The sequence below is a fragment of the Dermacentor albipictus genome, chromosome 9, assembly GCF_038994185.2.
Source record: "Dermacentor albipictus isolate Rhodes 1998 colony chromosome 9, USDA_Dalb.pri_finalv2, whole genome shotgun sequence".
Classification (NCBI taxonomy): Eukaryota; Metazoa; Arthropoda; class Arachnida; order Ixodida; family Ixodidae; genus Dermacentor; species Dermacentor albipictus.
In genome coordinates, this window is record NC_091829.1 from 58,919,425 (window position 1) to 59,041,320 (window position 121,896).

Sequence of the window (121,896 nt, forward strand, 5' to 3'; positions counted from 1 at the left end):
CGGATGAGATTAAGAAATTTGCAGGGACTACATGGCCAAACACGCTTACGCCGTTTATAACAAACACGCTTACGCCGTTTGGGTGCGGGGTGTAAGTTAGAGATTGATTTACATCTGCGCTCATTTTTAAGTATGGAAGGCATTTTACGGTGCAGGTTCGTTAGTTCATTGAGATAGCGTATCGTTAATTATTTTCCATTCATATGTTTTATGTATTCTCGTTCATATTTCTGCTAAATCCCTTTCTTTTTTACTTCCTGGGAGCTCAGATTCCGCTATGTCTGTTGCTGACAACGGGTTAACGCGAAGAAGGCAGACAAATTGATAAACAGCGGCCGAACAAGGGAAGCCTCCGCTCGGAGTCAATGCTGCATGTATTTCGCCTATTTATAGTTTAATTGAAAAATGTGTACGATAATTATGCCGCATCACTGTGTGTCTCGTGGTCACGAGTACCTGTATGCGTTTATCTCTTAACCGCTGACTATCCAGCAGACCACCCGAGACGTTGAAGTCTGTCAGGAGGCACCCAACGCTAGCCCAATTTTGTCACATCTCGTGGGCACGTTATACGCATGTATGAATAAAAATGTGATTAAAGAAATTTCAATTGCATATCAGGTGGCCCAAGTCATACCAGTTTTTTACATACAGTGCACCACTTTTTTTACTTTTGTGGTAGACAGCGCAATTCTAACCCTTGATATAAATTACTCGATGAGGCAGACATCATTTCTGCGAGACATAGGCTAGCCTTATTGAATATTTAACATTGTTCCACTAGCTAACTGTTCAATTAACGAGTTTTCAGCACTTATTGCAATCAAAGAATTGCAGCCGGCGAGCTTTCATTCACTTGTAGCGAATTCTCGGGATGACACCAGTTTCTAGATAATTATTTTCCAGTTATGCCACGAAATACAATGGCGTTCCAGCTATTTTTGTGCTTCAATGCGTCAAGCAGTGTCTTTTTTTTGCGTGACACAGCAGTGCATTTCCACCGCGAGTTCGAGTGTTCATAGCTCGAAACTGGTGCCATCCTCAGAAGTCCCATATGACGTAGAAGTGACGAAGAAGTAATGTTCTGATGCCTTTTTCCTTGTGCTTCTCTTGTTTTGCAGTGAGCACCACTGGAACATCCTGTGAGTTTCGCACAGTGGTTTGATCACATACTCTTTTCATAGAGGCACAAACCACAACGGTGTGACGAGAAGTAGGACGAACAAGGGAAGCCTCGGCTCGGAGCCAACGTTTTGACAGGAAGACTTTGTTAGGCTAGGCCAGCTTCTTTCCTACGGCAGGGTTTGTTAACACATATAACAACATAACAAACATAACTTGTTAGGCGAGAACAATGTGATGGACGGGAAATGGCGTTGGGTATGTTGAAAAGGAAACATTAGCGTCGATAGTTTAATAGAACAAGGAAGCGAGGTCAGCGGTAAATACAGTTTTACTAGTACACCTAGGCAGGCAATTCTTTAACCTTCTACAAACTGTGGGGGCACAAAATCGATATGGAGAGAATCAAAATAATAATAAGCAGTAAATACATGGTCTCGAACGTTTAGTCAAAAAGCACGACGTGTACAAAAATGGGATTTCTGTGGATGAAAAACGGATGTTGGGAGTAGGGTGTGTGAATGGGTAACAAAAGAAATTAAAGCATGCACACGTGTTGTCGAAACTAAGGAAGGAAAGCTGCGTAAATATATTTACAGAATAGACAAGTGAGCTTCTTTGTAAGTGGTCCTCACGAAAAAAAAATGCAATGTGAACAGTCAACAACAACAACAAAAAAACCTCCCAAGGACGGAGCGACCACTACCAACTGCCAGGTTTATTGCACTAAAAGCAATATATTCAAGACCTACCGCGGTAGCGTAGTGGCTATGAAATCGCGCTGCTGAGTACGAGGTCGCGGGATCGAATCCCGGCTTCGACGACCGCATTTCGATGGGGGCGAAATGCAAATACCATGCCTCGTGCATTAGAGGCACATTAAAAGGAAGTTTTAGCTCGGGCCCAGCTCCGACATGGCCTATTGAAATACATGTAAAACGCAAAAACGCTTTTCTGAGATAAATCCTGGACCGATTTTAATGAAATTTGTTGCATTTGTGAGAAAAAATTAAACTCCAGTGACTGCTACAAGTGGAATAGCGAGTTAGCGCCTGAATTTTGTTACAATCATTTTCAACTATTCGAAAGTTTAAACAAATATAGAAGCACGAAGTTTACTGCTTAATAACTCTGAAACAAGAACAGATGTCACGGTTCTGTAAACGGTATCTATTAGAACATTCAGAGCGGACAATTTCGATATGTCAATTTGTGCCTTAGGTGAATTTATTACGTTGTGCACGAATGTTCTGCAAAACCTGAATTCCCATATTACAAAATTTTTTGAGGTTCATGTGTAACATATCAATTTTGTCCGCTTTAGATGTACTATTAGATGCAATTCACAGAATTGTGGTATCGTTTTTGATGGTAGAGTTATAGAGTTGCAAACTTATTAGTTTCGTTTGCCTAAAATTTTCGACTTTTGCCTATTTTTAACAAAAAATTTGACGCTATAAATAAAAATTAAATAGATTTTAAGTTTTTTTTTAATGCAACAAACCTCGTCAAGTTTAGTGCAGTGGTTGCCGAGAAAAACGAATTCTCCTTTTGCATGTATTTAGATACACTCTTAGAAAAATTTACACCCTTTGAGGCGTATCTTGTCCCACAACAATAATCGTCATCATAATCAATAATCATATTCATATTCAATCATCATCATCATCAGCCTGGTTACGCCCACTGCAGGGCAAAGGCCTCTCCCATACTTCTCCACTTAAGCCGGTCTTGTACTAATTGTGGCCATGCCTTCCCTGCAAACTTCTTAATCTCATCCGCCCACCTAACTTTCTGCCACCCCCTGCTACGCTTCCATTCCCTTGGGATCCAGTCCGTAACCCTTAATGACCATTGGTTATCCTCCCTCCTCATTACATGTCCTGCCCATGCCCATTTCTTTTTCTTGATTTCTACTAAGATGTCATTAACTCGCGTTTGTTCCCTCACCCAATCTGCTATTTTCTTATCCTTTAACGTTACACCTATCATTCTTCTTTCCATAGCTCGTTGCGTCTTCCTCAATTTGAATAGAACCCTTTCGTAAGCCGCCAGGTTTCTGCCCCGTAGGTGAGTACTGGTAAGACGCAGCTATTATACACCTTCCTCTTGAGGAATAATGGCAACCTGCAGTTCATGATCTGAGAATGCCTGCCAAACGCACCCCAGCCCATTCTTATTCTTCTGATTATTTCTGTGGTAGAGTGTACAAGCGCGACTTGGACGAGGACGAAGAAAGAAACAGATACACAGACACAGCGCTTCACTTTCAACTATATATTTTATTTTCGCACGCATCGATAAATATATACCATGCGAGCGGAAACAAACGTGACAGCAAAAAAGAACATTGAGTGCTACATTTCGTTGAACCGGACACGTGTGCAAGGCAAGGGAAAAAAAACATCTACTACAATTGTCCCGAAGACAAGCCAAGGAATCGTATCTCCTTTTCCGAAAGTGATACCGAAGGTTTGCTTACGCACTTTTGCTGTAATTTTGCTATCTCGTGTGCCTCTACAATCTCCCTCGTCATCCTGCTATGAGCCTTATACAGAACGGAAGTACTTTCAAACATGGGCTTGCAGGAACAATCTCGGCAGTGAATGCCCAAGTCGACGACCCATTTTTGGTCACTAAGTCAGAACAAGTAGTAGATTTCTTTAAAGACTGTCAAAACAGAGATATGGTCGCTTTTTCTATTGACTTAAAAGATCTGTACTATTCCCTCCCACAGAATGACGTGATGCAATGTGTGTCTGATAGCATTGACAAGTTTGGGGCGGTTCGTTTTCAGAACGCTTGTGGTTTAACTAGCGACAGATTTTTAGAACTTCTTCGTTTTTATGTTAACTCGACTTACGCGACTTGGGAAGGAAATGTTGTCAAACAAAAAGATGGCATATGCATTGGGTCATGTATTGCTCCCTGCTTAAGTGACTTGTTTCTAGCTAACCGTGACCAGGTTCTTGATGAACGTCTAAAAAATGACACCGATGTCGCGAAAGTGTTCAGATTCGTTGACGATTTTCTAATCATTCTAAATAACAAATCACACAATTTTGACTCGCTGGTTTCAAAAACCATAACCTCATTCACTAAAGTGTTGTCCCCTTTGTCTTTGACACATGAAGTCCCCATAGGCAATTTCATAAGGTTTTTAGACTTGGGTTTATACTTTTATCCACAAATGACATGCTGGAGTTATCAGCCGAGAGGCAATAAGCCTGTCCTACCATTTCATTCTGCTCATTCAAAACTTGTAAAACGCGCAGTAGTGACATCGTGTTTCAACAATTCTTTGACGAAGTCATGTGACCACAAAATGGAAGCCAGTCTCAAAGAGCAGGCCAAGCGCCTGGCAGATTCTGGTTACCCGATGCGCATGCTAACTTCTGTCGCGGAGGGCTTAAGCAAAAAATGCAAAAACGCGTCGAATGCAAGTAGTACCAATGCTAGAGCAAAGAAAGTTGCTGTGGTGCCATACATTCATTGCATTTCTCATAATCTCAGAAGAATAGCGGCGAAATCGGGAGTAGACGTAGTTTTCTCTGCCCCTGAGCGTCTACAGAAGCTATGCAAACAGGTTAACACAGAAAATAACACAAGGCCCTCATGTTCTACCCAACATCGCCAACAATTTGTAACCTGTACTCATAACGTTGTCTATGCCATCCCACTTTCATGCGGAAATACGTATATTGGTCAAACCGGCAGATGCATCAACGATAGATTAAGGGAGCATCAATACAAAGTAAATAAGGTAATCTCGGGTCACTTGGGCATTCACTGCCGAGATTGTTCCTGCAAGCCCATGTTTGAAAGTACTTCCGTTCTGTATAAGGCTCATAGCAGGATGACTAGGGAGATTGTAGAGGCACACGAGATAGCAAAATTACAGCAAAAGTGCGTAAGCAAACCTTCGGTATCACTTTCGGAAAAGGAGATACGATTCCTTGGCTTGTCTTCGGGACAATTGTAGTAGATGTTTTTTTTCCCTTGCCTTGCACACGTGTCCGGTTCAACGAAATGTACCACTCAATGTTCTTTTTTGCTGTCACGTTTGTTTCCGCTCGCATGGTATATATTTATCGATGCGTGCGAAAATAAAATATATAGTTGAAAGTGAAGCGCTGTGTCTGTGTATCTGTTTCTTTCTTCGTCCTCGTCCAAGTCGCGCTTGTACACTCTACCATGGATTCTGCCGTCACTACCTGCCCTAAGTAGATGTATTCGCTTACTACTTCCAGTGCCTCGCTGCCTATTGTAAATTGCTGTTCTCTTCCGAGACTGTTAAACATTACTTTAGTTTTCTGCAGATTAATTTTTAAACCCACTCTTCTGCTTTGCCTCTCCAGGTCAGTGAGCATGCATTGCAATTGGTCCCCTGAGTTACTAAGCAAGGCAATATCATCAGCGAATCGCAAGTTACTAAGGTATTCTCCATCAACTTTTATCCCCAATTCTTCCTAATCCAGGTCTCTGAATACCTCCTGTAAACACGCTGTGAATAGCATTGGAGAGGTCGTATCTCCCTGTCTGACGCCTTTCTTTATTGGGATTTTGTTGCTTTCTTTATGGAGGACTACGGTGGCTGTGGAGCCGCTATAGATATCTTTCAGTATTTTTACATACGGCTCGTCTACACCCTGATTCCGTAATGCCTCCATGACTGCTGAAATTTCGACAGAATCAAACGCTTTCTCGTAATCAATGAAAGCTATATATAAGGGTTGGTTATATTCCGCACATTTCTCTATGACCTGATTGATAGTGTGAATATGATCTATTGTTGAGTAGCCTTTACGGAATCCTGCCTGGTCCTTTGCTTGACAGAAGTCTAAGGTGTTCCTGAGTCTATTTGCGATTACCTTAGTGAATAGTTTGTAGGCAACGGACAGTAAGCTGATCGTTCTATAATTTTTCAAGTCTTTGGCGTCCCCTTTCTTATGGATTAGGATTATGTTAGCGTTCTTCCAAGATTCCGGTACGCTCGAGGTCATGAGGCATTGCGTATACAGGGTGGCCAGTTTCTCTAGAACAATCTGCCCACCATCCTTCAACAAATATACTGTTACCTGATCCTCCCCAGCTGCCTTCCCCCTTTGCATATCTCCTAAGGCATTCTTTACTTCTTCCGGCGTTACCTTTGGGATTTCGAATTCCTATAGACTATTTTCGCTTCCATTATCGTCGTGGGTGCCACTGGTACTGTATAAATCTCTATAGAACTCCTCAGCCACTTGAACTATCTCATCCATATTAGTTATGATATTGCCGGCTTTGTCTCTTAAAGCATACATCTGATTCTTGCCAATTCCTAGTTTCTTCTTCACTGTTTTTAGGCTTCCTCCGTTCCTGAGAGCATGTTCAATTCTATCCATATTATACTTCCTGATGTCAGCTGCCTTACGCTTGTTGATTAACTTCCAAAGTTCTGCCAGTTCTATTCTAGCTGTAGGGTTAGAGGCTTTCATACATTGGCGTTTCTTGATCAGATCTTTCGTCTCCTGCGATAGTTTACTGGTATCCTGCCTAACGGAGTTACCACCGACTTCCATTGCACACTCCTTAATGATGCCCACAAGATTGTCGTTCATTGCTTCAACACTAAGGCCCTCTTCCAGAGTTAAAGCCGAGTACCTGTTCTGTAGCTTGATCTGGAATTTCTCTATTTTCTCTCTTACCGCTAACTCATTGATCGGCTTCTTACGTACCAGTTTCTTCCGTTCCCTTCTCAGGTCTACGCTAATTCGAGTTCTTACCACCCTGTGGTCACTACAGCGCAGCTTGCCGAGCACATCCACATCTTGTATGATGACAGGGCCAGGGTCATCAATAATCATAATCGTCATCGCCTTATCAGTGTGACGCAGCATTCTCGACAGGAAAGTAGCGAGAGCCGAGTTTTCAGGAAAGGAAACGCAAGCAAGGCAGATGACGATTGTTGTTGTGGGACAAATATACAACCCAAAGGGTGCAACCGTTTTAAGAGTGTAGGTCAAATTAATCACGAGTTCTCCACCACGACGTGCCTGCTATTCAAATTGTAGTTTATGCACGCAAAACCCAGGAATTTAATTCAGTTCGATATATCCAACAGGCAAGCCGCAAAACTTAAGAAAAGCATGACTGCAAAAAAAAGGGAAAGGTACAGATAAAAGGCACATATTGCTAGCTATTTAAAGTCACTCTTTCGGGAACGGCTTTAATGCTATCAAACATAACGACAACTTTGTTTACTTTCATGCTGTGGCACGCCTAATGTCATGCAGTGTTTATGTCTACGGGGAGTACAGGTCTGAAGATTAATCTCATGCAATTCTACGCTCACTCACTATACCCCTTTCGCAAGCTATGCCGAAATACAAGCGCGAAATTGGGCAGATGCTCCCTGTTAGATGTTGACGCTGCGATGTCAAGACGACGTAGGCGATGCATGATGCTTGTAGTTGTCGTCGCACAAGGCATATGTACATACATAAGGGGTTTCTTCAAGGTTCAGCACGCAGGACCCGACGCAGAATATGCAGGAAAGCGGAGACGAAACTGCTAGAAGTAAGGCGTGTTTACTCACCGTTTTCGTCTGGTGGAGCAGTCTTCGTTTTTAGTTTTTTTACGTTTTTTTAGTTACGAGTGCAGTGACAGCATACAGTACAGTACAGTACAGAGTACAGCGCTGTAGTCCGACGAAGGCTGGTCCAATGGCCGAAAACATTACGTAAACATATATATATATATATATATATATATATATATATATATATATATATATATATATATATATATATATATATATATATATATATTGTTACGGGGTTAAAAACGGTCAGACGTATATTTACAGAATCTTTACAATCATCGTCAATCCTCGTAGCGGCTGACAAGATGGTAGACGGCGCGCGAAGTCCAGAGCGTCGTCGAGATGATGTATGGTGCAGCGTCGGTGTCGGTCGCGGAGGATCTTCGGCGCATCGATGAACAGCCGCACCTCCATCGGTTTCTGCTTTGAGTTTTCCGGGTAGGGGTTAAAAAAACGGACACAGGTTGGGCCAGAGTACTGTGGGCTATCAGGGACAGGCAGCGGCCTGGCGACGATATTGATATTGCTATTGATATTGCTCTCATTGTCTCGGATAAGTAGACGGTACAAATTACATAGACCGCGCACTTCGGCGAAGCCATCTAGTGATCATATTGCCTGGTGCGCATTTCTAGCGTATTTTCGATGGCCGTGGCTTCCCACGAAAATTCCGCAATGTCTTGGTTTTATTGCTTATTAGTCCGGCGAACAGCGCTTGGTTCACAGCCCTGATCAGGAAACGAGGCTTCATCTGGCATGTCAGACAGCCTGACGAAGCAGGGGGTAATCTCTTCAGTGAAGGTAGCTACCTTTTCGCTGCTCAGCCGTTTCGACTTTCTAGCAGAATTTCAGCCATTTCTCTCCATACGGCCCTCGTAAAGGTTTGAAGGAAGCTGCTGCGAATTAGGTCTCATGAGGTTACGCATGACTCACAGTTCTCGAATAATGTCCGAGTAGCGTCTTCCAAAAAGAAATAGGCATGCCGTCACTTGTCATCGCAGTTCCAGTTGTTGAACGTCGCGGCCCTTTCCTATGTATCGAGCCAAATTTTTGAGTTTTCAGTCGATGATCAGCGGAACGTCAATGATTCCCTTGGTTGCTATTGCATGACTAGTGCAGACGACGGTGCGCCGATCATTGCACCTGTTTACTTGGCCATGAGCTTCCTAGTATCAGGTAATACTCCGAACTTCAGCGGCAATTGTTGCAGCCTTTGGCTAGCTCGCCGCTCCTTGGTGATGTGGACGATGTCTTCAGGGCCTGGGATTGCAGGGGGGTCCGTTACAGAACGAAGAAGCGCCTCTACCAGATGTCACGTTATAGCGATGGTGCAGAGCCAGAGTGGCACTACGAACATCACCAAACTATAGAGCGAACCTGAGCCCAGAAAAAGAAGTAACACTCGCCACAATGATAGCGGTGAGCCTCCTGGAAAGCCGATGAAATCTGATCTGGGGCTGAAGCACGCTGACCTGTGGACATGACTCGTAGAAGGTTTAAGTTTATTCGTTAATGAACGCGTGCCTTCCAAAAATTACTAAAAAATTACTCTTGCTCACAGAATCTCATAACAGAGGATTTGGGGACAATGGATAGAACCAGCGATAAAATTTGACAAGCTTCGGATTCAAGAAAGCGCATCTTGTACTCAGCAACAATTTTTGCCATTTATTAGCCGGGGAAACGCGGTCGCCGGTAAAAGACAAACAAGTACTATGGTCAAAACAGTCTGTCTAGGTCCCTGCAATCTGTGCCATCACCAGCTCGCCGGTGAACGGCTAAATCAGGATGCGATGGATCACCTCCATGATGGCGCACCACGATAAAGCTCCAGATGACGCCTGCACTTCCGCCGCAATATTATGAACGAGTACATCTGGTTGGCTCGTACATTTACTAGAGCACTGCCATCAGGCACATCACTTTGTTATTACAAAGCTTATGGCTCTAGAAAAACATGTTGCAGGACGGTTCAGAAAATGCTCAATGCCGTGGCGGCGCAACTTGAATCTTGATGCGAAATCTTCGACGTCAGTGGCAGCAGAATCGGTGAGCCGCCTCTATCACATCATCAGGAGTAACCGCAACGCTCAGTCATGTAGTCATATGCCTAAGCTCCGATAAGGAGATGCACGACTGACACCGGAGATCCGCATCAGCCCCTATGGTTGGATATGACCGAGAGCGCATCGTACCTCCAGAATATCGGGACTTCATCTTAGTTTCCTGGGAAACCAAACCCCCGATGCCAGCGAAAGGCGAGCCATACAGCTTCGTAGAATGCGCATAAGTTCGATTTCATACACATAGCATCTACATGCACCAGCTATGGCGCTTGTGTTTTCCAAAGTGACGCTTGAAAACCAACACGCGCATTGACTCCGACAAGCAGGGGCAATCCGCCCGATGCGAGGTACGGAGCTCCGTCCAGCCCTGCATAATCCGTGACGCAAGCTGGCATGGCGCTGTCCTGAACTCGTCGAGCGAATGTGGCACAGTGAAGGCGCGACAACCTCTAACAAATTGTGCCGACACACATCCCCACACTTGCTCTTTCCAAAGGGGTGCTACGTGCTTGCCTGAAGAGTTGGGTGACACACACGCACACACATGCTCGCAGGCATAAGTCTAGACATCTGCTTTAAGGTACTAATCCTGAGGAAGACGTTTTATACAAAGCACAAGGTTAAGTACTGACTGATTCTCAAGTATATCAAAAGAAAAGCACACACACGCATTACTACTTATGCAATATGCGCATTACATTAGCAGAGAGCTAAGCTGCGTCACTAGGAAACATTGCAGGGGTAACCATCTAATGAACATGCCTTGTAGGCTCATACAAAAAGTTTAAAAATACTAAACCTTCTAAACTATCACATGGCAGCTGGCGGCAGTAGACCATTCCCACATGAAAGTTTGGAAACTGTGGAGGCCGCTTCAGATGCAGCACGTCAAGAACGTATTGGGACTGGATGCATGAGCCTACCAGGAGGCCCGGACAAGAGCCTGAGTTTCTTTGCGGCTATAAAGTGTTATTTTTTTTCTCTCTCTAAACTACATAATGTAGTGTGTGATTTCAGGGTAAGAGGGAGAGCTCAGTTTTTTCAAGCACGGTTCAGGCGCTGAATGGTCGCAAAGTGAGAACAAGGAGCAAGCCAGATAAAGCTTACATAGAGAATAGCAGTGCTTAAAATTAGTGTTTTAAATTCAATTGCGCAATTCAGTATTCAAAGCAACACAGTGAATAACGGCTACAGGATGAATCGTGAGCGTTCTCAGGGTGCAGCCTTGTTCTCCTAATGCATTTAGGATTGTGACATTATTTGGTGTAAAGAATATTCACAATACGTCAGTTAGGGCTAAGATTGCAATACCCGTACTTGTAATCGCGTTATGTAATTAAGTTCCCTCCAAATATTATTTGCGCTTAAATACTCACTCAGTACGCATTCAATATACGTGACTTCAGTACGATTCATGCAATAATAAACCAAACTTATATAATATTTAATTTGGGATTGCGCTACTGTCTACTGTATCTGTTAATGAGAATTTAAAATTGACTTATTTACTCATGGTTTTCATAATTGTTCTTTCCAGCTGCTGACACGTAAGTCAATGTATATAGTTTAGGACTTGTAGAGTCCAAACGTTTCCTTTTTCTATGAATGGAGCTGCAGAGCACGAATACAAGCATGCAGTGTTTCGAACGCTGTCGTACTACTCATAGTCTGACACAATAGTCATTCTAAATTAAACACAAAGCCTTATTTTTACATAAGTCCTAATCTTACCACACATTGCTCGAACAACCAAATTTCCTTTAAAACCATCCCGTGAAAACATTTTGAATACACTTGAGAGAATATGCTGGCGCCAGCAGGTACTGAACATTAGCTACTATGCTAAGAAACAACTGCACTGCGAAAATAATTTCAGTTCTTTCAATGCTGGCGTAATTTGTTCCTTTGGGACGGATTGTCTAGATGAATGCCGACAGCTTTCTTCCGGTTGTATTATTAGAGAAGGGTGGTATGGCAGTTTTCATACAAGAACACCTTATGTGTAAGAGTAGAATAAGATGTGCCTCCTAGTGCGCGTGCCTGAATAATTCATTTGCACTTGAATGAATAAACTTACGATACTCATCTCAGGGTAATTTTGGTCTAATCAAAAATACATTGCTGGGCTGGTTATTTATCTCCTAGTTTAAGCCAATTTATCTCCTCTACCGTAGTCCTCCATAAAGAAAGCAACAAAATCCAAATAAAGAAAGGCGTCAGGCAGAGAGATACCATCTCTCCAATGCTATTCACAGCGTGTTTACAGGACGTATTCAGAGACCTGGATTGGGAAGAAATGGGGATAAAAGTTAATGGAGAATACCTTAGTAACTTGCGATTCGCTGATGATATTGCCTTGCTTAGTAACTCAGGGGACCAACTGCAATGCATGCTCACTGACCTGGAGAGGCAAAGCACAAGAGTGGGTCTAAAAATGAATCTGCAGAAAACTAAAGTAATGTTTAACAGTCTCGGAAGAGAACAGCAGTTTACAATAGGCAGCGAGGCACTGGAAGTCGTAAGGGAATACATATACTTAGGGCAGGTAGTGACTGCGGATCCGGATCATGAGACAGAAATAATCAGAAGAATAAGAATGGGCTGGGGTGCGTTTGGCAGGCATTCTGAGATCATGAACAGCAGGTTGCCATTATCCCTCAAAAGAAAAGTGTATAATAGCTGTGTCTTACCAGTACTCACCTACGGGGCAGAAACCTGGAGGCTTACGAAAAGGGTTCTACTCAAATTGAGGACGACGCAACGAGCTATGGAAAGAAGAATGATAGGTGTAACGTTAAGGGATAAGAAAAGAGCAGATTGGGTGAGGGAACAAACGCGAGTTAATGACATCTTAGTTGAAATCAAGAAAATGAAATGGGCATGGGCAGGACATTTAATGAGGAGGGAAGATAACCGATGGTCATTAAGGGTTACGGACTGGATTCCAAGGGAAGGGAAGCGTAGCAGGGGACGGCAGAAAGTTAGGTGGGCGGATGAGATTAAGAAATTTGCAGGGACGGCATGGCCACGATTAGTACATGACCGGGGTTGCTGGAGAAATATGGGAGAGGCCTTTGCCCTGCAGTGGGCGTAACCAGGCTGATGATGATGATGATGATCTCCTCTGCAGGATGAAGTCCTCCCCCAGAGATATACATTTACGCTTGTCTTGTCCCATCGGACGCAATCTCATGTCTGCAAATCTCCTAATTTCATCACATCACGCCACTTCGGTCCTTGTCGTCTCCCACTAAGCTTCTCTTTCCATAACACACATTCTCTAATTGTAATAAAGCATCGCTTACCTTGCCCTACTCATGTGTTGCAAAATTATACGTGCCCCTAATGTCAAATCTAATATCGGCTACCCCCCTTTCCCCTCTAATCCACACTGTTGCCTTCTCGCCTCTTAGCAACAAACCTATTACGTTTTGTTCCATAGCAATTCGCGCGGTCTCCTAAGTTCTCGTGTTTTTTTGTTAACCTCCCGCCTTCTTCTCTCATGTAACCAATGGTAGAAAGCAAGGATTGCAGAAATTTCTTTTCAAGCACAATGTAAGATTGTGGTCATTACTGAGCAATACCTACCGTATGTGCTGCAACCCATTTTTATCCTTCTAGAAGCTTCTTTCTCAAGATCAGCTGTCATGCTCGAGCAATGATCATGTCCTCATAACCAGAGCCTGCCGGTTCATGACAGCGAGAAAAAGAAAACGATTTGGCTAGTAGCACCCGCGTTGACGCACGCTCTAAGAAAGGCATGTGAGCCTGCGCCTCCTCTCTAGCCCGGCCGTGGCTACGCCAAGCTGAACGCGCGGTGACCCAGAGCGTAAACCACCCTAGCCCTATCTTGGAGGTCCTCTTCGGTGGGTGCAAAGCCTTGGCGAGCCAAGATCGCAGTGACAGCATATGCGTACTCTAGAACACGTAAAGCTAGAGATCGCGTTTTCTCAAATTGCACAGGCGTGTTGAGGAGAGACGGAGCACAAGCGTTCCACCCCGCTCTGTATTCGCTTATCACGCCTGCACTGTGACAGCGAGTGTTCGTGCTCATCGAGCAAGCTCTGTTCATGTTTGCCTGTGCTCACGTGACACCATGCGTGGTAATTGAATCAGCGAATCTTTACCGCAATTTCTGCGAGGTGTAACGAATAAAACTGCGAACCTCACTATGTGTGGTTGTCGAATGCTGAGCTATTACCATCTATGCTGTGCTTTTAGAGCCAAAGTGCAACTTCTTTTTTTTTTTGGAGGTTAACAGGATTTGTCGAAATCGCCTATACCATATAGCAGATATCTATTCATTGAGCTTGATCATACAGGGAGTTGGAGATTCTACTGAAAACGAAATTCATACCTGACAAATAAACAAAAATTTCACTTATTAATTCTTTAAGTAACCGACAAATTGAAGCCAGTCATTTCAAGGCAGATTCACTTGGTTTCGAATTTTGGAACTAGCACCAGTCTTCAGATAAGAGCAGTCAATTTCACTATCAAAATTCACTCCTTCTCCTTTTACTTTTCAATAAAACGCCTTTATGCAAAAAGTACTGGAACAAAAATGCATTTCATCCCACACTTTTGGAGCACACACATAGAAAATGTCATGCCCATAATTTGTCCTTAGCAGATATGACGTTTGAAGTCACCGGCTACAATTCATCATTTGCAGTATTTGCTGCGATGAAATAATTTAAATGTGAACGAGCGAAACAGGGTTATAAGCTATTGATTTCGATTTCCCAGGAAGACATTGTCCTCCTCTAAGTGACCAACATGAAGAAGTAGAATTTTGCTACATGCCAAGTTTGGTTTCGAAAACTTCATTTATTATTTACAAAAATGAGAACAAAGCCAGCGACGGCGAAGCTTTCTAGATCATTTTCCGTTTCACTGAGGTAACCACAGCTGGCGCGTCAGTTTGAGCCCAACCTACCCTTTCTTCTGGTGATCCGGTTCACACAAGTATCTTATTATTTACTATAATTATGGTTCACTTCATATCTTTCTTTAATTTTTAATGCGTGATCGCAACAGTTCGCTGACACAGTTCCTCTTTTACGGTTATACTTTGATTCGAAGCCCGGCACGGTTTATTCAATCAGTTTAGGAAGAAAATATTGAAGTATTTCCGCTCATTGTACATGCGGCTCAGTTATATGTAATCAAAAAGTTACGATAATAAATCAAGATTATTAGCAAGATTTCTTCTTTTGTAACTGTGTCGGGCAGCTGACTAATAACCTTGCAATGTACATCCACAGAATTTTTTTTGCTGCCGTTGACCCGTGGGGCTATAACACGTAGGATAACAAAACTTCGTGACACATAGGCGATGAAAAAGCGGATGTTCTTATGGAAATTTCAGAGGATATTGAGGGAGGAGTTGACGTCTAGGAGAATAAAAATTAATAACGAGGGAGAGTGGACAATCAAAGGGAAGGCGGGAGGAGAGTTCACATTCAGGACAACAAACGCGGGCAGACGATAACGGTTTTTCCTGCTGAGCTAAAGGAGAACCAATGAAACGCTGCGCAAATTGCTCAATCTGTCGAACAGATCAGCTGTGTTTGAATAGAGAAACCGTAAGGAAGGGAAGCGCTGCGGTGAATAGCAGAGAATTGCGCGGTGTGATAAGTTTACAGGCACAAGACAGCCTCGACTGACACAAGACGCAGGCTTAAGAAAGGGTAACTGTGAGTGGCCTTCATCCTACAGTGTACACGAAATATCGCTATGCGATCGCCCTTTCGGCCACGGTTATGTTTACCGCCTGAAGCGTCTTAGTGGCATTGTTTTTCGTGCACTGCTGATTGTGAATGCCGAAACTACCATCCAAACTTCCAGCGAGGATTCCCAACAAACGTCGATCATCGTTGGTGGCATCGGTCTATGCTGCTTCATCCTTCTTATCGTCTTCGTCGGCTACCTGTTGATGGGATCAGCGGAAGGTAAGTGAACCGCAAATTTTTACACGCAATCACAGTGGAATGGCAGGCAGCTATGGATGTTCTTCAGAATCACTGCTCATTGCGAATGCCTCGAATGATTGCCATTGAAAGGAATATATGTGTGAGTGGCTGCTTCAGTGACGTTCTCAACGAAATATCTATATTATCTAAATCAAGGCGTAGAACGTATACCGAAGAATGTGAGACTAGTCCTCTCAGCAAAATTTTTTCCCGTGCCCATCCCTCTCACGTAGAGCACTATATATGTGCGACGCCTCTTACACCACTGGCGTAGCTAATCATCATGCCAACGTTCTGTGAGACGTTTCGTTTCGTAGCTGCCAAGGCGCCGTTACTCCTATCCAGCAGCAGCTGAACAAAGTGCCGCGCCGGGCCGAGATGGCGCACCAGCGTATGAAATGAAAACCGTCCGGGCAGTCCAAGCAATAGGGCTCAGCTTTGTCATTATTGTGAAGCAATTACATGGACACTCCGGGCGCATTTTTGTCGTCACCGTCGATGTCGCCGCGATGTTTTCCCTATGCAAACCAAGGGCGATAACACCGTCGACGCGCGTCGTATGCTGTGCGTGCGAGTGAAAGCACGCCGGGGAAAGCCGACTATCGTGGCTCAATCTGGCGCGCGCGAAGGAAGAAAGCGTGCAGACGACGCGCTGTCTTCCGTCGCGCGGAAGGAAGTCGCGGAAGGACTTCCGTCGCGGAAGGACGAAGACTGGGAGCGGGGGCGGCGTTGTGCTCCGGAAGCAAATGACGATCGAGGTTCAATCTCGCGCGCGATATGGAGCAAAGTAGGGAGACAGCGCGGAAGGCACGGGAGGGGTTCGACTCCGCCGGGAAGTTCGCACTATGCACCGACGCGTGCGCCGAATCTAGAAAGGGATCTGCAGGCGGCTCATACCTTTGAGCGCGCTAGCTCTTGCGCTGCAGTGATACACCGCAAGAAGGTCAGTGCACTCGCTACAGCTGCCACTTTTCCTCACAGCAGCGTTTTCATGGCGAGTGTCCGCGCCCATCGAGTGCGAGGTGTCCATGTTTGCTTGCGCGTGATGACGCCATGCTTGTTAGATCAGTTAGCAAGCGAATGTTTCCAAGATTACACGGTCAATAAAGCTAATGTCCTTGCTTCATATAGCTCCCTACTAATTCGCGATCGCAATCGATTATTCGCCTTTCGGGTGAAACTGCGCCTTCTTTCTTTCAATACTTCGCCCTCCGAGCCGAACTGCGAGCTTCAAAAAAATATTTAATCAAATTGCCCGACGATCGGATTTCAAAAGCAGACCTGCAGCCTAGAAGCCCCACATTGATGTCATCACCCAACGGACGCTCTTCTCCTACAACGGAGTGCATCATATTGCAGTCCCTGTTTTCTTAAGCAGATCTCCGGAAATAATTTAAAATATTTGACACATCGTCACACGTCCAACTTAGGGACCATCCCTAAGATACTGCTGCAAAAAAAAAAAATATGCGCCGTCCGAAACTCCTCCTACTCTCCTCAGTCTAGCGGTGACGTGACAAGAGTGCCGTGAGCAGTGACTCCGCCCCTATTTCACCCGGAACTCGCTCACGAAGGCAGTCTTTCATGAACACCAGCTGGAGGTTGAATCGCCTCCCAACTTCTTGTTTAGGCTGTCGCTTGTTTAGGAAACATTATTGAAAATTTCTCAATTTAAGACAACTCAATTACGATGACTACAATTCCAGATCAGATAGAAAAAAACTCGCATCACACTTGCGCAAATTCTCTCGCAGGTTACACTTAGAACTTACAAATTTATTATATTTTGCACCGCTCTGAACTGTGCCCATAATTCGTGATCAGGACTTTAGAAATACCCTCGTTAACATTGTAACAATCTCACGTAAGCTGTGTATTCAGTTATTTTGTTTGAGCCACATATAACAGGTACAGTCTACACAAACGCAGTACTTGTTTCTGGTCCAGAATTGCGCGCATGACGAGCAGCCATAATTTTTCTCTCTCTCTCCAAATTGCATCAAATTTGATTAAAATCGATCTAGTGGTTCTCTAATAAAACAATTTATTAGTTTTTTTTCGGTGCGAGCGAAAAAAGTAAGAATTGGTGTTTGCTACGAGCTGAAGCTCCTTTTTAATGAACGACGGACATGATGGCCACAAAATAACGTAAATACGTGTATCATTTGCAATCATATTTCAAGCAGCACACATAGGCCTCAAAGATGTGGAAAAAGAAAGCGTATATGGGACAAGCGATTATACCGCCTACGTGTGCCGTGTCTTTCGAGGACAAGAAATTGTCCCGTGCACCTGTCCCGCGTCTTTTGAGGACAAGCAATTTACCCGTGTACTTGTCCCGTCACTTACCAGGACAAGCAATTGTTGCTTATACTTCTTCCCGTGTTTTTATTACCGTGTGCGCTCTTTCAACTAACAGCATAACACAACTCACCCAAGCATCCACTTTGCTGCTACTCTTCCCATCTGCCTTAGGCGAAGCGAAAACTGAAAGGTCTTGGGTGGTCTTTTTTTTAGTACAGGTCGTAGCGTTACACTAAGTGCGGACCCGACAAAGATGGGGTTCAAAGATAGGGTTCCATACCGTTCGTTGACTTCACATTCTCCCTCTGTGTGCAGTTGAAGAGCCGGAACAAGCGGACATTTTTGGTGGCGGCGGCGGTGGAGGTGGTGGAGGTGGTGGAAGTGGAGGAGGAGGTGGAGGGGACTCGCTGCCACCGGCTGTGCCCTTGCCACCACGTACAGCTCGGACGCCCGGTGAGTGTTCGTCACCTTGCGCTTTAAATTTATTCTTCCTATTTAATGAAGGAAAGAAAAACAAGCAAAAGTACTTAGACGCATATAAATAGAATGTTAGTTGGTCTAAATACTCGTAACTTGCATTAGTAAAGGGAAAAACAGTCACTGACAAAACAAATTCGCGAAGAAATGAAACTGTCAGGTAATGTCATTATGAGATATTTAGCACAGCTAGATTAAAAAAGAAAGATCATTTTACCTGTAGGAGTTACCCCTACCGCGACCGAAATATTATACGCGAAAGATATAAATGAGTGATTTTACCCTACAAAGATGTCGACATATACTTTGGCATTTTTTGTAACAACGCGATGCAGTATAAACTGGCACAAGTCTTTCAGAAAGCAGTTGTCCAAAAAAACCGTAAGAAGAAGGCAGCTTAACTGCTCGCGTCAACGATGGTCAATGCAGATGTTTAACCTGAACATGAAAGAGCACTTAAAATGTCTTTAAACAAACATGGCTAAGTAGCGTTGTCCCTAGTTAAAACAGCCGGTCCTGGGGCAGGTAGAACAATGTTCTGAATACTTCCTTTGCCAGTTATTAACCACCATACAACGGTAGAGGGAGCCGAGACAAAAGCCTCTTGAATATGTACAGTACACGCCTGCTCGTTTATCCGGTGACCGCCTCTGTGCCGGTTTCCGCTTCTACAGCTTCACGCTCATCTGGTATGGAGTTTATATCAGCAATACTTCATCTTTGGCGTTTCAAATGAATGCCGGCATTCATTCGGCTAACTGCCAGATAGAAAATATTTACAAATTGAATACACAAACCTCATAAATACATACACCTCAGCACTGTGGTGTCAATTACGCTTCGATTCTTGTACTGGGGAGCTGTCCTGCTGCGATGTAAAAAAATAATGCTACTGCCCAAACGTTGGACAGGGATGAGGGTCACCGAAGCAGTCTCTACAATATCTTTAAAGTGTGTGTGAGCGTGAATTATTGCACCTTTCGCCACAAAGACAAGAGGAATGTGGCCAGCTGTTCAACTCAGCTCAAACCATGACAGTTACCGCATGACAGTTCTAAAATCTGCTCATCTGACTGCATCTGCGAGCTCTGACGTCGGAACAAGCACACGGGTGTTATGAATGTCGCTACGGCCTTCTAACCTGAAAGTTTTCTCATCGATGAAAACAGCTACCAAGTGTTCCCCATTCGCGGCCCGTGCCAACAGCCCCCAATATTTTCCCCATCTACACTTTCTTTGCACCTCTGTCAGTCCATGTCTTCTCTGGAGCTTAAAGTAGGAAAATTCAGATCCTTAGGCAGCGCTTATCTCATTATTGCAACACACGCTGAGCTCCAAGACCAGAGTTTGATGATTCTCCGCTGTTCGTATTCGATTGTCTTCGTGACAATTGTATTCTTCTAAGCAGTGGAGACATGATGACCATTGCGGGTTATGTCGTTATGAGTGCCACGTTTGAGAGCGCACCTTGCGGTGAATTGCTAGAATCTTTTTTCGACCTCAGAAGGAGTGCCCGGCCTCATTCAATGACGACATTGCGGATGGGAGTAAAGGAAGGCGTTGCATTCTCCGAAAAATAAATAACGTATCACAAAAATGGGCTCAAATCCATTCTGTGGAGGTCGCTCGCCAGCGAAGCTGCGGTATCACCTGATCCAATAGGCCAATGTGACGTAGCCTTGGTAGTAGTCCTGACGAGCCTGAGCAAAACGCCGTTGTGCATGTTGACATTGCTGTTGCTGTTGTCGCTCTTCGTTTTCGCACCGCTCTTCTGGATTCCTAACTATGCGTGGCCTCCCCATAGCGCTATGAGAACACAAATTAAACCATTTGCTAGGCGGGTTCCTTTATAGATATGAAAGTGTAGAGCCATCAATACCTGCTTCGTGTGCTACAGCTATAGCTTCCTAGCAAAGGCAGCTTATGTGAGCGTAGTTTTTACCGGGAAGCGCTTGCGGAGAACGCTATGCACGGAGGCGAGCGCCATCTCGTGGTGCTGCAGATAACTCAGCGCAACATGCGCAGCGCGCCTTCTGCTGTGACTGGTTGAGTTTTGTCTCGACGAATTCGAAGAAATGCCTAGACGCTAGTCATATGCAGCTTCGATATGAAACACTATCGAAATATGGCAGATTTAAAAAAATGGTTCATGAAACGATGTGAAGATATGTTTAAAATTAAATGCAAAATTATCGAGCAAGATGTGTGTCAGTAATTATGGGGCACCCTGTATACCGTAGAAACACTACAATTGAAAGAACTAGCCGGTGCAACTTGTTTCATTCGGTGAAGAGGATAAGGTTTGATTACGTCTACTGATACTCGCTTATTATTGCTGTAGAGTTCGTCAATGTTGCCCGCTATATCCTGATGGATTAGGAATCGTACTCCGTTCTACTTCTTACCTGGAAGTCCTCTATAGAAGAGGACGCGGCTATTACCAGTTCTTCAAACCTCACCAGTTCTTCTAACCTCACGAAGACCGATGAAATCCCCAAGAGTGTGTGATAGTTCCCCAGAGACCTCGTAAGTTAGCTCCACTCCAGAAAGTTCGGGTGTTAGGTCCTGCCAGGGTTAGTTTCCATTAGCGGCCTGTCCGAGTCTAGAGAGCCTTAGCACCTTTGGTTGCGTTACAGGTCTGACCACCGCCTTGGTGAGGTGCTCTACAGCGGGTGGGGACTGAGGGCCATTGGTTGATCGAATGAGTAATTTGGGAGGGAGTGGCGGAATACTGCACCAGGGAGGCCAATTCCTGCTCTGGTGAGGGAGTAAAAAAATACCTTAATGAAGTGTGCCTTGATCAACTTCGCCCTAATTAATGTCAAAGGAAGTGGATTTACTCTCACCAAACGAGAAGCATCGGACTCTCATCAAAGGCCGTGGGTTCCAGGGCCCTAATGAAGCCTATATTTACTAACTGTGTCTGAATTGTATTGGCCTTATCACCAAAGGTCGCGGGTTCGACTTCCACATAAGCTTCAGGGTTCGACTCCCACGGAAGGTCGTTGGTTTGAGTGCCTGAACTAACTCTATCTTCATACACTTTGCCTTCGTTGTTCACGTGATAAGCGGCATCCGAGCCAGCTGTGGAAGAAAACGACGAACGCGCGAGCAGTAGCACGAGCGCGTATGCGCAATGCGACCTCACATGACTTTCTGCACCACACGCCGCGTTTTCAAGACCATCGGTGTATCAGCCTCTTAAGGCTTTCGCCTTAAGAAAAAACTTCCGATAAGACCTTTCGATACAAGTTTCTCGTCATGCACTGACGCATGACATGGCATGATAATGCCTTTGTGTATAAGCACCGCGTGGGAAACGTGTATGGATGGTATGAAAATCGGCCTAGATAAAAAATCTACATAGTGTATGCCTAATTCAAAGTGTTGCGTGTATGCAGGATACCCTAAAACTAATGAATGGTTAGCCAAAGTGATTTCAGCAACTTGTCAGTTTGGTGTCTCATGACCTCTATGAAGTTGTTGACATTAGTAGTCTAGCGAGACGATTTATGAAATTTTTCAGCAGTGAATTCTCTTTGCACGTATGCACGTATTTTTCCGAACAAGGTAAGAAAGGAAAAAGCGAGCGTCGTCCAATGGTTAGTGCACCGGGGTTCTGCTAGAGGAACGAGCAGGTTGCCAAGAACCTAACTAGCAACCACGTACCTGCCGCAAAGTGCCAAGAATTAGGCAAGGAATGGTACGCAGTATACAATCGCTCGAGCTAACTTGTTTGCTGCTTCACGCTTGTTATCGCTTTGCCGTGACCATGTTCGTGCGTGCGTGTTATTTTACGACGACAAGAAATCGGCGCACGCCACGTAATATAAAACAATCCCAAACGCGATGCGATGTGATGGGTGATGCTCTAGATGCAGCAGGTTAACTTTCGTACTCAGCTCATTAAATAGCATTCTCGTCCCTGCGCGCCGGCGTTTTGTAACGTGATACATGTTATTATTTCGCAGGCTTTCTTTAAAGCGCGGAAAGAAGAGCCGCTCAATAAGAGCGCGTCGAAAGCAATTGAAAGTGATATTTTCGAAGGCGATCAAGCACCTAAACTATTGTCAAGTTTGCGTAAATGTAATAATAATAACGAAGGACACAAAAACGATGCAGTTATTTCCATCGTCATCAAAAGCTTTCATTTCTTTTTAAGCTCGGTGCAAGACAGCGGAAACACAGTATTTACCAGTTTTTTTTCTAAATTACTGATTTATATCTTGCCACCTATGTTAAGTACTGCAACTCGGTGAGTTGAGGTACATTATCTAAAGCAGCAGTTGTTGCTTGAATCCCCATATCCCCAGGCTCCTCGCTAAAATTACTGATTACCTTTAACTAATAAGCTCTATGGTCGCACGCAGCAAATGTGAAATTTAACCCTAATGTACCTAAGCCCGTGAAATTCCTCCCTTCTTTGCTGACCGAAAGGTTTCGAATAAAACGTAATTTCTTCAGGAACAGCGCCTGCTGGTCCAGGAACACCTGAGGACACAACTGGATCCGCTCCAACGCCTACGGACACTACGAAACCATGTAAGAACTGGCATCGTAAACTTTAACCGATTCTACGCAGTCCGGTGCTCCATTCGGCACCAATCAAAGGAGTCTTCGTACCAACACGTGCTCAAATGCTTTTACCATGGCGTAAGCGTTCGCGAGAAGACTCCCGTTTAAATATATATTGCTACTGCACTACTATTTGATGCTATGCTCATGTTAGCCAAAAACACTGCAAACGTTGAAAGCGGCTACACAGCTATGAACTGAAAAAAAAAAGCAAATTTACTAGGCAATTCAACATTCAGATGACGTAGATAGAAAATATCCTCCTTGGGGAGTTAGGGGTGAAGATGGGGCGGTGTCACTGTGCACGGCACTGTATCGCGTTCGACCTCTCTTGGAAGAAGTAGAATGATCGTACGTCTGCTTAAAATTTTCCACTACGAAATCTTCGGTATCTTCCAACATCATTAGATTGAGCATAACCCACGCTAAAAGCGAACATTTTTAAGCTGCACTACCTTAGAGATGGGGGGACCATTTTTAGACAGTGCATACCCACAGAAGCGGCCCACATAATTTGCACGGCACAACCTTCGGGATCGGCCCACTTCTTCAGACTTCACTATGTCCAGTATACCGGTAAGCTATCGCACGAGACGAAAGATCTGACTAAGAAACGCCCAAATATGAAAGCCTCTAATGCTACAGCTAGAATAGAACTGGCAGAACTTTCCAGGTTATAGAACAAGTCTAAGATAGTTGACATAAGGAAGCCTAATATCGATAGAATTGAGCATGCCCTTAGGAACGGAGGAAGCCTAAAAGCAGTGAAGAAGAAACTAGGAATAGTCAAGAATCACATGTCTGCGTCAAGAGACAATGCCGGCACTATCATTACTAATGTGTATAAGATAGTTCAAGTGGCTGAGGAGTTCTATAGAGATTTATACTGTACCAGTGTCACCCACGACGGTAATGGAAGATGGAATAGTCTCGAGGAATTTGACATCCCACAAGTATCGCCGGAAGAAGTAAAAAAAAGCCTTGGGAGCTTAGGTAACAGCATATTTGTTGATGGATGGTGGGCAGATTGTTCTAGAATAACTGGCCACCCTGTATACGCAATGCCTCGTGACCTCGAGCGTACCGAAATCTTGGAAGAACGCCAACATAATCTATAAGAAAGGGTTCCGTAAAGGCTACTCAACATTAAACCATATACACGCTATAACACGGCTGATTCTTAGGCTAAAGGCCTTGTCACTATGCGTGAACACACTATCAATCAGGTGATAGACAAATGTGCGGAATATAACCAACCCATATATATAACTTTCATTGATTACGAGAAAGCGTTTGATTCAGTCGAAACCTCAGCAGTCATGGAGGCATTACGGAATCAGGGTGTAGACGAGCCGTATGTAAATAATCTGAAAGATATCTACAGCGGCTCCACAGCCACAGTAGTCCTCCATGAAGAAAGCAACAAAATCCCAATAATGAACGGCATCGATACGATATCTCCAATGCTATTCACAGCGTGTTTACAGGAAGTATTCAGAGACCTGGATTGGGAAGAATTGGGGATGAGAGGTAATAGAGAATACCTTAATAATTTACGATTCGCTGATGATATTGCATTGCTTAGTAACTCAAGGGACCTATTGCAGTACATGCTCACTGACCTGGAGAGGAAAAGCAGTAGGGTGGGTCTAAAAATTATTCTGCAGAAAACTAATGTTTAACAGTCTCGGAAGAGAAGAGCAGTTTATGATAGGTAGCGAGGTACCTGAAGGGGCAAGGGAATACATCTACTTAGGGCAGGTAGTGACCGCGGATCCGGATCATGAGACTGAAATATTCATAAGAATAAGAATGAGCTGGGGTCCGTTTGGCCGGCATTCCATGCACAGCAGGTTGCCATTATCCCTCAAGAGAAAAGTGTATAAAAGCTGTGCCTTACCAGTACTCACCTGAGGGGCAGTGATCTTCTACGTATTACTCGTAACATATTACTGGTACGCAAGCAGTTAGCATAGAGCCTTGCAATAGCGTTCTGTAGTTAGCTAACTTACTTACACTTACTTGCAGTAGCCTGCGGAAGAACGATAATTGTAATCAGGATTAGCGGAAAGCAATAAATGTGCAGGTATAACGTACACGTGTAAATCAATCTGAAGCGAAGCTTATTTAAACATCCACCTAAATTTTGTGTACAACTAAGTACGGTGGGAGCAGCTGCGTTTATTTTCACTCTGCGTAACGTGTAACGGTATGTAAAGTTAACGTCTATGCACTCCACAAATGAGAAAATTAATGTCAGGCTATGTGTGCGTTAATGAGCTACATAGTTCGCCACGGACGAATATGCACAGTTGAAACTTCGTCGCAGTCACGTCAAGGGAACCAAAGTGATGGTCGTAATTTGTCGAGTGGAGCATGGTGGCGCAAGTTGTGTTAACACAGATTTATGATATATACGCAAATATGTTTAGGACTTCTCTACATCCGCGTTAGAGAACACGTGATCTGCTGCTTTTCAATTTCGTGGCACAATATAGATCGCCCCTCTTTCAATAAAATTGGTCGCACGTGGGGGCAGACAATTCCTCATGCGCGTCAGGGCTTCCACGCAAAAGCCTCATTAACCGTTCGACCTATAGGTTGTCAGGATTGGGGGCTCAATCCCATCGTCCGTGGTCCTTTGCCAAGATTGGAGTACGGCATGAATTCGAAGGTAGCTGGCCCATGCCGTCGTCCAACTTATTTACGCTGAGATCGTTGATGAAGTGAAGAACTGCTTCTCATCGAGAACGAGGAAAAGGGTTTATTTACAGAAATTAAATCAGTCTAACATGACTGCTTGAGAAAAAGAGTAACAGTTCAACATGACTGCATGAGAGAAGTGATTCAGTCTAACATGACTGCTCAAGAGAAGTGTGTCCAACATTCGCACAACCACAGTTTTTATACACTCGATCCGCCGGTCCTACGACGCGGCGACTGTTCGTTTACACATCACCAACTCGCAGCTGCTCTCCAGACCAGTTTACGTACACAAAGGCAACCGCGCTCTGTACACAGAGGCAACCGCGCGGGGTGCCGTTCCGGGAACTATCGGAGTCGATCGAGTGTCGCTCGTTGTTCTGCGCCACTCCGAAGCGTGAGACGCACGAAAAAACGTCGTCCCCACGGCAGCTTGTCCAGCGTTTCAAATCAGCTCCGCGTTGGGGAACTCCGGAATCATTGTTCACGCACCGAACTAGTCCCGTCACAATGTCGAAGGGGCTGGAGGAAGGCGGCGGATTCCAACGCAAAGGCCGCTTCTTTGAACGCCTCCCAGCTGCAGCGACGGAGAGGGAGAGGTGCGCGTCTTGCACCCCTTGTCGTAATCGGGTGGCAAGGTGGCAATCTTGTTGCGCAACTCGCCATTCTTGACAGCGCCTCCATGGGCCGGAAAGTCTCGACTGTCTAGCGCTGACAACCGCTAGGCAGGAAGAGAACGGCTGCTGGTCAGGGGGGGACTGATGTCTTGGCTCGCAGCGACCACTTGTGCATTGATGTCACCGCCCCAAAACATCCAACAAGGACAGGCAACTGCAAAATGAACCCCACAACACGGCTCTGCGCCGAGATGACGTGCATTGGCTCTCACTTTAGACTCGCTAGGCTTCAAAAAAACAACAACAACATAAGTGCAGAAACAAAAAAAATGCTGCATTTCACTATGCCAATTTCTGAAGCAAATTCCTGCTGACAAATTCAGCAATTAATGGAGGGAATTCTGCTAAATGAGAGGGGATTTTCTTCGCCTAAAGAAAAGCTAACACTAGTAACCCCAAAATTTAGGCGGGACCCTCAAACGCAGAATTCAAATTAGCCTGCTCAAACCATTCGCATTGCTATGCAACTTTCCCTTCTTATATCTAACGGAGAAGTTGTACTCTTGGAGAGTGAGGCTCCATCGGAGCAAGCGGCCGTTTTTGTGTGACATTTGATTGAGCCACGTCAGAGGACAGTGGTCGGTCTCGAAGATGAACTTCGCTCCGTACAAGTAACACGACAACTTCTGGGCGGCCCAAACCAAACAAGCGCATTCCTTCTCTGAAGCGCTGTAGGCTTCCTCTCTTACATTTAGTTTACGGCTGGCGTAGAGGATAGGATGCTCCTCGTTATCGTCGCCGACCTGACTAAGTACCACGCCCATACCTCTGTCGCTTGCGTCGCATTGAACTATGAATTCCTTTGTGTAGTCTGGCGCGCGAAGCACAGGGCGAGAAACCAATAGCGTTTTCAAGCTTTGGAAAGCGTTCTCTTTGGCCTTATCCCAGTGTACGTTACTCGGTGCTCCCTTTCGGAGGATGTCTGTTAATGGACTTGCCAATAGCGAGTAATTCGGAATGTACCGTTGATAGTACCCCACAAGTCCCAAAAATGAACGAAGGTCCGTTTTCGGGCGCGGCTGAGAAAATTCTCCAATCGTAGCTATTTTAAGCTCAGCCGGCCATCTCATGTCCTGACCGACAACATGGCCCAGATAAGTAACCTGTGAACAACCGAACCTACACTTTTCCGCTTTCATCGTTAAGCCGGCTTCAAACGTACGAAGCCTCGCATTCTTGTCGTAATAGACTTTGGCGTTCTTTTGAGCTATTGCCATGTTCTTTCCGACTAGTTCTTGGTTTGCGCTTAGCCGTTCCAGTAAATTTAGCACGTATTCAACCACTGTCGGAATCTCCCCTCTTTCTTCCCACATCTCTCTTAACATTCTCAGTGGAGACCGGAGTGTCCTCCCATACACTAGTTCTGCTGGTGAGAACCCTGTCGCCTCATGTGGAACCGTTCGCAAAGCAAACAAAGTTGCCGGCAGACAGTTCTCCCAGTCCTCCTTGTGCTCGTAACATAGCGCACGCAAAACTCGCTTAAGCACCGAATGCCACCTCTCTACACTGTTTGACTGAGGGTGATAGACAGAACTGTGTATTAACTTTACCCCGCACTTTTGCAAGAATGTGGAAGTCAGTGCGCTCGTGAATACTGACCCTTGATCTGCCTGAATTTCGGCTGGAAACCCAACTCGTGCAAACACTGTCAAAAGCGCGTCTACTACTTCGGTGGAGCTGAGCTCTTTCAAAGGGATTGCTTCTGGAAACTTGGTAGCCGGACACAGCATGGTAAACAAGTACCTGTAGCCTGATTTTGTTTTTGGAAGAGGCCCTACCGTGTCTATTACAAGTCGTCTGAAAGGCTCTGTTATTAAGGGCACTACCTTCAGTGGAGCTTTCCAAGTCTCTCCTGGTTTACCAGAACGCTGGCAGGCGTCGCATGATCTTACAAAGTTTTCTACATCTTTGAAACAGCCAGGCCAGTAGTATTCCATAAGCAATCTTTCCTTTGATTTGTTTATGCCTAGGTGGCCGGACCACCCATTTCCATGACAAAGACTCAAAAGGTCCTCCCTATACTTAGTAGGTATGACTAACTGATCTAAAATCTTACCCTTTCGATCTCTGTAATGCCGATACAACAATCCTCCTTTCTCATGTATCGTTACGTTGCGCCTAGCAATGCCTTCTTTAGCTGTGTCACGTAATTTAGCTAAGCTCTCATCATTCTTTTGCTCAGCTGCCAGTGACTCTCTATCCACGCGTAAGAGTTGATCGAAGTTCTTTGAGGCCGGTGATAATAACGACCCTGTCTCGCTTGTGAGCGCGTCTGCTTGCTCTTCCTGCAGGCTAGAACTCTGACACTCTAGTGCTACGCTCTCATTGAGCTGGTCAGCTGGCAGGCTCTCCTCAACTGTTCTTTTGTCCCTCGGGCCTAGCTCGGATTCGGGTATTGAAGTTATGCCCTTTTCTGCTTCCGCTGGAGGAGCTTGAGCATTTTCAGCCGAAAGCGCCGCGATCTTACGAGCTTGGCCTCGGGTCAATGCCTGTACTATGCCCTCTCCCAGTTTGAGCCCTCTGTCACGCAGTAACTGATTCGAACGATTCGAAAAGATGTAGGGCTACTGCAGTGACAAAAATTTGGAAACTGCAGCCTCAGTCTCTAGTTCCCCGAATGGTCCACTGATTTTGACTTTGGCCATGGGCAGACACACGCTGTGTTCTTCTACAACCTGTTTTATCCACGCTACTTCTCCGGTGAAGTCATCTACCATCACGTAAGACGGATGGACAATGTCCAGCGTGGCGGCACTGTCTCTTAGCACTCGGCATGGTTTTCCATTAACTTGCAGGTCGTGGAGATATGGACTTAAAAGTTCCATATTCTCATCCTTTTCCTCCACGTAGGAAAAAACTACGCTAGACTCCTCGCAGTTTACAGCTATATGTCCCAGTTTGTGGCATTTGTAACAGCGAATTGGTCTAACAGATTCGAATTTTCTTTTCTGTTCTTTTTGTGCGGTTTCTCCGTTAAGTTTCTCCTCGCTCTTTTCTGCGGGCTTTTCCGCCATGTCTACAGGCTCGGATCGTCTAGTTTGCGCACCCTTTTTGAACGGAAATGGTTTCCGCGGTCCATTTCGACCGTCCCAGTTTCCCTCCTCGGCGTTCAATTTTCTACGGGTTGCGTACTCTTCGGCTAATTCAGCCGCCCTTTCCACAGTGTTTACATTACCTCTGTCTTGCACCCACAGTTTCACAGCTTGAGGGATGGTTTTGCAAAACTGCTCTAGACACATGCATTCAATGATCATGTCTCTGCTGTCGTACGCTTCCGCGCTTTTAAGCCACTCAACTAGGTTGGCCTTTAAGCTATATGCAAACTCCGGATAGCCCTCGCTATCTTTCTTGCCTGTGCTCCTAAACCTTTGCCGAAAAGCTTCGGCTGAAAGGCGGTATTTCTTCAGGAGACTAGCCTTAACTTTCGCATAATCATATGCATCCTGCACACTCAATCTGGCGATTACTTCCGCCGCCTCACACGGCAACATAGACAGCAACCGCTGTGGCCATGTACTCGGACCGAAGTTCATCTTCTCGCAAGTCCTTTCAAAATTGCACAGGAACAAGCCTATGTCGGTCCCGACCTCAAATGGCTTTAATAGCCTGTCCATGCGGTACGATTCTGCCTCACTTGATCGTCCCAGAGCGCCTTCACTTCCTTGAGACAACTCCAAACGTCTGTTTTCAAGTTCAAGTTGCATTTTTCTTAACTCGCGATCTTTATCGCGTTCCTCTCTCTCTTGTTTTTCTCTGTCTCGTTCTTCTCTTTGTTTTTCCCGTTTCTCTCTCTTTTTGAGAAGTTCCAATCCCATTTCAATATCTTGCTCACTGGCCTGATTGGAAATTAGCTCCAATAATTCCGATTTGAGCATTTCCTTACGTACATCTAGGCCCAGTTCCTCACCAACAATCAACAACTCGTCTCTCAGCAGTGTCCTTAACTCCATGACTGCTGCTTTACTGCCTTGATTCTGCTCTCTAAATCTAGCTAGGAAAACACAACCTAGCTAACACACAACAATCTAGCTTCCCTACTGTTCTAAACAGAACAACCACAAAATGAAGCCTAGAGAGTCAAAGCAAAAACCAAGCACTCACCGCAGATACAGCACCATGTCGCAAAGTCCATCCCACCGCTGTCAGCCAGTTGTCAGGATTGGGGGCTCAATCCCATCGTCCGTGGTCCTTTGCCAAGATTGGAGTACGGCATGAATTCGGAGGTAGCTGGCCCATGCCGTCGTCCAACTTATTTACGCTGAGATCGTTGATGAAGTGAAGAACTGCTTCTCATCGAGAACGATGAAAAGGGTTTATTTACAGAAATTAAATCAGTCTAACATGACTGCTTGAGAAAAAGAGTAACAGTTCAACATGACTGCATGAGAGAAGTGACTCAGTCTAACATGACTGCTCAAGAGAAGTGTGTCCAACATTCGCACAACCACAGTTTTTATACACTCGATCCGCCGGTCCTACGACGCGGCGACTGTTCGTTTACACATCACCAACTCGCAGCTGCTCTCCAGACCAGTTTACGTACACAAAGGCAACCGCGCTCTGTACACAGAGGCAACCGCGCGGGGTGCCGTTCCGGGAACTATCGGAGTCGATCGAGGGTCGCTCGTTGTTCTGCGCCACTCCGAAGCGTGAGACGCACGAAAAAACGTCGTCCCCACGGCAGCTTGTCCAGCGTTTCAAATCAGCTCCGCGTTGGGGAACTCCGGAATCATTGTTCACGCACCGAACTAGTCCCGTCACAATGTCGAAGGGGCTGGAGGAAGGCGGCGGATTCCAACGCAAAGGCCGCTTCTTTGAACGCCTCCCAGCTGCAGCGACGGAGAGGGAAAGGTGCGCGTCTTGCACCCCTTGTCGTAATCGGGTGGCAAGGTGGCAATCTTGTTGCGCAACTCGCCATTCTTGACAAGGTACAAACTTGAAGTGCACAATTCTATCGCACTAAAAAAAAGAAAAGAACACTTCAGGGATACTCTAAGTATGCCTAAGCATCGTGCAACTTCCTCATATCTATGGCGCCCGGTGCATTATCGATGTTAGGAAACTTGATGCGACCAGTACAAAGATTATCAACCCATAGCAGTCGTTATCAACCTTATTGGACTAGCTCCTACGCTTAGCCACCTTTATAGGTTACCTTTGCAGACTCCATCCGATCTTTATGAAACCTCATTTGTCCTTATCAGCGGTATCAGACATACTAGACATGATCAAACCTTTCTCAACTCTTACTGGTCCTTATCCACTTGATCGAGCCTGATTCAACCCTTATCAACCATAATCAGGATTAACTGACAATTCCTATTGCCTTGCTAAAATTATCACAATTGATCCTACCATTTTAAGCCCTTATCCTTCTTTAGAACGTTATCCATCCGCGTCGAACCATTATCAATGTAATGAGACCCCTTTAACCCCTCACCACTCTTTAAAGCCCTTATCAAGTCATTGACTGCTGTCTGTGTTGCGCGACGTGAAGCCCATGAGCCCTCAGAGATTCGTGGCATTTCGGTTCGTGAAGGAACGCCCCAGCGGGAGGCGCATCCTGCGACCACGGAAACGCAACGGGTACGCGATGGTTTGGCATTAAATTTTCACGAAACTGGAATTTTTCCGATGTGTTCAACACACCAAGTCAGTTCTGCATGTGGTTGTAAAGACGGCTTTTATTCCACGAAATTATATCTTTCAACAAAGCCTTGGTAGAAACTGGTCTTTTATACATTATTTTCTTTATAACAATTCGTCTTATGTGACGAACAAGTTCCCTCGGTGGGTAGACATTAAAATGTTTACGCATATAAAACGCGCTCAAGACCGAGAAATTAGAGTTTAAATGCGTAAGCATTTCTGTGCTTACTCGGCAAAATAACCGCCCGCCCGTCCATCCGTTTATCCATCATGTAAGGCGAACGCTTTCACGATAGAACTCGCCGCAGCTAAGGACTCTACCTTCGTGCTGTGTGTCGCTTAAACGCGACCGACGCGCCGAGAACACACCGCTCACGGAGCTCTCAGTACAGGCCGCCCTCTGCCCGTTTCGCAGATCGCTTTCAAGATACGCGCCCGTGCGTCTCTCTTCAACGCCAAGCAAGCGCTGAGAATACGGCGCGCCAAGCTATCAGCATTCAGCACTCTCTGTCGGCATCGCACATCGCTTTCAAGATACGACCTGCGCCACCGTGCCCGACGTAGCCGCGGCTGGAGCACGGTTGATGACGGTTCATATTGGTTCGACGCGGATAGATAAGGCGCTAAAGAGGGGTGACGACTTATAAGGATTGGAACGTCATCAGCACACCTGGCGCCACCACCCGCAGTGCTTTGCTTGCGTCATCAGATCACGTTGCGCCACCTTGCGCAACACTTAGTGTCACAGCACCAGTGTCGCATTTACCGTCATGGCGCCAAAACGACTTCCGCCGCTTACTGAAGAATAACGGACACGCAAAATTGCAGGGTATTGGTGTCAATACAGATTACGAGAGAAATAACTCAACGACGCTGCAGAGAGCGGGGGAACTACAGCAACACGCAACACGAGTGAACATTGCTTCTACTCGCCTCTTCTACACGTCGCCTCGTACAGGTCTTCATTATCTCGGTGTTGAAACCGCGCTTCTCCGTTTCAGAATTCTTTCGCGGTCGTTCTCGCAATTATTTCGAAGCACACCACGTTGCGACCACGAAACATCATGTCTTTAATATATTGGAAATGCTTACGCATCGTTTAGCTAACTCCCAGAAGAAATGCTGAGCGGATCTTTTTCTTTGTTCTTCCACAATATTTCGTTTATTTTTTCAGCCTTGGCTATTTTTTTTTCCAGTTCTTGCTCTGCGGATTCGATTCGATGTCACATTCGTAAATCCAAGTTTAGTTGCCGACGACGACCGTTTGCGAGAATTTATCCCTGCCGTCTGATGTTTTCAAATTAACACAACATTATTTTCGTCGCGCATTTCGCTCAAGTGTTAGCTGTTTCGGAAAAAACCTCTGTCACTTCCAGTCGCAATCCGACGAACGGACGACTTCGCAAAACCAAGTGTTTCTGCTATCCTCCTAACACTCGCTGGGCGGCTCACAGTCAGTTCGTCCTTCTCAATTTGAAGACAGACTCCAAAGGTGTTGCTCCAAAGGCGCACGCATAAGTTTCGACCTTGCCACACACCAGCGCAGATCATACTAGACACAAACCGGGTCACTTGCAGTGCAGAGCTTTAAGACTGAAAGGTGCTGTCGATTATCACTGTTTCTGCAATAAAATTTATTACTTTTACGTACTCTGGGCGGCAGAGGGGGGGGGGGGGGGTCGTATAATGTAAGGGCTGACATATAATTAATAGTTTATACACAAATAACCGTGAATCATGTTTAGTGTTGCAGAAATACTGGCAACAAAAAGGTTTGCTTATTCATAATATGTACAATGTAGTTCCTACTTGCTTTACACTTTTCAATATGCTCCACGAAACGCTATAGAGCTTAGGATGTGACGGCAATATTCCTGAACATCTAAGGGACACCGCGAAACGAGGAAGCACATTTCGTTCGAAGCAACAATCTGCATTGAGAGGTTCACGCGGTGTCCCAGCATTTAAACTTTTTTTAACTAGATCTACATCGACCGAGAAATTCGGATGAAGCCGCTTAGGCACTTCTCTTTCCCGCCCGAACCCCTTCTTCTTCACGCCCTGTTTGCAGTCTCTGTAGACGAGCTCGTCTGCACGGTGGGCGGAAAGGCCATCTTCCCCGAAATGATCCCGCCTGACGGGCTGTGCGACTCCATCTACTACACCAACGTCGCGGTGGTTCACGGGTACATGCGCGGCATCGAAACCGAAGAAAGCTGGTCAATGTTCAAGCTGGTAATGAAGAACCGCACAAAGACTTCCGGTGGCATCGGATTCGATATCCGGTTAGTGATTTTTAGTTATCTCATTATGTCAAACAAAGCAGTGCAGCTGATAAGAACTGCTGCATCTTGTGAATTGGAAAACGGGAAACACCTGGCGCCGAGAAATATCCAATTTGAGGCGTGCTGTGCGCATCGGTAGTTTAGTGGCTGTAGCCTGCCTTCAGGTTTAGAGGAAACTTTTATCACTTTATCACTTATTGATAAGGCTTCTCTTTCTAGCCACTACAGAAGCTACCAGAAAATTCCAATCTCCTTCAAAGAAAAAATTGCTGAAGGGAAGAAAAACTCCACGCAAAAGCATTAAAATGTAAAATAGGCGGTCTCGTAAGAAAGAGCAGGAGGTGAAATGACGACGACATGGTGGTGGCTTCGAATTCACCACATGCGCTTCTTCACCGGGCGCCCGACCGGACATCGTCTTGGTCCAGCGACCATGGGCATGGTCGCTGGACCAAGCCTTGGACTCTTAGGCCATGGTCTTGCGACCACAGCAAAAACGTCGGACCGAATCTTAGCCGTGGATTCTATACTCTGCAAATTGAAAGACACGACGACCAAGTTGTATACCTGTATTTACTCCAGTATGTTCACCAACTGTTCACAACGCTGAACAAGGAAATGCAGGCAGAAAGAGCGAGAATACACATGCCGAGTGACCGCATTTCTACTGTCTTTAAAAAATTGTTGAAGCATATCGCAACCCCGATACCTCCGTGAGACGCTGCTCAATTGATTGCGTTACAAATGCCGAACTAACTTCGTCGCACTCGAGGAAGTCTACTTTGGTGGCATGGTAACGTCAGAGTTATATAAACAACTTTACGCAGGCCCTGCAGCTGTGCACAACTTCCGCCTGAAATATTTGGAATTTTACATTGAAGGCAAGTCAAATGATCAAAAGATTTCCGCTAGTCAATTTATAGATGACGCGGCTACAGGCAAACGATCCCCGCTCTGTGGTAGATACGTGTTGCGTCGACTGCTCCTCTTGTTTCTTCGTTCCCCTGATTGTTTACGCCAGAGAACATGAACAAGCTCGACAGCTAATTGAGGCATCCTCGAAAACACTGACCCAGGTTTGGCTGCAGATGTGAGTGTGGAACATTTTCGGAAGTGCGTGCCACAAACCACTCAAGGTTACGTGCGCCTATGTTTCCAACACTCAGTGACTTCTTGAGAAAACTCTTCGGGCCCCCTCACTGCAGCGCTACTGTGCACAGAGTTTCCTTTCAAATGAACCTTGTCAAGGCAAAGACAAACAACAAACTGGAAGCAGATACCTTGCAGGCGACCCTTGATGCCAAGCAAGATTTGTTAGGAGCACACGGTTACGATTTTTCTATGCAACAACGGCACATGGATCTCATGCGAAAAGACATGTACAACTTGGATGAACAATCTATCAACCATTGAAACATTTTTTAGCAACATCTTACGCGATACACGTGTGGGAACGTTTGTTTTTCCTTGATGTATGCATGTGTTTTACCATTTGAATAATATTGCTCCTACGTTTGACAATGTCGAGGCTGTGCGCGAATAAATTGCCGTTGCCAGCAGTGCAACTAGCACTGGTTACATCATTTTCGCTTAAGCACATTGACTTGAACAAATCCTTTCAAACGAATACATAAATAAGTATTAAAACGAAAATCTGCAATGTATACGCACAGCACGAACTCAGCTTATCCTACAGAGAACCCATTAAACAGCCGCATTTTACTTATATCTGGAAAAATATTTGCAACTTTTTCTATCCGAATTAGCGAGAAATTTGCTTTGGAGGTTGGCAACTTTGAGTGTAAGCCATTTGACAAGACAGCAGCAGCAGCACCCAGCCAACAGACACAGTGAAGAAAGTTCGGAAGGGTTCGCAAAAAAGGCTGCGCCTACCGAACCTACTCAGGCGTCTAAAGTGGACATAATTATTGTTACATTCCGCCGTGGAAACCACCGCTATGTTTTAGGATTTCTGCAAAACGCTCCACGAAAAGTGTATAACATTCCACTACGTTCATTCGTTCTCAGGTACTCAGCCCCGGAGAGTATGAACGGAACGACCGAAGAGAACCTGCAAGTACATTCGATGAACAACATCAAGAACTACGGCGTGTTGAACGTGTTGCACACATCAAAGAAAGTAAAGGGTCTATACGACAAGGCGAAAGCGCTTCTTGCCGTAAGTACATCGTTACTCCTGGTGTGCGTGTCACAACGCATTGTAAAGTTTTTTGACAGTGCGGTTGCTCTGTTCCCTAAAATAAGCGTTTTGGCATGCGTTGGTCGGATGAGAATTTTAGTTTACCAGCCATACCGCTTTATCAAGTCCGCCTCACGGACAGAATAAAAGACACGTGCAGTGGATGGCCACATAATACCTGTACGTGTGAATGTTCCCGCAGGAACATCACCCTTTGGACTACTTGGTACAACTAAAGCTCCGCTCTTACGCACCCTCGTTTGTAACGCGGCACCCGGTTTCAACACACAAATTTAAAGAAAAAACTATATTCCACGATTGTAACACGTTTCTGAACTTTCGTACTTCGAGAAATCGTAAATTTTAGACCTTTGCTGTTTCACTGACCAGTTTTCCACAGTATGAGCGCCAGTAAGTGCGATTTCGTGTGACGTGGACAAACAAAAGACTACTGTGCGCTATCTCCACTGGACCAGTATCACTAGCCGTCGCGTTATTGCGTCACCACGGTGTCTTGAGGTGGGGAGTGCTTCGCTCGCCCGAGGCGTCAGCTGCTCATGTCAGACTACGGTACCAGTGCATGTGACTGGTATCGCTGCCCCTGAAAGGTGCGATGGCGAGCGGCTACGGGCAAGGCTCGATGCGACGCTCCCTTAGGTGTTGTCGCCGCTGTCACCGGCGGCACGATTCCGCCGCGACCGAGGGCCCGCTCCCTTCGTTTGTGGAACGAAACCGTGAGAATGAAAGCACAGTGCCGCGCAAGACGGGCTGTTCGGCAACGATGGCTACGATATGGCGCCAGAGTACCGTGCTTCGTCAGTATGGAAACAATGCGTGCTACTCACAGCGTTTTCTTATTATTATAAACCGCCTACCTAGATATTCTTAATACAAAGTATTGACAACAAGAAATGGAAACCCGTACAGAGCTTCGCTCAAGCTTCGCAATAGGGAGCATCGTAATTGTCGGTGTTTGTTGTTGTTGTTGTTGTTGTTGCTAACAGTTTCCGTAACGAAGCCGAGCGAGAGAAGTCAAGGATCGGGAACGAAGCACGGCATAGGTTACGCAAACAGACAACCAAGAAAATGAACGGCAGGTAGTCTAGCTGTCGGAATAAAGCAGGAGTGAATATACGCAAAGGCAGAAAACAGCAATCCCGATATGCACTTCCCATGCGATATGAGGATGCGACTTAAACAGGTGGTAAATGCGTTCTGCGCCCCTTCAGGATACTTTTAGAAATGAAATTTTAAGCCACCACCACCACCCACACACACACAAACAAAAGAGTGTTTATATTTGCGCGATATCAGGCTCGGGCACACTAAACGCTGTGAATTTGTTCATATACCTTAGGCTGCCGTTGAGAACTTCAAGATATTGCCAAATCTGTCCGCATCATCAAGGGTTCATTTTAAAACATTATCTTTAACGAGGTCTAACATTACTACTTATGGCACATCCAAATATTCGCAAACCACAACACAAACAATACAGCAACCCAAAAACCAAAAGGCGAGTGTAGAGTTTTCGAATGTAGAGGTTTCGCTATCTATAGTAACTGTTTTTTGTAGACATCGTGCAAGGCTGCGTGCTGCCAGGAAATCTGACATTTCAACTAGCTTCCCGAAGAAAGCCAAGTGTCCTCGTATGGTTAAAAAAAAGAACAGAAGATCACCAATCTGCACGAAAGCGAAGTATTCATGACTATATAGATGGATTAGGCAACAATGCAAAGAATAGCTTGGTTTTTCAACCGCATATACTGGAGCAAACACTTCGCCTAATATTTAAATTAACAAATATGGTTTCACGCCGGCACAGGCGAACTCACTCGATGACCGCGAACGCAGGCTGTATCGACACTGGCGGGATGAGCGCAAACAGAAAGAAGCAAACGCTTCCGCTGCCTCTCGCTTCAGCGCATCTCCAAAACCTGAGATTGCGCGACCAGCAGCACTAGGCGCATGGGTTCACAACGCACATGCAGCCATCAGCCATCTCGGCTCGCTTGACCTTTGCACCCGCCACAGATAACGCTTACGGGCAGCATACGCGCACAGCTACGTGTGCATGCATGCACAGCCGCGGCCGGGCTAGAGGAGATGCGTGTCCACCTGCCCTCCTCCCTGCCCCCAAACTCGCCTTCGAACATGGCACCTCATGATCAAATGCCACTGATTTCTTTATGTCAACCAAAAACGCAAACAGAAGAAATAAACACACCTGAAAAAGAAACTATCATTACAAATTGTATATTTGTATTGCCATTTTCGCTTTTTACGTTTGCCATTGACCCACACAGTCATTTCGTCTCTTTTTCAATTTTATTTTGATTTTCCAGCATTTGAAGGCTCTACAAGGGTCAACAAACGTCAACCCGAAAACGTTAATTGCTCTCGGCATATTCAATTACCGCGGCGATAACGCGATGGGCGTACTCAGCGATATGTTCTACGATGCTGTCACGTAAGTATAGAATATCTGAACATATCATTTTCCATTGTGTATTACAGCAAAGCTTTTAATGAAACTAGAAGCACTTACAAACTTTATATCCATGTTTTTTACAATATTCTAAGAAAAAAATCAAATCACTCACCAAATTTATACTGTGAGAAAATGTGGAAAAGCTGAAGGGCAGTGCACAGGAAAATTTTCATTTAGAGGGTAAATAATAATTGCTAAGCCCTCATACACACACTTACTGAGTTTCCCCGCTTCTTCGGGAGAACCAGAAATTTTAGAAATTTCATATTAGCAGGAAAGGAGGACCACTCTCTTCCTAATGGCTATCGAAAGCTTGAAATGCCTATGCGAATCATGCGTTCTAAAATAATCAGTCCAGCCCCAAATTAATACGCCGTATAAAAAAAATTACCTTTTCGCGTTCTTCTCAGTGAATTACGCGAGGCACCTCATTCTATTTCGTTGAAGCAGCAAATATGTTGTGATCAACGAACAATAAATTATGCAGTGTAAGTGTAAGTCAATAACAAATGTTTGCAGATGATACAAGTTTTACAGGGCGTCACACTGCAGTTATCTGCAAAGCTTCTCGCAGCCATAAAATGACTGTGAAAGGCATAACTTCTGATCCAGAGAAAATAAATGGAACGTTATGAGCCATGTGTGGCGAAACCATCACAACCTTGGCCTAAATAACAGCGTTGCCAATAATTTGTAAACCACCGCCTTTCCCATATTTCATGCCTCAAACATGGTTCGTAGTTTCTCTTTGCGCCGTGCCAGCTCAACTAAACAAGGACCCTTGTTTTTATTTAGCGGAATTAGCGCCATGGCACGTTCCGCTCGCAGTTGCGCACGTCATGGTACTTAACGATAACAGTCGGACAGATGACAAAATGTATACTTAAAATGTCTCTCATACCTCGTGAGCCACTTCACATTGGATTTCCGCTGCAAATATCAATATTATGTGCTTGGTGTTTTAGTAATAAGAGAGGGAGAACAGAAGGCTCAAGGTTTGCTCTTAGCGTCCCTATGACGTCACGTAGTATCGCGCTGAGTACGAGCTGCAGCTACATGCAAGCAAGTGACAAAGCGGTCGGGCGTTCTCGCTCATACTGAGCACGATATTACCTAGTTGTCTTGGTTCGTTGTACTTTCAGAATATTTTACGTTAGACATCATTTTCATGTGGCTGGATTAATGCTTTGGGGATGCAGTGAAGAAAAAATACATGATGCTGCCATGTTTGATTTTCCCGTTGAGATACCTCGCATTTCGTCTGCATTTTGTAAACCTGACAAAGCGAACCGAAGAAACAAAAAATCTTAATGAGTTCTGAAACTAAGCGTTTGTGTTTTTAATGATAAAAAAATCTGAAGTTTCACCTGCCAAAATCACGATTTCATTATAAGGTGCACCGTAGTGGGGAACTCCGGAATAATTTCGACCACCTGGGCTTCTTTAACGGGCACACAAATCCAAGTACACGGGTGTTTTCGTATTTTGTCCCATATCGAAACGGGGCCGCAATGACTGGGATTTGATCCCACGATCTCGTGCTTGGCAGCTCAACGAGGATTTGAAGATGGAAGGAATCTCGTGCAATTAAATTTTCGACGAGCCAGATTAGCGCCTAGAGGTGTAAGCTGCACGCTATAGGTAATGTGAAGGCAAACTTCAATCTGTATGGGTGAGTTGTGCTTTCTGTATTAAATGTAGAAAATGCAGTAAATGCCTGCGCAAATCTTATCTCCCTGCCCTGTCATATAACTGAAAACAACACGGAGTCAAGCTTAAATAACATGAAAAGAACAATATGGAAGATAGGTGTATACGCTCAAATGCATGAGCAAAAGATGTGGCGTTTGCAAAATATTCACTAGGGAGATTTAGAATTGTGTTTCTCGCCTTACGTACGTTAAACACGAACATATGTGCGAGTCATTACGGCTCGCGCCCTTTCAAGACATTTAGTTTGCCGTACGGGAAACGCAGACGCACGGAAGACGTTCTCAAACAGCAAGCCGTATGGTACCTACTGCCAAACTTATCCAAGCCAAGACGCTCCATTAGCAACCACTCGGTTACTGCGTCGCGGTGCACGCGTCTCTTTGCTATTACGGGAGCAGTAAACGCAAGACGATCTCAGAAATCGGATAGGTTATGCACTCATAACTAACGTTTCAGGTTAGTTTAAAGAAAGCGAAAGCTCATTTCAATAGTTATTGAGGGAGTCAGAGCGCAGCCATCACGAGAGAATTCCCTCTGAAGCGGGAGCCATGGGTGCCGCCATGTTCGACAACGCTACTTCATAGCGTCCGTCGAAATTCAGCTTTGGTGGAACATTTCGAAAGCGAGTGTCACACGTCCGTTATCAGCTATGTTTCGGTCTCCCGAGGAATCCTTGGGCCACACCAAGCTCATACTTAACAGCAATGGGCAGCATTTTAAGCCTTTTGTATCGCGCAGTTTTAACGCCTCGTCCCGAATTAGCCGCGTTACAAATCATTATTATACCAATTCGTCGGTACCTCCATGCGTTGTACAAGGCTTATCTGGTCACTAAAGTGAACTAATTAAGGCGGCTTGTTCATGTTTGGTGAATGTAAGAGCTGGATCATAGGTAACGTTTAGGCAGAGGTGATCGCAGGTGCTTTTCTCACGTTATGTCCATTAAATTATGCTTGCGAGCATTCCGGATATTTAAGGGCATCCTAAAAACCGTTTAATTTTACCCTATTTCTCTGCCAGCACTCTAAATCCTACCGATATCAAATTTATCCAAAATGGCGCGAAAGCTACGTCACACCTGTGAGCAAAGGTACTTGCACGTTGATCAAGTATAGCCTTTCGGAACAATTTCTTGGCCAAGTACGCGTTGGCGTTGCATATGACCCGTTTACGCTCATTTACCAGCGTCGAGGAGGCAGAAGTGCGTGCCACAAAATGTATATTAAGCGAGAGTAATGGGTAGGGTGTGGGTTACGTGTAGGAAAAATTTAAGTGTTTTCGTTAATTAGGAGCTGCGCATGTAGTTGCATAATCATGCACTTCAACGCATGCATGACTGAATTTCCTGAGCGCCAAAAAAATTCGCGAGAAGTTTTATGGGAACTATAGTGATATACAGAAAACCTTTTATAATTCCGCGGTATAGTAATTACTCAAGAGAAGTTCTCAAAATAGCTCGAAGGAAATAGCTTCAATCGAAATTGTGCTGCGATTCTGCGAGGTCGTACAAGTGACCTGCCATACTTTGGAGCATTAAAAAAACGACTACATTATTATTCATCTTTGTAGTTGTTTGAGAATGTCAGTTTTGTATAATAAAATTTAGAAAAAGGGGGAACGACTATACAGAGGGTTGCAGTGAGGCCGATCTCATACTTGCAGTATAAGGTGACCTCTACATGTGCTTGACCAATCTGACAGCTCTGTTAGCTGCTCTGACATTTTGACACTGACCCGTGCAATAACGGGCGAGGCTGTATACATTTTATAGGATACGCCCTAAATTCTGTCAGAAGATTTACGCCAAGCATTTAGCTAGCCTGAGAATAAAAGAAATATCAGGAAATGCTTCGCGGCAAATTCACCCGACATATAAGCAATGCAATACAAAACATTTTATTGAAACTATCCACTCTGAGCCTTTATCCTAGTTTTTATCCTAGCCTTTAAGTTTACTGGATACGCTTCCATCACGGCCCGCAAGGCATCCCCAGAAGAATTTTGTTCAACGATCCCGTCAGGGATGCTTTCAGGGCCGGCACGCTAATCTGATGCCTCGCTTTCAAGAATAGCCAACACAGAAGTCCACTGGATTTAGTTAAGTGCAGTCCTCCGGCCACTCTTCAGCTGGAATGAAGTCGGTCGCGAGAGCGCGACATCGGCGACATGGTGCAGATTCGTTCGTGGATTGTTTTGCTGGGGCGCCGTCCTACTGCGAACTCCAAGAAGTGGGAAAGGGATGGGGGCAGAAAAAGGAGCTCCAGAACGTCTTAAAGATATACGTGCGAGTGTCGATGTTTGCGCAGTTTGTCACAACACGAGGAGGAATGTAGGACATGGGTGGTTACCCAAGCTCCAACCTTGACCGACATCGTGCGGGAGTTTCGGAAAGCTCTCAGCAAGCCCTAACGAATTTTGTGATGGGCCACTAACGTGAAAATACTATCATCGGTGAAGACAATTGCCCACTTCTTCCCTTTATCTACCCGCACCATGTGCAGAAGGCATTTTCCTCATTATTTGGTCTGCGCTTCCGTCAGGTCACATCTGCTCTGGAACTGGTAGTGGTACAGGTTGAGATCCTGTGCCTAACGAAGCAGTTGCTGCCTAATGAAACCACTGGAGCCCTTGCGAGCCTCCAGCTTAGTGCGGGACGTCTCCTGAACATTGTTCGTACAATATATATATATATATATATATATATATATATATATATATATATATATATATATATATATATATATATATATATGGAAGTGTGTGTTTATGTGTGTGTGCGTGTGTGTGTGCGTGTGCGTGTGTGTGTGTGTGTTTGTAACAAAGCTTGCATGCCTGTGTTGGCTGAACAAGGGGCATCGTGCATCACTCGCTGCAGCAACCACGTTGCGGACACGGTCATCGTGTACTCCTCTGTGGGCTGGATCGAGAGAGAGAGCGAGTGCTACAGCCACCCGCCATCTGTATTTGAAAGAAGCGACCTGACAGGGGCGGCGCACTCAAATGCCGACCGGGCACCTGATATCGTGAGTAAACCTGCGTAGTTCAGAAAGGGGGGGGGGGGCAGCAACGCTCTTGCATTACAACTTCGGCACATGGCGTTGCACTACGGATATCCCTTGAGACGCGCACTTCACTAAAATAACAATAAAATAAGAAACTAAGGCTTAGAACTGCTACATTTGCGTAAACCAAAGGCGAGAGCGTCGTGTCAAAAAACATGAGGTTACTTAAGCACTTCTTACGAGTTGTGAATGCGAAAGCATTATTGTCCAATTGAATGCCGCTGAGCTGTCCTTGGGGTAATAAACTTCTCGCAGGCAAGCGACCGCATTAAAACGCTTGGCACGTTTTAATTTGACCTTGCCGAGGCGCAATTAGAATGCAGGCGTGCACTAGCGCTGCCAAGGAACGCACTGATAACACAAGCTTGCAAGTAATTGGGCGTCGCGGCAATGTCCTCTCTCCTCACACAACACCTGGTGTGCTACTGCGGCAGCAAGTGTCCGCTTTCCCGCGCTCCGCTCCACTGAGGCGCGTTCGTGCCATCGCATCTCAGCTAATGGAAACTCCATCGAGTCGTCCTCGTCACGTGGCGTGGCAGCCAACGGGATTTTAGCTGCAGTTTCGCTGCTACAGACGCCGGCTTAATGAGGCACTTGATGCGAACCAGCTGTTTGCAACAGCTCAATTTCACGCCCCTTAACAGATGGACGACGTTTCACTGCACTGTCCTTGTACTTGCCGTGTCCCAATACCGATTTCGATGCCGGCGCGAAAGAGCCCTGTTGTCGTAGTGGACCCACTCAAATCGCATCGCTTGCTGATCCGACGCGTATGAGTTTCCAAGCGCGTAGCAAATGGGTCGGGTTCGGTGAACCTACACCGTGCAGTTGGCGGGCTCAGCCTGACTCGACGCTATGGCTACGCAACCCGATCGGGCTTACATGAGATTGAACGCCCGATTCCAGCCTGACCAGCAGATTCGATCCGTTTCTGACGGGTTCATATTGTTACGCGAAGCACGGGTCAGTAAGACGACCAACGCCATGTGTATACTGCATTGCTGCGATGGGGCGACAGACATTATGAAAGTATGAGGAGTCCGTAGGCCAGAACGAAACGCGAGAACTATACAAAAGAGAAAAAAAAGAACTCTATGATGGCTGCTATGTTATTGTTCAGTGCGAGACACGCCTAGTGTACATGAAGATGGTGTTAGACTAAGGCCTCAGTATCGGTTACAGACCACGTGACCTTTGCACGGCGATAAGGAGTCGGTCGGAACAGTGTACACAAAGTAGGTCACAACCGGCGACATTATTAGAAAGCGTGCCATCGAAAGTCCGGCTGAAGTGTTCTGCGATACCTTTGGTCTGCGGGTGATGTGCCGCAGTGGAACGGGGCAGGGTGAGGCGTTCGTTTACAAGCGCGGTAAGAACTTCCGGAAGCAAGACAGGTTCGCCGTCAGGTTCACACTGGCGAATCCGGCTTCTAGGCGAACGGAATTTTCCTGCCGCCAAATTTCGCGTCGTTCGCACTGCTTGCATACCGAGTCGCACGAACGCGATATAGGCGACATCTGCCTCGTAAAGCACTAACCTCCATGCGAGTGCCAGACATGGCCGGGTTGGCGTTTTTAAAATTGCTCGCAGGTACGGCAGGGCGTGCCACTTTTGACAGAGCTCGACGTTTCTGCGCAGGCGCGAGTAAGAGCGGGCGCGAGAGAGAAAATCTGGGCGCCTTTGCTCGTTGAATGTATGACTCGGTCTAGGCACTACGGAGGAGGTTTCATAGCGCACGCTGTTTTCGTTTGTCCCCTAGACATGCCGACATTGCGGAGTGCGGCCGAGTTTGTTTACACGCTCCGCCGCTGGCTGCCCGCACGGTGAGGCAGTGGGTGCGGACGTGAACGCTGTGTCTGAAGAGACAATGTTCTGACTGGTGTTGTTTAAGTCGCGGGTCGCTTTTCTCGTAGCGGCGATAGATAGGATTTTTTACGAGCACTCCTCCAGGAGGGCACATGTAGCCGGCAAACGGAGGCCTCAAGGGAGCACCTGAGGTTATATTAAAACAGGTGGCGCAGGATTTCCGCGGCACCCAAGCAGTAGAGGGGAGGATCAAAGCTAGAAGCAGGGCAGCCCATGGGTTGGGGCCGCAGAGGCTGAAGCGTGCCAGCCGGTGTTCGCATAAAAAATTGGCTGTCCACGATACCGGGCCGCCGATCCGTGCTTGTACTGCGACAGGAGACGTGACGGCAGGTGCGCACCTATATCACACTATATCTTCTGACAGTGGCCGCTTTCCACTCTTGGTACAGTACGCCGCAATACACTACGTATGCTTGATTGCGCGATAGTTGCAGCTTGCAGCGAAGTTGACTTCAGGCAAACGGCATTATGCAATGTTTGAGCCGTCTTGTCTGTCACTACGGATAGAAAACGCATGCACGTTCAAGCTATTTGAGCTGCATCATTTTGTCGATGTTTACCCCTCTATACTAAAAGAAGAGGATAACATACGCCTGTGTGGGTGATTTAGATGATTGATAAAAGGCCTGGTTACCTTTGTGGAGTCAGTCAAAGAACAGTATTTATGCAGGTGGCCACGCTCCTGTAAAAAAAAATGCAATTCAGTGATGACCCTCTGGAGGCGTATCTGCACCTATGTGTAAGCACACCCGGCTAAGCAGTCACAAAGGAGGAGCTGAAGAGAACTTTTTAATGATCATTATAGGACATTGATAGCGATTATTTGTGGTCAGCCAGTGACAAACGCATTGCAATAAACAGTGAGACTTCGTCTTAATCCGCAATGCTTATGTAGCGAACAGGCGAGCAAAAGGTGGAAACAATCTTTTCATACAAGGCAAGTCATCCATATAATGGAATTGCGTTTATCGTTGGTGTAATAATGACACACGTACTTTCTGAAGTCCAACTTTTACTGCAACTTAGTTTACGTAAGTGCAGGTGCTTCTACTGGAAATATCCAAACTATGATTTATCAAATCAGGTTGCATTCTTGTAGTTTTAGAAATTTTCCTCTGGTCTTAAGTCTTGTCAGAATATGGAAGAGCTGGCTGATTGCACAAACCACGAAGCCAATATCAGTCTTACTGTACAGCTTTCACAAGGCTCTACTGCTATGAAATTCCATCACAACCATTTTTCTTTAGCACACATTTCTTCCTCATTCATCCGCAGGGCGCAGTGTTTTTCCAGTGTGGCTGTACAGCTCTCACAACGATCTACGGCTCAGATAGCATGGCGACGCAACTTTTAGTAGTTTCACATACAGAGTACAAATTGTTCCATTCCCACGAATGCCCAAGTTTGTTGTTTGCTCAGTTACATCAAGAACTAATGCATCAGCACGGCACTCGAATTCATAAACTGTTTCCGTTCCCGCGATTCGCCTGAAGTGTGCGGTATGCTCAACGACACTAATGGACAATGCATCGGCACGACGTAATGCTTTGCCATTAAAGTCATCCGAGAAAGCGGCTCACGTCCAAACGTATCCCCCTGCGACTATCAGAATCTAATATGCTACGACCGCAAAAAAGAAAAAGAAACAAGAAAGTCGCATCGGCAGGGCAGTCAAATTCATAAACTATTTTCGTTCCCGAGAATGTCCTGAAGTGTGTGGTATGCTGACCTTGCTCAACGACACTAGTGAACAAATGCATCGGCACGATGTAATGCTTTGCCACTAAAGCCATCCGAGAAGACACCTCACTTCCAAACGTATTCCTCTGCGACTATAAAAATTTAATATGCTACCATCGCAACAACATGCCAACAAACTCACCACGGACACGGCTTTATCGCCTTGCCGGCCACGCCACAGAACACCTGCCACGCATTCTGTCCATTGTGCTGCGAGCTCGGCCATGGACGAACGGAGCTAACAACTTTCTTCCCCGTAGTACCTAGGCGAAGAGAAATCCCAAGGACCGAAATGGCTAATTCACACCGGGGACTTTCTCTCTCACGCCCGCTCTCACTCGCGCCTGCGCTCAAACAGCTGGCGATCCCTCAAATGAACGCCTCGTGGCCGGCTCTGCATCACGGTTGCTCCCGCGGCTCGAATCTGCGCAGTTATCTCCGCTCGTGTAGCGTTCGCGTGTTTTCACTTTGAGTCTCATCATCACATCTCGCAACGACAATAATAAATCCTGAGCAAGAAGAGGTACTACTGCTAGAGCCTGCTGGCGAGCACCTTTCTGAAGATGACGCGCAGAAGAAGCGTTCACCGAAGAGACGTTGCCAGCGGCGTGTTCGCGACCGACCTTAATCCCCAGGCCCTTCTTAGCACATTGTCCTTGTACTTTACGTTGCGCTTGTCGAAAAGAACGAGGTGTTTGCGCACAAGCTAGATTAGCATTTCCGTTGTCGCAGCTCACTGCGACAGAGCTAGCGCATCGGACTTGGGCTCCATCTTTGAAATTCTTTACTCGCGCCTGATTGGTACGCGGTGAGATAATCCGGCGCCAACTAAATATCGGTCCGGGACCGATCGGCGCGGAAAGGGATATACCCGCGGGTATCGCCGCCGCCGAAATTTGTTCCACGCCGCTGCAGACGGCAAATATCGCAGTGTGAACACGGCTTCGCTCAGTTTTCAAGGCGCAGCGCGGCAAAAAAAAAATCAATTGTTATAAAATAAAGGGAGCAACACAGATCACTGTCTGCGACGGCTGACAAGGCGGTGGATTTCGCATAGCGTGACCGGTGGTTGACTGCCGCAGTAAACGATCTCCTCCCGGAAGCAGCCCCGCCACCAAATTAAATCCCCGTGGTGTTAGCTGCAGACAGAAAATTTCGTAGGCTTGGCTGAAAGAGGCGTCCATATTTGAGTTAGGCATTGTACATGTTTCAGAGAAAAAAAAAGTAGCCGTTTACAATTAAAAAAAGACCGTTTTACGAATTTTGCTACGATGACGGCTGTCCTCACGTTAACTTTCTTGGTTGTTATTGCATGCGTATCTCTGGGTGCGCTAGCCAGCGGAACTGATGGCCATCGTGAAGTCACATGGCCATCGTGACGTCACATGGCCATCATGGGGCATGCAGAACATACCTTTGTGATGTCTGCTGATCATGCACTTAACGTATCGTGTCGCATCATCGGCCAAAATGTCAGACGTGTGACGTCAACAGACAGTTAAAACTACGAAAGCATAGAGTAAATTAACTACTCATCGCAGGCCTAGATTTAGAACACGCGTAATACTAAACACGAGTGGATGCGAAAACGGCGCTGCGGTAGCTCAGTTACGCACGGGAAATCCGGAGATTGTGGTTCCGGCTGCCACCGCCGACAAGTTACCTTATCGCCCACTTTCATTTCCCTTTCCCTATGTCCTACATTGCAGCTTCAACCACGGTTATCTTGCCCGATGCTTTCCTTGGCTTCATTGTCTCTTGGCACTATATGGACAAGACAAAATCGAGCCTCTCGATGTCCGATCTCTATCTCAAATATATATATGCACATACAGGGCACATACAGACCTGGCAATAGATATATTGCCAGGTTTGTATGTGTCATTTAAAGAAACGCCTCCAGTATTACTTGCGTACTGATTTTTATTTTATTTCTGCATTCTGCGCGCAGAAAAGCATTACAACGCTCATGACGAGAGACCAGCAATTCCCCTCCAACACCAAGGTGGGGCTGTCCTTCGAGCTGGGCACCCTCGTCTACACCGTAAAGTCCGCACAAAAAGGTGTCCACACAGATTTGGTCAACATTGCGTGCAAGAACCTCTACGTCACCAACTTCGACGTCGTGGTAAGCTTTTCTTATTCTTTTTCGCGACCCCAAGCTTATTTTGCGAAAACATTACTTGGCAATCCGAAAGCTATTTGCAATTGCCTCAGGCGGGGATTTGGTTGCACCTGAGCAACAGGTAGGCAATACATGTGGGCAACACTAGTCGTGCAATTGTGCGATCTAAATTGGTTTTCACGTCAAGAGAGGGGAAAGAAAGATGTGGGGGACCACCACAACGTCGCCGACTTCGCGTGCTTACAGACGCGAAATTCTTACACCGAGTAGTAATACTACACGGTAAAACTGTACACAAGCTCAAATGTGAATAAGGGCATATATTGGTTTAAAAATCGCACCTTCGCACCAAAAAAAGGGTGTTCTTGCACCGATGCTCGAGCCCGTGAGAACAAATCGGGCGACGTGAATAAATAAAGATGCGAGTAATAGAACAGTTTTACACAGCCATTCATCTTTAAGGGCGTAAATAATCTTAAAGTATGTGTCCGAGACGTCACGTGTCATACGAGGTGCTTTGTTGCAAGATATTTCAAATCTTTAGCATGTGCACGTAAACGACTTACAGTTTACTGTAATTTGGAACATACAGTTACGAATACAGTTGTATTCTTTTATTCCAGAGTTGAAGTGTGATGCGCATGACGCCGGAAAGATTAGTAGGTCCGCCTGGCACTACGCAAATATATACATAAATTCATAAATATAGCATGGAGCAGCTAAAAGGTTTAGCGTTTAGAGGAAATAACCGATCACCCTATCGGTTCTACGTATGAGGGTATGAAGGATCTACGCATACAACAACAAATCGTAAAAGCCAGCAAGTGCCCCTGTGCCGGGCCGCGTCTATTTCCTGCAGTGATACGCTTTAACCGCTCGCCTCCTACAACTCTCTGTAGGGGTACGAAGAACGAGCGCTCGTCCTTCATGCGGTCTCAGAAAATCGTGTTTTTTTTCTCTTGCGCTAGCTCTTGTTACAAAGATATGCTATTCCACTCTTCTTATTTTCTAGCCTTGCCTAACAAACACCCAGACCAACCGAGCCAAAAGATTTGAAGGCGTCGAGGTGGCCCAATCACAAACCATTATATCGCAGGTCATACTTTTCGAGAGCAACAACACTCTCTTCTACAAGGTGAGTTCCCTGCACACCTAAAGCGCGAACCCCGAATATATTTCTGCACGCATGCGCCCCGTGTTGAGCGCCTCAATTCAAACGCCACGCGATGTATTTGCACTGCGGAACACGTGTTGTCGAGTGCGAAAGGTGCTAGCAGATCACGTGACGTGTGTGCGACCTCCAAATGCAGGCGGACACGTGCTATTTGTGAAGAACAGCGAAGTGTGAGCCGCGCACACATTGTGCGTCTCGGCTCATGGGGCATTTGCAGGACAAGGCCTGCTGTGCATTGGCAAGGCACGATACTTCACCATCCTGTTATCTCCTCTCCCAAACCAGCAGTCGATGAAATTGACTGGGACAATTCGTCGTGCCTTTAGTTTGCTTGATGCGCCATGTTCATTTCCCAATGTTAAGGAAGCCAGCAATATGGGTCGAGAGGCAGTCGGGCAGATATACTTTATCCGTTATTTTATGTATTTGCAATGTTCACCAAGTAATTCGTCACTACAGCTTCATGGGGAACTACAAGACGATTGACAGGTTTATTAGACAGCTATACCAATGCTGGGAATATAGCTCCACATCCTAATAAAATGTGTTGCATTGTTTCCCTAGCTTTACCGCAGCAAGCACGTGGCTAGGCTGAAAGGCAATAACATTGCACGCAGCAGAGTGTACCAAGAATCTCTGGATCCGGACAGGCCGCCAATGAAAACTGACCCTGTCATCTTTTAACACCTGAACTCTGTCGAGTAAGCATAGCTTAGCAGGACTCTTTGAGGAACTATCAGACATTGTTTTGGATATCATCGGCTTTAGTGATATTAGAAGAACAGGTGAGGCTTGTACATTGCTGAATAATGGCCACGTCCTCTGCTATAGAGGTCACCCAGATAAAAAACAATACAAGGTAGGATTCCTAATCCATAAGGACATAGCGGGCAACATTGACGAATTCCACAGCATTTTGGAGAGTGTAGCAGTAGTCGCAGTCAGACTTAATAAGAGGTATAGATTAAAGGTGCTACAATCTTACCTACGCTCCAACATCCACTCTCGATGATGATGAAGATCAGTTTTATGGAGATGATGAATTAGGGATGAGAGAAGTGCAAACTCTGTATGCTGCAGTAATGGGCCACTTGAATGCAACAGTGGCGAAAAAACAGGCTGGTGAACAAGCAAGTGGCAACAACGGCGTCGATTCTAGGAACCCTAGAACAGAGACGCTGGTAGAGTTCGCAGAAAAGAATAAGCTGCGAACGATGAACACCTGCTTCATTAAGAGAAGCAACACAAAGCGTATTTGGAAAATCCCTAATGATGAAACAAAACATGAAATTGATTTCGTACTTTCTGCCCATCCCAGCATAGGGCATGAAAGAGAAGTGATAGGTAGGGAAAATTTCAGTGATCATAAGTTAGCGAGGGCTAGGATTCACCTCAATTTGAACAGAGAAAGAGCAAAATTAGTGAAGAAACAGGTCAACTTAGAGGCAGCAAGGGTAAAAGCAGACAAATTTAGACTGGCACTTGCAAACGAATATGCAGCCTTAGAAAAGAGAGATGATGATGACATAGAGGTAATGAATGAAACCGTAACGAGGCTGGCTTCAGAGGCAATAATGGAAGTGGGAGGCTAGGCACCAAGGCAACCAGTAAACAAGCTCTGCCAAGCAACAAAGGACGTAATAAGGAAACGACAAAGCACGAAAGTGTCCAACTAAAGAGATAAGACAGAATTCGTGGAACTGTCAAAATTAATCAACAAGGCGAAAATAAGTGATATCCTAAACTATAAAATACTGAAGAACCCGTAACCAATGGACACAGCCTGAAATTAGTCAGAAGGAAATTTCACACAGGACAAACCAAGAGGTGTTAACTGAAAGATAAGCAGGGTAATATCATGAGTAATGTCGAAGGTATAGTAAAAGCAGCGGAAGAATTCTATACAGACCTCTGCAGCACCCAGAGGAGCCATGTTACCTCCATTCGAAGCAGTAATGAACAGGTTGCACACCCTCCTCCTATAACTAACGATGAAGTCAGAGGGGCCTTGCAAAACATGAAACGAGGAAAAGCGGCAGGAGATGATGTCATAACAGTCGATTTAATCAAAGATGGGGGAAATATAATGATTGAAAAACTGGTGACTCTCTACACGAAGTGTCTATCGAAATCAAGGGTTCTAGAAAACTGGAAGAATGCAAGCATAATACTGATCCAGACAAAGGGAGACGTTATATAATTGAAACATTAGAGGCCCATTAGCTTACTCCGACGATTATATAAAATATTCATCAAGATAACTTGCAATAGAATAACGGCAACACTGGACTTAGTCAAGCAATGGAAAACGCTGGCTTCAGGAAGGGATACTCTGCAATCGATCACATCCATGTCATCAGGTCATCGAGAAATCCGCAGACTACAATCAGCTTCACTATATGGCTTTCATACATTACGAAAAGGCACTTGATTAAGTTGAGATAGCAGCAGTCATAGAGGCATTAAGCAACTAATGGTACAGGCCGATTGCATACATTTCTTGAAAAATATTTACAGAGTTTGCACAGCTACCTCAATTCAACAAAACAAAAGTAGGAAGATGCCTATAAAGAGAGGGTTAAGGCAAAGAGACACTGTCTCCAGTTCTATTCACTGCGTGTTTGGAAGAAGTATTCAAGCAAACAAACTGAGAAGGCTTAGGTGCAAGGATCGACGGCGAATATCCTGAAGCCTTCGGTTTCAAGATGACATTGATCTGTTCAGTAACACCAGAGACGAGTTAAACAAATGATTGAGGACCTTAACAGAGAGAGCGTAAAAGTAGGGTTGAAGATTAATATGCAGAAGACAAAGATAATCATGAATAGCAGGGCAAGGGAACAAGAGTTCAAGATCGCCAGTAAGCCTCTAGAGTCTCTGAAAAAGTACGTTTACCTAGGTCTATCAATCACGTGAAACCCGTACCATGAGAAGGAAATTCACAGAAGAATATAATGAGTTGCATCGCACACGGCAGACATTGTCAGCTCCTGACTGGAAGCTAGCCATTAACTGAAAAGGAAGGTGTACAATCAGTGCCCTTCAGTTGTGCTGACATACAAGGCAGAAACTTGGAGACTGACAAAGAAGCTCGAGCACAAGTTAAAGCCCGCGCAAACTTCGATAGAACGAAGAATGCTAAGTATAACGGCAAGAGAGAGAAAGAAAGCGCTTCGAAACAGAGAGCAAACGGGTATAATCAATATTCTAATTGTGATAAAGAGAAAAAAATGGAGATGTGCAGGTCATGTAATGCGCAGATTAGGGTTACAGAATGGGCGCCAACGGAAGGGAAGCGCCGTGGAGGACGGCAAAATACTAGGCGAGGCGATCAAATTAGGAAATTCCCGGGCGCTAGTTGGAATCGGTTCGCGCAGGACCGGGGTAATTGGAGATCGCAGGGAGAGGCCTTGGTCGTGCAGTGGACGTAAAATATGATAATGATAATGATGGCGATGTCAATGTACCTTGGTATGCAATATACCTGGTAGGGAAGTTTCATATAAGTCCCACCGTTCAGAACATGGCGGTTCATTCGCAGATGGAATGGTTGATGGATGGATGCTATGAGCACCCCTTTCAAACAGGGTGGTGGGTTGCGCCACCAAGCTCTTCTTCTTATTTGGCCTAATCTACTACCAATCTATTTGAAGCACACACAGACACGAAGGATTCCCAGCATCAAACTTTCTGAACCACTACATGGAATTGTGTGTTTTTACACCTCCTTTATTTTACGTCTCTCTGCTTTTTGGCCACCGAACATCCAAGCGCTTCTTACAAATCTCTTTTGCGGAAATGTTTACCCCTGCTATCTCGGAACCCGAAGGCTTCAAGGAGGCCACAGGAGCCTAAACCGACAGCTGGGTAGATAATTTCACACTCGAATAAAATGTGTTTCATTGCTTCCCGAGCTTAACCGCAGCAAGCACATGACTATGCTGAAGGGAACTACTGAAACAGTATTTATTAACATCTTGGGTGACTCCTCAGCTTCGCATTCGCGTATGGAACGCGATCACGCCGGCTGAGTCTCTCTCGTGCTCGTTTCTGCTCCTCGGATCGGCGTCTCAGTTGCTTGGCTTGGGCCTCCTTTGCTCGATACTCCGGATTCCCGGCCCGCTTATTCCGCATTGCCTCCGCCTCTCTCGCCCTATATTGCGAATCCTACAGGAAACTATTCTGGCGCATCGCGTCACCGTGCACAGCCTTCATCTCAGCCTTCCCCGCTTTAGTCTGACGTGGCCGACCTCCCCGCCGAGCAGGAGTACGCGTTCCATCAGTACCCACTGAAGAAGACGAGTCAAAAGAGCACCACGCACTCGTAGACGCCACCGCACCCATCGCACACGTGTTTTCTCTCGGCGGCCGAGCGGGCCCAGCCTGCACTAGATCGGTATATCCATTCCCCACAGACGAACTGTAATTTCAGGATGGCAACGCCGCTTGGCAGACTCCTGGGCCGACGAATGGAAAGTTTCCATCGGTCCACTACTCCGGACCGACGAGTCCTATAGTGTCAAATTATCGCGTCGCCACGCGGAGACTAACTCGGCGGCCCCTTGGCTGGTTTATACTGCTCCCTGTTCCTGCTTTACACAGGTGGCCATGCATTTGCGTAAACATCACCGGTCGCGTTCCCTAGAACGAATCCACGCGACTCGCTTTCACGACCCTATCGATCAATCAGGATTTTCACGTCATAACGCCACCAACGCCGGCATTCATGCGACACGAGCTCCTTAAGGCTGTCCGCTTGAAGAATCGAAGATTCGAACGATCTTCCCTTCGGGTGACAAACTTAAATGATATCGGAAGCACTATTGTGGTGCACGTGCCAGCGATGTAATGCAGCTTCCATTGTAGCCTTCAGGTCCCGACGCGGCAGTTTTATATTAATTAGGCGTCGAGTGACGCGCCTGCGAGGCACATACATGACCGAGTACAGGAACGGCTGGATCCAAGGACTGACCTGAACATCGGTAAAATTCCTGCACAAACCCACATTTCGCCATGCGTGCGAAGGTCTCTGTCCCTCTGACGGCGTCCCCTGTCGTGGTTTTGTATAATTGAGGTGTATCTGTGCCACTACCATTCGACGTCATCTTTTATGAGGCCATCAACTTTATTTCTTATTTACCTGCCTCTGGTTTCTCGCCTAACAGGACACCTTTACTCACAATAGCAAGTTCTATTTTGGTATTGTAAGTGCTGGAAACGATTTGTGCAACCTTTGTTGTCACGTGCGCCTCCGAGACCAACGTCGGAGGCGAAAGTAGTCGTTTCCTCGACTGTCTGCCAGATGGCGCCACATGCGGGTTCACCAACTCTCACCTGAATTGTCGACGAGCAAGACGACACAATTTGATGACACCGTTTGCAAGGCAGACCTGAAGATGCGCGTGAAATTAAATGCGTGTGAATTCTGCTTGGAACATAAGATCGTTGGCAGTGCAATATTGAAAAGCGCAGTTTCTATTCCAGCACTAAGAATGCTAGCGTTTTAACTCAACCTGCATTTACGTAGGCGGGAGTACTTCAGCTTATTAGCAGAAAGGCCAGAAGGTTAAAATCTGTTCCTCATGTTTGTGACGAAATAACGGCCGCATAAACGTCGCGATGTCTCGTTTCTCTTGCCGCTGAACCGTTCTCAGTTTATTGAACGCGGCAATTGTTTATATTTATTTGCATTACATCGGGCGCAGCTACTTTGCAACCTTAATTGGATGACGAATTTTCAGAGCGCTTTTTCCAGGCGTCACGTCGCGCACGAAAGGCCGGAGTCTGTACACACGAGAGGGAAACTTGAGGTTTGTTAAACCTGCCTGATCACTTCTGCATTATTATGGGAGCGAATTTTATAAAATGGGACAACTGTATTCGACCCGAGTATAACGCGATGTAACAAAGGACATGCGTGTGGGTGTCACAATGAAAAAAAAAATATCGCACGCTTTATTTCTGAGGAACTCAGGGCCGTGTCTTATTTGTGGGTTCGGGCTATATTTAAGGTACCGAATATTTCACCATAATAAATGGTTGTCGCGCACAAGCTGAATGACGAAGGCCAGGGATTTCGCGAACACAAGCGCAACTGTCAACTGTTCGCTTGTGTTCGTCAAAAACCCTGTCCTTCGTCATTCAGTTAGCGCGCAGCAAATATTATGGACTGCTACCTGCTCGCCCGAACATTGCACTTCTTAAAAAAGTGACCGGCAGTCAGCTGAGGTGCTGCGTAGATAGAACTCAGGGCAACCTACACAGAAAGGCCTTGTTTGCGGGTTCCATCCCTTTATCAGGGCAAATTCTTCTTCCGCAGAAATGAATTTTTTGTTTCTGAAAAATACGAGGTACTTTTCGGCCCTTTGCGGACCTGTGCTCAATTAGTTTCCTTTTCTTTGTTCTTCTTTTGTGTAGAAACGTTGCAGAAAGCCTTTTGTCGGTACACTGTGAAAACCTGTCCGCCGCATCTTCCAAATTGACTGAGACGCGCGCAAGCTGTGCTCCAGAAGTGAGCTCGATCCGTAAATAAAAGAAAAAAACGCCTTTCTGCTTGCACGTGCAGATCAAAAAGTTGGCCGAGAATTCCACCTTCCTGCGGCCGGGCATGTCGCTGCTGCTCCTCAACGCCCACCTCGGGGACTTCAGGAACCGCAAGACGAGCCCGTGTGCCCAGTACAACGAAAGAGACCGAGACGACCCGTTCTACCGAATAAGAGTAATTAAGGCATGGCTCGGGGTGCCCTAAAGCCGAACCGAGGCAGCTTGGGGAAGAGTGGTCGTCGAACTGTGGAGTGGTGTGTGTGGCGCTAGTGACAAGCTTGTGCCCTGGCGTTCGCCTCATGTTGTGCTGTCATAAAGTGCGACACCCGACAGGATGACTGCGTTTCCTCATTAGTCGTGCCTTTGCGTAGTTCAACAATAGTAGCGTACCTCTTACTCGTGTGTTTTGCGTTGCTCTAAGCGAGAGTTACAGACCCACTGTTTGATTACGAGAAGCCGCGGTTATTCAAAGGAAGTTAGCCTAATGAGCCGGCGAAGAAAAAACGGCAGAGCGGCACGAATTTTGTCATACTCGATTCATTACGAGTGAACTACAGGGCACCCGCCCTGTTTGCTCAGTGGCTATGGTGTTGGGCTACTGAGCACGAGGTCGCGGAATCTAATCCCGACCACGGCGGCCGCATTTCGTTGGAATGCGAAAACACCCGTGCACTTAAATTTAGGCGCACGTTAAAGAACCCCTGGTGCTCAATATTTCCGGAGACCTCCACTACGGCGTGCCTCATAATCATATATTGGTTTTGGCAGGTAAAGCCCCACAATTTCATTTAAATTTAACTACAGGGCATCTTGGCTAACCTGAGCCGGAGCTTTAAAAGTATGCGAATGCCGCGTAGCTGCACAGAAGCGAGTCAGTATTGTTTTCCGTCACTGGGAGATACTCAGATTATTAGTGTTTATTTTCATTCCGTCTCATTACTTAATGAGTCTTCATTAATTAATCATCTACTCAAACATTATATTTTAATGAAAGTGTAAGTGAGAAAACTCTAGAGCAGCGTGGAAAACTCCCGATACAGCTCAATGAGATTGTTACATGCTATGTAAGATTGGTTTTCCGAGTATGAAACAAGCTTGCGAATACACGCAAAGCGCCTCGAGCGGTCTGTCGGGCGGCTATTTCGCGAGTTCACTAACTCCTTAGGAAATATGTAGTGGTTACTACACGGAGTGTCATGATATTCCTATCATTCAACTTAAGCAATATGCCGCAATACACTTTTCCTCCAATTGTAATAATTCAGAAGTTGGTTAGTTAATTAAGACTAATTAGGCGGAATGCAAGAAATAATCTGAGTATCCCCAAGCGACGGCAACCATTACCTTGGTTCTGTACAGCTACGTAGCATTTGCATGTTTGTACTTATTATACAATGCACATTAATGTACACGGTATATGAGGATATATTGACAATAACAGTATAATTTGGAAGATGGAAGATGCTGCAGGGTAGGCAACGTTTACAAAGCTCCGCTTTCCCTTAAAAGCAAAAGAAGTGGAGCTCATAACAACAACCTGCAATGGGAGACGTGTCACGAATAGCATGGACAAATCACTTTCAGTGTCTTTTGTGCATTTGAGAATTCCATTATGGTTTTGGCATTTAAGGCGATGCGTTCCTGTGGTACATACGGTGGCACATATTCATTCGGTACGATTGGTGAGAAAAACGGCACAGTGGCTTGATGGACACAGAGAAACGCGGGAGAACTGCACATGTTGGAAATTCTCATGTGATTATGCTGCTTTCTTTGTGGAAGGCTGATTTAGGCAGAATTTTCTTCACCTCGATGAGGACACACTCATCGTAACCGGCCAAAGAAACTATCGAACCTCTGTGCCATCCTCTGTGCCCTCGAGCGCGTTCGAGATGCCGCACTTCTTGAATGCGCGACGCACAAGGTCCTATGGTATGCAGACCCATCCGTCCACAATCCACTTGTATAGCATGGCTGGCGAATCCCGCTTCAACCGCCAGCTCGGCGTCACTGCAGGCTCACCTGAGCGCATCCAGTCTGCAAAACACCGCTTGAGCACGTCCTTGAACGGTTTGTTCACGCAAACACCTGAAGGATACAGCTGAGACCTCATCGCACCCGGGATAACGTGGATTTCATCGCCAAATTCACGCTACAGCCTCTTCACTGAGTCGGCCAAGCGGCAACGAAATATGTAAAGCACGAGGACGAATGGAAACGACAACCGCGCGCCGGTCCGCCTACCCCGGACGGACTTTATCCAGTCGAGCACAAGATTCTCGTTCATCCATCTCAGGACCATATTTTTTGGCGACAGCTCACCTTTAGGCACTCTCTTGCGCTTGCGGACGACATAGGGAGGGAGCTTAAGTCCGTCTGCAGTGTTCGACAACATGGCGGTGACTCGCGTTTTCTGGTTGCCAGTGGACAGGACATGAACTTGTTTGGAGCCCTTTTCGACCACTATTAGAGGCGATATCATGCCCAGATAATCCGGCGTTTGGTCGGCATTTCCGATTTGCCCTACCTGGAAGTTCTTGGACTGGGGCAGCGAGATAACGTAGCCCTTTAAAGCCACACGCAGCTCGTCGAACGATGGGGGCACCTTTTGCGAACTCAAAGTTCGACGGCGTAAGAAAACTCCAGCACGGCACACGTAGCGATAAATCCAGTGCTTGTTCTATTTAAAGGCGGAGCTCGGTAGCACTTTTTTTTTTCTTGCAAGCTCCTTAGCTTTTGCCTGCATAGGCTCTACGCTCACACCTTAACTCACATTATTCCTCACCGATTACCCATAATTGCTCATAATTTACGTTCTATTTACTACTTTTTGGTATCACTACTGACGTCATACAAGACGGTGATGACGTCACATTTTATTCATTTATTTATTATACATGTTTTCAAGGCCTAGTAGGCACAACAGAAAGACGTGATGAAAATATACAATACTTGCAGTGCAGGGCAAGAATAGAAAAGGTGTAAGACACTTTGAACGGCGAGCTTGAATTATTGGGGTCACAAATTGAGATTGTGGAGGCGGAAAGGCGGTTCCATTCAGAGGCTGTTCTTGGCAAAACGGAAGACTGGCACGTCAATTTTCTGTTGATGGTCGACGCGAGACGAGAATTTGGTGTGGTGAAAAGATTTTCTTTAAGAGAAGGGTTAAAGTAGCATATTCTATGAAAAAGACAGACGAAAGTACTTGCGACCAAACCAAAGGTCAGGTTTCGTGGACGTAACGCTAGAGTGACGTGAATAATTCGAGAGAATAAAACGATCGGCGCGGTTCTGAATACTTGTGGAATGCTTTCAAAGGAAATGGCAATATCGGCATGAGCAGGGTCCCATATGGATTGTTGTTGCGAAGAACGCCAGCGTTTCTACCTGAAAGGGCGAAATGCTTCCGCATTTAAAATGCAATACATTCCTCAATGCGTTCCTCAATGCACGGACGTGTACACGTTACACAGATTTAGGTATCAATGCGTTCAACACCCTTTAGTCTTCGATTTAACACCCTTCTTCGAGCAAAGCAACATCTTATGTGTTGTGTACACCCTTATTATAGGGTGTTTTGGCAGAAAACGGTACGGATAGGGTGTACACATGGGTGTAAATTCAGGAAACACCTGTTTAACACCCGTAAGGGTATTAATATGTCTGGTGTGCAAGTAGCAAAGGACCTAATAAAGAAAGGACAAAGAATGAAAGTGTCCAACCTAAGATATCAGATAGAATAGAATAATAATAATAATATATGGGGTTGTACGTGCCAAAACGACTTTCTGATTATGAGGCACGCCGTAGTGGGGGACTCCGGAAATTTTGACCACCTGGGGTTCTTTAACGTGCACCTAAATCTAAGTACACGGGTGTTTTCGCATTTCGAAGAATAGAATAAGATAAGGGATATTCGAAATTATAACGTGAGAATGACTGAGGAAGCAGTGTGTCATACATATTCCTCGACTTCAGCATTCGTCATTCCACATTTAGCGTCTTTGTCATTCTACATTTTCTACCGTGGCAAAACTGCTTGCAAGCCTGTGTGCTTTGCGTTTCATACCATCAGAAAAACATTCGCAAAAATGTGCTATCCTTAGAGATTCGCAAGCCGCTCTCCCATTACTACAGAGCAATAAGAAAAATTCTTTGAACACTTTGCTATTGTATGAGACACTCGGAGGACATACAGAATGAAGCTCAATGAACCACGTAATTGCAGTTCAGTGGATACCTGGGCACTGCAATATTCCTGGTAATACTGCAATGGATGCAGCTGCGAATCGGGCGCACAATAACGGAGAGACAACCAATCATCCCCTATTGCATAGTGACGTCCGTGTGCTCCTGAGACTGATTCTTTGTCGCCTCAGCAAAACTACCTGATTTTATCAGCAAACTAAAAACTCGGAGTTATACTTCATAGACACACGTATAAACTTATCAATGCCGGAAAATCTAAGAAACAACAGAAAATTTTAAACATTGGTACACCACCTGCGTCTTGGTACTGCATTTACGAAACACTTCTTGTACAGGATAAAGCGTGTCTCTAGTCCGCAGTGTTCTTGTGGCCATCCAGACGAAGATGTGCATCATCTTCTCCTCGAGTGCACGAAATACGATCCACAAAGAAGGGTACTGCAAGCAAATTGGTTGATATTAGACAAAAGACCATTCACTCTAAAAAAGATACTTGGCCTATGGCCAACTGCGGGCCTTCAAGAGAGCGCTTCTTGCTCTGAAAAACTTTTTCGAAGACACCAACATTTCTGGAATATATTAAGTATCAGATGATCCGCATACGCTAAATGAGGAACAGAAACGTTGTTCGTTGTTCATAATCGGTTTATGAGGTGATCGCAACTTTTACGCAATATGTATAATCCTGTTCTGTACTTGCAGTGTATTAAATGTGGTGTGTGTTTTGGCTGTTCAGAATATCTGACTTTATATATGCGTACGTGGACTGAACTAATGCACATAACTTTGCGACTCACGTACTGTCGGACTGTATACTTTTTTATTCATAAAGTGATCTAGTGAGTGCCGTATATTGTGTCGCTATTCTCCCTTTTTATGCAAATTTGTTTCCTTTGCGAAGTGACAAGGAGTAGCCGGTGCCAATATTAGGAGAGTTTGGCGGCTTTAGAGCCGCCAAACTTTCTAATATTCATTTCAATATAATAGCAGGGTAACGCCATCAGCAAATTCAAAGACATAGTTAAATCAGCAGAATAATTCTATACTGACCTGTGCAGTACCCTGAGAAGCCACGATACTTAATTCAAAGTAAAAATTAACTGTTTATAGAGGCTCCTTCTGTAAATAGCGATGAAGTTAGTAGGGCCTTAAAACATGAAATGGGAAAAAGCGGCAGGAGAAGGTGGAGTAACCGTCGACTTAATCAAAGATGGAGGAAATATAATGCTTGAAAAGCTGCCGGCTCTTTATACGAACTGTTCCACGACTTCAAGGAACCCAGAGAACTGGAAGAATGTCGACACTATACTTATCTACAAAAAGGGAGACGTTAAAGAATTCAAAAATTATAGGCCCATTAGCTTACTTACAGTACTGTGTAAAATATTCACCAAGGTAATTTCCAACAGAATAAAGGCAACACTGGACTTCAGTCAACCAAGACAATATACTGGCGTCAGGAAGGGATACTCTACAATGGATCACATCCGTCATCAATCAGGTAATAGAGAAATTAGCAGACTACAACCAGTCTCTCTATATGGCTTTTATAGACTACGAAAAGGCATTTGAGTCAGTAGAGATGCCAACAGTGAAACAGACATTAGGTAATCATCAAGTACAAGAGGCTTACCTTAATACCTTAGAAAATATCTACAGAGAATCCACAGCAACCTTAATTCTCCATAAGTAGGAAAATACCTATAAAGAAAGGGTTCATACAAGGAGACACAATCTATCCGATGCTGTTCACTGCATGCTTGGAAGGAGTATTCAAGCTGTTAAACTGGGAAGACTTAGGAGCAAGGATCAATGGCAAGTGTGATGACATTTTCCTGTTCATGAACACCGGGGACGAATTGCAACAAATCATTTAGGACGTTGAGGGAAAGAGTGTAAAACTGAGGTTCGAGATTATAATGCAGAAGACAAAGATAATTATTAATATCCTGGAAAGGGATCGAGAGTTCAAGATCGTCAGTCAGCATTTAGAGTCTGTGAAGGAGTATGGTTACCTAGCTCAATTACTCACATATCATAAGAAGGAAACTGACAGAATAATAAAAATGGGCTGGTGCATAAAAATTGCGGTTATCCATTGAACAACGCCTATAGCTTTTTATCCACCTTCCGTACCTCCTTTGCTTCTCTTAGAATTCTCTCACGAGTCATTGTACATTGTCACCCGTACTGTTGTACCATGCGTGCATATTGTATTTGCTGGTGCTACTCAAACATTTTTTTCCTCCTGGGCTAGGGTTATTCTGCAATTATTGTATATTTATTAAAATATGTGTCTAAATTACCACAATCGTTTCCAGCGAATGGTCCATTACGCGCATTAAAGCACTTATAATCCAATATACTGCCCAATTCAAGAGCAGATTTCGAAATTTAGGCTTCCGGTTAGTTTTCATTGCACTCCATGAAGCTACCCCTCAAGAAACAAAAACGTGAGTCCACAGGCCTGTCACATTTGTCTCTGACATGTTTCAACGCCTTTAACTTAGTGGTTTCGTAGGCGCGCGTGCGAGAATTCGCCGCCGTCTCTCCTTCCTCTCTCAATCTATCTCTCCATTCTATCTTTCTATTCTGTTTTTCCCGTCCTCCAGCGTAGCGCAGCCAACCAGACGCTCTTCTGGTTGACATCTCTGCCTTCCCCGTTTCTTTTCTGATCCTCCTAAACCCACCGACTTAACAGAATTGAATCGGGAGTCTTCGTTCATTCAAGCCTTCCGTCTACCTCGGCGGGAGCAGTGCGATCAAAAAATATCTGATGACTGGAGAGTCACGGGGTACGAGTCGTCCGAGCGAGCGAGCGTTTGAAATTCAGAATTCTAAAGCGTACTAATGTGTGCCGCGAGGAGATGGCGCCACCAAATGAGTTATGCGCGTTCGAAACTCAACGTCCCGAACGCGCATGTGCAAGGATTTTCCTCGCTGTCTTCTTTGCAAAAAGAGGTTGGTTAGCCTTGCCTTCAGCACCCAATTTCACTGAGAGTCGTACAGTAGGGTGTAGAAAATTGTTTGCTTTCTATAGCTGCACTGGGACAGACGTATAATTTATCTGGTAAAAAAGGATCACTCAGTGGCGTCAAGAAAAGTTGTCAATACAACCCTAGCTCTTTGAATTTCACGCTCACTCCGCCGTTAAGACACATTCGCCGATGTGACCATAGCTCGCGTCACCACTGTAGGAAAAATTCCACTGCTTGAAAGAATGAAAACTAACGATCACTGCTCTCTACCGTAGGGGGCAAAACGTGATAACGCTGACAATGATTCTTCGCCGATCTCCCACAGTGGGTACGGGCCACAGTTTCCGAGGCCGTCTTTTAACGGCTGCCACCGCGCGTGAATTTCACGCGACCGTTGCGTGCCACCGACCGTTGGGACTCGTTCCTTCGGTGACGTGCGCAGCCGAGCGGACGTGTACGCTCTTCGGGAAGCGCCGACCTCTCACCGTGAGCGTCACCGCCTCTTAAGGCCGCCTTTTTCTCCTTACACGTCTGGAATCTTCCAGCGCTTCGAAAGTAGGCCTCCGCCTCTGCACCGAGCGCGGTGTTCCATACGATTTCCACACGACAGGGTTCCAGACGACACGTCGCGCTGTAAAAGGCACCGCGTGCTGCCGCAGCTCGTAAGCTATGCTATAGTAACTTCGGGAAATGCGAACGGTGCTGGGCAAGGGGAAATGTCACTTATAGAAAAACGTAGCCCGTTTACCTTAGGCAGTCCCGTTTGAGCGTTAGAGCGGTTGCAGGACTTCCAGGCGTCGTCCCGACCTTGCTCCTCTTATATGCCGGCTACCAGTTCCTTGCAAGTGCGTTCGGCCAACGCAATTTACTCCGCGTACTTCCGCTTACTCCCTGTTTTAGCTTCCAAGCCCTAAAATCTTCATTAGCGACGATCATCGCAATACTATATAAAGAATTCTCGTGAATGACGATGTATGTGAGTTTGTGTGCGTGTGTGTGCGACCGCGTGTGTGCGCGCCGCTGGACACATAATTTAACCACTTCTGTGCAGAAGGATAGCGGTGTTGTTCCTCGTGCGTCTTGATCTTGATCGTATACGCTTTGCTTTAACTCTTCGCAGTCCACACCTTCTGAAGACATTCTGTCTGTGTTCCTCGACCGTTCTCCGACTTCGAGCGAATAATCCGCTCCAGCCATGAGTAAGTCCCGGCAGCCACTACCAGTTCCGGAATCAATTCGCCCGTAACGAGCTCGAACGTGCTTAACACGCGATTCTCTTTTTTCTGCAGCTGAGATGTCTGAGATGTCGTCATTCGGAGGCGGTGAGTACGCTCGTCGAGCGCATGGCTCTTTTCAGAGTCACTTTTGTTTTCGTCCTCCATTTTGGCTCCGTGTGTCGGCGTGCCTATTCGCGCAGCGCAGCTCCGAATTGACTTACGGGAACCAGTTTTCATTTACGTGCACGCTTTCACATTGAAGGCTAGCATGCGTCTTTGAGAAGTCATGCTGGGTCTCAGTTTCATCATTTTTTTAATGTCTTAACGTAACATGAACTGGCAACAAATGTTCAATGATAATGTAATAGTACTTGCAGTTTCTGTGTTAGACGTCAAATTGCGACGTTTTTTTTAAACTGCCCCCGATGTTCCAGGTTTCGCTGTTACTTTTACTTGGATCAGTGCTGTTTCGATCACCTACTAACTACTACCGACACCGAATAGTGGCGGTGATGCCAGACCAGAGATGGCAAAGCGAAAATTGAGAAATAGCGTAGCATTACAACCAATCAATTTCCCTTGATGCTGGTATCTTTTTTTTTTCGCATTTCCAGACGGGCTCTCCGGAATTGAGTCGTCGGGTAAGAACTGCTGTTAAAAGTGACATATTTTTCTTTTTCTGCTTCTTCAACTCAATCACGAATATTACACCGCGATTGATAAACAAGGGTGTTATGTGATGGAATGCGTAGAAACTACCGGCACACAAGGGTAACTGGCTACGTTTCAACACATGTGCAAGCTGCATCCTTTTCTTCCGCCTGTACCGCCGATATTGTGTCGTACCGATGCGCCTGTCCTGTACTTAAAAGCTAATTCTCATCGATGAAGTACCCTTCGCGACAGCTTTCGTGCATACACGGACGCAGATGAGTGTGTTACTGTACGATCCCTCTCCATTGCATCATGGCCAAAGAAGCCTCCTACGCTGATATTCCTTTTAACGCGAGACCGTTAAGGAGCTCGTGTCACAGAAAAGCCAGTGTTGGCGACGTTGGCCGTGAGCGAAAAATCCGGGAAGGTAATTGATAAATAAAAAACAACTTGCAAGATGGGCTGGGTGCGAATCGAGCCAAGGCCTCCGGAGTGTGAAGCAGACTCTACCACACAGCCATGAGTTCGAGGGTCCAATGCGGGACAAAAGCGCCTCTAGTGAATGCGGTGTTTCCTTAGAAACGTGCCGTAGAATGTTATACTGCGGTGTATATCGGTAATTATCAGCATGTAAATTACTGAAGACGCAGTTAAACGAGAGGCGAAGTACGTTTCCGCTGCATTTCCTCTGTGCTTGGCGCACACGCAGAGCCATCTTGCGGCAAACACAGAAGGCCCCCTCCTCGCAATGCACGGCGCTGCCCCGACAGGTGGCGCGCCACTCGCCCGCTTCTCCCCTTCGTCTCGTCAAGGGCATGGCGAGCGAATGAGTAGGCGGTGCGAACGGGGTGCGATAACGCTATGGCGTTCCACTCTTGAAGGCGAAGCTTAAGCGTCCTCCAATTTTTTTGACGCCCGATGTACCAGCGTAGTCGAGAAGTTGGGCGAGCTGTTGCGCTGCTCTCCCACGTGACATAAACCTATGCGTCATGACCTCAAAACACAGAAACCATTTACAAAGAAACAAAACAAGACTGGTTGTAGAGAAGACGGTTATGTTAAATTAGTTAAGGCACTAATAGGCTTGCCGGTATCTTCTTTTTCGATGGCTTCGAGGTCTCAGAACAATTCGCCGTTCCATCCCAAAGGCGAAGGACCAACTGCGATAGCAAATTAAATAACTGTACGAAGTAAGGATAATACTTTACCAGCCGTATACTCTTGTAAACATTCGCTTACTAACTAAATTAACAATTATAGAATATGAAAGCTTCACCCAACGAGGACATAGAAAGAGACAGACACACAGAGACAGCGCTGTATATGCGCGTCTGCTTCTTTCTACGTCCTTGTTCAGTCGCGCTTACACATTGTATCATGGATTCAAACCAGCTCGACCGTCAACGTGTTTTAACTAAATTAACCAGCACAGTGCCACGCGCGGACCGGTAAACATGAACACCCCTCACTCGATGACAGCGGAAGCTGTCTGTGAGAACGCTGGATTCAGGAATAGTGGCAGCAGCCGCAAGCCCATTGACCTCCGTGCATATGTCGCTTCAACGCGAACGAAACGTATGAATCACAGCGCATACCGAGCTACGGGCTACAGGCACACTCTGCAAACATCGCAGATCGCTTTGAAGATTAGGCCCGCGCGGGCGAGCACTTTGCCCAGTCGCAGATCGCTTTCAAAACACACGAGCGCCGGCAACACGTCCCTACCGCGTCCCCCAAAGCCGTCCATTCCGGTGTCCGCGAGTCGCGTGGCCAACGCAGTAGTAGACGCCGCGGTTGTCTCCACTCAGTGCGGAACGGCGGGCGATGAGGACATCGAGGCACCGTAGCAGCCGCCGGAGAAGAACGCACCTCATCCCTCGCCTTAACCCCCTGCCATAGAGTTTCTCACTATAACACCTAGAGGGTAATCTGGCGCCTCCGTCTGTGGGAGTTTCTTAAGGGGGCACCGTGCCGTCATGGGAATGACGGTATATGTGTCTGCGAGGCTCGTGTTGGCTGGTGTTGTAAGAGGCTTCGTCTAAAACGTGGACATGGCTACGCAAATAGCGCGTTCTCAAAGTAAAATCTTCATAAAATGTTTCCATTCACGCATATTACATCTTTATTCACCCACGATGCATGACCAAGCGAAGAAAAGCAAGAACAGACGACGAACTGTTGCAAAGCGAGCGCGAACCTTGTCGTCTGTCCTCCAACTTTAGCGGCCCGCTGATACTTTTTACGTAACATGTAGTCGTACACACAATAACAAGTTCTCACAGTTAAACAAAACATGTTTTCGCGTAATAAAAAAGCTAAACCAGCTTTTCACGTGCTGTTCTAGTAGAAAATGAATCATTGTGACAGACGGAACAATGATTCCAAGCGCGTCTTCAAGGTGTCCTGTGTCTACGAGAACGATGCCAATCCGAATCCACAACATACCGGCATTCCCATGCATACCACAGCGCAGCAGCGCCAGATTTCCCTCTAGGTAATGTAGTGAGAAACTCTATGCCCCCTGCCTCACGCGCTACAGCAGAGGGCGCGCATCTGGGTGGCGTTTGTCGCTTGCGCACGCGAGATTGAACCGCGTTTGCGGACTCAACCTCACACGCTTTCACTCATACGGAACCTCACGGCGACGGCGACGGCAGAAATGCGCCCGGAGTGGCCATATAGTTGCTATCGCAATAAGATATGTCAGCACTCTGTCAAACGGAAATTGTTGCGCTGTAATTAAGCGCACACCGCAGCCAGCGTTGCTCGCTCGCGCGCTTATCGTGCTAAATGCGCGTGGTCTGTGGTGGTTCCTGAAAGCGAGGGCGCCAATTTACCGATCCGATATGACGCGCGTCGCCGGCGACATCTGTTGGGTGAGCGAGGAACGCGCTCGTATGCAAAAAAGGTGTGTGTTCACACCGGAAATGTTTCGTCGTCGTTTGTTCGTGTAAGCGTTCTCCTTCTCTTTGCCGCAAACGAAAATATGCCGAGAGCAATTAAGCGTGCGTTAGAGGCCCTGTTGCGCCGTTATCACCGTCGCCGCCGTCGTCGTGCGTTCCCGTCCGACGGCTGCGTCACGCCAACGTCTGTCACCTGCGCCCTGTGAGCGCACCCTCGAGGAGATTAAGCGCAACAGATAGCCAGACCTTGTTATCGGTGTCGAAGCTTGAGGACTTTTATGCGAAGCATATTACGAGGGCTCAACCCAGCTCCTCAGGCGCGGCGGTGACCATGAAATCACGTGACACCGTGACGTCACGACAGAGGAGAAGTGGCTTTGGCTCAACTCTTGCAAGACGGGCTGGGTGGGAATCGAACCAGGGTCTCCGGAGTGTGGGACGGAGACGCTACCACTGAGCCACGAGTACAACGCTTCAAAGCGGTACAAAAGCGCCTCTAGTGAATGCGGTGTTGCCTTAGAAACGCGCTGTTTCTAAGGCGTGCGTCTCTTGCTCAGGCGCACATTTCGTTGCCGCGCCGAACGCTGCTTTGCTCGACGCTCACCGCGTCCAATGCGGGGCGCGTAGTCGCTGCCCTGTAGCCCATTGTCTTACACCCCTTGGCGGGTCGACGGGAACGCTGTCGCGTTCCACTCTTGAAGGCGAAGAAGTAATGCATGAGTTGTTTCTTCGTCTAGCCGAACCAAATATAGCCAAGCAACAGCAGTTCACCAGGCTAAACAGTGGTTCAACAACTAAAATAAAGGCTAGTATGCTTCGCATCCTGGGCTTAACCTTACCTAAGCCACAGCCATTTTTTTGGAAACTTGGGAACCAGGAACGTTTTTGTTGCAATCTACATATGTAAAGCTATTTACAACGTTATAAAATTAATAAATGTGTAAATCCGTCTACAAATAAGCTTACACCTTTTGGGTGTAAGGGTGTAGGCTGCGTTTATCTTTAGGGATGTAAGTCATTTTACGGTGTAGTCCTGTTGTTTCATTCAAATGGCGCATCGTTCACTATTTTATATTCGTAATACTCTTATGTTTTGTGTATTTCCGTTCATTTTCTGCTAAATCTTCTTTTCTTACTTCGTCAGAGTTCATATTCCGCTATGTTTGTTTCTGACAACGGGGTAACGGGAAGACGGAAAACAAATCGATAAACAGCGGGCGAACGAGGCAAGCCTCCGCTTGCCGGCAACACTATGTTTTTCACATATTTATTTATTATTTCACTGAAACAGTGTCCCACTCATCATGCCCCATCAGTGCGTGTCGCATAAACTTGCGTGCGTTTATCCCTGAACCGCTGCATATCCAGTGAGCACGTTGTACACACGTATGAATAAAAATTGTTACTAAAAAATTTCAGTTGCATATCAGGTGGCACGAGGCGTACCAGTCTTTTCTTTTTTTTTATGCAGTGCACCATTTTTCTTTTAATTTTGTGGTAGACAGCGCCCTTCCAACCCTTGATATATATCACCCGATGAGGCAGACATCGTTTCTGCGGTAAATAGATTAGCCTTACTGAATATTTAGCATAGTTACACCGGCTAACTGCGTAATTAATGACCTTACGGCAGATATTGCAATTTAAGAATTGTAGCAGGCGAGCTTGCAAGACGCATTCGCTTCTAGCGAATTCTCGGGATCACACCAGTTTCGAGATAATCATTTTCCAGTTATGCCACGAAATACAATGCCGTTCCAGCAATATTGTGCTGCAATGTGTCAAGCAGCGTCCTTACTTTTTTGTTAAGTAAGACAGCAGTGCATTTTTACCGCGAGTTCGACTGTGCATACACTCTTAGAAATATTTACACCCTTTGGGGCGTATCTTGTCCCACAACAATAATCGTCGTCTGTCTTGCCCGAGTTTCCTCTCTTGAAAGCTCGGCGCTCGCTACTTTCCTTTCGAGAAGCTGCGTCACACTGATAACGCGCATGCGGTTCGTGACTGGGAAGTACCGGGCTCGCAGCGTCAAAGAAAGGAAACGCGGACAAGACAGATGACAATTATTGTCGTGGGACAAGATACGCCCCAAAGGGTGTAACTATTTCTAAGAGTGTATCTGGAAACTGGTGCCATCCCCAGAAGTCGCACATGCGGAAGAAGTGACCGAGAAGTAATGTTCTGATGCCTCGTTCCTTGTGTTTCTTTTGCTTTGCAGCCATGAGCGGCAGTGGAATATCCTGTGAGTTTGGCACAGTGTTGCTATCAAATACACCTTCCATACAGGCACACAACACAACGGGATGACAAGGAGTGGACGGAAAAGGCAGCCTCGGCTCCGAGCAAACGTTTCGACAGGAAGACTTTGTTAGGCTAGGCCAGTTTCTTTCCCATGGCAGGGTTTGTAAACGCTCTCTGTACCGAGAGCGAGGAGGAACACAAGTTGTTAGGCGAGAACAATGTGAGGGACGGGAAATGGCGTTGCCTATGTTGATAAGTATGGATTACATTTGATAGTTACAGAGAACAAGGAAGCGAAGTCATCCGTGTATATATATATATATATATATATATATATATATATATATATATATATATATATATATATATATATATATAGACAATTCTTTAACCTCCTAGGAACTGTAGCGGCAGAAAAAGATGAAGAGAATGAAAAGAAGTAATAACCAGTAAATGCATGGTCTCGAACGTTTAGTCATAAAGCGCGACGCGAACAAAAATGGGATTTCTCTGAATGAAAAACGGATATTAGAAGGGTGTGTCTATGGGTAATGAAAGAAATGAGAACAAGCACACATCCTGTCAAAATTAAGGAAGGAAAACTGCCAAAATATGTTTACAGGATGCACAAGTGAGCTTGTTTGTGAGTGGTCATCACGGAAAAAAAAGCAACGTGAACCGTCTACAAACAAAAAACTTCCATAGGTGCAGCGATCACTACCAACTGCCATTATTATTACACTAAGGGACTAAGTACTAAGACTAGCCGCGTTGGCGTAGTGGCTATGAAATGGCGCTGCTGAGCACGAGGTCGCGGCATCGAATCCCGGCCGCGGCAACGCATATCGATGGGGGCGAAATTTAAACAGCGTGTCTCGTGCATTCGAGGCAGGGTAAAGATTCCTTGACGGTCAAGATTAATCAGCAGTCCTCCACCACGACGTCCCTCCTAATCAAATCTTGGTGTATGCACGCAAAACCCAGGAATTCAATTCTTTAACATATCCAAGTGGAAAGCAGCAATACTTTGCAAAAGCATGACGACAAAAAAGGAAAAGGAAAGGTACCGATAAAAGGCACATATTGATAGCGATTTAAAGTCAGCATTTCGGGAAGGGGTTAAATTCCATACAACATAATGACAACTTTGTTTATTTTAGTGCTGTGGAACGCCCAATGTCATGCAGTGTTTGTGTTTTATGGGGAGTACAGGACTGAAGATTAATCTCACGCAATTGTGCGCTCATTCACCATGCGCCTTTCGCAAGCTGTGCCGAAATGTAAACGTGAAATTGGGCACATGCGCACTATTAGACGTTGACGCGGCTGAATGCTTTTTTTTTTAACTTTCCTTTTCCTCCCCCGACCACCGTTTTATAATATAGTACCTACTCAGGATTTCTAAGTTTGGCGAAGCCAGGAGTTATACAAGGTGTTTCGTTTTGCACCATACATAATTATTTTGTTAAATTTCTGTGGCAGATAGCGTAATTGTAGTCCTTGAGCAAGATTACGGAAGGAGGCCGACATTACTCGCACAAGCCACTGAAATGCGTAAATTACTCACTAAAAATCAGTAATTACCTTTTTTTTGGTGCCGTCAAGCCACATGTAATTTAAGAATGGTAGCCGGTGAGTTAGCGAGGTATGTCAATGTCAGTTAGCGAGGTTTGCCAAGTGGAAAAAATGGCGTACCCACTGGAAGCGTGAGCAGTTAACGCCTAACGTGCCGTTTCATTTAATTATTCTGTGAATGAGTGGGCCAGAAACATGTAGGATGATCTGCGTAGCAATATGATGGCTTAGTGCCTTCATCACTGAGGCACTTACCAAGAGTACTTAGCGGTACTTTTCAGAACTACTATTAGCAGCGCTTGATAGTCGGTATACTGTCTGCAACTGCGCGATGCTGCAGAGCCTCCCCACTTCGAAGCCACATATAGAGGGCGATCTCTGTGCGATTATGGAATAGCTACTCGTCGTCGAATCAAGTGCAATGCTAAGCCCTGCTTGTGTAACAATTTCTTTCTCTAAAGGCTATTTGTCGTCGAATCAAGTGCAATGCTAAGCCCTGCTTCTGTGACAATTTGTTTCTCTAAAGAATTGCTTGAGTTTATTATCTCTCTACTTACGAGGCTTTTGGGTGGTTTCATGAGCTCACTCTTTTCGTCATCGCACTTTCCAGCTGACAAAGAGTAAGTCGACATGCAGCCAATGTTTTTATTACTGCGCGCACATTTTCTTCATGTTTTCCTTTTTCCAATGAGAGCACGAAAAAAACATAGTGCAATGCCTCCATAAAGAGAATATATAGTAGTGTAGTAGTACTTGAGGGTAAATCGTGGCACAAATTTTTCGCTCCACAAATCTGCCAGAAATTCATTTTCTGAAATTGTTTAGAAATTTATTTTGAAGAATTGCTTAAAAGAAGGTGTCCCAGCTAACTTTAGCCAGAGTTTCAAAATATGCGAATGCCACGTAGCTGGACAGAACCAAGGCAATGTTGATTGCCGTCGCTTGTAGACACTCAAATTATTTTTTTTTCATTCCGTCTAATTAGGTAATTAGCGTATATTCATTATTCAGCTTCTCAAATGTTGTAATTAGATGAAAAGAGTCAACGAGAAAGTTGTAGAGTGACATGAAAAACTGCCGATGCGGCTTTCTGTTATTCCATATGGGCTACATAAAAGTGTTTTTCCGAGCGTGCAAATACCACGCAAATGCACGCAAAATTGCCGCGCGACTGGCCGCTCCAAGCACTGCAGCATTCCGAATAGCTTAATTTTCCATCACAATAAATACAGAAAAAAAACAGTTGGACAATTCCTAGAATGCACAGAGGTCCTGTAATTGGGTGCGCTACTACGAGTGCTATTGATCAGGCTTCTCGATGGTTTTTCAAAAATTTCGAGGCCCAGCATGGTGTGTACCGAAAGTAGACAGCGGCAACAGTAGATTACTGGGAGAGGCCTTTGGTCAGCTCTTTTCGTAAAAGTATGGTTAAACTAATCAGCCTACTGATATGTGCATCAGTTAAGAACCCTGTACTCACATTGTACTGCATGGGCCCCTGCCCTTAATGTCCACTTTATTATTCGACTTTCCAGAGATGATGCCAGCCCACAGAGAATCATGTTCGCCGTCATCATGCTTTGCCTGTTTATCGGTCTTGCTGGATTTGTCGCCTACCTGTTGCTGGGAACAGTGAGCGGTGAGCAAAAAAAAAATGAATTTCCTCACGTTATTCAATGTTTATCGGCTCGCAGCTTATGTGCATTTCCCTGAGGCACGAATTGGAGCTCGCACTTTGAGTTGACTTTACACTCATTTCTTGTTCAGGGTGAGCAGACAAATAGTTTGAGGAACGAACAACAGATATATATCACGTAGCACACAAAAAATATGACCACAAAAACATTGCACTGACTTAGAGGTCTACAAAACGTCGCGTTTTACAAAGGTCCTTTGTGGTGCTCGCTGACATGATAGCAAGTTATTAGAGCGCAGCTCCTAGGTCCCTGTTCCTGCGGCAATAAGCTGATTCCTCGGTGTAACAGAGCGAACGAGCAAGTCGAAGGACGAGAGAGCGAACACGGAGCGCAGCGGGCGAAGAAAGACGGCGATAGCAAACAGAGAGCGAGGAGGAAAGCGAAGGTGGAGGGTGCAGCGGAGCAATGAGGCGGAAAGCGGAGGTTATGGCGAAAGCGTGTGAACAAAAGCGTAGTGCTGCGCAAGTGCTGCGACACGGCGACAGGGCAGCGCACGTCATAAAACCCCTTAAACTTTGCAAAGTAGCGACACTCTCTTACTCGGCCTCCCCTCCCCCTCGTTTCTCTTCTCTTTCACACTCCCTCCTCGACCGTGGCGCCACCTACACTGCTCAAGCGTAGCAACGGCGCCAACATGCGCTCCTCGCCACACCGTAGACTCTTCTCGGAATAAAAGTGGCGCTGAAGCAAGGTGCGAGGGCCCACGTGATGCTATCAGGCCAATAGCGACGCGGCGTCGGCCTCGGCCAGAGCACGCGAGGAGGAGGCAGCGTTCTTCAAGGCGTGCGGCTATGTTTCGAACTTTAAGGGGCTTTAGCGCGTCGTCTGTTCACCGATGACGTCACTGATACCATACATGGTAACAAAGCGCTCCATGAGCGGATGTCTGGCTGCGGACGCGAGAGCGAATTATTAGGATTTCTAAGTTTGGCGAAGCCAGGAGTTATACAAGGTGTTTCGTTTTGCACCATACATAATTATTTTGTTAAATTTCCTGTGGCACATAGCGTAATTGTAGTCCTTGAGCAAGTCCTTCTTCAAGCTGTGAATCAGTCCTTCTTCAAGTCCTTCTTCAAGCTGTGAATCACGCCCACGCGTCAGACATGCACTTCCTCTCGCGATCTCCCGAGAATTGAGATAGTGACGTCACACTTCGCTCCCTCGGCAACGCGCCGCACTGGGAGATAATCCGCGCCGGCCAATATATCGCGAAATGAAAAAAAGAACCGTACAGGGCTGCGGTCAAATTTCGCGTTACGCAATGTCGTAATGGTCGGTGAATTATTGTCTTCTTTTTATTGAAGGCGACCTTGTGCAGTGGTCGATTCGGATACGATCGGAACGCGATAATGACCGCGTGCTCGTAGCGTGAAGGTCAAAATATTTTCCGCACATTTTAGCCAGTCTGTGCTGCAAAAGGCCAACTGGAAACTTCGAAAAGTATAACTTCCATGAAACATTTATTTATGCTGTCTTGCAGCTGCCACTTCTCTTTTTCCAAAGAAACGCTGTGCACCATGGTTTTCATGCATGTATGCACTATCTGCCGGAAAAGTTGTACAGTTGCGGGGCCACAAAACAATTTTTTGCAACACATCTTCCATTTAGTTTGAGCCGTGTGTTATCCATTCCTAAGCGATAATTAGGGTGTCTTCTATAGCACATGAACTAAGGTCCCCTAGAACAAGCAACCTTAGAAGCCCTGCGATATGAAGCAGGCGACGTTTCTAAGGCAAAATACTGTTAATCGCAAACAATTTACCAAAGAGAACAGCCATTAAATATTGTGCAGAAGTAGGTTCTAGATGCCAGTGATTCCACATTATAAACGATAGGTACGTTCTTTTTTCGTGTCTCAAAATCTTTCCTAGTTGCTTGCAAGCTTTGTGTATGGTAGACTGTGAAAACCACGTCGACAATCGGAGGCTATCTTTCGTAGTCAAAAGCAAATTACCCAAAAGAAGGCCGCCGTGTTAATTGGGATGTTACAAACTCCAAAGCCGGGCTTTCAGCTCCCCTTCACCGCGCGCCTCATGGAGACAAACAAAAAATGTCAATTTTGCTCGAAAGGCGAACCATTGACGGCGAATAAGGCTCGTAGTTGTATTACCCGTTTAAATTGAAGGAAATATTAGCTTACTAATTGAATGAACTAGCATACACTCTAAAAATACGTGCACAACACGTAGCCTCTATGTTGTCCCGAAACGATACCACCCTCCTTTAAGGCTGTACCCAGGATACTTCGAGCACACAATATCCATGCGGCTTATTCGGATGTTATTAAATAAAATGCTGGAAAATGACGCAATTTAAACAAATGGATAAATCGAATCGAGGAGAAGTAGCGCGATCGTAAAAGGGCTGTAACAGTCGGACCGTATAAACACCATCTTTTAGTTCGCTCCATATTTGCTAGAATAAAGTGTTCTCAAGACATAAAACAATTGTAGCGCTTTTTACAAGAAAACAGACCAAAAGACAATTAAAACGTTTTCTTTTTTTTTTCGAGAGTAACTAATCCCGAGATTTTCTTGTCACTTGAGCTTCGCATCGAATGGCTCGAATATTATGCAGAGCGCTCACGGGCGCTCGAAGACTAAGCTGGGCGCATCAGCAAATGGGCCGGTGCCGCTTCTTCAAGCCCTAGCGGGGCCCAAGGGCCCGAGACAGGGCAATACTGCCTTAATCCTAGCGGGCCGGAGACAGGCGGGGCCCGTTGAGTGCACCAATGTGTGGAGCAACCCGAACCGCCATGAGCCGGTCGGGCTGCTGAGGGAGAGACGCGGTCTCTCCTCGAACCACAAATACATAAACTAGCCGCAGACCCGCGCACGTGGTGACAAAAATAAAACAACACATCTTGAACGACATCTTGAACGAGTTAGGACGAAGGATGCGTTCCGTGTCCGCCCTGACTTCACGTTTTGTTTTGTGTGCGCAGTTGAAGAAGCAGACGAAGCGGACATCTTTGGAGGAGACACTGGCGGTGGCGGTGGCGGTGGCGGTGGTGGTGGTGGTGGTGGTGGAGGCAGCCCTTCACCTAGAGTGCCACCTACTACGCCAAGGGCAGCTGGTGAGTTTTTCCCGTCTTGCAAGAACCGCTAGAACTATGGGTGTCTGAAGAACTGGAGGTTGACCACTTCCTTAAGAGAAAACTGGTTAAATCGATACGACCTTACCTTCACTTCTGCTGTCATTTCAACGCTTGAATCATAGTTTCGCGATCTCGCTTTTCCGCCTTGTAGCGAAGGAAATGCGCGGCGCTGAAAAGTAAGCAGCTTCCAATTTAATCGTTGCAGAACCTCCAAGACGCAACCTGTTTGCAACCAACGACACTGCGGGTGTCAGCAGTGCGGTTTCGAAGTTACTGTGCTTCACAACCACACTACATCCTCTACTCTCCTATTCTAATCCGCTGCGGTTATAGCAGAGGGCAAATGCATTGGTCGCGACAAGAATTTCTGTAAAACACATCTGGACGAATGTCGGCGTTACTGCGATTAGCATTGAAGCCATGCAGCGACACACCGCGTCGCCATTGCTGAAACGCGTAACATGCTGCAAACGGCTGCTCGCTCGCGCTTCCAATATGCGAATGCTGTGACCTCTCGCGTGCCGCCACGAAATTCCCGCGCGACACCTGTCTGAATATAGATGCACATAACATTGTACGAAAATATATGACGTGGGTTTCGTTCTGTTCACGGCAGGCGCCATCTTTAAAGTACTGTTTTTCGTCATTGAACAGCAACGCCAACCCAAGGGCACACACATAGGCACCCAAGTTGACGGCAGAGGTTTATCGAAGTGCAGCAGTCATACCTAGTGGCACATAACCAGAAACCCAACATGCCTTTAAACAGGTTCATTGAACAGCCGCACATACCCGGTGACGCAAACCTGGTCCCCCAGTTGATGTTAAAAAGGCACACTGAATAGCGCCGCATAACCAGTGTGACATGGCCAGTGATCCATGTTTGTCGGAGAGTTAGTTTCGAACTCGCTTTCGCCAGCCCGGCTGCCCGATGCTGTGTGCATTTTCACGGACCACGCAGGGACCCAAGTTGGTGTAAAAAAGGTTAGCCGAGGACAACCACACATACCGCAGACTTGGTGAGGTTACCGAATAATGCTAATCACATTATTGGCAGCTAGTACTGGTGTAAATGAATGCTCGCGCCTTTGGGCTGACTCTAATTGCTGTCGCTCTTGGACGACTCCGCTAACTTTTGCTGCGCGTTAACTAAGGTGGACGGCGTCGGCCGTGCACGCAGGAGCCTCGAAGGAAGGAACTTCACTCGTTGGGATCCATTTCGAGACTCCTGCGTGCACGGCCGACGCCGTCGACCTTAGTGAACGCGCAGCAAAAGTTAGCGGAGTCGTCCAAGAGCGACAGCAGTTAGAGTCAGCCCAAAGGCGCGAGCATTCATTTACATTTTTTTGGTGCCGAAACCCTTCGTTTGCAATCGAGTGCAGGAAATTCAAACGCTAACAGACCCAACTGTATGGCAACATTGTCCTGGCAAAGAGACCCCGGCGGACTTGCTTACCCGTGGCATATTGCCTGCGGAGCTGGTCGGACGCAAGGACTGGTGGACAGGCCCGGAGTGGCTTAAAAGAGAAGACCGAGTCATTGCGGTTCCAGATATCCGGGAGGGTGAGCTTTGCATGGCAGAACAGCGAGCGGTCCATATTCTTCACACCATCACAGAGAGCACACCGGAACCACTAATGAACCTGGAAGACTATAGCTCACTAACGAGAGTGCTCCGCGTAACAGCGTGGGTGAGGCGTTTCATTCTAAACTGCCGAGGCCGGTCGAAACTTACGGGCGAGGTGACGGCTGAAGAGGTAGCCGACGCGGAAAAGCTTTGGCAAAGAACCTGTCAATTAGATGCGTTCGGCAACGATGTTTGCGCGCTGCGTGCCGCCAGACCGCTCGACCGGGCATCGTCGGTAATAGCGTTTAACCCATCCTTGGACGCCGACGGTATTATGAGAGTTGGCGGGCGGCTTCAGTACAGCACAGAAGAAGAAAGCGCAAGGCATCCCGTAATATTATCACCGTCTCATCCGTTCACACGCTTGCTCATTTCTTGGGAGCATAGACGCCTACTGCACGCCGGAGTACGGGACACGTTATCCCAACTTCGAGAACGCTACTGGATTATTCGAGGCAGACAGACCATCAAATCGGTCATTCGACGCTGTCTTCCGTGCCAGAGGCAGAGTTGCCGAGCTGCACAAGAGCCCACTGCACCGCTTCCCCCCTACAGAGTGACCCAGGCTGAGCCATTTGAGACGACGGGTATCGACTTTGCGGGGCCCATATTCTACAATGATAGCGGGTCCGAACACAAAGCTTATGTTGCTTTGTTTACTTGTGCGACAACACCAGCCGTTCACCTGGAGCTTGTTAGAGACCTCTCGGCGAAGTCATTTCTGATGGCGTTTAAGAGATTTGTGTCAAGGAGGGGAATCTGCAAGACGGTCCTGTCCGACAACGCATTGACATTTAAACGGGCATCTAAAGATCTGAACCAGATGTTCCACGCCATAAAGGGAAGCGAGGTCCAGTCCTTTTTTAGTGCACAAAATATCAGTTGGAAATTTATTATTGAGAGAGCGGCGCGGTGGGGTGGCTTTTGGGAGAGAATAGTGAGAACCCTGAAGGCCACCCTTCGCAGAGTGCTCGGAAGGAGCTGCCTTGACCATGACAGCCTCTCCACGGTTCTAACCCAAGTCGAGGCGACCGTAAATTCTCGTCCGTTGACTTTCGTCTCTTCGGACGCGGGGGAGCTTATGCCCTTGACTCCAGCACATTTCCTAGTCGGTCGCAGGCTAACGAGCTTGCCTCCCTTCCGAGAGACCACCGAAGTCAAATCGTCAGCACAGACACTAACACGTCTATGGAAAAGACGCACCAGGCTTGTTGACTCATTCTGGAAACGGTGGAGACGCGAATACCTACTGCAGCTTCGCTCAGCGCATGTTACAAAGCCAGGCAGAGGAAGAGGCATCGGTGAGGGAGACATAGTTCTCCTCGGAGATGATCGGGCTCCACGCCAGATGTGGAAAATGTGTCGTGTTTTGCAGACTTTTCCAGGAAGAGATGGCCGAATACGTGCTTGCAAGATCCTTCTCCCAAACCAAAGCGAACTGCGACGACCCGTACAAGCCTTGTACCCACTCGAGCTCAGTGAGGCGCCAGCCTGTGCTAACAATGGTGGCCGGGAATGAGCCGGCGCTCATTGCGGGGGAGGATGTTGAAAGTCGCAAACGAGCAGCTAACATTGTTGCACCTGTGGTTGGGAGACCGACGACACAAGAGAAAGAGGGAGCCGGCGAACAGACGAGAGGCGCCCCACTGCAGCACGTGCCGGCCGGCGCATCTACCAACAACCTGATCCGTTCCACCGCCTTTTCGGCGAACCGCCCACTCAGTGCGTGGAGCGGGCGCCCCCGACAAGGACGAAGGCCTCGGTGCGGCCAAAAGAGAACGTGGACTTTGCGTTTCTTCTCCCTTTCCCTTCTCCTTTCTTCAATATCTTTTGTAAATAAACCAGTCTCGAAACGGATCCCAACGAGTGAAGTTCCTTCCTTCGAGGCTCCTGCGTGCATGGCCGACGCCGTCCACATTAGTTAACACGAAGCAAAAGTTAGCAGAGTCGTTCAAGAGCGACAGCAATTAGAGTCAGCCCCAAGGCGCGAGCATTCATTTACAACTGGTGAGAATAAGCTCAATTAAACCAGTGAAATCTGATGGAAGATCGATGTATTCTGGGAAACTTTGTAAACATAAGGCTTGTCCTTGTAGCGACCACGTCTCAACTGCCACAGAATCGTCTCGTGCCCGATATCACCCTGAGCGATTATGCGGGCGAAGTTCAGCAAGTTTGCGTACGAACGTTAACAAATTCCTCATTAATATAAGCCCTTCGTATACGTCGACCTAAACTGTCTCTGAGTTTTTAGTGAGCTAAAAACCAAAGCGAAAAACCAACATGCCCAAGCTGACGTTCTTTCAAATGAAAATATTGCGCCAGTTAACGTCGAAGGGGTTCCTCATCATGAGAAGGATGCTTGGAGAGTTATGGGAAAAATGAGTTGTGGGCATAGTCTAGGTATTACAAATCAAGACAAACAGCTTGCCGCGATATACCTGAAAACTACAACTATTGCATTCTACCATTACTAATATATGGGTCAGAGACTTCGCGGTTAACAAAGAAATTTTAGAATAGTTAGGGACTGTGTGATACAACGAAAAATGCTGGCGCAGCCTTAAAAGACAGAGAAGCAACGGTCTTTACCAGAGAACAACGGGGGTGCAGTGCAAACCAGAATATGGGTCTGTCCGGAATATGCGACCCCTGACCTTGACTTGGCCAGACGGCGACTCACAATGTGCTAAATACCGCTAAATAAGACCAGTGGCGAATTTAACGCCTTTTTTGGGGGAGGGAAGAAATCTGGTTTATACGGTAGTCGAATTTCTCTTTGACATTGACAAGACGAAGTGCAGTTCGGCAGGCGTAGTGCGCAACGTCGAAACGGCATGCGCGGGACATGGGTAATTGGAGATGGTAGGGAGAGGCCTAAGTCTTGCAGGGACAATAGAGAGGATGAGGCTGGTGGTCGCCTAAAATAACGATCTGGCGTAGGCACTCTCCTGGCCTGGTACGTACAGGAGAGGTCAGCTGGAAAAAGCGAAGCAGGTTGCCAAGGGATATTGCAGGGGCGCTATAACGTAAAACTATTTCAAACTTTTCAATTTCAATTCTGCAATCAGCCCTCCGCCATTGGTAGAAAACTTTTTTGGACCACACCCCTTTCACCTGTCTGTCACGCGACGTCACGAAAACCGCGATATGAGCCCTTCTAATATGACATGTACACGCTGATTATGCATGATTTGACCCAACAAAAGAAAAATAGTTATTTCTGATTCGACGCCTTTTAGCCATTAGCCCTCGGTTATTGGTCAAACGTTTTCGGGCTGCACCCACTTCACTGCCTGTCACGAAACGTCACAAAACCGCAAAAACTAACGCGTCAAAGTGACGTGTTCGCGTTAAAGATGCATTAATATGCCGAACAAAACTGAATTTTCTTCTGAATAGCCGCAGGCTGCCCCGCTCCGAAAGGAATAAAAAATGGCTGCCGTCGATCGCTCAGGCACTGGCTACTCGCACCTGCCGGAGAGCATGGGTTTATTTGCGTATAATAAAGCCTTTTGCGTGGCCGTGTAACGTTTTCGAGCACTTTTGGCCCGTTTACGACCTCGTACTGCCAGCTCGTTTTCGCTGATGATCCGTTTTAGCGTCATTCTCATGTTTCCGTGGTATGCCGCCGTAATTTTCGACCTGCCACCACAAGCTAAGCAAGGGAAAGTGGAACAATCACAGACGCCAGCACCACCTTATACATCCGGTTATCGATTCTCAGTGCAGTGGCTCGGCCCCATCGAATCCCTCTCCACTTGAGCGTGCTCCTTGCCTCTTGTCAGCCAATTAGATAAGACAATCAGCTCAGTGTAGGCAATGGTATTCGTTTTTCAAGCAAACAAAAGTGACCTCCTATGAACGAGGAGAGCGTTTGATTGGTCTATTCAGACAACCCTGCAGGTCACCGCTCAATGCTTGCGTCGGTGGTTACGGAAATTTGATGTCAGGAGATTGGAATAAAAACATAGTGGCATAGTTTTACGTTATAGGGCCCCAGGTGTCCACCCCGAGCGTTTAAATGAAATGCTCGCTGCAAATACCCCTCTTCTTGACCAACTAAACTCTATTATACGCAATTAAATGCCTCACTAGTTATTGCTTAACGCGCTTGTATACTGTGTCGATTTACAATATGACACATCCGCCTACTGCTGTCTCACCGGTAGGCCGTGCACCAGACGGCACACCACCAGATGTCCCGACACCCGAACTCCCTCCTCCAGATGTCCCTCCGCGAGCCGCCCCTCCTCCAGGAGTCCCTCCGCGACCTGCACCTCATCCAGCTGTGCCACCACGACCTGCACCTCATCCAGCTGTGCCACCACGACCTGCACCTCCTCCAGCTGTGCCACCGCGACCTGCACCTCCTCCAGCTAGGCCGCCGCCCGCACCAATGCCTCCACCTACGAAGCCATGTAAGTCATAGTTAGCACTTCAAACGGTTTGCAGGCTGCGAGATGCTCCGATATACGCCTATCGCTATGACACTATTAGGCGACACTGTGCTCATGCTATTCAATAGCACTGTCTCCCTTGCCAGCATAAGATTACTATCTGGTAAGTGTTGATATGTATATCTATACAAATATAGCATGCTCGCAAAATAACTGCACATTCATAAAATAAACAAAAATATTGTTACGCCCTATTCCCTCGCACTGAAGCACGCATCCTGCATAGCATGAAAGAATGCGCCAGAAAGACGGTGAAGACGACGATCCGAGTAGCGCTCGTGTTGTTGTTCTTCCATCTAGCCGGCAGCCATCGCTCTCTCTCTCTCTCTCTCTCTCTCTCTCTCTCTCTCTCTATATATATATATATATATATATATATATATATATATATATATATATATATATATATATATATATATATATTGTAAATGCAATTTCCTTCCCCTTTTGGCTACTCTCATCGTCGTGGCATTTTGGTGGGAGGTGCGGGGTACCCACAGGGTGCACCGGAGCTCGGCAGCGGCCGACGCTTGGCTTTCTACACGATGGTCGAATAGGGGTCGACGCTCACCGAGGCGACTGGAACGACAACGGTCGTCCTGGCTCAGCTAAAAGACCCAGGCACATTCTGCGGGAATGACAATGTCGAGATCGAGGAGTGGCTACACCTGTACGAGCGTGCAAGTAAGAACAATCACTGGGATGAGACGATCATGTTGGCAAACATATTGTTTTGCCTCAAAGGAACAGCGAACATGTGGTTTGAAATTAGCGAAGACGAAATTGGGAGCTGGGATGCATGCAAGGAAAAGATGCGCTCCCTGTTCGGCAAGTCTGCAGGTAGAAAGGCAGCAGCAAAGACGGAGCTGGCATCTCGTGCGCAGAAAGCGACAGGTCGTACCTGACTTATATACAGGACGTGCTTGCCCTGTGCCGCAAAGCCAACGACGGCATGACGGTGCCCGAGAAAGTGGGCCACGTGTTAAAGGGCCTAGCAGATGATGCCTTCAATCTGCTAATCTGCGAAGACAGCGACACCGTCGACCACATCATCCAAGAGTGCAAGCGCTTTGAGGCCGCCAAAAGTCGACGCATTGCCCATCATTTCACTCGACTTCCGAACACGGCAGCAACATGGTCGTGCTAAGACGAGCCTGAGCCGTCGGCGCCTCTCACCTTAGAACACGAGCAGGAGATCGTCCGACATGAAATTAACGCTGTGTCTCCTGCTTCTACATGCGGCCGTACCTGTGATCATAGCTCCCAGATGGCACTAGTCCAAGCTGTCGTACATCAGCAGCTCTCTAATGCTGGCCTGGACTCTATGTGCACCGCAGCTCGTTATCAGCCGATCTACCGCCGTCCTTCACTTTTGCACGCCCAAGGTCAAAGGCCACCGTTCCCTACTCACAATCCCGCCGAACGTAGGACTGCTGATGACCGTCCCATTTACTTCAACTGCCATCGTATTGGACACCTGGCCCGCCATTGTAACAGCCGATGGTATTGGTATCAGGCGCCATATGGATACAACCATCGCCCCGACATGGATCATGGCCGATTTCAGCCCTACAGCGAGCATCCTCAAACTACCGGCGACGGCGCTCCCTTCATGCCGTATCGTCCTTCACCATCCCCACGTGGTCAACAATCCCGTTCGCCATTGTCTCGTGGCCAGTCATCTCGCTCGCCCCAATTCATCTCCACCCTACTTTGCCGATTAACCGACTGCCTCCGGAAAACTAGACGATGCAGCTCCCAGAGGTGATGCTGCATCGACATCGACGACTCGCCCGCCAAATTCTCTGACCACACTGCAGACCAGAAGGAACCTGATAGACGTTAAAGTGGATGACGCACATGTTCTTGCTCTAGTGGATACTGGGGCTCAGATATCAGTAATGAATTCGGAACTTCGTCGCCGCCTTAGGAAGGTTCTAACACCACCCACAGTACCGTTCATCCGTGTCGCCGATGGCAGAATGTTTCCCGTGCTAGGGATGTGCTCCACTCCAAGAAGTGTTGCTGACCGATCCACAGGCGTACTATTTGCCGTGCCCGAAAAATGCTCCCATGAACTCATCCTCGATATGGATTTTCTGTCTGCCCGTTCTGCCCTTATTCACTGTGGAATCGCCTTGCTTCCGCTAGAGCTACCAGGCTACCATGGCGCTCCTACTGCACGCCAGCCGCGCTTGTGCTCAGTGGATTACGTTCGTCTACCTCGTCAAGCCGGTTATACATGTGAACTTGATGTCTTTTTCTACCATTGCCGATGGCGATTACATCTTCAACCCGATCGTTTCCATCTTATTCGCCAAAAACGTCACTCTTCTTCACACCCCTATTAGAATTACGGATAATCGAACGTCTCTACCCATATTGAACTTTAGCTGGGGCACACAACTTATCCCAGGAGGCATGACTCTAGGCCACATCTCTTCTATCGATGAGTGTGCCGTTTCTTCATTCGTCAGCGACGCTTCTTTGCCCTCTGACGCTTTCCCTTGCTCCCATAATCTCGTCTCCCATAATCTCGCCTTTCCGTAATCTCCTCCCATAATCTCGACTTTGGTAGGGCTAAATTGAATCAGCATGTATTCCCACGAGATTTGGAGGAAGTCAACTTGGTTGATACGGCACATTTAGGCTAAGGAAATAGCGGAAACAAAACATGGACCGAGGAAGGACAATACAGATAACGCATAATTAAACAATTTATTTATTCGAAACAGGACGCATGTGCGCCTACAAAGACGACGCTCAAATGGCGTGCTACATGCCGTGCGCCTATTCAGTTTCTGTTACTGTAATCATTTCTTTGGGTTAGCGCATGTGCAGTGTTCATCCTCAGCTTTTGTTTTATCTACACGCTGCTTCTTTGCATCGTGTTGTCCCCTTATTCTTTCTGCAAGCTTGCACGCTATACCTTAGTTACTACTACGACAGGAATTTTTGTTGTCCGATCGCCAATGAAGCAGAGAGAGGATCCAAAGTCATACGCGTCGGCCACGGAAGTCCTTCGTAGGCTCAGCGACGAAGCTGGCCCTGGTTGCTGCGTTAAAAGTAATTTACCTTTAGCAATTAGGCATTTTAAAGTTACAGTGGCGCGTTTGCCCCATGACGTCTATTATTAAACAACATAACCTAGCACGGAGATTTTCGAACACGTGCTTCCAGGGTTGAAGACATCCGGGACCCTTTTGACAGGGAATGGCTGTTCCTCGATGATGCGGCTTTGAGCGGCTACCAGACTAACCACGCGTGAGCCGGGCCCTTAAACAGTCCCGACGCGTCGAAGCGATCGGCTGATCTAGAAGAACCTCCAGGTCAAGGTTCAGCAGCTCCATTGTCGCCGACTTTCGAAAGCAGCAGGGCGAGGCTTCGGCTTAACTGTCCTATCGAGAACGGTCTTCAAAGCCGTTCGACAGCCTGCTGCACCAGATCGAAATCGCCAGTGAACTAGTCCTGGATGGTTTCCCTCAGTCGGCCGGTGCGGCGCATGCACTGCCGTGGTTCGGGACACTTGCACCTGGCCTGCACGCTGCCGGCGTCACGGACACGTCGCCGCCGACTGCTCACGTCCCTACGCCGCAGTGACGAGACAGGCGGAGAGCGCGAGGATTCAACCGCTGCAGCCACGCCCGGCCAAAAAGCTCGTGATCTGACCCACGGCCTCAGAGATCGGGCGACACGAGCTGCAAAGACAGCGCTCGCCGCCCGGAGGCCACGTTTCACGCTGTCAACAGTAACATGCCGTGTTTGCGCTATAGTAGCTTACAATTCGCGCGATGACAACGCAGGTGCACTTTCAGTGCGCAACCAGATAAAATGGCACAACGTCTTAACTGCAGAAAAGTGCTCCGCGCGCTTTCGGCTCATTGAACGGACACTGATATCTAAAAAAGGAAAAATGTTTTTTTTTTTTCTCGGATTCAACACGGTAAAATTAGCCTTGCCGACAGGGCTGCTGGCGTTAACAATCTTTCAACGGGAGCGACCTCTCCAATTGGGGAATTAAGATGAAACACGTTCGAGAATTTCTTTTTGCGGCCCCCCAACCTTTCTCGTAACTCCCCCTTTGCAGTCTCGGTCAACGAGCTCGTGTGCACGGTCGGGGCCTACGCGATCTTCCCCAGCATGATCCCGACGGACGGCCTCTGCACCTACATCTACTACAGGGACGTCGCAATTGCTCGCGGCACTCTGCACGGCGTCCTGGTCCCTGAAAGCTGGGCGACGTTCCAGAATGAGATGCAGAGCCGCAGTCGACCTTTGGGCGGCATCGGCTTCGATATCCGGTTGGTGATTCATTAAAGCAAACCAACATTCTTGACGCGATACATTCTGGCCAAACATAACAGAGCAACTGTTAGAGGCCAGCTCCAGCAGAATTTATGCCCCGTAAGAAGCCTATAGTTTGACGTAATGCAGGCATACAGAAACCTTTCGGGAATACGCCGAAATTGAGATACGAGCGGATGCGTTGCGAAATGCTCGCGAAAGAAGTTTTTTGATACCCTAAATATGGCGGTGAAACGCCCCCACAGGGGCATGCCCGCTGCGCGCTAAAAGATACGGGAGGCGACAGGCTGGGGTCTTCCGTCCGCCACACGTCCACCAACCAACATGTGCACACGCACTCAGCTTAGGAGCTATTTAAAGGCTGCTAATGGGAAAGTTAAGCAGTTATCAGCCTTGCAGCTTTGGAACGATTGCTTCAGTATGCCACACAAGTGTACTTATTCTATTATTAGCAATGCAGCCAAAGTGAAATGTCGCATTAGTTTGCCTTTAGGGACTGCAAATTTTTTTTTACGGCCGCGTTAAGGCAAACGCCTGCCACCAAACAAACTTAAGCTAGGCCGCCTGGAATGCTCTAAGGTTATTGACTAGGGTCTGTCAATTTCACAAAGTCAATAAAATATTTGGCTGCGCTGACTGACCGATGAGGTTTAACTCCCAGCATTCTCGAATGCTGCAAGTAAAGTTCAAAGGAGAGCAATAAAGAAGTCACCATAAAATTAATAGAATGTTAAGCAGTATTGAAAAAAAACGAGTAGCGCATTGACTGAGGGAGGCCATAGTGGATGGCTTTGTAGTTGCAACGGCATAGCCCAAATAGGGCTGCAATGAAGTAAAACGATTGGAATCGGTATTTATGAAAAATTCGCCACTGGCCTTCCGGGGATAGATTCAGGCGTGCGCCCCGCCCATTTTGGCGGAGTCTTGCTGTTTCCAATTTATGTTAACTACCTTCCTAACGGCCTTAACTCATCGACAAAGTTGTTCGCCGACGACTGCGTCAGCTTTCGCCCGATAACCAACAAAAACAATTTTTATATGTTGTTCAATCTGACCTTGACACAATGTATGAGTAGTGTAACAAACGACAAATTACTCTCAACGCAACTAAATGCAAAATTACCATTTCTCGCCTCTGCATTCCTTCCAGTTCTTTTGACTATGTTACTAATGGAACTAAATTAGATCGCAGTACAAATAACTAGTAATATTTGGTGGTGCCATCACATAAACTACACTACAACAAAGCTAATCGTTCACTGAAATGCCCTCGTAGAAATTTTAACCAAGCCCATTCAAACTTTGATCCAGTATTATATAAGACAATAATTCGACCTGAACAAGAATATGCAGCGCTGATAGGGGATCCTCATCAACACACTCTAGTTGACTCATTAATCTATCCAAAACTGAGCGGCAATATTTATGTTATCAGATTATAACCGATCTTCAAACGTCACCTCAATGAAATATCATTTTAATTGGCCTTGACCTATGCCTTGACCTGATAATACGACGAAAAGCATTTCCTCTTTTTCATAAGATCTGTTTCACAATGCAATTCCTCAGGCTGAATTCGTCTCAGCACCATCCTACTTTTCATCGCGCACGGACCACCCTAACAATGTAGCCCCTTCTTTCCGTCGCACTAACTTTTCCTTACATTCCTTCTCACCAAAGACCATCAAAGACTGCAATCACCTTCTCGCCCGAGTTGCTGCTACAGAGGATAGCAACTCTTTCAAGACTGCCATCATGCTTCTCTTTTCTAATTAGATGCAATTAACATTTTTTCACCATTTGAGTAGTATGTGCAGATGTAATTAGATGTTTTTATTTTTCTTAGTTGATCTTGTTTTCATTATTTTACTATTTCACTATTTGTCCCACTATGGCGTCTATGTAATACGTATATTATGATGTATATAGACATTTATATTAGGATGTCATTTTTTTCTCGTTTGTTTGTTATGCTATTTCACTGCAATGTAACCCACCCCCTCTACAGTGCCTTGTGGCCTTGAGAGTATTCAAATAAATAAATTTTGACCTACTTCAGAGGGCCCACAGCGAATTTGAAATAAAATTAGATATATATGGTATTACGTTATCCCGGCCCAGCTTGTAAAACAAATGGGCGCGCCATGCTTGGGAAGCGCGCAGGATCGCAATGTTTGACCGTAAGACGTACAACCACACGCTGTAACAGCAATTAGGCACGTAAGCTTTCTAACTTGAGTGAACGTAGCTTGTGCATATGACTACGTCGTTAATGTAGCCTAACGCCAATACACTCTCTGCAACACGAACAAGGCATTTCATGTACCCTGTTGTCGCCGCTTCCCAGATGCAGCCTATACCCCTTTTTTTTTCCTTTTTTCTCTTTTGTCTCGGAGTCGTGGTCTCTAGAATTTCGCTCGTGTCTGTACATTAGTAGGCATTGTGAAATAGTGCCTGTCACTTTCGACGAAAATGTGTCGCGCAAGAAATCGGGTTGAAGTGCCACATGTTGGTGAATTTCTTGCACGTGGGATGTCAGTGAACGAACACCTCTGTACAGATCGTAGTGACAAGGGTACGACCTTCGATCTCGTTCGCTCCTTCCAAGGTACTCAAGCGCCGCCGACTTCAACGGAACGATAGAGGAGAAGCTAACGGAACTTGTACCGAAAAACATCAAGCACTATGGTGTTCTGAACGTGCTGCAGAGCGCAAAGAAGATCAGGGCGCTGTACGACAAAGCAAAAAAACTTCTTGAAGTAAGTACATCACTCCTCCTGGTCCGCGCCCCTTGCGCCATTAAACATGAATCAATCAATCAATCAATCAATCAATCAATCAATCAATCAATCAATCTTGGTCCGCGTGTGAAATATCGCACTAATGCCGCTTGTCAGTGTGGTTTATTCTGGAAGAGCTTAAGGCAGACACTATTTGCACGATACGAAGTGTTTACACGGCGTTTTTACATACAAAGGCCACTTCTCGAACAAAATCAAAGGAACATGAAACAGACATCGCATACCATGTACACCTGTACATTATGGCCGCGCAAGAATACTGTCTTAATGAGTCACGTACCATACTACGTCGCAGTACCATCTACGGCCACTGCTGGATTCTTACGCACCTTTGATAGATGTATGGACATTATTCTCACAAGCAGTAATAAAAACAATTGCAATGCCTTATTTGGAACACCCCACACCCACAATTATCAAATATAAATACAACGCTGTTCATTGTTCATTCTCAAGAGCGGTTCGTTCTGGACAACATTTATTCCGCGCGTCTGCAGTGGAACAGGTGTCACTGCCGCCACTGTCAAAGGCTCCGTTATCACTAGAGCCCCGAACATATAATCTTCCTTGCCACTTCTGGAATGTGGGATACCGAATTTCTAAACGTCTTGAAGACCAAGGCAGCCTCACAAACTGAAGGAGCGAGCTCAAAGCTGCCACAGCTCCCTTAGCTGCAGCGACGTCTGCATTGGATTGGATTATAGAAATTTGAATCACTTTGACGATAACTTGTTGCTGTTGTTATGTAGGTTTCGTATTCGAACACAGCACACATGTGGTTAAATTTGTGTACTTTTGTTGAAGAAACGTGCGCGCTATAGAATCGAGTAAACGTGGTATGTGCCCCGCATATGTGCACTTTACGTGCCGCTAACGCTCATATACGTGCCCACCGGGGGTCGAACACGCATATCCACATGACCGCCATCTGTCCCAATGCGGTAATCCACATCATCGTTACGTCTCCAGTTGGTGGCCATGTAGGAAACTACGCGGCGTCTCAAGACTGAACTCTTCGAGTTTGGTCGAAAAGAAGGAAAACAAATCGAGGGCGCCAAAGATCAAGACCAGGGACAGTTGTGCGATACAGCAAAACGCGATTATGAAAAAATCATACATTTGTACTCTACACACTGCCTAGTTATGGAACAGCGTTCAAAAATTTCGGTAGAAATTATACGCGAAGTGAGGCATGCTCTTTTGGTTGTAGGCTGAAAACACAGTAAAGGGTGGGGAAGAAGGGCGAGGAACTAAGGCATGGGGACAGATAGGGAGAGATAGAGAGAGATAAAGCGTGAAGCAGGAGTGGCGACAGCTTATAGGGCAGAATTGATTTCACACCTTTTGAGCTGCGTAGTACTCTCGCAGTGCAACATTGCAACATTGGTTATTGGTAGTTTCCTCTGCCATTGTATCGTTGACATCGACAGCAATGGACTACGCAACTACACGAAGTACCGGTCGTAATTTTATAGCCCGTATAAATTGAATCGAACACTCGCTTAATAATTAAATTGACAGGCGTGGTTCCACGCACTTACTAGCAAACACGAACACGTTTAACTTGACGACTACGATCACTCACTGCCACAGCGCTGGCTTGAAGTAGAGGCCGACAGCGGTGAGCGAACGCTTCGGGCTGCCTCTGGATTCGGCTCGTCTCCAAAACTTGATATTACGTGGCCTCCAAGACAACGTGCGCAAAACACAGCGTGCTTGAAGCCACCAGCCATCTCGGCTCGCCCTCAACTTTCCACCCGCCGCAGACTACCTCCGAGATGTAACACACGCGAGCCGCGTAATGTGCTGAGTAGCGCAGACACCCATGCGCGGCCACTGCCGGTATGGAGGAGAGGTGCGCCGTCCTCACCTGGTGCGCGCATGATGACGAGACCTACAGTATCGGACGACTGCCTGTATAGTTGGGCAATGGAATAACACCAAGCGAGACTCACGCCATCCTCCCCAGATAAATTACGCGGCATCCCGCGTCACACCATGGCACGATGCAGTCGACGATCAACGCTGACATATGCGAGGCCAAGTGTCAATGCAGGAAACTGGGACGCGCTGAGCTAGGCTGTAGCTTTTCTTGAATATATTTTCTGTAGATTCTCTGCATGCATTCCGTTTTGGCAGCACTTCTAAAAGTGTGAAGGGCTTTCCTTATCCGAGATGTACTAAAAGAAAGCGGCCGTGGCTGTCATTCACTTGCCGCGGCGGCATCCAGTAAATCAATTCGCTAAGTGCTAGGAGAGAAGGCAACTAGCTTCCGTTCCAGGCAAGCCAGCGTTATCGGCGTAACTGAGGAAAGGGCGTTTTGATGATTTAGCGGTACGTGTGGCAAGAGCGGACAATTCTGCTGCATTGTGCATCACAGAAGCGAAAAGAAAAAAAAATACGGTACGGCATCGGCTCGGTACTCCTGGCCCGGTTTAGGGGACCGTGACTTCTCCCCATATCGCAATGTGGTTCGTGCCGAAATGACCCAATGCCCGACATCCACAGCAGCGGACCTCCGCAGTAGACACACACTGCTTAAAGAAGAACAGGAAGTACCGCATCTAGCACAATGTAGACCGCGGACGCTGCAACTACAGACGGGTGCAGAAGATACAATTATCTAGCACAGCTCTGAAAGCACAGTCGGCCACGAGAAACAATACAGGCTTGTCTATAGAGCCAGCAGCTTTTGTTTAAACTGAGAGCGCGCAAAGGGGAATCTGGATCGAAGTCGGGCCTTGAACATTTCGTTGTCACATTACCGCCCAACATTCCAAAGATTACAAATGGCGAGGAGTATACGAAGAGCCAAGAGAAATGAACGGCGCACAGTCCAACTATCCCGGAAACGCAGCATATCCAACGAGCCGGAATCCAAATGTAGGAAACTGTTGTGTCAGTGCATAAATAATCGAAACACCAGAGCACACGCGCACAAGCGTAGGCGCACACGAATTATCGAAGCCTTTTGTTAAGCGGAGTTGCTGACTACTAGCGAGTCCGACAGACGCGCTCAACTCGACAGGGTTTCAGAGGCGGCATGCGGATATGTACGTAGCGCAATTGGAATCCATTCTAACCGCAAGGAGCGTTTTCTTCCTCATTACCACGCAGTCGTGTATGCGCGAAGGAGAGTTTTCTGATTCTTTTTTTACAGCGAAGCTGCATATGGCTATACTCCGTTCCATATACATAGCACGTAAACGCTGTGGAAACTACGCAGGAAGTTCGATCAAGTTTTCACTCCGTGTGTTCAGCCCACGCTTCGCTGCGCGCCGAAAGCGTTCGCTCGCGCGAGCATGCGCACGAGGCTCCTCGCGACGGGTTGCAAATAGGAAACCCGAAACGAACAACAAAAACAAAAATGATCCAAAACACTGCATCAGCAGTCGTATACCACAGTGTGCTTGATTCTACGGATTAAAAGTTCTTTCATTCGATACTGAGCCTATATGAAGAAGAGTAGCGCACAATCCCGGTCAAAAAACATCGAATTATATCCAAGCGCGAACGAAGCCACAGGAAGAAGTATCTCTAGCCTCCACAGCGTTGACCGTTATGTATGCAACGGCGTATAGGTTCCGGAAAAAAATTGCGTTCCTCTATAGAGTTGCTTTCTCCCCATACGTGGGTTGATCCCGAGGCCAATGTAGAAGACAGTGAAATAACGGGCCGAGCGGCGGCAGAGGTGAAGCAGGCATTAAGCACTCCGCCAGCTTACAAAAATAACTTTAATATGTTGGGTCCAAATAGAACCCGTATCAGATATTATGCTGATAACAACGGTTACTACGCTTTGACTCGCGTCGGCCATACATGCCTACGTTTGCACCACCCTCTCTTTGACGGCGTTCCAAGCGTTTGCGCATCTCTTTCCTTCCGCTCTCCCGTGGTGGCGGTCCTGTAGGCGTGCTGGCGGCCAAGACCGCGAGGCGGAAAGAAATGCGAACCGTCAATGCGGCCCCAGTCCCGCAAATTTTACCGTAGCAACGCCAAGGTTTCAGAGGGAGCTTGTGGGGAACCAATTTTGTGTGGCCTGCGCTGTGTGTCACCGCTTGTGGTTTTCGAGTGACCTGAAAACCATTACTGCACTGCGAGACGTCGACCGACGCATGATCGCCGTGACTACGGTGAAGCAGTGTGTGCCCTCGTATTGCGGTGAGGTGCGCGTCTGTTCTACGTGCCAGAATTCGTTAGTAAAAGGCTCCGTGCCGCGTTTAGCAAAAATACATGGGCATGTACAACCCCCGGAGCCCCATCATCTTCCGAGGCACAACATCGTGGAGGAGCGACCAGTCGCATCTCGCCTTCCATATATGTTCATACGGGGTTTCACGCACGGCAATGGACAGTTCACCATTGAGAAGCCCACATACACAGCTTCACCGGCCATCCACCTTCACAAAGTGAACTGGCACTGAATTATTTTATATCCTCACACAACCTGCGCCGTGGATGTCCGGAGGCGAGCGCCATCTGGTGGTGTTGCACGGAACCCAGCGGAGTGCTTGGCACGCGTACTGTGCTGTGATTCGTTGGCCTATTCGGCAAGCGAGCAGTCAGGTAGCAGTCACGGTCACAACACACCGGCGAGGTACAAAAAGGAAAACTTTGCTTTTAAAGGACGGGAGCGGAATCAAACGAGAGAGAAAACACCCATCGTACATTATCACTTCAAGATGCAATGCGTGTGCGCAGCTCGAAGGGACGGTAAATGCGCATTCGACGCAGCAACCAGTTCACGGACTTGTTAGTCGAAGGTCAAGCCCACTTATGACGACAGAATAATCGCATATATATGGAATGCGCTTTTACAGGTTAGAAAAGAAAACAAGAAAGATAATTTCGGTCTACAGGAGTCGAAAACCTAGGTTAACACTCTGTGAGACTGGTATCTCGCATGAGGTGAAGCGGCCAAAACAAAGGGGGACGCAGAGCGTGGAGAGATCCTCTTAACTAGATTTTTTTTATTCCGCTAAGAGTCATGACTTTCATTGCGGCCAGCCTTCTCCTCGTCAACGCGTCTTGTGTCCAAATCCACTTCTTTATTAGGATCATTTAATTGTACATGACGTTCTTTGCACTCTATTGTGTGCTTGGCCTGCTTTCCGACAAGTGTCACGCTGGCTTTATGAAATAGAAGAATTCTGAACACACACAAATCCATATTCATCATAGTATATTCATGGCTCACAACATTTTGTGAAGGTGAACTATAAACTAAAGAAGCAAGAAAGCAGGAACAAATGCCATGCAGATAAAAACAATCAACGAACGATCATCACTACTCGTCTTTTTATTGTTTGCCAGTCATCTCTACCTAGTATTTTCAAGGGTGCATGCGCTGATGTCGTCTTATTGTGCTTTCTAACGCATATCTTTCCAGAAACTAAAAAACTTTCAAGGCAGCGACGCCAGCAGAAAAACGTTAATAGCTCTCGGAATAACCAGTTATCAAGAGCCAAGCGCGTATGAGCTCCTGCAGACCATTTTTACCGACGCTGTCAAGTAAGTATATAATGGTTAAGGACGCCATTTTTTTTTCATTTCTCCCTATTAGAGCACCCTCGAAGGTGTTCAAATGTCCATTGTGTTCTATTTTTCAATGTCGGCTTCTCTAGCGAAATTTCTAAGAAATAGAATTCTACAGAACCAAACCATGCAGCCTATCGTCTTGTATTTGCAGCATAAATGGCTTTCGCGTGAACTCGCCCAGTCTCACACTTTAACATTGTTACACAGTAAGACCCGTATATTGTACCGCAAATACTCTGCGAGACAGCAAGCACCGAATCTCTAGTGTTGCATGTTACGTTGTTACGAATAAAATAAAATAAAATCGCAGTTTCGCCTGAAAGTATAGACAGCTATACGAAGTAAGGATAGTAGGTCTATCGGCTGTACAAACTTGTAAGCAACTGCATGCTAACTAAATTAAGAAGCATGGTGTCACGAGCGCACAGGCAAACATCAACACATTTCACTCGATGACCGCGCACACTTGCTATCACAGAGCTGGAGTGAGAAAGCGCGGCAGGGGCGGCGAGAGAATTCATCTTCCTGCTGCCTCGTCAACGCGAACTAAGTGGCGATAGCACAGCGCACACGAAGCTATCAGCAATCGGCATATTCTGTCTGCATCGCAGATCAATTTGTGACAGGGTTCACGCGAGGTGTCACTGCACCCTACGCGATCACGAGCATTAAGCAAGCCGAACCTGCCTTCCACTTGGGAATTTCGGCTTCGTCAAGCAAGTACTTCCAAAGGGGCTTTCCGTAGCCCACCTTTGTCCACTGCAAGACTTTCAGCTAGGAGGTTTTCCAATGGATGCTACATGGCCTCCGATGAGCACGCGGATCATGATCATTATCATGATTCGCAGCATGATCGCTGATACAGAGTTATAGCTCAGCCAACCAGCGGGGCAGCGGGCACAGCGGCCCAGCATAGACTCCACTGCGAATGCGCGGTACCACATGCACAGTGGTGTCTACGCTGTCCCGCTGAGCCCGCTGAGCCCACTGGCTCTCTGAGCTATAACTCTCTAATGACGTTCCGCTTGAACACACTGTCATCGTCAGATGTATTCTAGAATCGTATCGAGATATTCTCCACTTCAGTAATTGGCCTTTGGGCGAGGCATTCGTTGTCCCGCATCGCATACACAGCCATGCAGGCTCTGTTCACCGATCGTCTCTGTCGAGTGTCTGCGTCTGAGCGAAGCGTCATTCAGCAGGGAGAAAACAGCAACGAAGATGCTTGTGAAGAACATTATCCAGCCATCCTCCAGTCCCTGGGCACCTCCTGTTGTTTTAATAAGAAAGAAGGGTGGATCACGGCGCCTTTGTGTGGACTATCAGTATCTCAATAACACTACTAAGAAAGACGCGTACCCCTTACCGCGGATTGATGATGCCCTTGACTGTCTCTATGGTGTCGCTTACTTCTCTACTATAGACCTTTGATCCGGATATTGGCAGATTGCTGTGGACTCCAGCGACCGGGAGAAAACGGATTTTGTAGCTCTTGATAGGCTTTACTGTCGGACTGCGCAATGCCCCAGCCACATTCGAGAGAAAATGATGGGCTCTCTGCTTCATGGGTTGAAGTAGCATACATACGTATGTCATTTCCTCAACGTAATTGCGTTTTCACTCACATTTGATACACACCTCGGACACCTGTCAGCAGTTCTTGACGTCTTCCGCCATGCCGGACTTCAGTTGAATTCATAAAAGTGCCGTTTTAGCCATTGTCGCATTACAATACTTGGCCTATTGTGGGCGCTGCAGGCCCCAGTGAAAAAAATTCGAGCCCTGAAAGACTTCCCTGGGACCAGGTCTGCCAAAGATGTTCGCAACCTTGTGGAACTCTCCTGCTATTTCCACCGGTTTGTGAAGAATTTTGCAGAGATTGCGATTTCTTCGTAAACAAAACGCCCCTTTTACCTAGGGTCTTGCACAAGTCACAACTTTCTCCGAGCTAACCACAATCCTCACAACGTCTTCCATTCTGGCCCACTTCGACTCATCAGCTCAAACCGAAATCCGCACTGACGCAAGTGGCTACAAGATAGGCGCCGTCTCGGCCCAACGTCAACGCGGAGTGAATTAAGTCATCGTTTATGCCAGCAGGCTGCTGTGCGTATCAAGGCGAAATTACTCATTTACTGAACGTGACTGCCTCGCTCTCGTGTGGGCAGTGGAAAAATTTCGCCCTCATCTATTTGGCCGACCATTCACAGTAGTTTCCGACCATAATGCCATCTGTTGGCTTGCCTCTGTCAAACACCCTACAGGCAGACTCACTCTATGGGCACTGCGCCTGCAAGAGTACACCTGCGTAGTAGTGTTCAAGATAGAAAGCGTGCACAAAGATGCGTATTGATTGTCCCGCTACCCTTGGCCGACTGTGACTCTTTGCACACTGAATCCCTCAATTGCGTCTTTTCCGTGAGCCAGTTGATTAACATCGCCGAAGATGAAAGTAGGTATGCCTACTTAAGAGAAATAATCGAGCGCCTGGAATCCTCCGCTAGCGAGTCCTCTGTGTGAATGTTCACACCCTGAAGGATGGTACTTTACATCGACGTCACGTGTACCCTGACGGTCCTGAGTACCTCCTAGTTATGCCATCACACCTGCGCTACACAGTTCTTCGTGAGCTGCACGACGCCCCAACCGCTGGCCACCTTGGTTTCACACTCACACATGACCGCGTGAGCCATCTTTTCTATTCACCTGACCTAGCTCACCCCGTACAACGTTAGGTCAGCGCCTGCGAGCTCTGTTAACGCCGAAAGAAACCGCCTACACTTCCTGCTAGGTATCTTCAACCCATCGACGTCCAATCTGCACCCCTCTTCCATGAAAGTTTGGGCCATCTCGGACCTTTTGCTACATCTGCTTCAGGAGACGAATCGATTGAGCTATGCAATGACACGAGAATTGTTGACCAGCTCTGCTACAGACGTGGCGGGCATTCTCTTCCGTGACATAATTTTAGTACATGGTACCCCACTTCAATAGCTGACTGATTGAGGCCGGACCTCTTGTCGAAAGTCATCGAGGACATTCTGCGTGCCTAGCCCACGCAGCACAAGATCATCACGCCATACCTCCCACATAAGAACGGGCTCACCAAGCGCTTGAATCGGACGTTAGCAGACTTTCTTTCAAAGTATGTGTCGGCTGACCACTGTGATTGGGACCTTGCATTGCCATACGCGACATTCGCACATACTTCCCCTCGCCACGGCACTGCTCGATACTCTCCTTTTTATCGTTCAGACGTGAAGCAACTTTACCGTTAGACACATTTCTTCCTTCCCCTGCAACTTAAACGAGTGAATATGCACGCTACGCCATTGTCCGGGCTGATTACGCCCTGCAGATGGCCCTATTAGATTTATGGCCCCTCCAAGGAAATCATAAGCGCTTTTATGGGCAGCGACACCATGACGAACACTTTGCTCTAGGTGACTTCGTCCTACTTTGGTCCCCCTCCCGGCATGTGGGCCTTTCTGAAAAGCTCCTTCCTCGCTACACCGGCCCATACCGCGTCCTTCCACAAGTGGTTTACGTGATGTACAATATTGTGCCCGCTTGTCCCGCATTAAATTACTTCAGGTGCAAGGTCAAAATTAATCCGAAGCCCCACACTACAGCGGCACTCACGATCATGCAGCAGTTTCGGAATGAAAAACAAAAAAAAATGAATCTAAATTTCTTAAATGAAGAACACGATAAGCGGCTCATTTGCGGGGAGGTGTGTTAGACGTGTTCTAGCGTGTTGCTGCAAAACCGCTTGGATGAGCCCGATTAAATTACACGAATCAATCACCTTTCGGCGCCTATGTCGGACCGCATAGCGGACTGCCAAAAAATGAGCTCGACTCTGAAACTACGCCTTGCGTGAACCTCTATATGAGAATATTGCTTACGCGAATCATTCCACGATTTGTCCTTCGTAATATCTGTGCCTGTTGTTTTTGCTTCAATTTTATTTCATGTTGAGCCATTGTTCACCATGAAAGTGCATCACAAAGTGCAACATATTTCTGGATCTTAGATGCAAGCGCTGTGCTTTTCATATACATCTTACCTGCGCACCATATATGTATTGCATGCCCTTTAGGAGTGTGCATCAGTCCATAAATACGTTCTCACAGAAGGTGAACGGGTGGTCAGAGAAGCAATGTTTCGTAGCTGCAAGCAGTGTTACGCGAAGCGCACTTGTCTCCGCCAGGGAACAACTGCACGTTGCCACCGTCGTTGCCTTGGCGAAGGCAACGCCCTATTTCGAAACGCAGGCAACAGCCAACGACATCCCGTCATCCGACGAACTTTGTCGGTTGCCTGTGTATGGACACGAAATAATTGTCATAAACAAAGTTTTTCGTTTCTCCCGCTCATCACTGAAAAAGCGTATTGTGCTTCAATTTCCTACAGCAACCACGTGGCAGACACGGTCATCGCCTACAGCTCTGTGGGGTGGACCGAGGGTAAAGGAGTGTGCTACAGCCACCCACCTTCCGTTTTCGACAGCAGCGCGTACAAGGCATCTGCTGCCAAGCAAGCCGGCCGGGCACCTGACATCGTGAGTAACGCGCTTCCGTTACGAAAAACCTGACCATCTATAAAAAGAAAGCAAGGTAGAGGCGCGCAAGTCTAAAAAATTCCGAATACGACTCCAATAGTCTCTAAATTCGTGTGCGATTCTAGCAGTAAATATTCCGCGTTGTCGAATATTCGTCTTTATCGAATAGTACAATAGAAAAGGATTACTGCCGTCTGTAGGGAGGAATACAGTATCCAAGCGGAAGCTCTCGCACATGATTTGGATGCAGGAAAGCCGCAACTGCCGCGCGTACGGCAACATTGGCTGAGCCAACGTATGGTGTAGACTGTTTCTGTGTAGTGTAGTTTGCGGTTGTTAAATAATCCTGCTTCGCCCTATGAAACACGCGAACTTGTTGTCTCAATCGAGTCAATGCAACATATTGTTTGGTCGATCTCACGATATTTGGATTGCATAAACCGATGGACCAAATCTGCCAAAAAATACCTGTAGACTAATCCGCCGGTCAAGGAAAAACATTTGAATTATGAGAATATACTCAACGGAACCACGACATGATTATGAGGAACGCCGTAGTACGGGACCCTAAAACAATTTCGACCACCTGCGGTTCTTCAACATGCACCTAATGGTCGACACGAACTTTTTTTTTGCATTTCGCATCACATAAATGCGACCTCCTCGCACAGGATTCGATTCCGCGCCCTCGAGCTGAGCAGCGCAATTACACGCAAATTTGACTACCACTGGGTTATCGTTCAACGAAGGTTAAAAAAAATTAAAATATGGGGTTTTACGTGCCAAAACCACTTTATGATTATGAGACACGCCGTAGTGGAGTACTCCAGAAATTTTGACCACCTAGGGATCTTTAACGTGCACCTAAATCTGAGTACACGGGTGTTTTCGCATTTCGCCCCCATCGGAATGCGGCCGCCATGGCCGGGACTCGATCCCGCGACCTCGTGCTCAGCAGCCCAACACCTTAGCCACTGAGCAACCACGGCGGGTGCTCAACGAACGTAACGCTCTGGGACGCGCATGTGGCGAACTTTGTTTCACTGTTACCAGTTTCATGGTGCACGAGATAGGATTACTACATATTAGTTACATCTAATTTAGAAATTCTACAGTGTTAAAACTGAGCGATATTTGGCGTTCTATTCGATATTCGAAGGCCTTTTTATTTCGGCAGCAATTATATATACACATTCAAGGGGAATTTTCTCCATCGGTATCACCGTGAGGTTTTGTATAAAGTCACAGTGACATAACATGGCGACCGTGTGCCGCATGCTGTTGGTGTGAGGGAAAGCTCGCGAAGGCGAGGGCGGAACACAGGGGCTTGAAGCGGCCCGTCTTCTCGCGCGTGCAGCAAGTGGGGCAATGGGGGGGGCGTGAGATGTGCACGTGGTTGGGGGGTGAGGGGGGGGGGGTCCGGTTAGTGGGCATTTCCTCTTCTACTCCGGCTGTGGCAGATGAGCGCGGCCGCCCGCGCCCTCTCTTGGAGGTCGTCTGTGTGATGGGTTCGAAGGCTGCGCCACCAGAGATGGCTGATGGCTTCGTGTGCGTTTTCCTCAACATACCTAGCATTGAAGTCACAGGCAGCACGAAGGTGAATTCGCTCCTAGCATTGAAGTCACAGGCAGCACGAAGGCGAATTCGCTCCTAGCATTGAAGTCACAGGCAGCACGAAGGCGAATTCGCTCCTAGCATTGAAGTCACAGGCAGCACGAAGGCGAATTCGATCCTAGCATTGAAGTCACGGGCAGCACGAAGGCGAATTCGCTCACAGCTACTTCATCACGCCAGCGCTTTGACGACGGTTGCCCGCGGTCATCGATTGAGATGGGTTCGTGTTTGCCCACGCGCTCGTGACAGCATGCTTTTAATTTAGTTAGTAAGCGAATGTTTACAGCATTGTATCCACCTGATAAAACTACTAGCCTTACTTCGTTTAGCTATCTAATTTGCTGTCGCAATCGGCGGTTCACCTTTCGAGTGAAGGTGTCTTTCTCAAGTATTTGCGATTGATTCGATGGAAACATTCTATTATTGGACGCCCCTATAAGTCTGTAAGCTACAGCTTATGGGCAACAGTCTGTTACATATTTCAGTACGTCGATGCCATTCTTTTAACGTCAAATCATAAAGTGTACTCGGCAGCTAGCGCGAACTTATGAAGAGATTGTCGACAGAAACGACGTGTTGCTGTAGCAGTCGAATTACACTCAATAGCAAAGAAGCTGCAGCATGGCCCATCTGAAGATGATAGTCAACGGTAACGGGTTAGCATTTATTCAACGTAGCCCCACAACACAATGTCACCGTCGACACGACGAATGCATGAGGCGTCAACTGTAGCGGGACTCCTTTTTCGCGCTTGCCTAACAACATTCAGCGTTATCCAGGGCCGCCACCGCGAAGCGCCGAGTATTAATGGATTGAGTTGCTGCCTTTGAGGAAACCCAGTGATGGTTATTCCGCAAATATACCGAAATATACTTAACGGGCTGTAGGTTCATTGAAACATGAATCGTCAAGGACTTTGTGTCGAGAACTTTTCTTACTTTTCTTTCTTTTAATCTAAATGACTAAATTCGCGGGCCGATAAGCTAATATTAGCGCCGCTAGACAGGCAGACTCAGGATCTCATACAATTGCATGAGTGTAAGATTTGGTATGTCTTTATTTACGAGACTGTAGTCGACTGCTCTTCGCTGTGGACTCCCGTCAGTAAAGCGGGCAAGACGATGATTTTTGGTGGGATCAATCAGTGTCAGTATTTACACGTCGACCACATTACAGTTAAACAAATCATGAGCACTGAAGCCGCTTGTAATTCGAGCACATTTCTTTCACACTAACTGGTAAATCTGCCTCATGCAACGCCTATTTTGATATATCATCATGAGTATTGATATTTGTCTGTAAATATTGCCCTGATTGTTCTCACGGTCTATGGATCTCAGAACAACAGATTGCTGTAAGGGGTAATGGAAGTAACAGAGACATGCTTACTGGAAAGCAAAACAGTTTTATCGACAAACTTCTGGCACATTGCCACCTTCGCAACACAATACACAGTAGAGAAAAGAGGTAAAAGCTATATGCTGTAACGAGAAAACAGAAGACAAAGAAAGAGCGCGCAATCGGGTATCGCTTCATACGAACACGCGCATGTGCCGACTTGGAGCGCTCGCTTACTGCCATCAGGATAAAATAAGGCCATGTGCAAATTACCAACAGCACTAAAGTTCCGTTTGCCTTTTGCGTCGAAAGCGTTGCATCACTGGCATGCAATATTTTCCCCAGAAAGCGAAAACGGTCCTTTTCTGCATTCACGCAGCAAGTCGTCCGCTACCGGGAAGTGGACGCCAGAAGGCGCTCAATGGCGGCGTGGTCACGTGCTAAATAATGGCAGCGTCCGTGCAGTGGCGCTGTAAACTGGTCCATACAGCCACGCATATAATTTGTCTTGCACAACATAGAGCTTACATGCGGGCGTGCCATGGGTACTATAGGTGCTCGATGCCAGCGCCACAACGTAACGAGAACTTAGGCCCGTATTCTAAAGCAACACTCGATTGGAAGCTCTAGCTCACCTCCACCGAGTTAAGAACAACGCCGCCTATTGAATGAAGAAGGCACTACGCCTCTCAAGAATTCCCACGTGGTGTCAGCGAACCGCAGTAACATCTGTCGAGAGGCAACGCTGCCGTCCACTTTCTCGAGTCCACGTGAAACGTGGGGTGCCGGGACGTTCCAGAATTCCGGGGTTAATCTCGCTCCTCCTTCAAGCTAGTAAAGTGCCGAATATTAGGTATCGCACTTTACCGTCCAGAATCAAATCCCGGAGGTAAGGGGGACAGTAGATTGAAGGCGGGGTGCTTGCGAAAAGCCAATATTATCCTATCGCGCTGTTCAACATGGTAGTCTTGTAAGTCTTCTCGGGGCAATGACGGCACTGTGAATACACGAGACAGTCGGTCTGCTGAAAAGATTCCTTGACGGGAACATCTTCTGAGGGTCGGGGGGAAGATTAGAGGAAGGGGACCTCAGAAAGCACTTCCTCCATGCCTTAGACGAGTTGAGTTCGTTCACATGACTTTGGTAAAAACGGCCGAACACGAGCTCAGCTCGCAGGCAGTTTTTTTTTTCTTTTCTAGCGACGCTGTGGGCGAGCCTAATTTTGTCTAAGTGCCCTTTGTTGCTTTTGGTAGGTGGCAGCACACAATTCATGGAGCAATGCAACCTGAAGCCAACATATCCTTTTTTTATTTTTCGAAGTAAGACATGCTGATAAAAAAAATTGCCATTTTTTGTCAGTATACGGGATAATAGCATGACAGTAGAGAGATTCACGGTGTAGTTGGCGCGTTGTTCCTCACTCAGTTTGCAGTGGTCATCATGTTTGAAGGTCACTTCATTATTACTGAAGCTGTCGTAGCGGAAGAAGTGCTCTCCAAAATTCAGGAGACTGATATATTACGATTACATATCAACAATAGGCGTTGCATGAGACAGATTTACCATTCAGTATAAAAGAAATATGTTCGAATTATAGGTGGCTCCAGTGGTCACGGTGTGTTTAAGTATAATGTAGTCGACCTGTAAACACTGGCACTGACTGATTCAAAGAAGTAATTCTCGTCTTGCCCGCTTTACTGACGGGAATCCCCAACGAACAATAGTCGACTGCAGCCTCGTAAAACAAAAAAAATACCAAATCTTACACTCATGCAATTGTATGAGATGTTGAGTCTGGTATTTTTTTTATTATTGCCAAGCTTAGCACAGATAATGCTCGGACAGTCGACCGTACAGGTATACGGACGAAGCTTGGAGTGGACGTCTCTTACCCCCGTATTCAGAAATGCAACTTAAGTGGAAGCCCATCATTGACTTCACTTATAATGACGCCTGGCATGAACATGCTCAAACACGTTTACTGAATTTCCTTCGGCGAGTTCATGATAGGCGTCACATAGATCAAGTCAAGCATGGGCTTCAACTTAAGTTGCATATCTGAATACGGGGGTTAGACTTTAAGCTATTACCTAGATTTTATTTTTTTTTCTTTGTCGAACACTTGGCATCGACGTTCGTTGTAGAGCGACTTGCATAGGGGATCACCATTTCTCAAAGCCCCGCCTTTTTTTTTCGCTGTACCAGCGACGCACCGCGGCCCTAGCTCCTTTGCATCGGTGTGAACTTTGGTGTCGGCATGCCCTTCAAACTGGGCACCAGTGATGGCGGGGCTGGATGCCCACAACGTTTCTTTTAAGGAGTTTTCCCCACGTGATTGTTACTTGTTCTCGCACGACGTGCGGTGGGCTCCAAAGATGCATAATGTTCTGAACACAGTGTTGGCCCAGCTATATGGAGCTTACCTTGCAGTTTGACAATCAAATTCCGTTCAGATCCATCGCTGATCAGCTGTCATAGCAACGCAGCAGTCATGCCTTCTGAAACGGTTCTGTTTAACATTTCACCAATATGTACCTGTACCCACTCACTGCACACGTGAACATTCTATGCGTTCCAGTACTAGGTAGGGACAGCTAGTTTCCCGTCGCTGCTTGGCAGCCACCTTGCTATAGCTCGTATTGCAATGCAGACCTATCTGTCGAAAAGACACTTTTACTAAATCATTGTCCAAGTATGCAAAAGCATGGGTTAATGTATATATTTTATTCTGCGCCAGCAGATGCCTTGCATAGCCATCGCCTTCTTCATGCCTTGTTTAGTAAATCTTACGTGTGCATTCCGCGCACAGAAAAGTATCGCACAGATGATGAGGAGAGACAAGCAGTACACATCGAATACCAAAATGGGTCTTTCCTTCGAGCTCGGCACACTGGTCTACACTTTGAAGAAGCCTTATGCGGGAAGCGTCGTCACTGAGGATATGGTCAACGCCGAATGTGTCACCCTCTTCGTCACCAACCTGGACGCTGCGGTAAGTCTGTCGCATTCTTTTTTTTTTCATATTCGTGAGTTCAGTTTCCCAACCTGCGAATTGCTAATTTGTACCGCTTCTCAACAGCTTCGGCGGCAGTTTGATATCGCTTAATCTGTGGAGGGTTGCAGCTGAAGCAAATGCGTAGCTTCCTATAGGCTACACAAATCGTATACCTGTGTAATTGAAATTTGTGTTAGTGTCAAGAGGAAAAGAAATCTTGGGAGGGGGTGGGGTGCAAGCTTACGCGACCTTGCAGGATGGAAATCCAATTTCCAGCGAAGTTGTCCCTGTAGAATAGCTGCAACAAGAATTTTAGCTCCCTGTAAATAATGACATACTTTAAAACGTTGCCCGTATATAATTGACCCGTATTTAACCGGCCCCTTTGTCAACTTGCACGCATATAACGCTCTCAAGGACTTGTTAAGAAATTTTCAAAAAGGACATAATCTATTCCTACCTATTTTACATCCCGGTTCATTAGCCAGAGAGTCTCCTAATTGCATTGTCACTGAATTTGTTCTCCGTTGTGTTCACCGTTCTATCACGGGAACTTGATAAACCCTACGTTGTCCCTAAAATACGCCCATAACGCCCCAGGTAGCTTGCATACCTGATTTACTGCATAATTTGTATTCAATCCACATAGTTTGAAGGTTGACTGCATATTACCCATAGTCTGCCCTTAATTGTAAACAAGTGTAAACAAGGTGCCTTATTTAGTTCACATAGGGTACGGTGCAAACCTATTACAATCCTCGTATATAACGCAAAAAGAAAGATAATAAACGACGCTTTAGGATTAATTTGCAACGCTTCTATTGAGGCGAGGAAAGTTATAGTTTCGTCACACATTGCACCTAACATCCCGTCCATTCCCATCAAAATGGAACTCGGTGCAAAGTAGACGTATTGCGGAAAATTAGGAAGCATAACTTAAAACAGCCATATGAAATCTTCAAACACTTAACAAATTGTTCGAGATAGCTGAATTTGATCCATGTGCATTTAACTACACTGCACTGATCTACGACAGCCGTCCCCACATTTTTGGCAAATTTTATCTAGGTGGCTTTTGTAGTTCTGCCAAGGCAACGGGCTAGGTTCTGCGTTGCTCATAAAACACACTCATAACTTTCCATAGCGTTTGCTTGCGTTTTATTTGCAAAAGGCTGCAACAAACACACCAACTTCCAACACATCGACCATAACATTACTTTCACCAAACGTAAGCAGAATGTCTCACTTAGTTTAGAGAACTTAGTAATATGCCTAGTACTACCAAGAACAAAGCAAGAGCGGAATAATTATTCGTAACGTTCTTAATTAGGTCAAAAACGTTAACATTCTGTGACACAATAGATTTCACGTGCTCCAATAAACTTGGTCTGACCAAGAGTTGACTGCTGATAGCGACCACATAAGAAATATTTTGTAATAGCTGCATTTCATATACGTGCTTTTGAATTTGTATCCTAACTTGCCAAAATGGTGCATTTATTTTTCGCAAATTTCTTCTTGCAGGCACTTTTTTACTGACTCCAGCGCCTGCGTACTAACTTTTTCGTTGCTCGTAAAAACTGAACCATAACGCTCCGGAGTGCTTGAAGACATAATTTATTGCACAGGCCTTAGCTAACCGAAACACTTTGATGTTCGCCTGCACAAAACCGACAACAAGCCCCTGAATTCAATCAAATATAAACTTTGTGTAGCTCGCAAAGTTCCCTCGAAACAGTGGGAAGCATAGTGCTAAATATCCATATAAAGATTCCGAGCAGTTTACACGGCAAGGGTTTAGAAACGCTGCCTTTCATGCACGCGCATTTAGCTTCGCAAAAAACATTCGTTAAATTCGATCCGGGTGGCATTTCCAGTCATGCTGAGGCAGCGTGGGCCTAAATTTAGCTCCGCTCGTAGAGCATCCGCGTAACGCGCCGAACCTCGTGCATTCGTAATGCACAGCCAATACCGCAATGCACCGAAACACTTGTATCTTCGCCTAAGCATTCCCCGCAACGTGTCCTTTAATTTCGCCAGATATGAACAAAATGACTTGTTTTGGTCACCGACCACATCGAAAGCCCAGGACCACCGAAAACACCGAGAACACCCAACAACAGAAGCCACGTATTACAAAGGAAAATACGCAAAAAAAAACGATGGTTTGGTAATTGTTTGCACCACTTCTAAGTAAGCCTGCAACGTGAAAGTTTCTCCACGCACTGCATTGACTCGGCGTCATGTGTGATTGTTCGAGGAGCCTGAGAAACGTTACAAATAACGGTACCATGGAACCCTGCGACGTTTGAATAAGTAACATTTTAAAGGTGCTTCAAATTAGCATACAGTGACTAAACATTTACTGTTTGTCACTCTAGCACACTTGCTACTGCAGCGAAATATAATCGCGCCTAGCATAGTTCACCGACAAGGCGAGGAAATTACAAACTACGCGCATCGCATAAGGCATGCAATTAGGGCGAAGAGAATCCAGTAATTATTTGCAAGGCACATAACAACCAACACTTCAAGCTTTAGGTATTCGTCACCCGTCGTGTGGCCCGTATTTCCTTGAAATGCGAAATCGTTGCCGTCTTCGGTCTTCGCAAGGAAGCGGGCAAACTTCGTAAGCGTTTCACACAACGCTTCTGAGCGGTCATCGCAGCTACCGCTGCTGTTGCTGATGATGAACTATGACGACAGAAACGTGTCTGCATTACACCCCCCCCCCCCCGCCCATCGAAATGCGACCACTAGAGCCGCGGCCCCGATCCCTACCTCGAGCTTTGAAAAGCGCACGGCCACAGCCACACCTGCTGCTTCAGCTCGTTACTTGCAGCTCACAATGCGGCATCATCGACGCCTGGATGAAGCTTACGCGCCGCACCACGCTGCTGTTGCTACAGCAGACCCCGAATTTCACCGACGCCACCTATGCGTTGACAGCAAGATACTCGAATCGACAGGATATATGGTGGAGCGAACGGCCATGCGTTGTGATTTTCTGTACGCTCGATGCGACCGGAAGAGACCTAACTTTGCCGGTTTTGCTTGGTTATGTCGTAGCTGCACATTCGAAGCGATGAAACACGGGCCACATGTGATCGATACCCAGATGTTCTTTTTCAGCCTTGCAAGGGCGATTTGAAGTTGAGGCGAGTTGAACTGTTCACGGGCGTCAACGTGGCACAAGTGGCAAGCGATAAGACGAAGGCCATGTTCTTCGAGAGCGAAGACACCCTCAAGGCAAAGGTAAGTTCACGCACGTCTAATTCATACACGAAGAATATTTTTTGAGTATGCGTGTGCGCGCGTGTTTGGGGCTCTAAGGAGCGGCAGACGACGGTCGTCACTTGACGTGAGTCTAAACGCAGTAGGTCACATGGTCACATGGTCACACAGTAGGTCACAGTCACATGGCGGAGCACGTGCGGTCGGGAGTGACAAATGCCAACGAGACCACGTTGGGTCCGTGACATGTATATAGAGCGAATAGGGACAATTTTTTTTGTTTTTCTTGTTGTTTGTTGTTGTCAAGCGGTGCCGAGTGCATCGGCAAGCATCAAAGGCGTGTCAAAAGATATACTTAGTGAACTTTTCATTTCAGGCTTTCTTCTAGCAATTTATTCACCTTGGAAATGCTTATGCACAAATTAAGGGGAATTAAATTTATGTTTGTGACAGCATAACATTGTAAACCCTGCTCGTAGCGCAACATGTACCAAGCCATACCCCGAGTATCCGCAAAAAATCCAACAAGTCCGTTCTCGTCTCTCCCCAGAGAGGCCGCAATGTGGCAAGCCCCGCTGCCAGTTTCGTTCATATTTCGCTAGACGTTTCACGCTGCACCTTTAGGCACCGTACTACGTTCTGCTCGAATGTGCGTGCCACATTTACGAATTAGAATGTGTGCGTCTCTTATGATAGCGTATTCTTTTTGACTTACAGTGAAAAACGCGCCGGTATTTATATGCAGATGCCATAGTTTAGATGCCAGAACGTACCCTTTGTCTGAGGGAACACTGAAGAAACCTTGCTGCCGTAGTCTAGCAGGGATGACGCACTATTTGGCGCAAAAGCACGATTGTTGTGCAAGAAGAAAAGAAATGTCGCTCGAGCTAAGGAGAATAAAAAGAAAATGAAGTTGGCCGGGGGTTCTGCTTGCTCAGAGACGTACCGACCTGTGACTTACCCATTATTGTTCGGTGCCGAATCGCCCTCTTTGCCATCGTCGTACATTACGACGATTCCATGGAACTACGTATGGGTCGACTCAAGCGCAAGCGACGGGCCCGGTGAAGCCTGCTCGCGAAACGGGTCAACAAAGCGAACGCTGCCCTTCAATTTTTGAAAACTACTATAGTGAGCTCGCAGCACTGGCTTGAACATACCACGGCTTACCAAGCTGTGTTCTATGCTAATGCAGTCGATATCGAAATTTTTATTTCCGCAAAATCCTTCGTGAGAGAGCTTGAAACCACGCTACTCTATGAAGCCGAAGCCGCTAATACCATGGCAAGTCTAAACATTACCAAACAGTCTTTTATAATTTTCCTTCCATCGTTAGCGCCCTTATGCAATGACGCCGTGGAAGCTTCCCTTGTAGCGCCGCATAGAACTGTTCGATCTGCTGTAACCAAACTACCATATTTAGGCATCGAGCCATTACGTGGAGTCATTAGTAAATGGTTACCGTCATGCGAGAAGTCTGAAACCGTCATTGAAACGGGTCTATCATTCAGCTTGACGGTTAAGTTTCATTATCATGGACAAACGGTCAAGTTTCATTATCATGGACACAACCTTGCAGCCATTGCCAGCCTGCAGGTGACTGAGGCCTATGACAAGGATGAGGTGGACACATGATCCACCGCATCATGCGACACGTTTTGCATAGAACAGGAAGTATTTCTCGCGTTTGCTTACTGTCTTTATTTCATCATTCGATGCTCCTGCATTGAGAACATCGTCATGTAGGACGTCCTATGACGTCCTTTAAAGTCCTGTAAGGGGATTGAAAGAGGACATGCATCTATGCTGATATTCTTAGTACTGAGACGTTTTCCGGCAGGTCTGGTGGTTTCGTATAAGCGACGTCATTCTGACAACAATGCCTCGACCGCTACAGAATACGACTGAAACAAAAGTTCAACGATTGACCGCGTTTGTTCAACTGGAGGCAGCGAGCAGGAAAAAGAAACTCATGCCTTGGATGATTGCGTTTTCAAGCGCAGTGAATCTCTCCGTGACTAACATACTTGAGATGAAGGTTCAAAGACACGTTTGTCAACGTGTCTGACTTTTCAATATGTAGCGAAGCACCATTCGAAGCAACTGTGTTGATTTTACAAAAGCGTGCAGTTCCTTTCTGCAAACTGCGCATACAAGTTATCGACTGACGAAAAGAGCAGATTCGACGCCATCTGCGCTGTTGCTTCCATTGTACCATAAAGAGTTACCGTATAACTCAATCCCATAGACGGATCCTAATGCTCCAATGGTCAATGGAGGTATGCAACTTCTCTTTCTTTGCCGCCATCGAACAACGAGACCAAAGGCTTCACGCATCGAAGAGATGTGCTGCGCACCAGCAATGTCCAATGACAACGCCGCCATTGACGATGCGGAATCGGTCTGCTCAACAGCCCGTTCGACAGGAGCGGTGTCGTTTCCTACGAGCTGTAATTGATGCGAGAAGACAACTGAGTTTTTTGAGTGAAGACCTTTCCAAGCAGTTGTTCGTCGAAGGGGAAGCTATATTGTCCACGAACACGTTCAGCTGCATTCAATATTTAAGAAGCACGAAATATTGGGCCGTTCGTTTGAAGCTGTAGAGCCTGTTCCATAGATAACACCATATTGTCGACGTTGCCAAGATTTCCGATATATATCGGCCAAGAAAGTGAAATGCGTCTGGCTGAAATCTTTCTTTGCGCAAAGCTTGAGGAAGCCGAAATAAATCATGCACATTCGAGCAAGTTCGCTGTAAATTGAGACGGAAGCATCGGACACTTTAATTGTTAACGTGCGCGCAAGATGCACAAGAAGTCTGCTTTTTGTATTATTGTATATCTTGCGCAGCATGGTAATAATTCAAGCATAAACCAACTAGTATGCAACAAGCTATGACTTCAACATATTGGACTACGGATTGGAGCAGACCAAAGGTGACGGATTTTCACAAATCAAGTCAAATCTCAGGTAAACTCCATTCTTGAAGCCACAAACAGAATGTTGAGCTGAAGTTTTCAAGGGGCTACAGACAATGCAGCAGAACCGGGATCTCAAGCCTGCATAATCGGTGTGTTACGTCAGTACAGCGATCAGTTGTATCCCCAACAATTGAACCTATGATGAAGATATCTGAACCTGTTTTGGGTTTTGCAAAACGTGGGAATTTGTGGTGACCGCGATCCACCACAGAAATGAATTATGCCTGACGAGCTCAGATATTGTATCATGAGTGTTGAGGAACGCTATGGGAACTCAAAACACAAACCCCTTTTCCAGCATTTCTACCATTCCTAGGGTGGTGACGGCCCCCGAGATTTGCGCGCGCTGGCGCGTCCAAATATCGAAAATCGCAAAGCGGTGCACCCGGTTCCTTGGAACACCTTCACATGGCACTCGCCTCCACCGCATCGTAAAGCCCCTGAAACTTCGTAAAGTAGCCAGAAGAGGGTTATAGCGCCGAAAAAAACACAACACACAGCAAGCGAGACGGGACAGGCGCTGTGTGTTTTTTCGGCGCTATAACCCTCTTCTGGAAACATGCACCAACTAGCCCCCCAACAAGTATTACTCAGTTACCCTTCGTAAAGTAGCGCCACGCTTTGAAGAATGCCGCCTCCTCCTCGCGTGCTCTGGCCGACGCCGCGTCGCTATTGGCCTAATAGCATCACGTGAGCCCTCGCGCCGTGCATCAGCGCCATTTTTGCTCGAGAAGCGTCTACGGGTGGCGAGTAGCGCATGTTGGCGTCATTGCTACGCTCTAGCAGTGTAGGCGGCGCCACGGTCGAGGAGGCAGCGTGAAGGAGAGGAGAAAAGAGGGTGAAGCGGAGGAGGATAGTGTCGCCACTTTACGAAGTTGAAGGGCTTTTACCGCATCGTAAAGCCTCTACCTACGCAAAAGTACCGCCATCTCCTCTCCTTGACCGTTTTTTTTACTTTTTCATTGAGAAAGCAAGTGGACAGTGGCGCCCCCTCGAAAAGCTCAGTACGACTGGACAGTTACTGTCCGTGCTATCACTAGACAGCAATTGACCAATAGGAGATGCAGAAAAGAGAGACGCGGCATTGTTCAAAGGATGGCGGTACTTTTCCGAAGGTAGAAGGGCATACCGCATCGCGGCCCACGAAAGACGCTGAGTTTTAACGAGAAAGCTTGCCTTGGTGCACAGCATTCGCTGCCAGCGTTTCCCGGTAACCATCACAGTTACATATGCTGCAGTTGCCGAGAAGCGTTAAAAGCAGTAAGGCATCTGTGAATGCTAACGCGTTCCACCCATAAAGGAGAAACTTGAGCACCCTCCATTTTTTTTTCGTCGATGGGGCAGCTTTCTTTCGGAAAGAACCTCATGAGGAACATTCTGTAGCTTTGTGCTACACTCTCTCAGATCACGTTCCCCTCTTTCTTGAATGTCTTGCACGAAGCGCCTTGTTGATTGCCGGTGCAGTATGGTAACGTAGCCGACGCTTCGTCCTACCCGCGGGCGCACATTCAAATGTAAGAACGATTGAGAGGTGGCTAGATTGTGTTCTGTAGGTGAGTTGCCTAATGCGCCTTTCCGGTTCCGCACGCAGTGCCTCAAACTGGCCGAGAATTCCACCTTCCTGCGGCCGGACATGTCTTTGTTGCTGGTGAACGCCCACCTCGGGGACCCCACCGACAGCTGCCCCGGTCTGGACGGTCCCGAAAGGGGCGCGATCTTTTGGCGAATCGAAGTGGTCAAGAGAGCGCTCAATATACCGTGACCCCGAGCCGCGAGCATGAAGCTTGCGAGAAGTTCCGGACTGTGCGGCGCCAGCGGCGATGTGCTTCATTGTGCCTTGTCTCATTTTGTGCGGTAAAATGATCGTCTGGGCAACTGCATTTCTTTTTTGTTCACTGTCATCACTTAGCCTAGCCCAACTATATTATATTTTCTCTCGTCCATGTATTCCGCGCTGTCCTAACCCAGTCTGACCGAATGGCTTACAGCAAGCAGCGGCGCTTTTTAATTTAAGCCTACGGAAACATTTTAACCAGGGCGAGGTGACCAACGAATGGCGCGGGCGTGGCAATAACCGATTCATGAGGAGTGTACTAATAGCCGCGTGTACGTGCACCTTGTGAGAACGGGAGCCCAAGCGTCGCTAAGGCAAGCATGGCGCCCTTCGCTATTCGTGGTCAGCCGCTGTGCACGGCTGATGCGCAGTGAACATTGCCAAATGAAATGATTTGTTACACAATACGCCCCGTAGTGCTCTACCACGTTCCCAAAAGTGTAGCTCACACAAGCAGCAAAGGAAGAAGACAAATCTCCTCAGAACCAGGCTGAAGTGATCCCATGTTTGATGTAGAATACATTTGATTAGGCGTATAGAATAGTGCTTTTAGCGGTTCTCCTTGGTCATCACGTCAGCTATATTGATGGCCTAGAACGGGAACACAGCAAACGGTTGTTGCATGGTCGCACGTACCGGTTACAAACAAAAAAACACCGCGTTCACTAGAGGCGCTTTTGTACCGCTTTGAAGCATCGAACTCGTGGCTCAGTGGTAACATTTCCGTCTCACACTCCGGAGACCCTGGTTCGATTCCCACTCAGCCCATCTTGCAAGTTGTTTTTTTAATCATGAAGTGCCTGCTGGGATTTATCGCTCACAGCCAACGCCGCGGACACAGACGCCGACGACACCGGCTTTTCTGCGACACGAGCTCCTTAACGCTGTCGCGTTAAAATTTGGTTCCGTGAAGCTTCATTTATCGTGAGAAGATACCTCAGGCCACAGTCAATGTCACGGAGTCGGAAACGGCGTTCGCCGGCGCGCTGTGGTGGCCACCCGAAATTTGTTCAATAAAGCAAAATGATTCCTCGAGCCACAACAAAGATACGTCGTTGTGCTCATGAAGTCCACAGGTATCGCAAATGGGTCGGCGTGTCTCCAGTGCATTCTCGCAGTGCGTTGAGAATGCGTACATTTTTTTGCGTATCGCCAGACGTCTAGCTCGCGAGTCTGTCTGAGAGCACCAGGACGTCCAAGCAAAGAAAAGCAAGTAGAAGGGAGCGATAAAGGTGATCTTTTCTAAAGACACACAAGAACTGGGCAGCGGACTGTACCTGCGGTTGATGAGAGTAGTTCAGTTGGCTGGGCTTATAGAAGCACGTTTATGTTTATAAAAGCCAGTAAAAGCAGCCGATTCGACCTCACGGCCCAATTTGCGAAGTTCATCACGAACTTCTTTCAACGTGAATTCGGCAACGGTAATGCAATGAGACATCGCGATTCAACGCAAGTAGTATTAGTATTGCTGCGGGGCGCGCGCGTCCGAGCAGCCCGGTTGCGCGCAGCGCGCCGTGTTTTCACGAGGAAAGTAAACAAGAGAGGAAAACTGTCCCGACATGATGGCGGAGCAACGCCAACTTCTGGCTTCACTTAGCTTCAGAAAGAATGACGTCAGGGCCCCTCCTCAGTTTTTTCCTTCATCCATGGCCACCATTGTGCCACGAAATCATGGCCGCCACAGCCCAGGAAAGAAAGAAATCAGGAAAAAGAGGAGAGCCTCCCACGTCACTTCCTCTACACTTTTCTCCTGGCGCGCGGAGGGGTACGACCGCTCCGACAATGCTATGGGAAGACCACGTATAACGAGGATTCCTGAAGGGTAGCGCGCATACCACAACCGGCAACTAGTATTTCTCTGTGGTTCACTCCTAGTTGCACGACATTTCGGCGCAAGCCAAGTCGCAGGCCGTCCAAACGTCTTAAGCTTGTAGCGACCTCCCCATCTCGTTACCAATTACCTACTCAGCGTCCCTTACATGGCTAAGCAGACGCTGTCCTTTCGCCGCATTGCGGCCATAAAAATATTCTTCAAGCGTACCGATATTCTTAAAGGCAAATAGAAGCCTGTACATCGTCCTTCGAATAAAACGCCCACACAAACACACGTAGGCACGCACCGCGCGCGGTACGAAACGCGCCCAAACACGCGCAGTGCACGAGGCAATCAAGGCGGTGTGAACGAATTCCGGCGTCTATTCGCGTCAGCTGCCTTTCTCCTTCGCTCCTGAGGCATAAGCCTACAAGTGGTGACGTAGGGCTCATACGATGACTGATCCGCCCGAACCCTCCACGGAACAGGACACACGTCCGAAGGTACTCGTTCTATTTGTCGTTTACAGCTTCCCTGTGCAACCACCTTTACAACATGGATTAGTGGGCATTTGTTATGTGTAAATAAAGAACTCTCTGCAGAACTAAACCTTTGCGTGCGATGAATGCTTTTCAGCGCAGGTTAGGTTAGGCCGATTATCCCACTGGCACGTGCTCGGATTTGCATCATCATCATTATCATCATCATCATCATCATCATCATCATCCTATTCTATGTCCATTGCCAGGACGAAGGCCTCTCACTGTGATCTCTAATTACCCCTGTCCCGCACAAACGGATTTCAACTAGCGCGCACGAATTTCCTAATTTCATCGCCTCAGCTAGTTTTATGACGTCCTTGACTGCGCTTCTCTTCTATTGGTACCAATCAAATTTTTTAACTTGTGTCCTCGCAAGAAAAAAAAACGAAGCAGCTCGGTTCCACTCTTCCCTCTCTCTTTCTGTATATCGGAGAACGCGGTGGAGCGTATTGAAACACGGTTTTTCACCTGGGCGAGGAGGCATCCAAAGCGTATGCATGCGTAAACTCACGGCCGGACAGGCCAGGCTGCGGCCCTGATAAAGCTTCACCCATTTCCCTCTAATGGCCTTGCTTCCCTGCATGACTTACCGCCGCATCTACCCCATGGCCGCCGCGTCACGTTCTCCTTCGTGACAAATGCAGCATGCGGTTTTTGCTCTTTTGTGGTGCTTGTGGCTTTGTGGCTTCTGTTCGTCTGCCTCGATGCCTCCGATGCAGAGACGCACAAAATATCTCGGAGATGATGTACGGCCGGAAATCATCGCTCCATAATAGCGCCCTTGAACACCACTTACCTTTGCTTCGCGCGTGCTATCGCAGCATATAGTACGTATAGTCATGCCGAGCAAGCGTTTGCCACGCACTCTTCGTGGGCAAGTGACTGCGCTGTTGAAACGTAGCTTGCTAAGCGTCATCAACTGCATTTTACATGCTTTGTGTGCGTTGCATGGTACGCGTCGTGCTTGCCTGCTGCGCAGCAGTACATGTTTCCTGTATGAAAGCAGCGACAGGAAAGATGTGTACGGCCTTTCACACCAGCTTTTTAGTGAGCTACACCACGAGTGCACTGGGTACGTGCTGCTCTTCAATGAAACTCTTGCCAACTTCGTGCTCGTCAGTTGAGTACGTGTCGCTGAGTTTCCGGCAAGATGCTAAAAAGTTTCTGCTGAATGGAAAAAATTGCTGACCAGTTCGTTTTGAACAAAGTGTTCAAGTGATCGCACGGTAGATTTTAGATGAGAATGATGGCACTAAGTCTGGTACTTTTGACCCGGTGAGGGCGCGTGTGGGTGCTGTCGACTATTCCCGAACGAAACACTCCCCACACAAGCCGCTAGAATCCGAGGTCCTTCACTCGAGGGTATCCATGGGATCGTCTGGTGCTCCGGGCATGCCGGCCGCGGGGCAACGAGAAGACGTACTGTGCTGCTCTAGATCTCATTAACCGGGCGGCAGACAACACCGCCTCCCAGCCCCTAGCAGACCGCGTCGCGACACACGAGCCAGCCACCGCGAGTAGACCGGAGGGCCAAGGTCTAACGAGAAGGCGATACGCTCCTCCTCACAAAAGTCTCAGCAGGCAATTGGTCAGGCACTGGCGCTGCCTGCCAACAAACGCGTACCCTCATCTATCCCGCTTATCTGCCATCTTCCCAGAAAGGTACGCGACCAGGACTTGTCCCCGGTCTAACGAACAGACCGCGCTCTCACTGCCAGAAGCGACCCGTCATCCGTACGTCGCAAAGCTCTGCCTTCACCTGATCCTTTCCTCACAGACAATTGAAAAAAAGGATCCGATCGAAGTGTTGGCCGAACGTCCGGGAAATTAGATCCGTGGCAGAATCGCAGCGTGCTCACACGTGACTCGTCTCTGATAAAACGCCGCGCAACCAGGAATCAAATGCAACTGCTACGCCCGTCCGTTTCGTACTGCAGACCAGCATTTCCGTTTAGAGTTGCGATGCAAACGGTCGCATGTCATCGTGTCAGCGAGGATACGTTCAACGACGCCCACCAGAGAGCCGCACTTACCAGCGATGAAGTCAGCTCCGCAGGTTTTCTGTCGCCGTTTGACTGCTGCCATTACTCGTGGCGCCAGCATCCGTGTTTGTCGCCGCTTCTCGTCCGTGAGCCGTCATGCTCACTGTTTCAGGAACTGCGATAGATACAGTGCGTCCATATGAAATTCAAACAGAATAGTTCTTGTCTGCAGGTGTGCTACTACAAAGATCAGGATAAAACATCGGTACGGGGGTGCAAGAAGAATACGGAATGGCTTTCTTTCTTCTTCTCTGGCATCTCTTCGCGGCGCTGCAGAGCTGACTAGGCTATTTGCCGCACAGTCGCGATTTCCCGTTCATAAGCATGACGATTGTACCTACTTGTTAAGAACGTGCCAAGGTACGCATGGTAGCGGAGCTGCCATAGAAGCCCATAAATTCTTCAATGGTGGCTTCAAGGCGATGCATCCCCATTTACATCTCGCGGGGCCAACTTCTCCGTGGAAAAAAAAGAAAAAATCAAAGTTTGCCGCACGAGGCCTATTGCGCCAAGTCATCTACTGAACCAGCTCGCAGCACATCGAGTATACAGAGCACATAGCAGCAAACATGAAGTGTGAGTGACAATATTCGCCACAACATCGCGTGACAATCTGCTACAAATACAGCCCTCTGAATATATATACCTCATTCTATAACTACACTGTACTATAACGGCACCCATCGCACTGGTGAGCCTTGCGAGCTTTGCATCGATTCAAGGCAATGGGTTGACCCATATTTTGAAGTAGGTGATGTGTCATTAATACATTGCATGTGTCCTCATATACGTCCGCATTTTGGTGTGTCCTTAGTACCAACCCACATGTGTTCTTTCGTTATTGAGGTAAAATCAACATAACGTACCACACACACACTGGTGCCAGCTGTAGTATTTCTCTGGTACTGAAGCCATGGCTCAAACATAATCTTAGTGAAAAGGCAGAAAATTGTTACTGATGAAATCTTATAAGGGTGACACTATATATACATTGTAATTATTTTTTATGGCTATGCACTAGAAGTTTTATGAGATTACAGCGTAAAATACGGTAATACGTCCAAGGCATATCACTGCACTTATCACCACGAGAAAACTTTAGAAATCCTGCACAGTTTCATGGATGGAAAAAAAACAGCTTCTGACTTCCCATTTTTCTATTCTAATGATAGTGTCTGTAGTTTTTCAAATAATGCCATTCGCGACGTAGTGGATGCGTAATTTTCATCAACTAGTGTTTTGCCACGCGAGATGTAGCCACCCATAAACCGCACGGTCATAATTGAGGTCGCTGCTCATTGGTCTGGAAAAGCATTTCACCCTCGCCTTCACGACTACGTGAATTGACCTTGAGCGTGCGTGACCTTGATCACGCGTGAACGTTCGTGAGCAGGTGGAACACATTACTTACCTCGCCAGCTAGGAAGCATAATCCGGCACGGTTGACTACGTCGGTGTTTAGTAAATCCAACGGCTCCTTCTTTTGCAATGTTCTCGCAAACTTGCGCACGTTGCGACAGCGCGAAGATGCGAAATGCTGTCGAACACTCGAGCACACAGCATAGAGAAAGACATTGCAAAGTGCGAAGAGCAGAGACGCCGGCGATATCGGAGAATGGCACGAAACTGGCAGCACCATTCGTACTAGCTTACAGATAACATCACCCGTCACTGCGGCCAGACGAACCGAAAAGATTCAGCTACTCAGAGCGCTAAACACGTCTCACAACAGGGCGGGCGATGAGCTGTTGCCACGGCGCATGCGCAAACGGGCGCGGTCATTAGCGAGCACTTTTTTTCTTTAATTTGGCAAAGGCGCAAAACTCAGCTCAACTTCTTTGCACGCGAACTGAAACGCGGCCTGCAAAGCCAGCACATGCCAGTGCGCGATGCACCCTGGTCTGGCACGCCGAAGCGCGCCGAATGTTGCCAGTCACGCTGGCTGCGCGGTGACGCTGCAGATTGTCGTGCGCCGGCGTAGCGTATAACCCGTATAACTGCGTCGCGCGTGGCCTTCGCCCGCGTTCCGCTGTGCTATAATACGAGCAGCAAGATCGCACTTCCGGGTCTTGCGTTTAAAATCAAATTATGGGGTTTTACGCGTCAAAACCACTTTCCGATTGTGAGGCACGCCGTAGTGGAGGACTCCTGAAATTTCGACCACCTGTAGGGTTCTTTACCGTGCATATAAATCTAAGTACACGGGTGTTTTCGCCCCCATCGAAATGCGGCGCCATGGCCGGGATTCGATCCCGCGACCTCGTGCTGAGTAGCCCAGCACCAGAGCCACTGAGCAACCACGGC

General features: G+C 46.8%; 2 protein-coding genes, 2 long non-coding RNA genes and 1 other non-coding gene across 7 annotated transcripts in view; 3 read left to right on the forward strand and 2 right to left on the reverse strand.

Annotated features, from left to right (window-relative positions):
• Nucleotides 1–1,145, forward strand: part of LOC139049704 (uncharacterized) — a 3,971-nt gene extending 2,826 nt beyond the window's left edge. Inside the window, exon 5 of the long non-coding RNA XR_011508509.1 lies at nucleotides 1,122–1,145. This is a non-coding gene — a long non-coding RNA (uncharacterized lncRNA). The remainder of the gene's footprint in view (nucleotides 1–1,121) is intronic.
• A 14,476-nt stretch (nucleotides 1,146–15,621) lies between these two features.
• LOC139049703 (uncharacterized) lies at nucleotides 15,622–57,660 on the forward strand. The gene is made up of 10 exons (XM_070525438.1): nucleotides 15,622–15,725; nucleotides 18,366–18,503; nucleotides 22,992–23,069; nucleotides 34,203–34,416; nucleotides 36,445–36,595; nucleotides 38,962–39,086; nucleotides 43,696–43,843; nucleotides 49,440–49,616; nucleotides 50,626–50,748; nucleotides 57,353–57,660. Exons 1-10 carry the CDS (start codon nucleotides 15,710–15,712, stop codon nucleotides 57,533–57,535), a joined length of 1,353 nt encoding a protein of 450 aa, XP_070381539.1. The 5' UTR covers nucleotides 15,622–15,709; the 3' UTR covers nucleotides 57,536–57,660.
• Nucleotides 46,382–121,328, reverse strand: LOC135921392 (uncharacterized). Its single transcript, XR_011508695.1, has 4 exons — nucleotides 121,004–121,328; nucleotides 119,584–119,707; nucleotides 61,834–61,977; nucleotides 46,382–46,430 (listed from the first exon to the last, which is right to left on the reverse strand). It is a non-coding gene; the product is annotated as an uncharacterized lncRNA (long non-coding RNA).
• Nucleotides 64,863–115,241, forward strand: LOC135921391 (uncharacterized). 3 transcript variants are annotated; one of them, XM_070525977.1, is made up of 15 exons: nucleotides 64,863–65,003; nucleotides 65,638–65,716; nucleotides 65,807–65,839; nucleotides 66,349–66,375; nucleotides 71,513–71,536; nucleotides 74,646–74,749; nucleotides 77,752–77,883; nucleotides 83,704–83,952; nucleotides 88,079–88,292; nucleotides 90,905–91,055; nucleotides 96,487–96,608; nucleotides 101,052–101,199; nucleotides 106,961–107,143; nucleotides 110,279–110,401; nucleotides 114,953–115,241. In XM_070525977.1, exons 6-15 carry the CDS (start codon nucleotides 74,671–74,673, stop codon nucleotides 115,121–115,123), a joined length of 1,572 nt encoding a protein of 523 aa, XP_070382078.1. In that variant the 5' UTR covers nucleotides 64,863–65,003; nucleotides 65,638–65,716; nucleotides 65,807–65,839; nucleotides 66,349–66,375; nucleotides 71,513–71,536; nucleotides 74,646–74,670; the 3' UTR covers nucleotides 115,124–115,241. The 3 variants fall into 3 exon arrangements, with proteins under 3 accessions (XP_070382078.1, XP_070382080.1, XP_070382079.1); XM_070525979.1 differs by lacking the exon at nucleotides 64,863–65,003 and adding an exon at nucleotides 65,029–65,157; XM_070525978.1 differs by lacking the exon at nucleotides 64,863–65,003 and adding an exon at nucleotides 65,118–65,179.
• On the reverse strand, nucleotides 94,729–94,914 carry LOC135921408 (U2 spliceosomal RNA). The gene has a single exon (XR_010570537.1). It is a non-coding gene; the product is annotated as a U2 spliceosomal RNA (small nuclear RNA).
• Nucleotides 121,329–121,896: the final 568 nt, after the last annotated feature.

What these genes read in the sequence shown, in the direction of transcription:
- LOC139049703 (XM_070525438.1), top strand. An exon ending in ACGTACAGCTCGGACGCCCG is followed by an intron (nt 18,504 to 22,991) that starts GTGAGTGTTCGT and finishes TAATTTCTTCAG; the next exon opens with GAACAGCGCCTGCTGGTCCA. An exon ending in GGCATCGGATTCGATATCCG is followed by an intron (nt 34,417 to 36,444) that starts GTTAGTGATTTT and finishes ATTCGTTCTCAG; the next exon opens with GTACTCAGCCCCGGAGAGTA.
- LOC135921391 (XM_070525977.1), top strand. Translation starts at nt 74,671, where the DNA reads ATGTTCGCCGTCATCATGCTTTGCCTGTTTATCGGTCTTGCTGGATTT. An exon ending in TACTACGCCAAGGGCAGCTG is followed by an intron (nt 77,884 to 83,703) that starts GTGAGTTTTTCC and finishes TCTCACCGGTAG; the next exon opens with GCCGTGCACCAGACGGCACA. An exon ending in ATTTTTACCGACGCTGTCAA is followed by an intron (nt 96,609 to 101,051) that starts GTAAGTATATAA and finishes AATTTCCTACAG; the next exon opens with CAACCACGTGGCAGACACGG.